The 106,092-nt window shown below is 36.2% G+C and overlaps 2 protein-coding genes and 1 long non-coding RNA gene across 3 annotated transcripts; 1 reads left to right on the forward strand and 2 right to left on the reverse strand.

Moving 5' to 3' along the window:
* Positions 1 to 360: 360 nt before the first annotated feature.
* Positions 361 to 24,932, reverse strand: aimp1a (aminoacyl tRNA synthetase complex interacting multifunctional protein 1a). Its single transcript, XM_055204524.2, has 7 exons — positions 24,795 to 24,932; positions 21,133 to 21,266; positions 17,996 to 18,109; positions 15,888 to 16,052; positions 11,654 to 11,859; positions 7,090 to 7,258; positions 361 to 634 (listed from the first exon to the last, which is right to left on the reverse strand). Coding segments are annotated over exons 1-7 (957 nt in total). The 5' UTR covers positions 24,797 to 24,932; the 3' UTR covers positions 361 to 467.
* Positions 24,861 to 101,681, forward strand: tbck (TBC1 domain containing kinase). Its single transcript, XM_055204523.2, has 26 exons — positions 24,861 to 25,013; positions 25,810 to 26,027; positions 30,142 to 30,214; positions 36,131 to 36,245; positions 39,090 to 39,163; positions 39,687 to 39,828; positions 41,832 to 41,892; positions 42,195 to 42,256; positions 42,541 to 42,602; positions 43,365 to 43,513; positions 44,990 to 45,128; positions 45,393 to 45,492; positions 45,721 to 45,770; positions 45,854 to 45,983; positions 47,481 to 47,579; positions 47,893 to 47,955; positions 48,172 to 48,298; positions 48,888 to 48,938; positions 49,048 to 49,131; positions 50,944 to 51,029; positions 54,450 to 54,486; positions 58,401 to 58,562; positions 77,644 to 77,819; positions 93,701 to 93,876; positions 101,088 to 101,247; positions 101,344 to 101,681. Exons 2-26 carry the CDS (start codon positions 25,835 to 25,837, stop codon positions 101,452 to 101,454), a joined length of 2,682 nt encoding a protein of 893 aa, XP_055060498.2. The 5' UTR covers positions 24,861 to 25,013; positions 25,810 to 25,834; the 3' UTR covers positions 101,455 to 101,681.
* On the reverse strand, positions 67,458 to 68,557 carry LOC141358950 (uncharacterized). The gene is made up of 2 exons (XR_012365509.1): positions 68,131 to 68,557; positions 67,458 to 67,647 (listed from the first exon to the last, which is right to left on the reverse strand). It is a non-coding gene; the product is annotated as an uncharacterized lncRNA (long non-coding RNA).
* Positions 101,682 to 106,092: the final 4,411 nt, after the last annotated feature.

Below are 106,092 nucleotides of genomic sequence, written 5' to 3' on the forward strand. Positions count from 1 at the left end.
GATTCTCCTATCAATGTGATGTCACATTGATAAAGCCCCGCCCACTTACAGTTCTACATTACCATAGTTTCCACCCTCAGCGAGTGGTACTCTGTCCATTAGATACTATTGTCTCAGACTGTATTGATCAGATCTATTTGAATTGAAAGTGCTCACTGTCTGTTTGTAAAAAAGTGAGGAGCTATAGCTCATTTGCATTTAAAGGTACAGACATGAAAACAGCGCGTTTTGCTCCAATAGGGGCATTTTGGACATGCTTTAATAAATGATCTGTGGGGTAAAACTTCACAGAAACATTCTGGGCACACCTGAGATTTCTATTACATTATGTAAGTAGCATTGAAAGAAACATTCAAGGAATAATATTTAAATACTTTATTCATCACATTTTCCTTTCATCAATGCAATTAAAGAGGTCTTGAGGATAGGAAATATGCTCCTACTCTTCACAGCTTTGTAAGAAATTTCTATTTGATGCCACTGTTGCTCATTGTCTGGGCCTTGCACACGCCTTTGCCGGCAACCTCGAATGCAGCTCCCTTATAAGTGGCTATGCATTGGTCATCAGTACGTAGATCTGGCTGAACTTGCTCCCACACTTTCTTCTTAGGGTTCAACTCCTTGTCAGGCTCACCTAAAGCAGCACGACACAGAAGATAGTATTGATAAGTTTTAACGTTGCATTTTTCCCAACAATCTTTTTCAGGAGCTAGAGAGGAATTTTAAGAAAATACCAATTTTGAATGGAAATTAACATCCATATACGTAAGCCAATTCATATTTCACCATAACGGATCTGGAACACAACTTAATTTTTTTTAGGATACAATGAAAGCCAGTGTGGTCCAATGTTGACCCCATAAATGTTTTATGGTTTTCAAAATGAAGTCTGGAAAAGCATGAGGGCATGAGTGAAAAAACTTTTCAAAAAAGCCACTTTCTTTGATTTATCAATGGAATACCATGAAAAAGTAGCATTGTTTTTTCCTCAACCTCTACCAGCTTGATCAAACAAACACACAAACAAACACTGGTACTGTGGGTACAGTCTGTCCCTATTAGTTTTAATAAGACCAGATACAGACATATGCGGTAAACACAAAACAAAAAAGACTAATAATCTTTCAGAAGTACAGATTATAAGGAAACCGTCATTTACATGGGAACCTACCAAACAATAGCACAACATTCATTTCAGAAAAAACACAGAACATTACAGCGGTAAACGGTTAATATACAGCAAAGAATATGAAATGTGACCTTGAACCACAGAACCAGTGATAAGGGTCAAAGAGTAAATAACTTTTCAATTGATGCGTAGGACAACATTTGGCCGAGATACAACTGTTTGAAAATCTGAAACCTGAAAAATATTTACGGAAGGAAAACTCAAATATGTCTTTAGGGAACATGATTTTTTTGCATTAAACAATCAATAATTTTGACCCATTGTATTGTTGGTTATTTTGCTACAAATATACTTTTGCAACTTATGACTGGTTTTGTAGTCCAGGGTCATAAATATGAATTTCAAAGTTGGGGGCTTTAATTCATATCTGTTATCATTTACATTTATGCATTTGTCAGATGTTTTTAAACATGAGATTTAATAAACCTAAAAGCTTCATCAGCCTGAGATTTAACAAACCTGAGATAAAACTTTTATTAAATGTCCCATTTTTCACTCCTAAAGTCAACTCAATGACTGTAGCATCTTTTTCAAAGATTTGTTGGCATATATATCCAAATTGACCGGAGATTTAAACCTGAGATTTAATAAACCTGAAATTTAATAAACCTGAGATTTAAACCTGAGATAAAATGTTTATTAAAGGTCCCATTTTCACTGCTAAAGTTACTCAATGACTTTAGCATCTCTTTTAAAGATTTGATGCCATATTTATTCAAATTGACCTGAGATTTAAACCCGAGATTTAATAAGCCTGAGATTTAATAAACCTGAAATTTAATAAACCTATGATTTAAACCTGAGATCAAATGTTTATTAAAGGTCCCATTTTCACTCCTAATGTCAACTCAATGACTGTAGCATCTTTTTCAAAGATTTGTTGGCATATATATCCAAATTGACCTGAGATTTAAACCTGAGATTTAATAAACCTGAAATTTAATAAGCCTGAGATTTAAACCTGAGATAAAATGTTTATTAAAGGTCCAATTTTTACTGCTAAAGTTACTCAATGACTATAGCATCTTTTTCAAAGATTTGATAAATATTAAAGGTCCAATTTTTACTGCTAAAGTTACTCAATGACTATAGCATCTTTTTCAAAGATTTGATGCCATATTTATCCAAATGGACCTGAGATTTAAGCCTGAGATTTTAAAAACCTGAGATTTAAAAAACCTGAGATTTAATATACCTGATATTTAAAAAACCTGGGATTAAACAAACCTTGGATTAAATTTTATTAAAGGTCCCATTTTTACTGCTAAAGTTACTCAATGACTATAGCATCTTTTTCAAAGATTGAATGCCATATTTATCCAAATTGACTTGAGATTTAAACCTGAGATTTAATAAACCTGAGATTTAACAAACCTGAGATTTAACAAACCTGAGATTTAACTAACCTGAGATTTAACTAACCTGAGATTTAACTAACCTAAGATTAAACTTTTATTAAATGTCCCATTTTCACTCCTAAAGTCAACTCAATGACTATAGCATATTTTTCAAAGATTTGTTGGCACATATATCCAAATTGACCTGAGATTTAAACCTGAGATTTAATAAACCTATGATTTAAACCTGAGATAAAATGTTTATTAAAGGTCCCATTTTTACTGCTAAAGTTACTCAATGACTTTAGCATCTCTTTAAAGATTTGATGCCATATTTATTCAAATTGACCTGAGATTTAAACCCGAGATTTAATAAGCCTGAGATTTAATAAACCTGAAATTTAATAAACCTATGATTAAACCTGAGATTAAACTTTTATTAAATGTCCCATTTTCACTCCTAAAGTCAACTCAATGACTATAGCATCTTTTTCAAAGATTTGATGCCATATTTATCCAAATGGACCTGAGATTTAAGCCTGAGATTTTAAAAACCTGAGATTTAAAAAAACCTGAGATTTAATATACCTGATATTTAAAAAACCTGGGATTAAACAAACCTTGGAGTTAATTTTATTAAAGGTCCCATTTTTACTGCTAAAGTTACTCAATGACTGTAGCATCTTTTTCAAAGATTTGATGCCATATTTATCCAAATGGATCTAAGATTTAAGCCTGAGATTTAACAAACCTGAGATAAAACTTTTATTAAATGTCCCATTTTTCACTCCTAAAGTCAACTCAATGACTGTAGCATCTTTTTCAAAGATTTGTTGGCATATATATCCAAATTGACCTGAGATTTAAACCTGAGATTTAATAAACCTGAAATGTAATAAACCTGAGATTTAAACCTGAGATAAAATGTTTATTAAAGGTCCCACTTTCACTGCTAAAGTTACTCAATGACTTTAGCATCTCTTTTAAAGATTTGATGCCATATTTATCCAAATTGACCTGAGATTTAAACCCGAGATTTAATAAGCCTGAGATTTAATAAACCTGAAATTTAATAAACCTATGATTAAACCTGAGATTAAACTTTTATTAAATGTCCCATTTTCACTGCTAAAGTTACTCAATGACTTTAGCATCTCTTTTAAAGATTTGATGCCATATTTATCCAAATTGACCTGAGATTTAAAACCGAGATTTAATAAGCCTGAGATTTAATAAACCTGAAATTTAATAAACATATGATTTAAACCTGAGATCAAATGTTTATTAAAGGTCCCATTTTTACTGCTAAAGTTACTCAATGACTTTAGCATCTCTTTGAAAGATTTGATGCCATATTTATTCAAATTGAACTGAGATTTAAACCCGAGATTTAATAAACCTGAGATTTAACAAACCTGAGATTTAACTAACCTGAGATTAAACTTTTATTAAATGTCCCATTTTCACTCCTAAAGTCAACTCAATGACTATAGCATCTTTTTCAAAGATTTGATGCCATATTTATCCAAATGGACCTGAGATTTAAGCCTGAGATTTAACAAACCTGAAATGTAATAAACCTGAGATTTAAACCTGAGATTTAATAAACCTGAAATGTAATAAACCTGAGATTTAAACCTGAGATAAAATGTTTATTAAAGGTCCCATTTTCACTGCTAAGGTTACTCAATGACTTTAGCATCTCTTTTAAAGATTTGATGCCATATTTATCCAAATTGACCTGAGATTTAAACCCGAGATTTAATAAGCCGGAGATTTAATAAACCTGAAATTTAAGAAACCTATGATTTAAACCTGAGATAAAATGTTTATTAAAGGTCCCATTTTTACTGCTAAAGTAACTCAATGACTGGAGCATCTCTTTCAAAGATTGAATGCCATATTTATCCAAATTGACTTGAGATTTAAACCTGAGATTTAATAAACCTGAGATTTAACAAACCTGAGATTTAACAAACCTGAGATTTAACTAACCTGAGATTAAACTTTTATTAAATGTCCCATTTTCACTCCTAAAGTCAACTCAATGACTATAGCATCTTTTTCAAAGATTTGATGCCATATTTATCCAAATGGACCTGAGATTTAAGCCTGAGATTTTAAAAACCTGAGATTTAATATACCTGATATTTAAAAAACCTGGGATTAAACAAACCTTGGATTTAATTTTATTAAAGGTCCCATTTTTACTGCTAAAGTTACTCAATGTCTGTAGCATCTTTTTCAAAGATTTGATGCCATATTTATCCAAATGGATCTAAGATTTAAGCCTGAGATTTAAGAAACCTGAGATAAAACTTTTATTAAATGTCCCATTTTTCGCTCCTAAAGTGAACTCAATGACTGTAGCATCTTTTTCAAAGATTTGTTGGCATATATATCCAAATTGACCTGAGATTTAAACCTGAGATTTAATAAACCTTAAATGTAACAAACCTGAGATTTAAACCTGAGATTTAATAAACCTGAAATGTAATAAACCTGAGATTTAAACCTGAGATAAAATGTTTATTAAAGGTCCCATTTTCACTGCTAAAGTTACTCAATGACTTTAGCATCTCTTTTAAAGATTTGATGCCATATTTATCCAAATTGACCTGAGATTTAAACCCGAGATTTAATAAGCCGGAGATTTAATAAACCTGAAATTGAATAAACCTATGATTTAAACCTGAGATAAAATGTTTATTAAAGGTCCAATTATAACGGCTAAAGTTACTCAAAGACTGTAGCATCTCTTTCAAAGACTGAATGCCATATTTATCCAAATTGACTTGAGATTTAAACCTGAGATTTAATAAACCTGAGATTTAACAAACCTGAGATTTAACTAACCTGAGATTAAACTTTTATTAAATGTCCCATTTTCACTCCTAAAGTCAACTCAATGACTATAGCATCTTTTTCAAAGATTTGATGCCATATTTATCCAAATGGACCTGAGATTTAAGCCTGAGATTTAACAAACCTGAAATGTAATAAACCTGAGATTTAAACCTGAGATTTAATAAACCTGAAATGTAATAAACCTGAGATTTAAACCTGAGATAAAATGTTTATTAAAGGTCCCATTTTCACTGCTAAAGTTACTCAATGACTTTAGCATCTCTTTTAAAGATTTGATGCCATATTTATCCAAATTGACCTGAGATTTAAACCCGAGATTTAATAAGCCGGAGATTTAATAAACCTGAAATTTAAGAAACCTATGATTTAAACCTGAGATAAAATGTTTATTAAAGGTCCCATTTTTACTGCTAAAGTAACTCAATGACTGGAGCATCTCTTTCAAAGATTGAATGCCATATTTATCCAAATTGACTTGAGATTTAAACCTGAGATTTAATAAACCTGAGATTTAACAAACCTGAGATTTAACAAACCTGAGATTTAACTAACCTGAGATTAAACTTTTATTAAATGTCCCATTTTCACTCCTAAAGTCAACTCAATGACTATAGCATCTTTTTCAAAGATTTGATGCCATATTTATCCAAATGGACCTGAGATTTAAGCCTGAGATTTTAAAAACCTGAGATTTAATATACCTGATATTTAAAAAACCTGGGATTAAACAAAACTTGGATTTAATTTTATTAAAGGTCCCATTTTTACTGCTAAAGTTACTCAATGTCTGTAGCATCTTTTTCAAAGATTTGATGCCATATTTATCCAAATGGATCTAAGATTTAAGCCTGAGATTTAATTAACCTGAAATTTAACAAACCTTAGATTTAATTTTATTAAATGTCCAATTTTTCACTCCTAAAGTCAACTCAATGACTGTAGCATCTTTTTCAAAGATTTGATGCCGTATTTATCCAAATGGACCTGAGATTTAAGCCTGAGATTTAAAAAAACTGAGATTTAATAAACCTGATATTTAAAAAAACCTGAGATTAAACAAACCTAAGATTTAATTTTAATAAAGGTCCCATCTTTACAGCTAAAGTTACTCAATGACTGTAGCATCTTATTCAAAGATTTTATGCCATATTGACCTGAGATTTCAACCTGAGATTTATTAATAAACCTGAGATTTAACAAGCGTGATTTTAACCTGAGATAAAAGTGTTATTAAAGGTCACTCAATGACTGTAGCATCTCTTTCAACGATTGCATGCCATGAATCCCACAAACACTGGCAATCCAGTAACTTTCATGTGTGTTGTAGCAACCTAGCAACTAAACATCTGATTAAAGTTAACTAACTATGACTAATAGACTAATAAAATCTGCAACCCAACTCTTGGAAACCGAGTAAGAACCAAGCAAATGAGTGTTGGAACTTGTGTCATTCTTTTAGTGTAAAATATGCATCAGTCAGTTTGTCACCCATCTGTTGGTCCTAATTTACTGCTTTATACGAAAGAAATAATAAATCAATGACTCCAAATGACAAAAGTCAAGTGTGGTCGTTTTGATTAATGTGCTCAAGGAGCTCAGATGTAGTGAACGAAACATATTGTGATGTTATTGGACTAGTGGACAATGATGTCACATTTCAATGTAATTTGCAGATGTAGAAATAGAAAAACGTACCTGGGAAGCCCTGGAAGGAAATCCTGTCGCCGGGCACGGCTCCACTCGGGGGGTCCAGGATTTCCACCTTGTCTGGAGAGCTGGCACACATGACCATGGCTTGGGACAAAACACCTCTCATCTTGGCAGGCTTCAGGTTGCACAGGAGAACAGCCATACGATTCTGCATCTGAAATTTGAATATAAAAGCTTAATGTCTCTGGTTAAAGATCATCACGGTTTTAACCGGTTTCTTATTTGTTAAATATGTTCGCAGTTTCCGTTTATAGACAGTTATGGGGTTTATATTTGTTGCAACCATATTTCTAAATTTGGGACATGAAAGAACATCAAAGTTAAACATAATTAAATTATTCCTATATAAGTGTGTCATTCAATGGTCTACACAGCATCAATAACAATGTACTTTGTAGGCCTGTTTATAATAACATAAATATTGCTTTTTACGGATGAAAGGAAAAAAAAGGAAATAAATAAAGTAAGCACTTTAAAATCTCTTCATCCAATGTACGAAATGTAGACACTGCTTATGATCAGAACTATAAATCCACAAATGCACGTTGTGTTAAAACATCTGTAATTTAGTCCGAACCAGAGGGGGAAATCCAAAACGATTAAACGAAATAGGGAACCAGATGCTTTTTATAGGTGTAATACGAATTTCTGATGTACTGCTAGGAATCCCCTAAACATATCGTAAACCCGGGGATCTGGAAAATAATACATGCAGTATACCAGGAGTGGATTTATCGACCTGCGCGAAGCACGTCAGTTCAGACATTTTATATGAAACAGTAAAAAGTGAAATATGTCCTTTCGAAATAATTTGACACATAACACCTAATTAACAAGAGTTACATTCAGTCTTTCTGGCAAACAAACAACGCTTTCAGATATACGTGTCGAGATTTATGGCACTTTTGTCACAATGCTCCAAAACTTTGTCCAGTAGCGGTGTAAATACAAGTTTCTATAAAATAACATTAATCAAATGGACATCTTATGTAGGGATGCACCGATATGGAAATTTTGGCCGATAACCGATAACTCTTTATATTTGGGGGGCGATAACGGATATATATATATATAGGCCGATAAATATTCATATTATTTTCACAATGAAAAACTCCCAGACCGCGGACATCTTGTCTTTGCGCTAGACTAGCATGTGTCATCTTCGTGCTATGTCACAGAAAGCACCAATCAAAACTCCACATGGCCAGCAATGAGCAAGTGAAGTGGTTCAACAAACCAAAATAATCCATCATTTATCGGCTTTCATTTATCGGCCTAATTTTGCTATCAGACCGATAACCGATAATATTAAAAATAAGCAGTTATCGGCCGATAACGATATGTCGGCCGATATATCGTGCATCCCTAATCTTATGTAAACATGATCTTGTCTTTGAAATCCAGGCTAAAGTCTCATAATCAAAAAGATATGTTAGCTTAGCGTAGCGTAGCGGAGGTTCTACCAGGAAACTTGAATGTTACGGCGCAATCAATCACCCTGAGAGTATATAAGGCTTGTACTCATCTGTCTTTGCGTTCGCAGATACTGATGCCAGCATTTACAACCCACCCTCCCTACCACCATCACCAGGTCGGTTCCGTCCATACTTGAGGGGGATTAGATTCTGGCCTGTCTTCATCTTCAGACAGGAACCGCAAGAATCCGTGACCCCCGGATTTGAACTATGGTCGGGGCCTACGCCAAAGAACTATACTGTGTTACATTCCAACCTTGGTTGCTAACTACTGTTAAATAAACGCATATCAATTCTTAACCTATCTTCGAGTCTTTCTGGTAGAACTGGAGGATACTCAGTTCACACTTCATTTCTGGATAAATGTACAAAGTCAAAGTTGGGTTAAAGAAAGTTGGTTTTAAAGAGACACTCCACTTTTTTTGAAAATATGCTCATTTTTCAGCTTCCCTTGAGCATGGGTCCCCAAACTTTTTTACTTCGCAGACCGGTTTCACCTTTAAAAAAAATGTGCGGACCGGGTGGGGGTTGTGTGTTGGTTGCTGAGTTGCTGTTCAAACACAGTGCTGAAAATCCTCCTTTGCGAAATGTATAATGGTTTAAACGGAGGTAAAGATCAAAGAACCATGCGTTAGGAAACTTAATAACGGCTTTATTTTTATAGACGTGTAAAATAGAGGTCTACATGGGTCCAAAAATTCCTACCCGAGCCCGATCAGACCCGTAAATGTGCTACACTGAACCGACCCGGAACCGACCCGGACCCGTCTATTATTTAAAAGCTGGACCCGGATCCGACGCGGACCCGTCTATTATTTAAAATCTGGACCCGAACCCGTCCGGGAAGACACAGACCCGACCGACAAATATTCTTTAGCTAAATGTTATTAATAAGTCAATAAACAAGTAGCGAAAATTAAACTTTTTGTCTTACCCATAGAAGTTAGTCTTCTCCCTCCTTATACCTGACTGTGTGATGCACAATCCTTATTTCCAAGGAAGTTCCATCATGTTATTCCTCTCTTGACGATTGAAATGTTTAATGCTTATTCCACATTAAAAGTCCACTTTACAGTCATGGTGATTAATAACGCAGTTTTACATTTGTTGTGTATGTGCCCATGGGTTGGCCCATTTGGATTATAATAACGATTGCTCGTTCAGTGTCATGGCTGCTTTCGTTAGCTTTACTTCTTTGCTATCATCTCTGATCGCGAAAACTTTAGATATAACAGCAAGATGGTCAATTTATAATATTATTATAAAAATGAGAAAAGTCAGTGCAAAATGCGCGGTACGGCGGAATAGGTCCCGCCTTCTAAATAAAAGAGCCAATTGTCAAAGGTAAAGCCATTGCGTCTCACTGCAGAAGCTCCTGACTGGTAGCCAGAGAAACATTACAAGAGCGCATGCGCGTTAGCTGCCTGGAGCAACCAAATATAAACTTTTTAACGCAATTTTAGCGTCATAGAAAAAATGTATGCGACATTTCATCTAAGTTTTTGTTGCTGTTTTTGAAATACTTTATTTAAATGTGTGTGTGTTCTCCGAGTCCGTTCGACCTCGGGTATTACCCACAATGTTAAACAGACCCGGGACCCGAAGTAATAGATTGAGACCCGACCCGGACCTGGCTGATCATTTAAGATATAGACCCGAACCCGTATGGGTCTCGGGTCGGGTCCCGGGTCTTCGGGTCTTCCGTGTAGACCTCTAGTGTAAAACCATATTTTGGCGGATTTGCCTGCCATTTAGTCTTAATAATTAACGGTAAACTAACTTGACTTTCTGTTCTCGAAGGCTGTTCTCGAAGGCAGATCGGCACGGAGACTCCCGTTTACCATATGATTTAAATAATGATTGACACAGGACTAGCGATGCTCCGATCGATCGGCCGATAATGCTTGCTATGCTTCTCAATGAATTACGGTAAAATGCTGCTACATCCAAGAGCCAGGGGGCACTCTCGTGCAGAAACTCAATAGACGAAGTAGACGAAGCACAATACACACGAATCTATGATGACACGCAGCTCCACGAAATCTTTTAACTCTTTCCTCGCCATTGACGAGTTATCTCGTCAATCTGCAATACCGCTATTATCCACCAGGTGGCGCTATTCCGCAACTTATAAAACCCGGAAGTATTGCCCTAGGGCAACAGCTGTATGTCCGTGTATGTTTTAAAATCGCTCTGCATCTGATCTCTATCAAAAGTCCTTCACAAAAATTTAATTATCTCAGTTTTTTCCTCAAAATTTGGTGTTTTTGATGAAACCTACACATATTTGAGAGGTGATAAAAACAGAACACATGAAGGTAGGATGAAACTGATTTTTTTGTTTGAAAGCAGAGGGTCTGTTCTTTTAATTCATATATTGTATGTTTATATATTTAAAAAGGAGCATTTTCTGGAAGGCATTCAACTTTTGTGAAAATCATGAAAAATGCTGGCGGGGAAAGAGTTAAGGATATATTTATATTGCTGTTCTTCAAACGTTTTCAGGTATTTTCATGATAATAAAGAATATGTATAATAAATATGTTTGACGAATGTTGTTTTTTCAAATGCATGTTATAAACGAGGCAAACTAACAGCGATTATAGATCGATAAGGACTTACTGATCAAAAGCTGTAGTACATGAAATAGCTGTGATTAAGATCGGGAACTTTTAATTTTCTGGCGGTCTTAGTACACGATGTAACTACAGAAGAGTCAAGTTTTAAATAGGAAAAATATTGAAACTCTTTGGTATGTTGGAGAGTGATGCTAATGGTCTAATTAGATTCAATGGATTGTGCTAAGCTATGCTAAAAGTGCTAGCACCAGACCCAGAGATCAGCTGAATGGATTCCAAAACGGTAAAAATAAAATGTTTAACTCTAGAGGAGCTGGAAATTGAGCATATTTTCAAAAAAAGTGGAATGTCCCTTTAAGGGTTCATATGGACGTGTATTTGCTTTACTGAAAAACCGATTAAGTAATTTTTAATTTTCAGACACTAAACTCAGAAAATTCTGAAATGCTTTCCGAAAAGGTCAACACAGCTGTCACAGGGCAGATGGGTCAGTACCTGATCGAGGGGGACGTGTTTGACCAGGCCGCTGACAACGGTGCGAGGAGCCGCTTCACCTACATCCACCTGCTCAACGTATAGAGAATCGGCATCGGGATGCTTGTCGGCGCTGATGATGCGGCCCACTCTGAGATCCAACCGGGACACGTCAACTTTTGCGTCTTCCTGGGGTGGGGCAGCTGCTTTCTTCTCTTTCTTCTCACCTGGATTAAAAAGCACCAGAATGAGAGTTGTTTTGGTCTGACAATTTTTTTTTCACGGTTGTGTAAGTTGAATGAGTCATTATTCAGCACACCATAAATGTTAGTAACTCACCCATGAAAAGGGACAAACTGTATATGAAGTGCTATTTATAGAGACATTGTACCGACTTCAGGACACGGGGTTTTATTACACGTGCACTCGGGGGAAATGTGCTCTCGGTTTGTGAGGCACTATTAATGCGATTCTTTGAAAGTTATTTTAAACTCTTGGATATTGTTCCCTGAGGACCTTTTGGGATACTTTATAAAGTCTACAACTGGAAAGAATGCCGGCTTGTCCTCTCTGTTCTGATTCCGAGCTTTTCCCAAAACTAAAAAAGCTTTGCCAACACTGACTTTCGTACGTTGTTTGTTTCCAATCATTCCGGTCATTCGGAAATTTGATGACTATCGCAGTTTCCGGAGCTGTGGGGTGAAGCGGTCGACCCCGCAAGTGTTAACTAATAACTTTTCTTGTGTAAATCTCTGTGCAAAACAAAAGATGGTTTAATACGTTTCATTTTATAAGGGGCAATTTGGTAAAACAATCATATTGCAATTATTTTGACAAATACATAACCTGTAACATCTTTCATCACTCTTACTGCAATGTCAAGGCAAAAGAGATCACATTAAAACATTTTTTCATCTACTTAAGAGTTTCCTGATAAGAAAAATTTAAGTTAAAGGAATATTCCATTTTCCCAAAAGAAAAATCCAGACAATCCACTCACCACCATGTCATCCAAAATGTTGATGTCTTTCTTTGTTCAGTCGAGAAGAAATGATGTTTTTGAGGAAAACATTGCAGGATTTTTCTCATTTTAATGGACTTTAATAGAGCCCAACATTTAATACTTAACAGTTTTTTTCAACGGAGTTTCAAATGACCACAAACAATCCCAAACGATGCATAAGGGTCTTATCTAGCAAAACGACTGTCATTTTTGACAAGAAAAACCACAAATATACACCTCTAAAGCACAACTTCTCATCGAGATCCGGCCGTGATGCGCCAGCGTAACCCCACGCAATACGTCATGACGTCAAGAGGTCACAGAGGACGAACGCGAAACTCTGCCCCAGTGTTTACAAGTGTGTTGAAAGAGGACCGTTCCTACGTTGTTGTATGTCAACTGATACTAATTAATGTCTTTGTGTCAGTTTATTGTTTAAAATGGTCCGCAAATGTGCGTTTTATATATGTAACACGTGACCTCCCTACGTCACTACGCATTTACGTTAGGTCGCGCTGGGGCCGGACCCAGACGAAAAGTTGTGGTCTAAAAGATCTTTTTTTTTCCTTGTCAAAAATGACAGTCGTTTTGCTGGATGGGACCCTAGTGCCTCGTTTGGGATCGTTTGTAGTCATTTGAAACTCTGTTGGAAAGGGCTGTTGGGTGTTGAGTTGAGTATTGAATGTTGGGCTCTATTAAAGTCCATTAAAACTAGAAAAATCCTGCAATGCTTTCCCCAAAAAACACAACCTCCTCTCGACCGAACAAAGAAAGACACCAACACCCCGGATGACATGGTGGTGAGCAAACCATCCGGACCCTTCCCTTAAGAAAATTGAATATTCCTTTAACTATGCTCAGATTTTGATCCACTTGTGTCATGTTTAGTTTTATGACTTATTAACTACTTAATAATAATAATAATAATAATAATAATAATAATAATAATAATAATAACAATAACCCTATTAATTAATTACACAACTTTTGTAAAATTTACCCAAATGTCATCTGAATGATACGTTACTGACAAGAAAGAGAAAAATATGAACTATAAGTACATGAAAACATTGAATGAGAGGATAAAACCGGCCTTTAACATCTGGCCAACAGTTTTTTCTTAAAACTACAGTGCATAAATAATACAAAAAACAATGAGTGATCTGTACTTGAGTTTGAACAAAGCGTTCCCGAGTTAAGGGAAATCAGAAATTAAAATCATTTTCATATTAAATAACCACAAAAGGAAATCAGATATTTTCAAATGTTCTATTGCCAAGGGCAGGAATAGTACAGTATGAGATGCATCACCCTGCAGACAATAACAAAGTCGACAAATCTGGTTCGTTTTTAAATGGGTTTGACTTTAATTCACTGCAAACTTTTGTTTGTGTATAATTATAAGGTTTAACAGAATTGAACAGGATATTCAGGGATAAATGCAAGTTATACTCAATGCACAAACTATGGCAATAGGCTGGAAATTTCCAGCTTTAGATTACCCAAAAATTAACATTTTAATTTAAAGCTGCAATTTGTAACTTTTTTTAACTCTTTCCCCCGCCATTGACGAGTAAAGGGTCCCGTTCTTTCTGTGGTTTTGAAGCTTTTATTGTGTTTACAGTGCGCAATATAACATGTGTTCATGTTTTACGTGTAAAAAAAACGCAGTATTTTTCACAAAGTTTACTTATCTGTATAGGTCTGTTTTCACGGTCCTAAAAACGGGCTGTTGTCTTCCTTGTTTTATGATATGTCAAAAAAATATGATTTCCTTGCAAAATTTCAACAAGAACAGTTCACATAACAGAAGTGATTTTTTTCTTTCTGACATCCACATAACAAGATGTGTTGTGACAAGTGCTGTTGATTGACACATTGATATCTAGTGGATTTTTTTGGCATAACATATATTAAATAAATAGTAGAGATGGCTCATTTAGCTTGAGTTAAGTTAGGTACTCCTCTCAATAAAATATAGGGACTCAAAATGTGCTCAACCGTTTGAGCTGGCAGTTAAAGGGTTAAGAGCGCACGAGCACATACATTTTAAAATAAGTCATTTATAAAAAACAATTTAAAAAAAATAGTATTTCAATTTTATGGTAACTTTAAAGTTCAAAAAGAGATGAGGCGAAAGTTACAGACACCTGCTTTAAAGGTGCAGTGTGTAATTTTTAAAAGGATCTCTTGACAGAAATGCTAAATAATATACATAACTATATTATCAGGGGTGTATAAAGACCTTTTTATAATGAAGCGTTATGTGTTTATTATCTTAGAATGAGACGTTTTTATCTACATACAAAGAGGGTCCCCTTACATGGAAGTCGCCATTTTGTGCCGCCATTTTTCTACAGAAGCCCTTAACGGACAATTTTTTTTACTAAGTCGTCTTCGACGATGACATGTTTGTCCGGTGGCAGCTACCGTAGCTTCTCTATGTGTTTCAAAAGCAAGGGGTGAGCAGTGGACTATGCTGTTGGTTGCAATTCGCATCCTCACCACTAGATGCCACTAAAATTTACACACTGCACCTTTAATACATTTTTCTGAGGAAAGACAACATAATGGTGAGGGTCATTTTTTAGGGAAACTATCCATTTAATTTTGACTTTTCCCTTAGTTTATAAAAACAATCAATTTTGTTTGTTATGACGCAGTTACAATAGAATCCATGGTGCAAGACTTCACAATACAACAATTAAAGTGACGGTCATACCGAGTGTGGCTGTCACATTCCCAACTGGACAATAAAACCATAACAGCAAAAGAAAAGTTTAATAGTGAAGAACAACAAACAAAACTATCATCTGACTTTAAAGGTACTGTAATAATTATTTTTATTTTTTACTGAAGCTGTGCAAAGAGCTCATAAACTGTAAATAAAAATCTCTTTTTGGGTTCTGTGGAAAACAGCATGCTGGTTCGAAACGACACGAGGTAGTGCGAGTACAAAACCATTTTCATATTTGGCCTTTCGAATGGCTCATTACCCTGCTAAATCTTCCCACATTCATACATCATATTTAATCTGCAGTATTTGCGTATAGTAAATAATTTAACGTGCTATTCGCAGCACCAATTCAAAAAGAAGATCATCGTTAGCCAAGTGCTATTGGCACGGCTGAAAAGCCAAAAGTGTGTCTCCAAAAAACAAAACCATGCCAGGAAACTTCACCGCAGTGATGAAAACTGGACTATTCCTTAAATAGATAAAACATTTTATTAATAGTTTATAGGTACGGTTACCTTTCTTCTCAGACTTGTTTTTTTTAGTGGCTTCATTGTCTTTGGCAGGTGTTGGTTTTGTAGCTGGGGCAGGTGCAGAAGCGGGCGGGGCAGGTGGAGACGTAGATGTTGGTTTAGTCACACACTGGACGCTGGGTTCGACTGCAGGCACGGCCAACTCTTTTACTGAAATAAAAGCAAAATAATGCCTTTGAGAATCCTAAAAAGGGCTTGTGATAAAAACACAGACAACCTTTGATGAAAGATAGATTACATTTGACTGAAATGGTTTGCATGACTTTAAAACCCTTTTGACTGGCTCTGAATGTTTGAACTTAGTAATAGAGAGCAATTGAGCCAACATATAAATCTCTTTCATTACAAAACAATTTTAAAAATGTTTACAAAATGCATGACTTGGACCAAATAATGAAGAACGAAGTCTAAAATTCTCATCCGACATTTTTTCGCACGTTAAAGGCGGGGTGCATGATCCTTGAAAGCCAATGTTGAAATTTGAAATCACCTAACAAACACGCTAGAGCTTTTTTTGATAGACACGCACCACACATACGCAACCCAGGCAACGATGTCGGTTAGTAGACACGCCCCTTACTGCTGATTAGCTATAAGTTTATTATGGTACTCGGCCCGACTCCCTTTTCCAAAAAATTTTTTGTCCAGTGTTTTTCAAAAATCATGCACCTTGCCTTTAAAAAAATAAATACGACCTCACGTTGTTTCATCACATTTACCCACTGCCTCCCAAACTTTAGTCTGAAAAAAAATTCAGATCGAGTTCAGTTTTCTGTATTTTTTTTCATAATTTAATTTAATTATTACATAGCAAGCATTTTGAAAGGTGACAATTTACAGCCATTGTTCAAGTGAACGCCAAAATCCAGAATGGCGTCTGACAAGTTGATTCACTTTCTCGCAGCAAAAAAGCGCAGAATACAAAGAGACGGATTATAAAGACAGATTGTGGCAGGTGATTGCGAAACAGGATGGTAGGTATTGATTTCAATACAAAGGGTGTATGAAAGATTGTACAGTATTGGGCTCAACTTGTTGCTCATGTCATTCATCCATTCGTAGTGAATAGTGCTAATGTTATACTTGTATTGTTTTGCAATGTTTTTGCAACGGATTGAATTAAATGCTTTGGACTCGGTGTGCGTGACGAAATTTTTTAAGATGATGAATATAAAAACACAGGAATATTCTACCAAAACGCCCTACTTGCTTGTGTGATAAATAAATAAATATCTTGCATGACCCTTAGGGTTAGCGTTGTTTATCCAATATTAAAAGTAATAAGACAACATGAAGATGTTTAACAGGACTCTTACAGTTCTGAACTATATCAAACCGGGTGCCAATGATTGCAAGAGTGAATTATGGAAACGACTCTTCATGGTTTGGCGCTGCTGTGTTTCATGTGTTTTTAACAGCGTAATTCAAATCAATGATGCAAAGCAGGCTCACTTCTATGGTGGCAGATGGTCCATTTGAAAATAGAGAAGAGGGGAAACAATTTGGAGAAACAATAGTTCTTTCCAGACAGACAAAGTAGAGCATCTGCTATTACAAATGTGAATGCCAAACGATAGCACAGCGTGGCAACTTAAACTTTTATTAAATTCCCACCATGTTAAATCCATAACAGATGTGATATCTAAAAAAGCCTTTTCGTAATTCCTTTCATTAATTATTTTTAAGGAAACAGATCCATTGTTGTTTATATTATGTCTTCTCTCTGGCCAACACAGCTGGCAGATCCTTTATTAACAGTTTATTGAATCAATACATGTTTTTTATAAGTTTGGGCACGAACCCACGACACTTCTGTTATAAACCAATGCACTACCAATTGAAATAAAGTAAGTGTTTAGCAATGTGTACATGCCTTGTAGACACTAAGCAGGAAAATTAAAAGCACCTACTGTATGCCCATCTATGCACCTAAGTGCCAAGAAAGAAGTCTATTATATAAATGTCTGTTCAGTTGAATGAGTATTTAAGTGATACTTCACCTAAAAACAAACACCCTTTTGGTTATAAAGTACATACAACTTGATTACTTTCAGCACAATGATATAAACGCAGCTTCTCGAGTGATATTGCACCTCCTCTCGCTTTTTCCTTCTCTAGCAGCTGTCTCTTCAGGTCTTCAATGTCCTTCTTGAGCTTGGCGTTCTCCACCAACAGCCTCTTCTCCTCTCTGGAGGTCGCTTGAACAACTGCATTAAAAAATACATTCATGAGAGGACTAAAGATTCAGATCTAATGCTGCTGAAACCATCCTTGTGTCTCAATTCGTTCCTGCGAATCAGTTTATCGTGTATGCAGATTCGGGCACTGGTAAGGACCCTAGCTCATTTGACATTGTGCTTAAGCACGAAACCTTAATTATTAAACGGTACATTGTGAAAAACCCTGTCATTATTCTCTTACATATCCATGCACAAAATTGGAGGAATATAATTACATTTTAAATATAAAAATATTTTACAATTTTAAATAAATATTAACATTTTAAATATTGAGTAGATTGTGATCCCTTACTTTCTGGCGATGTGCGTTTATATTTAAAACTTAAACAAACATTTTTCTTTATAAAAATGTTGTCGCATTTCATGAAGTTTATTGAGTTGGCTGGCGCCAATTTGGTTGAAGAGCTTCGGAAAAGGTCACGTGATTTCCGGTAAGGGAACAAAGTGAGCATCTACGCTCACTCGGTTTTGCGTTGCATTGTGGGAATTTTTAGGAAACAAACGTTCCAGTGCACTGGAAAGATTTTGCCCAAACTACTGAACAATGGAGTTGATTGAGACACAGGGCATGTGTCGTCGGCACACGAGCGTATAGGAAGTCCATTTGTAAAGTTTGGATTGTTAAAAATAAAAACAACTGAGGAAGTGCATTAAGTGCATAACGATCAAAACTTGCACATAAACATATGAAAAACAGTAATCTAATAAAAATGATTTATAATTTTGAGCTGTGGGATCATATATCGAAATAAATATCATTTGAATTTTTACGAAACGTAAATCTGCAATTTTACTCTTTTAACAGAGATGGCGATATAGAGGCAAACTTGCCAGATTGCAGTTTTAAATACTTCGCATTATGCTAAAGGGATGCATCGATTATATTAAAGGTGACATAGAATGATTGAACTGTATTGGAGAATGATTGGAGTATTTATCCTTGATCTGTGATGTGACATGTAGACAAAAATGTTTTTGTTTGGGTCTGTAATGCCTTAGAAGCTTCCTAAAAACCTCTCTCAGATAACTCTATTAGGGTGGGGGATTTTAAACAAGTGGTTTTGCACCTATTTGGCTCCCCCTACTGGCTTAACTTGCAATCTCATTACTGATTGGCTCACTTTGCTGCCACTCAAAAAATTTAGCCAATTATTTTAAAGTGGAGGGGCAGTTAGAAGCCTGTGATGTCATAAGCATCAGTTTTTCAGATTGGGCTGTTTTCTGGCTGAAATTTCTAAAAGAGGAATTTCTATGAGACTGAGATGTTTATCATTTTTAGCAGTTTTTGTATGTTTGTGAATGTGGGTAGACTACCATTATTCAACAAAGACAAGGTAAAAATGGTTTTTCATTCTCTGTCCCCTTTAACGTCACATTTCATATTTTCAACAGTGTTTCTACAAATCATAAAAACAGGGATAAGCTGAACCATATTTTTTGGCTAGTCGATTTAACACTTTACATTGTTAGAATCAGGTGGTATATGTAAACAAATATTCACGTTTTAACCAAGGGACAACCTTCCGATGTCTCTGATGAAGACTATACGGAAGTGACTTATGGCGCTTTTCTATTACATAGTACCCCACGGTTTGGTTTGGGTCGTGTCAGCTTACTTTTGTGAGCTTTTCCACTGGGTGCATTACGTAGTACCGAAACATTTTTAGTACCACCTCAGTCGGGGTTCCAGCAGAGCCGAGCTGATACCAAAACGTGACGTGAAAACACTGTAGATCACTGATTGGTCTGAGAGAATCGTCACTACCAGCGTCATCGCTATAATGTAAACGATTAGCTTTACCTTCATGCCAGCTTGCGCTGTCTCGAGTAAACCTGATGTCATCTGTTCCCAAACTCCCTTTTAGCGATGAAAAACATCCACAGGTTGTGAATCAGGAACACCGTAAGTTTTCGGGATGCGCACGTCTGGATATATGCGTAAATGCAGCTTAAATGAGGCTCAGCGGAGCGCGTCGATTGATGCCACCTGGTTTGTACAGAAACTGTCATGTGAGACAGAGTTAGTGATAAACGCGATCTGCAAACATCTATTTGTGGTGGTCAATTTTAATTTTGTGGCGGACTGAGAAATAAATAAATGTATGGGAATGTACAACGACGCTCTCAGATGATGTCACAGCAGTAGGCAGCGCAAATATAACGACACGCCTATAATCCATCCAAATCCGAAGTGTTACTTAACTCGATGGAAAAGCTAACCAAGCCAAAGTGAGGTGAGCTGACCCGACCTGACCCAAACCACACCAAACCGTGGGGTACTATGCAATGAAAAAGCACCATTAAAGTGCAATTCATAGACTGGCTCTAAAAAGGGAGTCAATTTCCATAGACCACCATGTTAAAATGCCCAACTTTACCGCAGAAATAAATGTGTTTACAGCCTGGTACAAACGGTGATTTTGGTCTATATAGCTAATTTTGCCCTTTATGACAACTTGTGAATTTTCACCCAACATCCCGCCTCTTTACCCATTTTCAGTTATCCGTGAGTGATGCATTGTGATACTTGGCCAAGATGGTGACGGCAGGCTCAGCCAACTATTGGCTTCAAAAAAGCTCTTTGCAAACCTATGGGTGACATCATAGACACTAAGTCCATAAAAGGTTTTAACGTGTAGACTGATTCAATTTTTATGTGAAGAACTCAGTTCGGTTTTGCTGAGATTGTTTTTGAAAAAGCGCCAACGCAAAAATAAGTTGCTGGCTGTAGTTAACTTAATGGCCACCGGTGTCGCTAATAATAAGGGTTTCTGAATTTACATCTAGTTAGAAATCAGAGTAATGTAAATTATTTAGGCTTAAAAATCACGCTGTGATGTTTTTGAATGTCTCACTTGGAATCCTGCAAAATGCTGTGGACTGTAGGCCAATGTCTATGTTTATGAATGTGATTCATTCAAATCAAAGCCAAAACAGGAACCATTTGACCCATGGATCACAAACATCAAGCTCTCGGTTCATTGACTCACTGGCTTTCTCTTTTAAAAGTTGGACCTGCTGCTTGAGGTATTCGATGATCTGGTCAGCCTCCACGGCCTTCTGTTCCAGTCTCAAGAGCGAGGGTGTGTGGCCTGACATCTTGAAAAGAGATCGCACAAGGAACCTGGAAAAACAAGCCGAAAGAAAGATCAAACGTGGCAGAAACTCTTAGTCACTCTAAACATGTTAAAAAAAATAAGCAGACCTGCAATGACATCCTATCCGTATTTGGGAACGCACATAAGCATCGAGCCGATGCGGTCTGCGTAAACGAGATCTTTCAGATCTTTGGCACATGTAAACATGAGGTGTTTGGGCAAACTTTACACGGTTCCTTGATTTGAAATTTACACCAAACCAATGCCAAGTTTCTGTCGTCTTTCCCTACCATGGAAGCGAATAAGTCCGACACCGGCGGCCAGACGATCCAACAACAGATCGCCTTCGTGCCAAACAACATGCAGAAACCTCATCAAAGCATAAAGTCTAAATCGTCGATGCAGGAAACCTTGTTTGTAATTCTCACTTTGGTCTCTTTGTAACCTTGAACTACAATAGTTGTCTGCGAAAACTCGCCTCGGAAATCTCCAGGTCAAGCAGACGGAACAAAATTCCTGTACACGGAAGAGGGTGGGGGAAATCGAACCATATGCCGTTTTAATTGAGTATTTGGACAAATACAGAAGTTGCATCACTGTCAACTTTGTCCCGCCACCCTTATAAAAGAGTTTGTGATTAAGGAATCCTCTTTGGCTTCATCAGGATCAAACAATTCCCATTCAGTCATAAGACAGCTGGCGAAGAAAAACGGACACATTACGCATTTGGCTCCTTTGCGAAAGGATTAAGGGAATTTTTACAAGGCGTAGAGAAAGAGGACAACACATAATGCAGGGTGGTGCTAGAAAACAACAGCTGGCTGGGGATGAAAACAAAGGGTTCGGATGAGGAAATTAAAAACACAAAAAAGCTGGAGTTGATAATATCGTGGATCAAAGTCTCTTGTTTTTGAAGTTCTTGCCTCGCTTTATAAGGGTCTGTGGTGGAAGAATTTATGAGCGCCATGACAGGACGGTTTTCATTTGCATAACCCTTGAAAATAAGAACGTTCCTAAAAATCAGGTTCAGAGAAGTATGTCACTGCCTTCCCATAATGCTCTGCAATAGCTGTCATCTATGACCTATAAATGTTAGCCAGGCAACCAATATGAAATTCACCAAAATGCAGTAAAAACATGATAGGATTTGTAAGAGAAATACAAGAAACATCGGAAACTATCCTATTCTGTTCAGTTCTATTCAACTTCTGCATAAATACTCAAAACTCCTTTGGGAAAACTTAAGTCTTGAATTGCAGACAGGGTATTTAGTGAGGTGTAAGAGCGGTACAATAACTTTTTGTTGACAGCAACATAACATATTATGTTTAAAGACTGCTGCAGTGATATACACCTACACAGTGGAGCTTTTTGACTGTTTTATAACCACATGCAGAAGATTTATTGCTTACTTATAGATATTTACAATACCTTCATGCATTAGTGCTATACATTGGCCAGTGACTTATTTTAGGAAGACCATTAGGCAAGGAGTCTATTAAGGTAAACTAGCACGTTATTGAGAATCATTAGACAATGATTAATGAGATAATGCATATTTATTACATATGACCAGGGTTTTTATTTATTTACCCGTGGTAATATTTAATATATAAACATGCACAGACCTTTTGAAAATTGTGACCTTTTTGTACATTTGTGTCAATGTAAAGAAAAATTTAGAAAACTCAATTCAAGTTTTGCAAATATTTTATAAAAGAAAGAAGGAAAGATAAGAAAAAGAAGAAAGAAAAGAAAGAAAGAAGTTAAAGAAATATAAGAAGTGACGAAATAAAAGTAGTAAATTAAATAAGAACAAACAAAAAAGGAGAAAATGAATGTAAGGCATAAAAGAAAGAAAGAAAGAAAGAAATTATGAAATAAAAGTAGTAAATTAAATAAGAACGAACAAACCAACAAACAAACCAACAAAAGGAGAAAATGAAAGTAAGAAATAAAAGAAAGAAAGAAAGAAAGGAGAAAATGAAAAATGAAAGACAAAGAAGAAAGAAAGAAAGAAAGAAAGGAAGGAAGGAAGGAAGAAGTAAGCAAGAAAGAAAGAAAGAAAGGAGGAGAAAAAAATTTATTAAATTAAATTGAATTAATTACTGAATGATGATTGAAGGAAAGGAGAATATTAAACAAATAAAAGAAAGAAAGAAAGAAAGAAAGAAAGAAAGAAAGAAAAGAAAGAAGACAATTAAAGAAAGAAGACAATTAAAGAAATGAAAAAATAAATAAAAAATGAAATAAATGAAAAGAAAGAAAGAAAGAAAGAAATGAGAAAATGAAATAAATAAATAAAGTAGATTAAATAAGAACAAATGAACAAAAGAAAGAAAGGAGGAGAACATTTAAAAAAGAAAGAAAGAAAGAAAAAAGAAGGAAATGAAAGAAAGGGTGAAGAAAATGAAAGCAAGGAATAAAAGAAAGAAAGAAAGAAAGAAAGAAAGAAAGAAAGAAAGAAAGAAGGAAAGAAAGAAGGAAAGAAAGAGAGAAAGAAAGAAATGAGAAAATGAAAGAAAGAAAGAAAGAAAGAGAGAAAGAAAGAAATGAGAAAAAGAAAGAAAGAAAGAAATGAGAAAATGAAAGAAAGAAAGAGAGAAAGAAAGAAATTAGAAAATGAAAGAAAGAAAGAAAGAAAGAAAGGAGACAATGAAAGAAAGAAAGAAAGAAAGAAAGGAGACAATTAAAGAAATGAAGAAAGAAAGGATGGAGAAAATGAAATAAATGAAAAAGAAAGAAAGAAAAAGTAAGCAAGCCAGCAAGCAAGAAAGGAAGAAATGAGAAAATGAAAGAAAGAAAGAAAAGTAGATTAAATAACAACGAATCAACAAAAGAAAGAAAGGAGAAAATGAAAAAATGAAAGAAAGGATGGAGAAAATGAAATAAATGAAAGAAAGAATGGATGAAATGAAAGAAGGAAGTTAAATAAGTAAAAACGAATGAACGAAAGAAAGGAGAAAATAAAAGCAAGGAATAAAAGAAAGAAAGAAAATGAAAAATGAAAGAAAGGATGGAGAAAATGAAAGAAAGAATGGATGAAATGAAAGAAGGAAGTTAAATAAGTAAAAACGAACAATCGAAAGAAAGGAGAAAATGAAAGCAAGGAATAAAAGAAAGAATGAACGAATGGGGAAAATGAAAGAAAGAAAGACTACTTCTACATGTTTGTACGTTGTTGTTGTATATATGCGTTGTATAAGTAAGCAAAGTAAGAAAGAAAATGAAATAAAGGAGGAAAAATTCGAAAGAAAAGAAAGGAATGAACTCTCATTTATGAATGAACGCTTGTGTTCTCTTATTTAGAAGAACACAAGCATTAGAGTTGTTTTAGACGATCAACCCTCGTTCATAAATACCAGTGTGACAGTGTTTAAAGCCACTAAAGCGGATGTCTGGCAGCAGGATCAGGACACACATTACTAATAATAGACACTTAACATGTCACTCAACTGACACAGACACGTGTCCGTGATACAGCACTATAACACTACGTGTGTTGTCCGTTAAACCGGTCTATAAAGATAAACATTAACACGTTTTATACTTACATAAAAGTGTAAGATTATACTTTATCTTCTGTCAGCAGCAAGTCGCACGCTCGAACTCGTCTCCGGCCGTCGTCGCGGACTGATGGCGTCACAACCACGTGACGTTCAGCTGCTTACAGGCGCAGGAAGAGTCTGGTCTCTCAAAATCACACATACATCTGTAATGTTTTTAATGTAGAGGCGCATCAGGTGGAGGGATGTTTTATTCCAACTAAACAGGTATGATGCTGATGTAATTTTTTTATTTAAGAATCAAACTTCACAGTTATACGCTTCGGTTTATTGTGAGCTTTGGGTTTCCATTCTCGTATTATGTACATCATATACATTGTGTATTATTGGTTTCTTCATGAAATCTTATAATGATTCAATAATATTGAGATCAAATCTGGTGTACAATTTCTTCTTCATACCTCACTTATGACAGTTAATGAAAAGTATGTTTTGAAACCAATATTAATATTTAATAGACACAAAAGCGAAATATTTTAACCCCAGACCTTTGTTTTGGACGTTGAAATTGCTTTTGAAAGTCTGTATCTGCTCTCTGTTTAATCTCATTGCTTTCTCTGAGAAAAAAAACAAGTTATCACTGTTGAGGGAAACAAAACAACTTTCAATGGTTTCCATTACAAATATCATTGTCATCCATTAAAACCAGTATAATATTCCTTGATGTAGGGTCTTATTCCAATAGGATTTAATACTCCTCTATTGGTTCCCATCTACCACGTAAGATCCCATCCCACCTATATATATATAAAACAGATTACCAGTAGAGTCCAACAGAGACCATTATAGCTTCCATTAAAACCAATACGATCATCATTATAATCATTAAATCCATTAGACTATTGATGATGGTTTCTTGTTTTCTTTCAGCAGCGTTTGGTTTATAGTTTTACTTTAAATGCCACAGTTAAACTATACAGTGTGATAATGTTTAGGAATGATTTGAGATATCTGCCATTTGAATGCATTTAAAAACATTATAACCATGTCTTCTACAATATAGGTTGTCGTTGAGCATCATTTGAGTCATGCAGCCCCTCAGAGATGCCGAACTGGGAGCTTCTACTTTTTTTGCCTCTCCTCTTCCTCATGATGTGTGTGGAAGCAATGGACTTCCTCTCACCCCCAACTCCATCAAGATCCTGGGCCGCTTCCAAATCCTTAAGACTATCACTCATCCCAGACTCTGCCAGTATGTGGACATCACACGAGGAAAACATGGTATGGTATGGCTTTGTGTACCTTTTTAGTGCCTTTTGGTGTCTTATGGCTGGCAAATTATAATTTTTTAAATTTTTATTAATTGAAATTTTCACAATTTGCTGCCTTTGTGTTACTCTGCGGTTCTTAAAGCGTAACTAAACCCCTGTTCAGAGCCTGACTCCACCCACTGGCAATATTTGAAAAATGCAAGAAAAGTGGGCAGATCCCAACAGAGATAGAGGGGACGAACTAAGCTTGTACCAAGTGTGTGGTGAGATCGTAACAAGGGCGTGGTGAGCTTGAACCTGCTTACGTCACGAGTCATTTTTTGGACCCAACATCCAATAGGAAAATTCAACTGCAGTAGCCAACGTTCAACCTGAAGAGGGCAGCACTCAGACGTTTTTACACCATATATTGCAGTATTGAAACACTTTATATCTTAATGTCAAAAAACTTACTAAAATCAATGAACAGCACTAATAAAGGATCATTCTTACAGATCATTAACTAAAAAAAGTTGGTTTAGGGTTTAGTTACTCTTTAAGATCCTAAATTGGAGATTGTCTTATGTCATGTATTTTCTTTGGGCTGGGGGGCGAAAGGATTTGCCCTACATATGAATGGGCGCACGACGGCAGAAAGTTTATGGGTTTATTAAGCTGTAGTTTATGGGAGAGCCGGAGCGAAAGTAACGTTGGACGAAAGTAACAAAGTGATTTTGTCAGAGCCCTGACTACATTTGCATTTCAAACTATGACAGCATCTAGGGCTGTCACGGTTATGACATTTTGCTGACGGTTAATTATGTAATAAATTGTGACGATTATGACCGTTAATTGCCGGTTTTAGGACTTTGACGATTATGACGATTAATTGTCTGTTTTATTGCTTTGACATTTAATTCTCATACATTTTTTTGTTTGTTTATAAAATAATTTTCACACATTGTTATGATTATTTAAATTAAATCTTTTGCCAGGTTTACCTGGCAGTAAATATTTAAGCAATATCGCTCGAGTAGGAGTGTGATATAGCTCTATATCATCACGGCTGTGATTAGGCCAAGGCCGAGTGCCGGAGGCAATCACAGTCGTGATGATATAGAGCTATATCACACGACTCCGAGAGCGATATTGCTTTTATACAACAGTTCGGCGGCACACGTTTGAAAAACCAAAACTAGAAAACAACAACGGAGTTATTTTAAAAGCATCTTTCTTTGAGAACTACTTCTTCCGCCACGGATTTGAGGGCTGCCAGAATGACAGGTAACACTTTTGGCTGCTTTGAATCTCATAATAACTCAATGGACGGATAGGCTTTTCTTTATATTAACGTTTCTTGGTCACAAAGTGTAGTTTTAAGATTAGTTCAGTTGAGAATATATATGTATTATATTTAAATCTACAGTCGATTAGTAAAGATAGCGCCTGCTTGAACATTTGCTTAGTGAGATTCGGTACGTATGAGAACCAAAGCATGAGCGGACGTCAGTGTTCACTCGCCCCGCTGACCACCGCCCTCTCTGGGCTACATCTCTGACAGGGATTTCCTGGCTCTGATATTCACCTTGTTTGTTTTTGATGGTCAAAATGAGATCAAATCAGCAGTATTTGGTGTCATAATAAAACTATTACTTGTTTTCCTATTCATATTTAGTGTCTTTTGTGTTGTTATTGTTTTGGCGCGAGGTAAAAGTTAATAAAACTATGCTTATATAATGATACTATTGGTTTCCCATTTACTCTTAACGCGATACGAGCACTCGGTTATTATTAAACTTTGTTCTTGTCAGTACTATATAAAACTGTTTTTTATAAGTGTTAGAGAGATGTTTTTGCATGCTGCTTTTAAATATACCAGTGGCGATATTCTCATAACATGTTTTAATAGTCACGTCGCGATTAAATAAATGATCAATGTCCACATTTAAAAGCTGCGGTGCTTACCTGCAGTTCCACAGTGTTTCCGCGTTCTGATAAGAGATACAGCTCCAGAAGAAAAACAGAGTGTTTATATTCCTCTTTCCAAGTGTCCACACGATGTGACAAGACATTAATCCCATTAACTTTAACGTAACATCCAAGAGCGCTGATCTTTGACGGAATAATAACTTCCGATTGGGGATTCACAGACTGATTTATGAGCTAGTGAACTAATGAGACACACGGAGAGTGTTTAAAAACAGCGCGTCTGTGTTTTTCCATTCAGAGATGAGCCTGTTTAGGACCTCCATTCACTAGGTGGCGGAATGATACGAAAGGTGAAGCGGTTACTGTGCCGTTATCAGTACAATATAGCATAGCTCTTAGCCAATCAGATTCGAGAACCAGAAAGAACTGTTGTATAATAATAATTATACCACGGGTCTGTTGAATGCGGTATTCTGATTGGTTGAGAAATGTTCCACGGGTATGCATTATTTTTCGATAACCGCACATCTGACTTGTCAAATGTCTTTAAAATATGCACCAGCGCAATGTTTATGGTTACCGTGGTATATGAGGAATAATTGACGACAGGCCATTAAATTATTTGAAAATAATGCACACCCGCGGTGTAATGGCACTCACCCACTCACTTGGGTGTGCATTATTTTCTTATAATTCAATGGCCTGTCGTCAGTTATTCCTTACACACAACACATTTAAAAGTAATTATTTTATGAATATATTTTTCAAAAACTAAAACTTTATTGAACAGAATAAAGTGTCTGAAAAATTACTGAAAATAAAAATAAAAATAAACTGACTATATCAGAACAGGCCTTAAATAATACTCAAGCCTACCAAGGTCATATTAGTACTAAACCACATGTCTGTAATGGCTGCAATAAAATCAATTCCTCACAGAACCTTAAGAATAGCATCCTTCACTTCCCTAAATTTGGAATTGCTGTTTTGGAAATGTATGTTTTACCTGGCAGTTCAAAAAGTTTTGCAGCATTTCTTTAAATGAGGTTTTTCCACTGTATTGAATGGCTTTGCAATGTTACAGTTAAGAAGCGGCATCTGATACTGTCTTGTTTATACAGGCGCTGAAGCTCCCCCTTGTGTTTTTAAAGAGATGTGCAATCATTGGGGTGATCTGAAATCATCGCGATGAGGTCAAACAATCCTGATGAGACGATTTTTTTATCATTTTTACAGCCCTAACAGCGTATTTAGCATGCAACCCTTGACAGAGCTGACAAATACGTGTTATTTTGGCACCGTTTTGCGCATGTAGGTCTAGAAAGCAGTTTTTTTCTTATAACGCGCTGTGTTTCTGGTTTCATTTGGTAAAGTACTGATCAATCTACAGGTTATTTAGTGCTCTGACACATACTGAAGATTTCCTTCTCAGAGTTTTTCAAAATAAAAGTAAATCAGAATCATAGCAGAATCATATGAAAGTAATTGCTAAAATGCTTTGATTGTGGACATTAACATTCAGTTGCTGAAGATATTAAATTGAATAAAAATATACACGTTGCCTTTAAGCTAAGGTCACAGGAATGAGTTCAAATGTGTCCTTGTACCTTATCATAACAGGTCCACATTTGGTTCTGAGTCTGGTTTTGTTGCATCTCTCTGGTGCTCTTTAAAGTTTTATTGTCTCTTTTATCCTTTGAATGTTTATCTCTGTGGTTTATTGTTATTCGTCAACAGAATTCGTCTTTGGCGACGTTTCTTTTCATCTGTGGTTGCTTTATGGCTGTTTGTTAAGTATCTTTTATGCGAAAAGCTCCTTGTATCATGTTCGGGTCATCTGTGAAAACACATCACATTAATATCTATAAACAAAATTCTTTTGAAGTCCCTTTTAATTTTGTTTAATTGTGATGCAACATGAGGATTTATTTGTGTTATAAATTTCTTTCATGTCTAAGAAATGATTTCCAGTGAAAGCAAACATCGTGATGCAGGTGATATTTCTTTCAGAGGATACTGACCGAGTTATTGATCAAGTTTAAGATGTTCAGCCAAAAATGAAAATGTTGACATCATTTACTCACCCTCATGTTGTTCTAAATCTGTATAAATGTATTTTTTTCTGATGAACACAAAAGTAGATATTTTGATAAATGATTGTAAGCACACAGCTGACTGTAACTATAGATTTTTTCCTGTTGCCTTGTCTTTTGTAGAACGTCTGGTTATCGTGGCCGAGCATCATGAGAAGAGCCTGAAGGACCTTTTGAAGCAGTGGAAACCCGTCAGGTAAAATTTGCAAGCCCAAAGAAAGTCTTTTGGATTTAATGGTTTTAATGGGAATTTTATTGGTTGTAATGGAAAACATAATGGTCTCTGTGGTGGGTGTGGGTTCAATTAGTGGGACAATGTAGTCTTCTGTGGTTATCGTTGAGCACCTTAATTTTTAAAGTGTAGTTAGCTTATTAACAGCTAGTCATCGCTAGTAAAATGATACGGATTGAGTTCAGTAGTTCAGCGTCACTTGACTACACTGTTTTTCTTGATCTTTAAGGAATGGTTCACCCATAAATGAAAATTCTGTCATCATTTTCTCTTACAATTTGTAAGATATTTGCAGTAAAATATCCAAAAACCACTAGTCCGGTGTTATATATTTTGTCCAGCTGATTACTAACAATATCTATAATGTTTTCAACTACTTGTAAATTATGAGAAAATTGCTGCCCTAAACAGTGACACGGGGAAGTGCAGTCGCCTGTAAATGACGTTAATATCCACGTTACCCTTTGTTACCGCCTTTACTGACGTAAAAACCACATGACAACAGTGTCGTGGACAAATGCGGAAGTAATAGCGTCGGTCGGGCCACTCGCTTGTTTAATAGGAAGTTTGTTCATCTGAACACTTAATTCTGTTCTGTGTTAACAAACCATCGTATTTGACTAATACATCTATGACTAATAATTGCGTTTTAAACATTACATGAAACCTTACATAATGAAAAAAAACCCATCAAACATTTATAAAACTTGATTACTTTACCTCATGTGTAACATGATTTCTCGTTCCCGTCTGATTGATGGGCATCAGCGTTTGAGTTAAAGACAACAAATCCCATCAGTCCACGCTGCTTCAGAGCATCATTAATCTACGTCATTGTTATTGATTTGATCTGGCGCCCCCTAGTGGCACGGATTATACAAATGGCATCTTTAACGCTAATTGAGTAATGTTTGTAACCAAACCATTTTTGAGTAATATTCCTTTTCATACTGGAAGTCTATGGTGCTTTTGTTTCCTGCTTCATTGCAAATATCTTCCTTTGTGTTTATCAGATATTTATACAGGTTTGTAACAACAAAAGGTTGAGTTAATTATGATTTTTATTTAAGGATGAACTATCCCTTTAAATACTTTTAGTCGGAAGGCATATGTCACAATATTAAAATTAGTTATGTGGAGAAAAATATTATTGTGCCAGCATATTTCTTTCATCACGTAACAAAAATGTTATTTAATAAAATGTTTTTGAAATGGATGACTTGGACTGAATAATAAAGAAAAGGCAGGAGCCTAGAATAGACTCGTTCAATCATGTTTAAAAAGCATATCGGTTTAAAGCTTTAAAAAAAACAGCTTTATAAAATGCAAAGAGTACACTCTAGAAATTACAGTATTACTGGCAAATTTAAATTAAATTAAATTTGTGTCATTTACTGGCAACAGTTTGTTCAAAGTTAAATACACTGAAAATTTGCACAAACTTTTTTAAAAGTAAAATTGACAGCTTTTTTAGGTACAACTTACCCACCAAAATCAAATAAAATCTACTTAATAATACATTAAACATTTTTTAAACAATTTAGTAAATGTCACTTTATTATTTTTATTTAGATTTTAATAGTTTAGGTATAGTATATTACTTTAAATACTGAAGCATTGCTGTCCTAAAAATATTAAATAAATCTTATGAACTGTTTGTTATTTTCTTTAACATGGTTGAATGGACTTGATTACTCTTAGTTTTATAAATGGTATTAGAACACAAAATTAACTATAAGTCAGTCATTGAATACACTTGATTCTCCACAGAAACACACACAAAACTGCGTTTTTAACATGAATTGTCAGTACTGTGGAGAGGAATACATAAAATGTTTTGAACAGGGTTCATTTAAGTAAACACCTGAATCATTTACAACAAAACAATATTATAACAGCTTAAAAACCTTCATGTCATTTTATTAACAAATATTTAAGTAGTTAGAGTTCTTATCAGTTCTTATTCTGAAAAAGCTTAAATAATCAAAATATTCAGGCACACAGGATTATGGGTATTCCCTATAACATGTACTGATAATTTAAGTTCATTTGAATATTTTAGTTTAATGGATTAAATGAACTCAGATTTTTTTAAGCCGACTTGAAAACGCTAAATAATTTATTTATTTTTTTATTAAAATGTACTTAGTTAGTTTAGGACTATGTGCAGTGATTAACAGTTAAATAATACAAGAAAATATATAATACAACTTACTATTCCCACACAGTTCATTTTGTACATAAATTAATTGTGTATTTATTTAAATTTTACTTAGTAAAATGTATTACTATGTAGAAATTATGAGGGTTAATCTAATAAATTTTACTACACCAAAAAGTTTTTAAAGTTTAAAGTTTTGATAATGATAATGTCATAATCAGGTCCGTAGCCAGCCTGTTGAAAGGGGGGGTTCTTTTTTTCAAAAAGTGGACCTTTTTTGCAATTTTTCCTCCTTTATTTGTTTTTAATTATGAGCAGGGCCGTACGCAGGATTTTATAAATACCGAGGTCCATATATGTATTTTTCTAGGTCATGTACCCCAGGAAAAAATCTTATTTCTCTGCTCTACATATATGAATTTAAAAAAAATCTGAAAACCAAAGAATCAAATAACTATAGATTTCAAACCATGTCAGTATGCAGAAGATTTGTGTTGGTCATTAGGAATGCATTGTAATAATTATTTTACCATCCTGGGCACACTGGGTTATGTCAGTAAAGTAAACATAGGCTTACTGAATATAGGATCATTTTAGTGAATTAACTAAAGGCTATCAATAATTAGTTTATTAAATAAATTTAAAATATGCACACACTTATTATACACTTTATATGCTTAAATACAACATCAGTAATGCAGGGAACTTGAATTTTATAAATGGGTTGGCCGAGGCAATTTTAGGGGGTCCATATCCCATGAAAGAAAACTGTAATTATTAAAAAAGCATAAATGAATCTACGATTACTTCACATTTTCCCCACATTAGATAAATATTCTTCTTGCCCTGCATGCATTTTACTAAAAGTGTAAGATGTAAACATAATGCAAGCCTTAATTTTAAACTTCTCACATCTGATTTACTGTATGTTAATGAAGCAAAAGGCTTCTTGTTAACTGCAGTAACTTTAGTAAAAATTGTTCCGAAAATTAAAATTCCACGATAAACCTTAAACTTACTTTTAATAGCAGAGCTCAACGGCTCAACACTACAGGAATAAGTTACAAGTAAGTTATTTATTGGGCTTTAAGACAGAATGCAATAAAATGTTTCAAGTTCAACAGTAAATCTAATCATACAGTAAAAAATATATCTTAAAAAATTAAAGAGTGCCGTTGAATTTTGTTAATAAACACGCTGAATAACGGGAAGTAAATTATTGGAGGGAGTTAAAGCAGCGCATTAAATTTGGACATTCATGTGGCTCAGCTGCAGTAATGTGTCTTGTCACCTTGACAATCACTGCGTTTCATATTTCACATCATTAAACGGCTGTATAATAGTCAGCGTTTGATTACTTACATCTTTCTTGCACTTCCACTAAAGGCGCATCTGACCCCTGTGTTGCACCTTTGTCTGCCTGGTTTGATTTGATTGGTCATATCGGAATAATTTTGACTTTATCTTACTTAATGGGGTGCTGCTCAGACCTGTTGGCATGTGACATCACACTACTGCGAGACCCATTTAAAAACATACTGAGTCATTTACTATTGAATCGGTCTCGCGGTGCTAAGACGTCACATGCCGATCGGTCTGCGCAGTGCAGCCAGAAGTCAAACGAGCACTGAGCATTGCGTCAAATAAAACGAGCGTCAGAAAATGACCGAAATCCGGACCTCGTGGACCTCAATGGTGAGTACGGTCATGCGTCCAGCTTCAATAATGTATCATGAACCCAGAATATTTGTCACAAGCATTGATTAAAACATTGATGACAATAATCACGCGAAAAAACGACTTAAATTCTGGACCTTTTGGCAGTGAGGGGGGGTTCGTTCGAACCACCCGAACCCCCCCTGCCTACGGGCTTGATAATGTTTCGTGTTAATGTTTCATGTTTATCTAACTTTGAACATGTTGTTGCCAGTAAATAACATACATTTAAATCTACAGTGAGTTACTGGCAACCTGCTTAAATTAAAGCTAATTTTTTACAGTGTACATTTCTACAAATTCTAGGCAATTGGTGAGTGTTGCCAGATTTGCACAAAACCAACCCAATGGCCAATTAAATCTTTTTCAATGACCACAGCCCAAATAGCAACAGTTTATTTTCATAAATAAAATAATCTTACCTTAATATTGACAGCAGATAAACAAACTCCGATTACTCACATTTTTGTTTTTTTTTAACAAGAATTGTTTTTTTTTATTTATTTCGTTAAATCTACTAAATCTACTAGTACTGTATATAATATCATTGCCTTTAGATGTCATTATTTGAAAGGTTTATGTAGTCAGTCCCATCCAGGCGAATTCATTCTTATTGAAATCACTGGTCAGCCATTGATATTTCTTTAAAAAATCTGCTTTGAATCAACTTGTCATTGCTATTTTGTTCTTAAGATTCATGAATTGATTATTTCCTCTCATGTGGAAGCTTGTGACACCGTTGTCAAATTCTTCGCTTTTTGATCATTTTATTGTGTTATCTTTGTCCAGACAGCGTCTCGCAATATTAGGACAATATGTTTTATGGATGCTATTAGCACCGCGACTGCAGTTTGATTGAATCAAAGGCCGGCAAGTTTGTTATAGATGGTATTTTACTGAATGGACAGTTTATGCAATTACAGATAATCCACCCAGGAAAGTTACGTTTCTCATTATCCAAATCTCTCCACAAACCTCTAGTCAACTTGTAATCATTCCAGGAACTGGAATTCATGGCATCTGGGAATAAATGATATAGATGGGTCCCAGTCCACGTACTGTATATCTAGCAATGTAGAGATGGATCAAATGGACCCTATTTTCCATGCTTATCTATGATCTGTTCCTGTTATGCCATCTACTGTCTAAATTAGACATTTCATTCTAATGACATTAAATAAACCTCAAGATTTGTAAGGATGGGTGTAAAATTTGAGGATAACGGATAATGCCTGTTGCCCTCTGATCTTTTGCTTGAAATTGTAGGCCGTCTATTTCGTAAAACTGCTTTTTAACAATCCCCGTTACCACCTTCTTCCACTGAATAATTTATCCAGATTTTTTCCAAGGAATGTTTTTCATCATCTTTCCACATACTTCCAGTAAGAAATATATTTTCAGAGAACGTACTGTAGCTGTTTCCATGATCTTTTGCTTCTTAGGACGCGTGTGAGAAACATGCACAGAGAGGTCAACATCAAAACAACTTTTGGTACACTTCATTCAGCACACTGATTAAAATAATGTCTTCAACGCTTTGATTCACCGTAAACCACTTCCATGTCATTGCCGTCTTTAGAGGTCTGGATTTGGAGTTGTATGTTGATCAGTTATAACATCAAATCTTCACTTTATCCAACTTGTTTAGATTAGCAAGAATTTTTCTTATAAAAACGAAGGCTTGGACAAAAACAGTGTTTTTAATTGAATTTGCTATATATTTGTGACTCATTCTGTGAAAGCTTTACATAAATTCATCCTACGTAATGTAAAGAAGTATTTTGTGTAAATATATCCTTGATATCTTTAATACTGACTGATTAAGGGAAAAGATTAAAATCAATGTAAAATAAATGAATGAAATACCCCCCCACCATTATTTGATGTTTTATACTGTACATATAGCTCTTAATATTTTATTCCCCCCAGTGTTCAAGGTGTGGTTACGGTCTTGTGTGATGGACTCATCATCTACAGATGTTGTTGTCTTGTTTCTTTCTTAGTCCGGAGAAGGTGTTGAAGATTGCCTATGAAGTGCTAGAAGGTTTGGATTTCATGAACAAACATGGTATGGTGCACCGCGCGCTGTCCTTGCAGAACGTTCTTCTGGATCGCGAGGTACGTGTGATGAAAACTTAGACATGCGGTGCGATGTATGAAATAGTTTTGAATTTATGGATGCTGAAGGAACCCATTTAGTATTCATATCTCATGTTAGTGACCTGTAATGAGAAGCTCAGATGTAAAAGCTGCTAAACATCACAAAATGAGATGATGCTCTTAGCATAGACTGTTTCAGCAGCAACAACATAAACAAACAGCTTTTGTCTGCAAATGCGCTAAACTTCACATCATTTTTTTAGCAAAGTCCTCTAAGTGCATGAAAGATGGTGCACAGTGGATCACATTTAGAGTCCCTTGTGAGACTTGAACCCGAATACAACAGTGGCAGTGACAAGGATCACAGCACCCTCTAATGTGTGGTTCAGTTTCTTCTTTTTTTCATAATTTGCTATGTTTCTAGTTGCATCTTTATTGTTTTTGCAACTTTTACTATGTCTTGTCGAAAAATCGGATTTTTTGCCAAAAACTTTCCTTGCACTTAGAGGGTTTTGCAGTGAAAGACAGTCAAATTTGTTAAATACCAGTGAAATTACTAAAGTGACATTTGTTAAAAAAATGGCATTTTAATTACTGACTATCAACCTTTTCAGTGCCATTAGAGTGAAATTACTGAACCTAAACATAAGAGCCTGATAAAAAACAATAAAATGTGTCGGGGGTTTGCATCTGAACTTCTTAATTGTTGTTGCACAAACAAAAATGATATATGTTAATAACAGGGTTCCCACGGGGTCATGGAATTATTGGAATATCATGGAATTAAAAGGTTTCCAGATATTGAAAGTCAGGGAAATTAATATTTTTCTCAAAGTCATGAAATATTATGGAATTTTAGTTTTCAATCATCAAAATGTAATTTTTCTGTACCAATGCTTGATGATGTATGTTTGTAGGCCAACTCGAAAGTACGGGACACTCACTCTTAAACCCCCATTTAAAGACACTTTTAAGCTTAATGCTGCGTTTACACCAACCGCGTTTGAGGCGTCAAAATCGCGTCTACCACCCCTAGTTTGCCGCTAGAACAGTTTGAATGCATTGCTTGCTTTTTCCACGTGTCAGAGGCAAAATCCGCTTCTTGTGGGAGGGGCAAGTGCTATGCGGTTGTCTGTTTGCAAGATGGCTGATGTTGATTGTGCATTTATCGAGAGTTACCGGTTTCTATTTGGTCACCTTACTATAGGCGGTTTCATCGGACGCACGTGATACACGTCTGGATCCGAACCTTACTTCCGGTTTCGTTTTTTAAATGGTCTGACTAGTTGCTAAACTGATCTCTTGAAGAAATGCCTCGTCAAAAATTACAAATGTTTTGGTTTCCTAGGTAATCTGTGTTGTTGTTTTGCTTGTTATATAAATAAACTATGTTTAAAAAACTTTGTTGTTATTTATTATTAGCGGAGTTTACCGGAAGTTACGTGCGGACCGCGACAGCCGCTTGTTTATGTTGTTACTGCTGAAACCGTCTATAGGGGGAAAATAAATGGCACGGGTCGGCGTCAAGTGACTCAAAAGTGAAATGTGTATTACAACTTACCAGGTTACCCAATGTCCTCACTGACACTCTTCCAAGCGAGGTCCTTTTTATTCCTGTCTCTATAGAAATAAGAACTTGTGTCGTATACCTTTGGATGACTGCTTACGGACAATATCAAGTGTTCCTTCATGTTGAATGTGTGACTTCGGGTGGGGCTGCCGCCACGGCAGCAAGCAGGCTTCTGATTGGTTTACGCGGCGCGAAAATCCGCCAAGGTCCAATTTATTTAACTCGGGCGTCAGACGAAAATTTGCGTCAGACGCGAAATGCACAAAAAGCACCATTCGCGCCAGACGCTCAATACACGCCATTCGTGTGAACTAGAGGCGCAAATCAGCCAGCGATGCGTATACCGCGCCAAACGTCTCATTCGCGCCGCGAGACCTCCAGACGCATGTCAACACATCTTCACTTTAACTTAACATTAAAATCACTAGCGCTTGACACTTCTTCCGCGGCTGGTGTTAACGCAGCATTAAAATGACACGAGTGGGATATTACTGGTGTGTTTTATGTCATAGAAACACACCAGTACATTCGAGTTATAACTTAAGATCTTGAGTTTAAGCAAAACCCCATAAAAAAAAATTGACTTTGGGACTATGAAAGTGCTAAAATGCTAATTCGCTTGCGGGCTTCGCCTACAAAAATACACCCTGCGGCACTCATTTTAGTCCCTTGCACTTAAGTCAAATGCAGTCACCTGTACCTGTTAACTAATGAAAACATGCCAGGAAACTATACATTTTAAAATGTTTTTCCGTACAGTCTAGGTCATGAAAATTCAGCTTTTTAGTCAGTGAAAGTCAGGGAAAAGTCATGGAATTTGACATCTGGCTTAGAACGGGAACCCTGGAATAAGATCCATACTGCTTTGCAAATACCATAATTTTTTTGTATTTTTTTTAATACAATTAGCTAAACATCCATAAAACAAGAAGTATTTACTTAAAACGTCAATGATTTTATGTATTGTTTTTCAAAGAAATCTAACTAAATGTTTTGACGTTTTTGCTTAAAACAAGAAAAACATGTTTGGCAAGAAAAAAATTAAAATAATAAATAATATAAATATTATTTTTATTGTTTTAAGCATATTATATATTTTATTGTTTTAAGCATATTATATATTTAAGCATGATTTTTGTAGTGCGTCTTTCAAATCTGTCAGATATAAAAAACGTCAAATGTTGTTCACATTAAAGTGACAACGCATGACAAAATTATTCGTTTCGGATTAATATAATAGTGTTATTGCTTTCATCTCACTGATTTCATGGATTTAAATGTTCTTTCAACAGGATAAAGTGAAGCTGGCCAAATTCGGCCTGTATCATATGACCAACCACGGAGCAGATGTCGACTTCCCCATTGGGTACGTCATTTGGGCCATAATGTTTTCCATTTGTTTCCTGCAATATAACATATTTCTCTAAATGAAACTCACGTGTTCTGGAGTCTATGTACCGACGGAGATAATATCTCAGCGAAGCAGAAAGCTTTAAATCTTGCGCGCCGCCCCTTTAAGACGCATCGTGGCTCTGAACCAAAGCGTCAGCCTTTCATGGGAAAAAGATCAATGGCTTACGCTGTGCCCTCCTAATGAAGAAAGATGAACTAATATTAGACGCATCATTGCGGTCCATCTTTGTTTTGATCAAAAGCAGGTCTTGGATATCAAAGCGGCGTACTTATGCCGAGTTATAAATAACATAGCCTGTCTGGGCGGCACGACCCGAGGCCCTCGTCTTTTAAGGGGGCATGTTCATAACGTCCGGTTGCGATTAGGGTCTTTCAGGCGAGGGATGGGGCATGCGTTCTGTTTTTTGTCTTTCGAAGGGCCACATCTGCGAGACCTTTCCAACACTCCTGTCTTCTGTTTTTCTGTGTTTCTAAAGGTATCCATCTTACCTGCCTCCGGAGGTTATAGCTCAAGGCTGTTTTTATCCCAGCGAGCCTTCGATTGCAGAGGCCCCTCTTCCCTCAGGGCCCAAAACAGACGTTTGGTCCCTGGGTGTCATTCTGTTTGAACTCTGTGTGGTATGTGCTGTTACCTTAACATTTATACATTTTACCCAAAGCAACTTCAATCCTATGTTAATCTCAGAAAAGTTGCATAAAATTGCCTTCTGTGTGAATTCAAACACATAGTCACATAATTGATTCTGGGATCTTTCCTGGGATTGCAACAAATAACAATCCCAGGACACATTTTCCGTTTATTGTCCGAAATCTGTGTGCATTTTTTCCAGTTTTTCCAGTGTGTGTTCCCAGGGAATCAAATCCATGATCTTTGTGTTGCTAATACCAATTACCAATGGATCTAAAATCAGTTCTTTTTGTTCTTTTATGGTTTCCTGTTAGAAATAAGGTTCCCACCATCATAAAAATTAATTTCTAAATTATCATTTCAAAGCATCGTTATGCTTTACATCGTTATGCTTTACTCAAGACTCACAAGTGTCTTTGGATATACAATGACCACAATAAGACCACAAATTTGTTTGACTTTATGCGGCACCACATGAACTGTATGGCGAATTACATTTGGGAAATCATACAAACAAGTATGCCTTTAAATATAATTTAACTCATTCCCCGCCAGCCATTTTTTGAAAAGTTGCACGCTAGGATTTTTTTGTGAAGTTTCACAAAATGCCTTCCAGGAAAATTTTCTTCTAAAAAAATATAAACATACAAATATATCAAATAAATCCTATCTACTCTGCAAAAAATTATTTTCAAGAAAAAAAATTCTTAGTATTTTTGTCTTGTTTTCAGTAAAAATATCTAAAAATTCTTATATTAAGATGCTTTTTCTTGATGAGCAAAACGACTCAAGAAAATAAGTAGTTTTTAGACCAAAAATATCAAATTTAAGTGATTTTGTGCATAAAACAAGCTAAAACATCTACATTTTTCTTAAACACTAAATTCAAGTAAAATTTGCTTACCCCATTAGCAGATTATTTTGCTTGTTTTATGCACAAAATTACTTAAATTTGATATTTTTGGTCTAAAAACTAGATTTATTTTCTTGGGTCGTTTTGATCATCAAGAAAAACATCTTAATTTACGAGTTTTTAGATATTTTTACTGAAAACAAGACTAAAATACTAAGAATTTTTGTTTCTTAAATCATTTTTTGCAGTGTATATTTTTTTCCAAAAATGTTTTTTGCAAAAAGTTAAGATAATTGCATTTTTGTGAAGGAATTTTGTTAGAGATCAGATTTCTGAACAATTAAAAAAACGGTGGTTATCTCGTTTTGCAACGAAACTCTTCATATACAGAGTTTAAAATGAGTAAATAACGTTTTGGCTTCAGTTTTTTGTCATAAATTGGGTAAGTGCGTCCTGTATTGCAGATTAACATAAAAATTAATCAGGAACAAGTTTTTTTATGCAAATGTTTTCTCGTAATTGACGAGATAACTTGTCAATGGCAGGGAAAGAGTAAAATTTCAAACAGCGTGTGAGTAAATTTGTTTTCTCTCTTCTTGTGCTTAAATATTTAAATAGGCAATGCCTGAAAGCTTGTGAAATGATCGCTTGTGCTGACGCAGCACTGCGTTTAAGATGACGCAGTGACAAATCTGCGCTATTCCCGCTTCCGTCTTTTGAGCTTTGAAGCTCTTTGCCTTATGCGCTCACTTGTGATTGGGTATATGTTACTTCACTCAAATCTAACAAATGTAAAAAACAAAAAAACATGGGTGTGAGTGGTGGCGGCGAGTTGAAGGCTGGATGGGATACAGCTATGGCCAAAATCTGAACATTTCACTGGGTTTATGCTGTAGCTGTATCCTATCTAGCCAGAACCGCTGTCGGGTTCTGTCATCCTAATTCTAACCCCAAACTTAACCCTAAACCCAACATCTCGTGAGATTTGGCCATAGAGATAGAGAACCTGAGTTGAAAAGAGCAGGGGACAGAATCATATTTATTTCAAAGTGGAGGGGACATCTATGTCCATGGTCCAACACATCGAAGGACTCTACAATGCTTACAGTTTGAATTCACATGACTTGTTTCTCCCAACAGGGAAGGCAGATTCTACAGAACATAGACATCAGTGAGAGAATGAAATTTATCATCACTTTAGGTAAGCATACAATTTTGCATGATTTCTCCATTGTGTTTCATCGTTAAAGGTCACCTATTATGTAAATTTTAACAAGATGTAATATAAGTCTTCAAAAAAAGCTTCATCAGTGTGACATCACATTAACAAGAGAATCAAAACGGCATTTCTACTGAAACTGCTTTGGTTTAATGGAAATGAAAAAGAGGATAGACTTTTTAGTGGTTGTGTTCACACACTGCCAACACACATTTATTTCCAAGCTCCTTGTTTAATATGTGCCCTTTAAGACATCTCTTAAGTTTTTCTGATTGGCTCCACAGGACTCATGGATGACATAATCACTGTTTTAGCAGAGGAACACGGGTGCTTGGATACAATTAAGGTGAGTTAAGTCTTTTATTATTGCGCTTGACATTGCATGCAAAAATAGTTTTGAACACAAAACTACAAATGCCCACATTCACTGTCAATGTCATGCTTATCTTTGCGGTTTTATCTCGAAAGGGATTAACTTTTAAACCGCAGACATAAAATTGTCTTTCTTTCACACTGAATGTGCCAACGTTACCCAAATGTCCTTATAAACAGTCACTTTTCTGTGCTGTCAGCTTAATGGCGTGAATGGCAGATGGCGCTTTGCTAATATTCCTGTTTACATCCTAACAGGAGCTGCCCGAAACTCTGCAGGCGTTATTGAGAAAATGCCTGATGTTTCTCCCTTCAAAAAGGTGACCTATTCATCCACACTGTCGTGTTTTTTTATATAAAAACTATTTCACCATCTAAAATCTCACAAGGGATTATTACATTATTTTGTGAAATGTCTTGAGAAGGGCACTGCTTATATATCTTCTCAATTCTGAAGCACATTTAGTGATTTCTTAACAAAATAACATTTTGTAGGCATTGCATTTGTTCACATTAGTTTCTGAGTTTTCAATTATGCACTTAATTATTTGAGAAACTGTGGGTCGACACATACAGTATACATATACATACATATATTTTAGTGTCTACACTGCAAAAAATGACTTTCTTTTTTATTATTTTTGTATTGTTTTAAGTACAAATATCACATTTAAAATTAAAACAAGCAAAAAATCTGCCAATGGGTTAATATTTTTTTTAAAACTTTTTTCTTAAACACTTTATTTAAGAAAAATTTGCTTGTTTTATGCACAAATTCACTTACTGTAAGATTATTTTTATTTAAACAAGACATAAATACTAAGTAAAAAAGTGTGTATTCATACAATTTTTATACCGAATAGAGCTTTCATGTCTGTTAAATAATTCAAAAGCTTGAGAGCAGATAAAAAAAGTTTTGGTTTTTCTTAAAAAAGTGAATGTTCGTAACATTTTTTTGTTAATTCAACAAAAAAAATTACTCAAACCCTTACTTACAAAAACCCTTACTTTTTTACGTTAAAACAACAAAAACTTTTTTACATTGTATATGAATAATCATAATGTGCTTATTTATTTTTCAGACCCACCCCAGCTGATCTTCTGGGTGATTCTGTGTTTGAGAGCATCGCCTGTCAGTATAAACCCTATCATAGCCCTGTTCGTCTGTTTTCCTCTACTCCTCGGTGTGCCCATCTAGAGCTTCCAGAGGACATCAGCGAGCTCTGGAAAGGTTTGGGTTATACAATATTTACAGCGTGTTTTATTCAAAACATGAGGTACATTCAAATCTAATGAGACAGACCGATATATGGGCTGATATTTGGAATTTTTTATTTATCACATCGGCCAATAAATCTTTCTGTTCACTTTTTAAGGTGACGTTATGCACACAACAACCACAGTTGCCAAGTCCTCTTAAAATATGCGACTTTTTGGCTGGATGTGCACTGCAAATCTTGATGGCCATTTCCGATTTGTTTCCTGTATGCGATCCGCTTACATCATCTTTTAAAAGCGACTTGTATCCGATATATGCATTTAAACATTTGACCTTACTTTATAAATGGTAGTTTGAATTCCTATATTATGCACTTAACTTTATTTAGTTTTACTTTTACATGTTTTGAAAATCTTTTTTATTGAAATATATTCATATTCATAAATATTACACTTATTTTCTGTTTGTCTCTCATTTACTGTACATTTGCATTATTTCAGCTAATCAGCCACATACTGTACAAAATTCATTAAATCATTAAGTCATTAAATCATTAAGTCGTCACATAAGTCGTTTTTACCTGGCATTTAAAATTACCCATTTTAGTGTTGCAACGGCAATACAGCAACACCTTGAAACTGTGGTATTTTTGCTAAAGGTTATGATACCACCAGAATCTTATACCAGCCCATGCCTACTGCCAACCGTAAATAGACCCCAAGAAAATAAGTCTAGTTTTTAGACAAAAAATTGAAAATTAAAACAAGCAAATAAATCTGCCAATGGGGTAAGCAAAACATCTTGAACTTTTTTCTTAAACACTTTAATTCAAGAAAAAATTGCTTACCCCATCGGCAGATTTTTTTTATTGTTTTATGCACAAAATCACTTAAATTTGTTTTTTTTTTATTATACAATTGAATAAACAGTTTTACTTAGTGCAATAACTATTTATCAGCTATGGCTGTTGATTTATACAGTAGTAGACCAATAAACCATTTAAGACCATCCTTTAAAGTGATTTTACTATGGACAAGGGTTAAAAAAATTAGTAACCGCTACAGTAAACTTCAAAAAATGATTTTCAAGAAAAAATGTTCTTAGTATTTTTGTCTTTTTTTCCATTAAAAATATCTAAAAAATTTAAATTAAGATGCTTTTTCTTCACGAGCAAAACACCCAAGAAAATAAGTCTAGTTTTTAGACCAAAAATATCACATTTAAGTGATTTTGTGCATAAAACAAGCAAAACAATCTGCCAATGGGGTAAGCAAAAAATCTTGAACATTTTTCTTAAATAAAATGTTTTATGCACAAAATCACTTAAATTTGATATTTTTGATCATCAAGAAAAAGCATCTTAATTTAAATTTTTTTTAGATATTTTTACTGAAAACAAGACAAAAAATAAAAAAATTTCTTGAAAAAATTTTTTTTGCAGTGTAAATTAAGACGTTTTTCATGCACATAAATTCTTCTTTTGTGTAGATGAAGGAGAAAATAACCTAGCAGAGCGAGCTATAGATGAGGTTTATCATCTGTGGTGCCTGGCAGGAGGAGATCTGGAGAAAGAGCTGACCAATCAGGAGATCATCCAATCCAAACCTCCAGTCTGCACCCTACCCAAGTACCCACTAATCTCTCTTACACATACATTTATGCACTTGACAGCTACTTTTAGCCAAATCGACTTGCAATCTATAAATGTTTTATTCTTATGGGGTTCGAACCCTTGAGCTTTTATGTTGCTTACATAATGTTCTTCCAAATTGAGCTACAGGAACATTCAACACTCTCCAGCTTTAGCATCAGCTTTGTGGTAAATTGTCATTGTGTCAACTGTGAATTTTTCAACCATGACCACACATCTTGTTTCACACGTTTATTTTAGATTTATTTTTGAAGACGGGGAATCTTTCGGCCAAGGTCGAGACAGAAGTTTTCTGCTGGATGACACCACTGTGACACTTTCTCTCTATCAACTCAAAAATGTTAGTGTGTGTGCGCGGTTAGAAGTTGCTGAATGCTTAATAAAGCATGCAAGGTGCTCTGATTTGCATACAAGCCACCGCAAAGATTTTAAATTTAGATTTAGGTCTCATAGTTATTTTTGAGTCCTATGTAGAAAAACCCTTGTTTTTAGTAAATTGGGTAGTTTTGTATGCTTCAAGCATGTTTCTGTCAAATCAAGCATGCTAATGCTCATGCTTTTATTCCAGAGGCTTAAGGATGTCGCTGGAGAGACGTACTATCCCTTATTAGAGGACGAGTAAGATAAGTTTCCTCTTTTTATGTATTCTGCTGTGTTTGGCAGCAGTCTGGTAATTTAGAAATGTCCGGTGTGTCCCGCAGGCAATCCAGTCTGCCTCAGTCTAACAGCAGTAATGAACTGTCCGCCACGGTCACCCTTCCTCTCATTATCCGCGAGAGAGACACCGAGTACCAGCTCACCCGCATTGTCCTCTTCGACAGACTGCTCAAGGTCCTTCATCTGCACACACACATTTTACTGTAAAAAATATAGCGTGTTGAAATCACTTCACACAAATTGATAGAGTTGAAATAATGGGACAGTTCTTATTCAAAGTTGTATTAATGCAGTGTGGTTCAAGTTCAGGGGTTAAAGGCGTCACCACAAATAGGGACATTTAAAAAAATCATTTGTATTTTCTATATGAGGGCTTAGCATTTTGAAATATAGTATATACACTCACCTAAAGGATTATTAGGAACACCTGTTCAATTTCTCATTAGTGCAATTATCTAATCAACCAATCACACAGCATTTGCTTCAATGCATTTAGGGGTGTGGTCCTGGTAAAGACAATCTCCTGAACTCCAAACTGAATGTCAAAATGGGAAAGAAAGGTGATTTAAGCAATTTTGAGCATGGCATGGTTGTTGGTGTCTGACGGGCCGGTCTGAGTATTTCACAATCTGCTCAGTTACTGGGATTTTCACGCACAGCCATTTCTAGGGTTAACAAAGAATGGTGTGAAAAGGGAAAAACATTCAGTATGCGGCAGTCCTCTGGTCGAAAATGCCTTGTTGATGCTAGAGGTCAGAGGAGAATGGGCCGACTGATTCAAGCTGAAGAGCAACTTTGACTGAAATGACCACTCGTTACAACCGAGGTATGCAGCAAAGCATTTGTGAAGCCACAACACGCACAACCTTGAGCCGGATGGGCTACAAAAGCAGAAGACCCCACCGGGTACCACTCATCTCCACTACAAATACGAAAAAGAGGGTACAATTTGCACAAAATTGGACAGTTGAAGACTGGAAAAATGTTTCCTGGTCTGATGAGTCTCGATTTCTGTTGAGACATTCAGATGTCATTCTGAGTCAGAATTTGGCGTAAACATAATGAGAAAATGGATATATCATGCCTTGTTACCACTGTGCAGGCTGGTGGTGGTGGTGTTATGGTGTGAGGGATGTTTTCTTGGCACACTTTAGGCCCCTTAGTGCCAATTGGGCATCGTTTAAATGCCACAGCCTACCTGAGCATTGTTTCTGACCATGTCCATCTCTTTCCACTCTTTGTGAATCTCCACCACATTTTTGAATTGATTTTGTTTCACAATCCTCTACAGGGTCTAGCTATCCCTATTGTTTGTACACTTTTTTCTACCACATCTTTTCATTCCCTTCGCCACTCTATTAATGTGCTTGAACATAGAGCTCTGTGAACAGCCTCTTTTGCAATGACCTTTTGTGTCTTGACCTCCTTGTGCAGGGTGTCAATGATTATCTTTTGGACAACTGTCAAGTCAGTAGACTGTAGTAAATATTTACCATAACAGTTTAAATCATGTTTTATGCGTGCTCCCATGACACCGGCCGGCTATTGAAACGGACGTCTTGCACGAAAAAGGGAAATATGTCAATGTTTTACTTCCGTGTTGGAAAATAAGGTGGATAGCAATGTTTTTTAACGGCTTAAAATCACTTGCAGTATTTTGTTTGTTTTCAGGCATACACTTACAAAAAGAACCAGATTTGGAAGGAGGCACGGGTGGATATTCCCCCACTTCTGAGAGGTCTGGCCTGGGCGGCTTTACTAGGAGTTGAGGTATATATTGTAAACACTCAGCAGTAAATGTTTTGTACCCCCTTTAATAGGAAACTGTGGGTTTATCTATTTTTTTTAGGTGGTATCAATAAATTCCTTGACCAAAAAAGCACATCTGGCATTTTCTTTGTCATTAATGCAATATTGATTCCTGCATTTGCTTAATTGCATGATGTATATCATCAGTCAAATGGTGATGTAAATTCAATGCACGTTTTGTGCATTTGTGCATGTTTATACATGAATTTGTACTGCAAAAATGACCTATTTACTTTCAGCATTCGTATGCAAATCAGTTTATGTACTCCCTCAGGGGGATATCCAATCGAAATACGACAGCATTGATAAGGACACACCCATCCCGACTGACAGACAGGTGAGATTTTACATCCACTTATCGTGCTTATTGATAGACTGAATAATTCATTAGTCTGTTGAATAATTCATTTTGTTTACCTTGTGGCTGTTTTCACCTTGACTGCTTCCACTATTTAAAATGTTATGGGACCCAGTGGCCCCATTGCAAACATCCTGCCACTTATTTGAGTTCACTGAAGGTCTGAAATTTTTTTACTTCTGTTTCATTTCACAGATTGAAGTGGATATCCCACGTTGCCACCAGTATGATGAACTGCTCTCGTCGCCTCAGGGTCACGTCAAGTTTCGCCGGGTCCTCAAGGCCTGGGTGGTGTCCCATTCTGACCTGGTCTACTGGCAAGGTAAAGTAGAAATAGTTGGGTTGTGCCGTGAATTCCCAGACTCCCCCTTTTTGACACTAGATGGCAGCAAAGACTCACAGTGTGTCTTTATAAACAGATAAAGGTCCTTAAAGCTTGATACAGAACAGATGTGACAGTGCAGAATCTGATGTGATTTATAAACGTCTGTGTGGGTGAATCTCATGAAACCTGTCACCAACATATCCAGGTCATTTCAAAATCAAGAAAGATATGAGATATTATGTTTTGCATGCAGAAAATGAGATCAGATTTGATTCATAATGTTTATTGTCTTATTATTATAATGCCTTTTGGACATTTGAGGTTTTGTTTATGTGAAGTATAGTTTTTAAATAGTTTCCCCTTACTTAAATATCATATGTTTTACTACAGGCATTGCATTTTTTTTCAGTGTTACTGAAGCAATTACTGTAAAATAATGAATTACATTTTTAAGTGAGGTTTTTTTATTTTTTGTTATGAAGAATTTGAATAAAAAGTGCACCTAAATGAAGTCAATGCACCAAATATGACCTGTAATAATGGAAATTGTTTGTTTGTATTGAAAAATTGAATGTTTTCGCTTCAGGCTTGGATTCTCTCTGTGCACCTTTCCTGTACCTAAATTTCAACAATGAAGGTGAATTTCGGACACATTAATAACGTGTTCAAATAAATAGTTGATATACTGAGTTTTGTTTCATATGAGGTGACTCTTGTTTTTTAATACATCTTATTTAATCTCTCAGCTCTTGCGTACGCTTGTATGTCGGCCTTCATCCCCAAATATCTGTACAACTTCTTCCTGAAGGACAACTCTCATGTTATACAAGGTATGATCATCTGTCCCATCTGTTTAAAACATACACTGCAAAAAATGATTTTCAAGAAAAAATTTCTTAGTATTTTTGTCTTGTTTTCAGTACAAATATCTAAAAATTCTTAAATTAAGATGCTTTTTCTTGATGAGCAAAACGTCCAAAGAAAATAAGTCTAGTTTTTAGACCAAAAATATGATTTTGTGCATAAAACAAGCAAAAAAATCTGCCAATGGGGTAAGCAAAAAAATCTGTCAATTTTTCTTAAACACTAAATTCAAGAAAAATGTACTTACCACATTGGCAGATTTTTTTGCTTGTTTTATGCACAAAATCACTTAAATTTAATATTTTTAGTCTTAAAACTAGACTTATTTTCTTGGTTCGTTTTGCTCATCAAGAAGAAGCATCTTGATTTAAAAAAATTTAGATATTTTAGCTGAAAACCAGAAAAAAATACTACGATTTTTTTTCTTGAAAATCATTTTTTTGCAGTGTATTGCAGTGTTTATTATAAACAATAAATCTGTGTAAGTCATTCTTTATTTAAAATTCATGTTCCCTCATAAACTTTAATCGAAATCTAAAAATGTACTGCTGCCTTGTGGCGATAATTCTCTAATGACGTCAGTTAGACGGCTTGGGCGAAGCATCTGTTAACTCCGCCCCCTCCAATTGTTAGTCTGCTGCTAGTTCTATTTCTAAAGTGAAACGCATACTTTTCTATATCCAATCAAAGCGTAGTGGAAAACACAAGCCACGCCCATTACTTCCCCTTGCGTGATATTCTGTTTTACTCAGAAATATGTCACAACACGGAAGTAAAGTGATCGGGACTTCCGCTTCACGGGAACTTTAAAAGTGCAAGCGCATTTGCATTTGTGTTTCTTAACCTGCATTAAATGCTTACAGCCGTTAACAAGTAATCGTTTGCAAAATAAAAGTTTTTGTATACATCATATATGTGTGTGTGTGTACTGTCTATAATAATTATGTTAATATGAATACAACACATACACTCACCTAAAGGATTATTAGGAACACCTGTTCAATTTCTCATTAATGCAATGGTGTAATGGTGTGGGGGATGTTTTCTTGGCACACTTTAGGCCCCTTAGTGCCAATTGGGCATCGTTTAAATGCCACAGCCTACCTGAGCATTGTTATTGACCATGTCCATCCCTTTATGACCACCATGTACTAATCCTCTGATGGCTACTTCCAGCAGGATAATGCACCATGTGACAAAGCTCAAATCATTTCAAATTGGTTTCTTGAACATGACAATGAGTTCACTGTACTAAAATGGCCCCCAAAGTCACCAGATCTCAACCCAATAGATCATCTTTGGGATGTGGTGGAACGGGAGCTTCGTGCCCTGGATGTGCATCCCACAAATCTCCATCAACTGCAAGATGCTATCCTATCAATATGGGCCAACATTTCTAAAGAATGCTTTCAGCACCTTGTTGAATCAATGCCACGTAGAATTAAAGCAGTTCTGAAGGCGGAAGGGGGTCAAACACAGTATTAGTATGGTGTTCCTAATAATCCTTTAAGTGAGTTTACATGTATAATTTAAAGAAAAAAAATATGTATATATGAAGTATTTATTCAAATATGTAAACGAATACTTTTATTCTTCAAACTATTAGTTGCGATTAGTCGTTATGCAGCCCGAAATAAAATGATTCCTCCGGCTTGACAGGCATATTTGTAGTTGAGTTGTCAGCGTTTCATTCCCAGATTTGTGTTGTTTTGCTCGCTGACTGTGCAGTGGATGTAAATATGCAAATTTCTGAGTACTCTTATTCTGCACTTTTACAGAATATCTGACCGTCTTCTCTCAGATGATCGCTTTCCACGACCCCGAGTTGGGCAACCACCTTAATGAGATCGGATTTATACCGGATGTAAGTGCACATAAACCCCTGTTTGCTTCCGAGATAAATGTTTTTCGTACATCAATTCCAAAGGAAAGATTTTGCTGTCATCATCATTCATTGAAAGTGGTTTCATGTTAAGTTGCAATTGTCTATAAGGAAAGTCTAAAGGAAATTTGATACACTATAATTAAATAATACACTATACATTATTAAATGTATTTAGTTAAGAAAGATGTTGTTTCTATATGTTTACATCATCGGTAGATGTCAATTCTGCCATAGTTTCTTTCATTAATGTGGCAGCCACGCACGCAACAGACCCTGAGATTTGAGTTCAGGCCAAGTTTAACCCCAAACACACACAGATTGTTTTGAGATTCGTAAGCCTCTGTTCTCCCCAAACACTGGTTTTGTGCCTCTCCACGCTGATGGATAGGTGACCTCTGCAAACACATCCAGAGCGAACCTTAAAATTCCACACCAACCCCAAATAAAAGATGAGCTGTGGGAATCAACACTGAATCCGTCTCTGATTCACCGAGGTGTACTGGTGTTGGGTTAGGTTCGGTCTCTGAACAGCTGTTGTTGTGGCTAAAGAGAATCAAAGGCAGATTCATGAGAGGATATAATCTACTGCTGCAAGTCTTGCTTGGTTGAAGGCCATGATGTACACTTCGTCTTGGCCGTGATTCCCAGTACACTTGACGTGACACAAAATGCTTTCTGGTCAGTAAATCTAATGTCCCCTTGAGTTTTGCCTTGAAAAGCCATATTTTACACTTTTGGGTAGAGAGGCCGATTATAATGTTTTTCAGGGATTTTTGCGACAACATCAGTTCCACTTTCTCGGTGGTGTTGAAAATTTCTTCTGCGTCAATGCAACTTTTTTCTTTTTTAGTTTAGACTTCATTTCTGTTGGGTAGACTTTTATTTCAAAGGATCAACATGAGCAATTTGAGCATTATCGATGGGACATTTTCAGTCAAAAATCTAAATGTAATTGCTCAGAGAATGTGTTTATGATCAATATAACAATTCAGATCTGTTTATATTTTCCAAAACCCTTGATGATAGACTCCAGACTTATTGAAAAATATCATACTCATGTTTTCTTTTATAGATAAACACGTGTTATGGACGTGACAAAAAATGATACACGTTTTTGGGAGACAACATTCTTTGTAGGAATACTGTGAATAAAAATGCACAAACCAGAAAAGGGGCATAAATAGAAAAGGGGCAAATGGAGAATGTCATGTTTAGATTTTTAAAATTTTTAAATTTAAGTTAAGTTAATTTAAGTTTAAGTTAAGTTAGGTTTAGTTTAGTTTTTTGTTTTTATTTTAGCTTAGCTTAGTTTAGCTTTAATATTATTTAATTCTATTTAGTTTAGTTTTTTGTTTTTAATTATTTTTTTAATTTAATTTAATTTAATTTAATTTAATTTAATTTAATTTAATTTAATTTAATTTAATTTAATTTAATTTAATTTAATTTAATTTAATTTAATTTAAAAGTCAGTCTATCATACTCATGTTTTCTGTTATAGTTATAGTGTTATGGATGTGTCAAAAAAATTATACATTTTTTTTGGAAGAAACGTTTTTTGTAGGAATACTGTGAATAAAAATGCACAAACTAGAAGCAATGTTTAGATTTTTAAAATTTTATTTAAGTTTAGTTAATTTCAGTTTAGTTAATTTAAGTTTAATTAAGTTAGGTTTAGTTTTTATTTTAGCTTAACTTAGTTTAGCTTTAATTTTATTTAATTTTAATTTAGTTAAATTTTTTATACATTTTTATATTAAATTAAATTAAAAATATCAGTCTATAATACTCATGTTTTCTGTTATAGTTATAGTGTTATGGACTTAACAAAAAATTATACACATTATTGGGAGACAAAAATTTTTGTAGGAATACTGTGAATTAAAATGCACAAACTAGAAGCAATAAATGGAGAAGGGGCAAATGGAGAATGTCATGTTTAGATTTTTAAAATTTAAGTTTAGTTATTTAAGGTTAAGTTAAGTTAAAGTTTTTTTTTATTTTTAAGTGATTTTTTAAGTTAAGTTTTTGTTTTTAATTTAATTTTTAATTTAATTTAAGTTTAAGTTATGTTTAGTTTAGTTTTTTGTTTTTATTGTAGCTTAGCTTAGTTTAGCTTTAATTTTATTTAATTTCAATTTAGTTTAGTTTTTTGTTTTTAATAAATTTGTTTATATTTAATTTAATTTAATTTAATTTTAGAAACAACGTTATAGATGTGACATTTCTCTGTTATTGATGTGACAATTCTGAAAACTGCACCTACCTAACTATAGAAAATAACTTGGAAAAAATGTTCGAAAACTTAATTGCTCTTGAATTTTCCTTTATTGTTTTTTCCTTTGCCCGTGTAAGTTCCATACTTTTAAAGTTTCAAACTAAAACTGTTCTTCTAGTTAATATTGTTTAATATTTACATAATAATATAACATTTGATCTCAAGTTGACCTATCTTGTTATTATCAAACTGTATATGAGGCATGATTTCATCTTGGCTAATGTTAGTCTGGGATTTATCTCAGTGAGCGCTATTGTATTTGGCCGGGTAAGGCCTGAAATTCGCAAAAGTGACCTACTTTCCCGTCCTGCTTTACACTGGCATTGGTGGTGTTAGATAGGCCAGCATTTATTGCCAAAACTAACCGAGTTTATTAGCTTTCCTCTCAAAACATCCAACTCTGACCTAATTGTCCCATGACAATATAAATGATTAGGAGTGATACTGTATATATTCTCTCATGTCACATTCCTGAATCAAACATTTTTGTTGATGAAATCTTTAAAACAATATATCGGGAGCCAGGATTCGAAATCAGCAGTGAAGGTTTCGCTTGTTATCATAGCAGATTTCAAATCCCATCATGCATAGCTCCTATTTGCCTCTATATGAGTGAAACGAACTCCTTCGCAGCAGTGCTGTCATGTTTAGATGGGGTCAGCGTCTCTCAGACAGAGATGAAGCTCTTCTCAGCAGGGAACTGAACTGGCTAGACTGAAGCCTGTCTACCACTCGCCCTCTGATTTCTCCCCGAACACTTCTGAGGCAGAGCCACCAATCAGCTTCTCAAATGGATTATACATCCTAGCCAGCCGCTGCAGAGCAGAACCATGGGAAAAGATTCAGTGTTGAAACAGGTGCTGAGAGAGAGAGAGAGAGAGAGAGAGACAGACATGTTGCTTGTTCATTACCCTCCCACACACGTCCTCTCATTTCACACAGGGGTGTTAAGCAAAGGCCTGAATTACAAGCGCAGGGTTCCTCTGATGAATTTTACAATTGCTGTTTTATTGAGAATTGACAAAAGATCGCATGCTGTTTTTTTCATATTAATTTCATTTTTCCTCATTTAAAATATGGCTTTTATTTTACAGTGAATGCTCTTTCTTTGTCCCTTTCAGCTGTACGCAATCCCGTGGTTCCTTACTATGTTCACCCGTGAGTATCAGTGACTAGTCTTTAACAAGAATTTGATTTACTTATTATTTATTAAATTCATGGCTAAAGGGTTAAAGTCCCCTTGTATTTGAAAATGTTATCACTTAAAACTCATCTTTCAGCATCATAAGAGCGTATGTAAAAGTTTTTCCTGTGACAGTAATTTCTACATGCTTTAAAACTGCTTGAATGTAATTCCCTTATCTTTTATACGTGTACACTGCAAAAAATGATTTTCAAGAAAAAAATTCTTAGTATTTTTGTCTTGTTTTAAGTAAAAATATCAAAAAATTCTTAAATGAAGATGCTTTTTCTTGATGAGCAAAATGACCCAAGAAAATAGGTCCAGTTTTTAGACCAAAAATATCAAATTTAAGTGATTTTGTGCATAAAACAAGCAAAAAATCTGCCAATGGGGTAAGCAAATTTTTCGAGAATTTTTCAGGAATTTACATTGCAAAAAATGATTTTCAAGAAAAAAGTTTTAGTATTTTTGTCTTTTTTTCAGTAAAAATATCTAAAAATTCTTAAATTAAGAAATTTTATATTTTTGGTCTAAAAACTAGACTTATTTCTTGGGTCGTTTTGCTCCTCAAGAAAAAAAAACTTAATTTAAGAATTTTTAGATATTTCTACTAATAACAATACCAAAATACTAAGATTCTTTTTTTTGAAAATCATTTTTTGCTGTGTATCTATGAATATGCAAATTAGTCCCTGCCTCTACTCATATTACCCGTAAATAGATGCTAATTTTGATAGTCTAAAAATACAGATATATCAAATGAAAGAACAGACCCTCTGCTTTCAAACAAACAATAAACAAACAAACAAAACAGGAAAAAAAAACATTTCATCCTATCTATATTTTTTCTTTGCTTAAAGAAAACTCTTAAATATGGGTATTTTTTAGCAATAGGCTGAAATAATTGCATTTTTGTAAAGGAATTTTGTTAGAGATCAGATTCAGAACGATGATCAAAACATACACAGAGTTTAAAATTTGTAAATCATTTTTTGCCTCAGTTTTTTTTAAAATTGGTAACCCTCTAATGGATAATCGCGGTTTTACAGATAACCATAGAAACTAATCAGTAACGCATTTTTTTCATGCAAATGTTTTCTCTTAATTGACAAGATAACTCGTCAATGGCGGGGAAAGAGTTAAAAACACCACCACCACAACAATAAAAACGTGTTTTTTTTACCACAGTGGGACTTTAATAATATATAGATGTAAAAAACTACTATATACTGGAGATTCATACCAAATGCTCCAAAAATGCTGGATGTTTCAACCCATGGTTGGGTATATATGGACAAACATGAACTTTGGGTTTAAATTGACCTATGCTGGGTTGTTTCAACCTACAGTTGCGTCAAATACAGACTTTTTTAGGTTAATTTAAACCAGTGGTGGTCTATATTTTAACAAAGATATAACAAGATTGATCATGCCTATTATTAAGAATAGGGGACAAGGAACACAAGAAACACTCTATATGGCCGCTCTGGTGACAGAAGTCCCGCCTTCAAGTTAAAATAACCAATTATCAATCAATAAATACTGAAGATTCTCTGAATTCTCTTTTTTTATTTTTTGGGGCCATTTTTGCCTTTATATGATTTACAGTATTTAAGGTGGCAACAGGAAAGTACAGGGTGGAGAGAGGGGTATGGGATTGGCAAATGACCTTGAGCCGGGATTTGAACTTGGGTCGGCGGAAGTGTACCTGCACCATATTTCGGAGCACTGTCGAGTACATCATTGGCTCTGACAGAAATATGTTATTTAATTAGTACTAGTACTGGGCCAAGATTAATCGCAATATAAATAAATACACACACATTCATGTATGTATTTAAGAAACATTCACATGTGTGTGTATATATACTTATTAATATTTGTATATATTCTGTATTATATATAAATTTATACAACAGTTCTTTCTGGTTCTCGAATCTGATTGGCTAAGAGCTATGCGATATTGTGCTGATATCGGCACTGTAACCGCTTCACCTTTCGTATCATTCCGCCACCTAGTGAATGGAGGTCCTAAGCAGGCTCATCTCTGAATGGAAAAACACAGACGTGCTGTTTTGAATCACTCTCCGTGTGTCTCATTAGTTCACTAGCTCATAAATAAGTCTGTGAATCCCCAATCGGAAGTTATTATTCCGTCAAAGATCAGCGCTCTTGGATGTTACGTTAAAGTTAATGGGAGAAATGCCTTGTCACATCGTGTGGACGATTAACACTTGGAAAGAGGAATATAAACACTCGTTTTTTTTCTGGAGCTATATTTCTTATCAGAACGCGAAAACACCGTGGAACTGCAGGTAAGCACCGCAGCTTTTAAATGTGGACATTGATCATTTACTTTATCGTGACGTGACTATTAAAACATGTTATGAGATATCGCCACTGGTATAACGTTATTTATAAGCAGCATGCAAAAACATCTCTCTGACACTTATAAAACACTGTTTTATATAGTACTGACCAGAACAAAGTTTAATAATAATAATCGAGTGCTCGTATCACGTTAAGAATAAATGAGAAAGCAATAGTAACGTTATACAAGTAGTTTTATTAACTTTTACCTCGCGCCAAAACAATAACAACACAAAAGACACTAAATATGAATTAAAAAACAAGTAATAGTTTGATCATGACACCAAATAATGCTGATTTGATCTCATTTTGACGATCATAAACAAACAAGGCCAACATGAGAGCCAGGGTATCTCTGTCAGAGATGTAGCCCAGAGAGGGCGGTGGTCAGCGGGGCGAGTGAACACTGACGTCCGCTCATGCTTTGGTTCTCATTCGTACCGAATCTCACCAAGCAAACGTTCAAACAGGCGCTATCTTTACTAATCGACTGCAGATTTAAATATAATACATATACATTCTCGACTGAACTAATCTTAAAACTACACTTTGTGACCAAGAAACGTTAATATAAAGTAACGGCTTTTCCGTCCATTGAGTTGTTATGAGCTTCAAAGCAGCCAAAAGTTTTACCTGTCATTCTGGCCGCCCTCAAATCCGTGGCGGAAGAAGTAGTTCTCAAACAAAGAGGCTTTTAAAATAACTCCGTTGTTGTTTTGTAGTTTTCGTTTTTCAAATGTGTGCCGTCGAACTGTTGTATAAAAGCCTACGGCCTCGTGCCTCTGGCCTAATCACAGCCGTGATGATATAGAGCTATATCACACTCCTACTCGAGCGATATTGCTTAATTAAACGGTGATTATATAAATAAAAAAATTCTGAAATGAATATATGTATATGTGTGTGGTTAAATATACAAAATAATTACACACAGTACACACACATATATTATACAAAAAACACTTTTATTTTGTATGCGATTAATCGCGATTAATCTTTGCCCAGCACTAGAATATATCTGCATCTGCACGTTGCAAACATGGCCGCCTAGTGGTGCATCTTTTATTTTACCCAACCATTAGTTAAAACAAGCCAGAAAGTGTACATACCCAGAAAATGCCATTTTCTTTGTAGTTGTATCAAAGCAGATGTTTTTTCTATGAAATGTGTTTTTACTGAATAATTTGCAATGATAAAATACTTTTGATTGTCTTTAATGATGATCAAGACTTGATGAGATTTCCTCTCTTTAGACGACACATTTCAAAACAATAAGCACTGATGGACTGTAATTGCCCATTGTTTCATTAAACGCAATGCCTATTCTTTTATGATTACTGTAAAAATGCCATTGTGTTCCCATGATGTCATTTACTTGTCACACATCAGTAAATATCTGATTTTAATGACGTCTTTTTTCAAACCATGCTAATGTATTAAATTTCTGTTCTTGCAATTAGCATGAATATGTACAAACTGCACTTGCAGTCAGTGATTTATTTTCCCGTTTCCTGCTCAGATGTGTTCCCGCTACACAAGATCTTTCACCTCTGGGATACTCTGCTGTTGGGAAACTCGTCCTTTCCCTTTTGCATTGGTGTAGCTATTCTCCAACAGCTCAGAGATCGACTGCTGGCCAATGGCTTCAATGAGTGCATCCTGCTCTTTTCAGACCTGCCCGGTAAGCGTCATTTGTATGTTGAAATAATACAAAGCGCATTTTTCTCTCTGATTACTCCATACATAGGCAAAAATTTTCTTCAACTGTCCAATTTTGGTGAGCTTGTGCAAATAGTAGCTTCTTTTTCCTATTTGTAATGGAGTTGAGTGGTACCCGGTGGGGTCTTCTGCGGTTGTAGCCCATTCGCATCAAGGTTGTGCGTGTTGTGTCTTCACAAATGCTTTGCTGCATACCTCGGTTGTAACGAGTGGTTATTTCAGTCAAAGTTGCTCTTCTATCAGTTTGAATCAGTCGGCTCATTCTCCTCTGACCTCTAGCATCAACACGGCATTTTGGACTGCCACATACTGGATGTTTTTCCCTTTTCACACCATTCTTTGTAAACCCTAGAAATGGTTGTGCGTGAAAATCCCAGTAACTGAGCAGATCGTGAAAAACTCTGGCACCAACATCCATGCCACGTTCAAAATTGCTTAAATCACCTTTCTTTCCCATTCTGACATTCAGTTTGAAGTTCAGGAGATTGTCTTGACCAGGACCACACCCCTAAATGCATTGAAGCAACTGTCATGTGACTGGTTGATTAGATAATTGCATTATTGAACAGGTGTTCCTAATAATCCTTTAGGTTAGTGTATCTTCATTTGTGTTCAGCAGAACAAAGACATTTATACAGGCTAGGAACAACAATTTTTTTCTTTTATCGGTGAACTATCCCTTTAACTTTGCACACACACGCATTAGCTGAAGCAACCTGGATTTTTTTATTTAGCACTGTGTGAACTTAAGAAACAGTTGTCTTTGCATACCGTAAAAGTCAAACTATTATATCAAGGGTGCATTATGCATTACCAGGTCACATTTCACTATGAATATCTTGCACCAAGGACACAACGTCTCATTGTTGCGGTGAGCCCAGACTTAGAAATAATAGCAGAGACAGCAAAGAAACGCATGCTTGTCTGCTTAAGCGCACCCCTGCATCCCCCCGTCAAACAATGCGCTTTATTCCCGTTAAGCTTCGCTCCCGTTGAGACTTGTTTGCGATGAGCTCAGGATAAGTTATGCGGCCTACACCGGGCTTTTTGTGTGGCAGCTGGCACCGTTGCGGCCTGACGCGTGGCGTTCCGGTTTTGCCGCCTCTGGCATCTGTTTGTCGCTCGATCCCCGGGGTGGCTGTCAGCGCGGCGCAGCTAAAGTGATGGACGATGATTGAGTCTAATGTGAGGGAATTAGCCGCGAGCGCTCCTGGCTGCGGGCAGAGTGTTATGGTGTGTACTCTCAGTCACAATAGAGGGATTACTTCTCACAATAATATGAAAAATACCTTGTTACCATGCAGGTTAAAATGCCTGAAACTTGTCTCTGTCTCTTAGGCAAAAAATACACAGCTGTAAACAAAACAAGCTTGTTTTGGTTGTGAGGCATGTTTGTGTGTGCGTAATATCAGGTGAGGGACAGGATTGAAGTCTGTTGTTGTTTGTTATTTAGGCAATAGATATGAATGCTGGTCACATTTCCTGCTTTTTTGTTTGTTTAGCTCAAGTCAATTTTGATCTGACTTAATTAAAATTCTTTTATCTTTCTAGAAAGTAGAGACAAAAGCATTTCAAAACATGCATCTTCACAAATAATGTAAAAACTGTCACTCATTACACCTCAAAGTCAAACACCACCTCCTTCTTTTAGCCACACCCCCTTTTCCATAGCCCCACCCTCCAAAGGTGTCAGCAAACCTTCAAAATGATTGACAGGATGAGAGTTGCCTCTGAATTGTCAGATTGGATAACACATGCAATTTTTTCTTTCTGTAGCCCAAAGCACCTGACACAGGTGTGGTTACTCAGGACATTTCTATAAGTTAGTAAGTCACAAAAATGCACAATTTGCATTGTCATGTCATTGGGTGTCCCACCTTGTCTTCAAAAAGGCAAAGTGTTTGTGATTTAAATCCCGTCAAAAAACGCCGGAACAGAGTTAAGTGATGCATGTATATCACTTATTCATTGGAAAATATGTGTTTACATTTCCTGTCACTTTAGATTAGCATTTTCTGAAGAAAAGACAAAATTATATCGTAAACCCTACAGTGAAAGTCAGTGCTTATTATTCAGTTACACCAACAATATCAGAAAAACCAATGTGACAATGACGTTCGACAGCAGCCCCAGAGACACACAGTAATCCGTCATGCCATGAGACAAATATCTAGCCAGAAGCCGACCACATATCATGTTTGACACAAAGAGGATCTGAGTACAAATGGCTAATGCCAATTCTTCATCGAAAAGCTCAAAATAGCTGACATCACCAGCCAACGCCAGGGGCTGATCATTTACCAAAGCCAAATTAACCTCAACGCAATGCTGCTGTTTTCATGGTGTCCTTGTTCAGCAGATTTATTACATAACAGCGTTTATTATCTCAAAATATCTTTAAAAGGTACTGATATCTGCAGTGTTGTTTTTGGCAGCCCTTTTAGTTTTAGTCTTAGTCTTTTGGACAAAAATGCTTTTTAGTTTGTCACATTTTAGTCACTTATAAACTTGATAGTTTTAGTCAAGTTTTAGTCGACGAAAACACAAAAAAGGTTTTAGTCAAGTTTTAGTCGACGAAAACGCAAAAAGGTTTTAGTCAAGTTTAAGTCAATTTTAGTAAAAAAAGTAGTCTTTACAAATTTTATTTAGGTTAAAAAGTATTGGAAATGGGCTTAGGTCAGCGCAGCGGCAGCATTGCTGATACATTTGAGCTAAAACACACAGATTTCACGCACAATAGGCAGAAATGACATGGATTGTGAACGTCAGACTATCATTTTCGTTCCGTCTCGTCAACAAAAACTCGAAAGCGTCTCGTCATGTTTTCGTCCCCTTAGAGCTATTTTTACCTAGTCATCGTTGCGTTATCGTCATAAAAAAAGGTGCGTCAACAAAATCATTTTGTTATCGTCATCGTTGACGAAAACAACACTGGATATCTGAATATATTTCTCATTTTAATCAATAACATTCAATCTATTCTTTTTTGTATTTGTTTATAGTATTTTGGATCTAAAAACGTGCGAAAAACGCGTCCGGGCCACTTTCCTCCTTTCCAACATGTTTTTCAAAGCTCCATTCTGAAAAGTTGAAGTATTTTAAACTTGCTGCAGCACCGACGCACCTGGAAAAAAGAGCGCGTCGCTCTCAATGTGGTTGGATTTACACTACAAATATTGATGTCCAATTTCGATTTGTTGCCTGTATCAGTTTTTTTTTAACGACCCGCTTACATCATCTTTTAACTCATTCCCCGCCAGCTTTTTTGTATGTAAACATACAATATATCAAATGAAAGAACAGACCCTCTGCTTTAAAAACAAAACAAAAACGGTTCATCCTTCATTAGTGCTCTTGTAATCACCTCGCAATTATGGGTAGGTTTCTTCAAAAACACAAAATCGGACCATAGGTGCTCTTTAATATTTAGGACAACATTTTATTTTATTTCCAATAAACAGAAATTGTTTAGGTTTAGGGGAAATATTGAGGATAAAATATATCATTACCCAAGAAAACAATGGAAGTCTATGACATGTCCTCACTTATATAACTAAACACTACTAATATACTAATATAACATTACATTACTAATATAACTATACACTAAAACAAACTTGTGTGCCTGTCCAGCCTGAGATTGTGTATGTGTTTTACATGTTGGCTGATTAATATGAATTCGTAAGAAGTGAATAATTTGAGATAATTCCATTTTTGTCAATGACTTTTGATAGAGATCAGACTCAGCGCGATCCTCAAACATACACAGAGTTCTTACTCTTTTACGTGAGGCGATATTTCCGAGTTGCATAAATTGCGGAAGAGCGCCACCTGGTGGATAATAGCGATATTGCGGAAAGCCGTAAATACTCGTCATTGGGTATCGATTCAGATGTTCCAGATTGATTCAATTTCGATTCACAAGCTATCAAATCGATTCGATTTCGATTCTCGATTCAATTTTCGATTCCGGTTCTATGTAGTAACATCATGTCACAATCACATGTTATAATACACCTAGCTTTATCACTATGAATATAAACAAATAGGATGGCTTTTAGTACTCACTATTAAGCTAGCATATCGATAATGGTAAAGTTTAAAATATCTTTTGTTTGATTCGGTAACAAACGAGCTAGCTATATTTATAAGACAAAGCTAAAAACAGATTGCATTGATATAAGTTTTTTTTATTACCATCAGTTACACTGTGATGAAGGTGAATTTCGTGGAAGATTCATACAGTGTTTTGCATGGAAGAGTTTCCGTGATGAAAGCATTGTTGACTCTGAGAGGACTACACTCCGGAGACAATACCGCTACGTCGCATCGTCGACTCGAGGAAAAGCCACGCAATATTTACTCTCGTTTGATTTCTTTGTTTATTTCTTTTTTGCCTCGTTTGCCTTCGCTGACTGCATATGCAGGTACTGTGAGTTCTAAATGCTCTTTCTCTGCCGTACTTTTGCTCTTCCTAGAGTGCCTCGTGCACGTTCAAATCAGTCGGATGTGCGCATGTGTGGGCAGATCCCGTAGCAACAGGGGTGGTGCCATGGTCACGAGAGAGAGGGATAGTTGCGCAAGCCAATCATTTGTTTCGTTGTGAAAGGTCTACAGACACTCGAGTTTTATACTCTCTTTTTCAGAGTACTTACATTTTAATTATGTATTGGTATATAAAGACAGTTTAAACAAATTTGTAAAAAAGTTTTTTTAGATAATTCCTGCCTATCCTGCCTTTAAATCATGTAACGGCACACTTCATGTGTGTAGTTCATGCTACTGTCTGATACTAAACCTGTACTATGGTACCACCACAGTAGTTTTTACTATATAAAGGTCAGCCAGTTATTTAGGTAAGATTTAGTGTTTTACCAAAACATTTTGCTGTTTTTATACTGCATTATTCCAACAAGGAAAGTTTTAAATGTTGCTTGGTACATCCGCCAAACAGGGAATTTGTTTTGTCAGCTTAGGGACTAGAAATATTATGTTGTGAAAATCCACTGTCACTCTGCATAAACCGTAAGGCTCTCAGAGAATTAAGCATCTTTGAAAGTTTGGCATTTGAAGCCGAGGTGATGAGGCTTTCTCCGCAGGTTGACTGAGGTCTTCTGGGATTGGCACCTCTCCTCTTTTTTTTGTGGTGTAATTAACACCCAGCAAGGCGGCGGTTACATGACAGAAAATGTTCATGCTTATTTGTGAGGTCATGCCTGCGATTTCTCTCCCGGCTTGCCTTTGCCTCTCATGCCTCAGATTCCTCGATTTGCCTCGCGTGCACTGCTGCCGCCTCAGCTGTTGCTGGCTGTTTGGCAGTCGGCCATAGCGTGGGACGTTATCTAGCATCTTGAAATTGTTTCCAACCTTTTGTCTCTAAATTGCTCATTTTAAATGGCCATTTGCCAGACACAGGGGAGCACGTGGCATTTAAAACATTTAAAAGGCGTCTGAAGATGAAGACTCCAGTTGGGATGCTGGGTCAATAGTGTTGAGTTCTGGGTTGTTTATATTCTTGTTCTTTCCCTGGCAAGCCACATTAAAGACGGCAAGTGTAGCTGTGGGGAAAACTCCTTTTATAGGTAAAATATTTTTGCTCTGTGCCTGCCAACGCCTTCTTGGTTTGTTGTAGTGAAACAGACAAGCCAACGATATCTCAGTAATTTGTATGGATTTTACGAGGTGGCTAATTTGTATACATTTGTACAACCACATTTGTACTTTTTGTACAATTTGCTTTTGTCCCTGTGACGTTGGGTGTTGGGGCTGTGCTAGGGGTGCGGATTTGTTATTGTTTTTGTTTTTTTAATGATAATCGTTCGTTTTTGTTTGATTCACTTCTTACGAATTCATTTGAATTAGCCAACCTGTAAAATACGTATGCATTCTGAGGCTGGACAGGCACACGAGTTTGTTTTTGTTTATAGTTATATTAGTAATGTAGTGCTATATTAGTATATTAGTAGTCTTTAGTTATATAAGTGAGGACATCCCATAGCCATTGTTTTCTTGGGTAATGATATGTTTTATCTACAATATTTCCCCTAAACCTAAACTATTTCTGTTTATTGGAAATAAAATAAATTGTTGTCTTAAATATTAAAAGGAAAACTTAAACTAAACAAAATTTAGAAATGTTGGCTTTGCAAAAAAAAATGAAATGCGTTTAAGCTAAGACACTAAAATTATTAACTGCAAATAAATAAAGTAAAGCTGAAATAAATTAAACCTAAATAGCAATATTTAAAAAAGTATAAAATAAATAAATAAAATAATAGTAAATAAAATAAAATAATAATACTAATTAAAAATGTAATTATTAAAGGAATATCCCGTTAATTTACTCAGTATTTTATCTTTTTAATTTTCATGTAAATTTTAGGTAAGGATCGTCATTTTCGGCAATAAAAATAAAAAATATGTACTGTTTAACCACAACTTATCGTCTTGCACTAGCCATGTGATGCGCCAGTGCGACCGCACAAATTGTGTAATCACGTCGAAAGGTCACGCATGACGTATGCACAACTCAAGTGTTTACAAGTGTGGAGAAACAGGACAGTTCCAACGATGCCGTATGTGGATTGATACTAATTAATGTTTTTTGTGTCAGTTTATTGTTTAAAATGGTTCGCAAGTGTGCATTTCACATATGTGACGCGTGACCTTTCGATTTGATTACGCAATACATAGACTCTAAAAAAAACAAACGGTGCTATATAGAACCAAAACTGTTGCTTTGGATCGTAATCATAGAAGACATGCTTCACATGCTTCACCGGTGCTATATGGCACTAAAAACGGTTCTTCTATGATTACGAGCAAAGAACCACTTTTGGTGCTATATAGCACCGTTTGTTTTTAGAGTGTAAGGTCGCGCTGGCACTTCACACGGCTACTGCAAGATGAGAAGTTGTGGTTTAAAGGAACAGTATATAGGATTGTGGCCAAAACTAGTATTGCATTCACAAAACTTGTGGCTAAAACTGGTACTGCAATCACACAACTGGTGGCCAATACACAAAGTTAGGGCTGTCACGATTATGAAATTTGTCTGACGGTTAATTGTTTAATAAGTTGTGACGATTAATTGCCAGTTTTATTACTTTGACATTTAATTCTCATACATTTTTTTTGTTTATGAAATAATTTTCGCACATTGTTGTGATTATTTAAATTAAATCTTTTGCAAGGTTTATCTGGCAGTAAATATTAATACACATAACACATATTTAAAAGTAATCTGAAACAGTCTCTTTTATACAGGCGCTGCAGCTCCCCCTTGTGTTTTTTAGAGAGATGTGCAATCATCGCGGTGATCTGAAATCATCCCGATGAGGTCAAACAATTGCGATGAGATGATTATTTAATCATTGTGACAGCCCTACACAAAATAACAACATAAACATCAGTTGAGGTCTGCAAGTCCACTTTTTAAATGACAATATCCTGGCCAGACCACTATTGTCAGTGATATAAGTATTTGAAAATGAAAATAAATTTCTTTATGTCTAGTGACATATCAGGGCCATTTTATGATTCATTGATATACATTTCTTACATACTGTTCCTTGTTTTTTTTATGAAAGTGGAGTATTCCTTTACTATTATTTTATTTAGTTAGTTATTTAAAGTAAATAAATAAATGAATTGACAAAAAGTACATAACAAGTCTACTAAAAACTGACCTAAAAAACCTAAATAAATACTGTAATAGCAAACTTAAAATAGTAATAAAACTACAAAAAAAAGTTAATTAAAATTAAAACAACCCTCAAAATTTTCCTACAAGGTTCCTGTGAGGACATTTTCAAATTTTTCACAATTTTATCGCCCGCCAGTGAAAATCATACATAATTAATCAGAAATTATAGCTGTACTTTTATACTGTATATCAGCCAAATTTGAGGTATCATTCATGTCTGTAGCACAAACTATTATTCACCAAAGATCAATAATAGTGTTAGGGATCTGATAACCTTAAGTATGATCGATAGCGATATAGAGATGCCCGCCTTAACAAACGTCATCAACAATCGCATAAAGTAGAGAAATGACTTAATCAAAGCCTCAGTTATAATGCTGCCTCAGACTTTTTTTGAACGTTGTACGTTTTAAAGTGTTATTGAACCATGCCCTCGTTCCTACCGTTCTCATAACATTAAGTGCATTTTTTATCGTTTTTCCGCACTGTAATCGCATTCCTCGTGCAAGGAGTTTGACCTTCTTGTTGCTACATGACTGTGTAATTTACACACTGTTGGCTCTAAATATACAGTCGGTGTAATTCTTGCCTTCTGTACATGAATGTCTCAACTTGTCAATAAGATGTCTGAGCTTTCGTCTTTATTTTTGCACACAGGTTGCTCATTAAACCATAAATGCGGTGTGCAAGGTATACAGTATTTAGTTAGACAAAGGACCTGGAGGAGATTTTTTTTCCCTCGGTCAGCACAATCAAGAGGTTTTTAGGTAAACGCTACACTGTAAAAAAATAAATTGTTGGCTCAATGAATTATTTTTTAGTAACTAGTTCCACAGAAATTTTACGTTCACTCAATTTCTGTCTCCAAAGTGTTACCTGGATTGATGTTTTTTAGTTGGCCCAAATTTGACTCAAATATAAAAAAGTATGTTGGCTCAATTAGCTTTATAGTTCATTCAACTAAAATGTTTTAATCAGTTGAATCTTTAAAAACTTACAGCAAAGACTCTGTCAATTAAAATTTAAGTATTCACTCAATGTTTTATGTGTTACTTCAATTAATATTTATTATTTGGGATTTTTTTAATAACATTTTTAAATTATTTATCAAATAATTTATGCTGGTGTTGTAAACAAAATAATTAACTTCAGTCACATAAAAACAAAAGCTTTTTATTCACTTATTCACTTATCATACAGACTGAACATACAGAATTAAGTCTTTAAATAGAGGGCATAAAACAGTCCAAAAAGCCTCCAAAGTCAGTCAGAACATCTCCAGGGCCATTTAGGAGACTTTCCTCAGCCAGTCCAAGCGGAGACTGTCTCGCTATGTATCCCTCTGAGGAATATAAACACACAAACATACATAAATACATGTTTAATATAATAAAGCTTGACGGTGAAAGACTTTATTCCCTAAATAACGTTAATGTTAGGCCAAATTTCCCTCAGACATCACACATAATTAAACATATTGGGCGGTTTTCTCGGACAGGGCTTTTCACTGACTAAAATAACTTACTGACATCTCTTAACATATGAGTGCTATTGTTTTGTCTCAAAATGCACGCCAGTATTGTATTATATAAGGTTTGTTTGTAAAAATGTCCCAATTATAATAAAGACCGAGTTCTAAACTCCGGTAAACCAACCCTATATCCAGGCTTTTTATCTTAACTAAAATAGCTCCACTTTACTTCGGTCACATAACATAACACACTTCTAATATATCTTTACAAAAATATAATTACAAAAACGTCGAGTATTTGCGTCTTTGCCAATTAATATATTCTAAAATTAACATTTAATTACAAACACTTACCTGACGTGAACTTGAGGAAACGGGTGACTTGTGTCCTTCCTTGTGTGAAACAGTAAGTGATTCCAGCTGTTGCGTGCGGATTGATCTCAGATGAAATGACCTGTGATCCAGATCCTTCCGAGTTAAAACATTTTAAATTCAAAATACAAATACACAGACGCACGCATACATACATACATACATACATGCACACGCGCGAGGACGCGCGCGCGCACACACGCACGCACACGGGTATATTTAGAAGTTTTAAGATTGTTATGATATTGGGACTATTTCTCCACTCGCACCTTCAGCTCTGAAGTTCAAATTCGCAGGCAGTACGCAGTCCGATTATAACGAATGTGAAAGATATGAAATATCATTCAACAGCGATATCATTTAAGTGCAATCCTAAAATATGATTTAAAACATACCGGTAAACCTTTTATTATTATAAGTATAAGAAATTAAAATGAATTAAATCGCATGTTTAAACGCCACAGAGATATCAGAGCCAGCAGTCGATTTCTGATGGGCTTGCCGAGGCGAGGCTGCGCTGGGCGGGGTGTGAGCGCTTAAGTGTCTGTGATTTTCTGGAGCTCTTCTGGAGCTCATCTCCGTCCGAAAGTGTCCGAGCACATTTTTAAATAGACGCTATCTATATTAACCGACCGCATATTTAAACTTAAAGCACATACATTCACGCCTGAACAACTCTTAAAATTACATTTTGTTACCAAATAACAGTAATATTATGAGCATTTTGTTGTCAGGAAACATAGCTTTCATAAGTCCACATATTGACCAGATTTGTCTTAATTAGTTCAGTCAACATAGCCATTCTGAATGTTGACTGAATTTGAAAATAACCATTCACTTAATGTTTTAAACACAGATTTATCTAGACTTAAAATAATATGTCTACTCAACTAAGCCCAAACAAGAAAATTGGTTTAACTTATATATTTTTGCCCTTCCAACATTTCATTAATTGGATTTTTTACAGTGTATAACCTGTAGCAAAGGCAGTTTCCACCTCTCGTGCACTGTGGATCCTGTGGGCTGTAAAATGATGGCAGTGATGAAATGCGGTCACAAGCCAGTGGGTTTTAAATGGCTTTGGCTTTCACGTTTCACTTATTTTGTGGACTCCGAGTGGACATACCGACATTCATTTTCGCTGTCAGGAGAAGTGAGGTTCTTTAATATTCAGGCCACTTTATTTATTTATGCTATCGGACACTTTCAACTTTCAACTGTATTTGAAACGTTTTTTTTACCCTGGCTATAAGCAATTAATATTCATGTGTAGTAGTTAAATTTGCATGAATAAATAGGTGCCTAATCACAAATCCCTTAAGTATATTTAATGGTTAATGTACTAAATAGAGCCAGTCATCAGCTAACGCGTAGGCCGATGTCACATTTGGGTTGCGCTGTCTGTCAATCCACATTATTCATAAAGCCATGGCTGACGGCATGTGGAGAATTTAGCATATGCTGTCTATCAATGTTAACCAAACCCCGACAACTGTGTGACGCCGGTTTCCTACGTGAACGTGGGTATCAGTGTCCGAGTAATTTTTGTTGATGAAACCTATTAAAAGTGGAATGCATAGCCAGACGTGTCTTTCGATCGGATGGCATTTGTTTTTTAGCGCTGCTTGGAAAGCTGTGTTGTTTTATGAAACATTCATGGATTATGCAAGTTGAAATGTGTTGTTTTTCTTCACAGGTGTCTTTGAGACTTGCAGTTAATATTTTATGTTTTACCAGACAAGAAACCGTATATTGAATTACTTTATTAAAAATACATTTTAATCGTTATGAAAAAGAATTATTTACATGTATTTCGTTGACCTCGGGTGCAAGGTTCGGCTGGTTAGCATGGTCCAGGTAACCTCTACTGTTAGATGTCCTATCTTTTTATGTATGGGGATGGCTATTCAAAAATTATGATTAAATCATTCATTTTGCAGGCTACATATAAATCTCACATTTTATTATAGCCTAGTATGATAGTATGTAGTCTATAGGGGAGAGCGGGGCACAACCCAACGCTTTTTGGCTTTGGCTCTATCATTCAAAAAAAATTTCAGTTAGATTACTAATATTCAACACACACATCAACACACACATCTCTGCTACAAATGAACATTTAAAGTTTGTTTGTGGGATCTACCGTTATCGATCAATTACACCGAAAGTGACAGAAGTGTAAACGTTACAACTTACCACATGGGGTTAATTGTAACAGAGGGTTCGTTGTAACACCTGCTAGAAAATTTTGTTTCAACACAAATAATTCAATACAATTTTCTCGAGCTGCATGTTTATCATGCACTTCTTCTTACCGTGCGACCAGCTTGGTTTAAAGCAAGGCAGCGTTGCCAAAATTGGGCTACTTTTAACTTGTTTCTGCAGGTTGATGTTTTTCTGCGGGTTAGAGATTTGAAGGGGAAGGATTTGTTTTATTCGTTGTTGGTATTTGGGCTGTGAATAGTCATTGGGATGCTTTTCGACTAATTTTAAATGGCCATTGGGCTCGTTATGTAAGGTGGATCTGGCAACCCTGACAGGAAAATGGCGGAAGAAAAAGTGCAAATGAGCACTGGTTAATAAAGGTGTAATTCTCATCAAGGTCTAAAGTTTAAGAATTTTTTTTTTTTAATCTGTGGCAAAATTTCCTCAGCACATCCCTGAGGACTCAATTTGTATTGTTTATTTATATTTTGACATTTAAAGATGTTTTACTATTTAAAAGCTGCACAAATGTTTTTATTTAGGCTTATAATGTGTGTCTAGTGTGTGGCTTTTGCACTTTTAAAAGTGAAATTCTACGCGTGAATATCATAATTTAGTGCCTTATTTAGCTATAATGAGTAAAAAATCTTTTTGAGTAAATATTTATGATTTTATCTGATTAGACGATTAATCGAAAAAATAATCGACTAATTAATCGATTATGAAAATAATCATTAGTTGCAGCCCTTCGGATATAACAAAATTAGGTTGTATCAATATGACCGTTCTGGCGACGGTAGTCCCGCCTTCCAGTTAACAGAACCAATCAGTAATCGATAAAACTGATGATTCTGTGGGGGAGGTACAGAGTCACGTGAGGTGCTTGCCAACATGTGCTCATGATTAGTATCTGAAACAACCCTTATTCAAGTAGATACGTAGGACTTTAATTTTTTTACATTTTAGTCATGACTGAAATAATGCCCAGAAGTGTTGCAAACATGGCCGCCTAGTGGCGCGACTTCCCCAAAGGGATTATGGTTGTGTCATGATGTCATTTTTCAGCAGCTCCACTTCTGATTGGTGGCGTGGTATTTATGGTTCATCTGATTGGCCCAAAAAAAACCCTTGAGGCAAAACTGATGCTGCGTTTACACCAGCCGCGGTAGAGGCGGCAAGCATGGGTGATTTACAATGCAAAGATGCGATTAGGCGACTTGCGGGACGGTACGCGCGGTAGGCGTGGGGCGTTCCGCGCTAATTGAGCGGTGTCGCGGGAAACGCGTGAGTTGAAAAATCTGAACTTCTGCGTATTTCCGAGCTGCGTTAACCAATCAGGACCTTGCTGTAGTGGTGACGTGATTACAGGAAGCGAGCGGAGTCTCAGCTTAGTCGCAGAAGCCCCTCCCATGATGCAAATTTCCGCGTGAATGTCTCGAATGACTAGAATTTCACGCGCAAAAAAAGCAAGTAAACTAAAATGTGCAAGCGTCCAACTACGCACTACTAGAGAGTTTTGCTGCCTCTAGCGCGGCTGGTTTAAACGCAGCATGAGAAATCTAAACTTATTGTTTGTAACCCTAAAGGTGATTTTAAAGGAATAGTCTACTCATTTTCAATATTAAAATATGTTATTACCTTAACTAAGAACTGTTGATACATCCCTCTATCATCTGTGTGCGTGCACGTAAGCGCTGGAGCGCGCTGCGACGCTTCGATAGCATTTAGCCTAGCCCCATTCATTTAATTGTACCATTTAGAGATAAGGTTGGAAGTGACCAAGCACGTCAACGTTTTTCCTATTTAAGACGAGTAGTTATACGAGCAAGTTTGGTGGTACAAAATAAAACGTAGCGCTTTTCTAAGCGGATTTAAAAGAGGAACTATATTTTATGGCGTAATAGCACTTTTGGGAGTACTTCGACTCGGCTGAAAAGTCCGCTCCCCTTCTCACTCTCATAATGGGAGAGGGAGGGTGTTACTGCGCCGAGTCGAAGTACTCACAAAAGTGCTATTACGCCATAAAATATAGTTACTCTTTTAAATCCGCTTAGAAAAGCGCTACGTTTCATTTTGTACCACCAAACTTGCTCGTATAACTACTCGTCTTAAATAGGAAAAACGTTGATGTGTTTGGTCACTTCTAACTTTATCTCTAAATGGTACCATTGAATGATTGGGGCTAAGCTAAATGCTATCGAAGCATCGCAGCGCGCTCCAGCGCCCACGTGCACGCACACAGATGATAGAGGGATGTATCAACAATTCTTAGTTAAGGCAATAACACATTCCAACATTGAAAATGAGCAGACTATTCCTTTAAGCAGGGGGAGAAAAAGCCAAATTGTACGAGGCAAGTGAAGCTTGTTCTTTGCAGGTGGTTCAGTGCCATACTGAAGGTCAAGGACACCCTGTGCAAAGATAGATAGCTCAAAACTTAGGTTCAAACTTTGGCAGTGAGGACGAGGCACTATAATTATGATGTGTTCCTCATCACGCAAAGCAGACAGTACCGCCTCGTTTCTCAAAACCCATCTGTCTTGACTCACTTCTGGATTCGAGTCGGCGGTGGGAGGGACAGGGAGGTGAATCATCTGTCACTTGTTCTGACATACTGACTGACTGACACCTCCTCTCTCCTGTTGTTTGCTTTTTGCTCCTTTCCCTTCTGTTTCTTTTCCAAAACATAATGAGACGCCTCGCTCCCTACTGCCTACAAAGGCGGCTGTCTTCCAAAAGTCCATTTTCTAGGTGAGGAGGGCCTTTTTAAAGATTACTCTGTTGTCTTCTAATTTAAGCCTTACTTAGACTTGAAACAGCTCGGTCCAGGTGTCCTTTACCTTTGAGCATTTGGCAGGCGCTTTAATCCAAAGTGACCTACAGTGCATTCAATCTAGACGTTTTTTCAGTGTGTGTTCCCTGGAGATCGAACCCTCAAGCTTAATATTGCTAACACAATACCAATTGAGCTACAGGACCACCATCTCAATGTAATTTGAGATATTGCAGGGCTCCAGACTACCCTTTTTACTAGGAGCACAGTGGCCCCCAACTGAAAATTTTAGGAGCGCAACCAGAAAATTTAGGGGCACACACCGTAAATCAACATGCTAACGAAATATTCACATTTCTTCTAATTTCCACTGTATTACTAATAAATACTTGATGATAGATGCAGAAAATACAATGTGCTGTTTCAAATTCAGTGTCACATTTTATTGTGCACTTTTGGAAAATAAGGTCAAATTTACTGGTTGCACTTGTGCGACTGGATGTAAAATTCAGTGGCACACTCTCAAATTTTAGGGGCAAATTGCCACCATTTGGGGGCAGTCTGGAGCCCTGTATTGTGTTCTCAGTTTTGGTCCTTAGCTGTCCCCTTCAAAAATGTGCACCTAAAGACTTTATATTGATACAGCAAAGGTACATATTGTTAATGTATACATATCTGCAGCTTGGCACCATACTTTGACAATTTTTCTGACATTGTGGGTTTTGTAACAGAGCTGTTTTTTACATCCCTCCCCATTTGAACACTTTTTGCAGATGCAGTCACAGACTTTCAGTGTAAATTCATCCTACACGATTCAGTATTCAGATCACGTAGCCTTTAAAGTAAAATGAAACCGTCATTCACGGCTTGATTTGAATAGTGGGCCAGGCATGCTAAACCACTTCATTAGGGATACTGTTTCTCCACTAACAGGATAGAAATATCACAAATCTTAGCGAGGAAAGGATTCTCGGTTTGTTTATATCCGTGCGGATCCCTTAATTTTAAAGTGCACTGCTCCAGAGAGTTCGTATTTAATTTGAATGGATATCCGCTTCTGTACACTGTGTTTCTACTGTGTGAGATCGAATACAGTGTTGGTGTTTGTGACCCAATGAAACATTGGCAGGATGTGCGAGTTTTGAAAGCTATCGGAAAGAAGCGGGTTTCCAAGATCCCTCGAGGTTAATTGGGAGGAAAGCTTTTCTACTGCATAGTCATTTAAACATAAAGCTGCATTTCTTATATCTTTTATATCTAAATTAAACCAGCTTTAAAAGTTCTAGCCTTAATAGTTATCAAAATTAAAGAGACTTAATTACAGGATAGCATACTAAAACTATGATTTGTGCTTACATTTATTCATATAGCATTAAAAGACACTTTTATCTAAACTGACTACAGCTTTTTGTTAGGGTGTAAATTAGACAGTTTGTTGCAATATGATACAGTATCGATTATCTCAGCCAGCGATGCGGTATTTGCTGGTGCATCAAACGTTTCTTTGATGCAATTACGATTCAGTTACATTAATTTATCGTTATTTTAATATTACATGCCTAGTTAAAGGTGCAGTGTGTAATTTTTAGAAGGATCTCTTTTGACAGAAATGCAAAATAATATACAAAACTATATTATCAGGGGTGTATAAGGACCTTCCATAATGAACCGTTATGTGTTTATTGCCTTAGAATGAGACGTTTTATCTACATACACTGCGGGTCCCCTTACATGGAAGTCGCCATTTCGTGCAGCCATGTTTCTACAGAAGCCCTTTTTTACTCGGTTGTCTCCAACGATCACATATTTGTCCGGTGGGGGCTACCGTAGCTTCTCTATGTGTTTCAAAAGCAAGAGGTGAGCAGTGGACTGAGCCGTTGGTTGCAATTCGCAACCTCACCACTAGATTCCGCTAAAAATTACACACTGCACCTTTAAGCATTTACATTTTTAATAACTCACAAATGCAACCCAAAAATATAACATGAGCGTTTCATTAAACTCTTTAAAAGGGCACAATCTACAGTATGTCCAATTGGGACATTTACAACAACAAACTAAGAAAAAAGACACGTTTTTAAATAAAGAAAAATAAATAATGAGGGGAAAAATGTCACATAAAATCAAGCTGATGATGGCAACAGTCAAAGTCTTTAGTGTTTTAGTATAATGCTGGCAAAGGTTTCCTTCCAATCTGTTTCTCCAATCCATTTTTCAAATACTAAATATTTCCAAACCCACGATCTGCGTCCGATAGCTGTCACAACGTCTTCTGCCTCTTTCGCCGTGTTTTCGCTGCTACAAACGCAGAAAGTGTCAAAATAAAGGTACCTCATATCGATATTTTATGTGTGGCATTGATGCATCGTAACGTTAGAAATTGAATCGATGTATTGTTACACCCCTAGTTTTTTGTCAGTATGGGTTTACTGGGGATTGAACCCAAGGTCTTGATGTATATACTGTAGTTACAGCCCGCTATAGCGCACAAAAAAAGCAATACTCAAGGCAAATATCAAAATTATCCCATGATTTACTCGCCTTCAAGCAATCCGAGATACATCATCATCTTTCAGACGAACACATTTGGAGGGAACAACTTCTGACTTTGAAGGCCAAAAAAGTGCATTAAAGTGGGTTAACAAATGTCTTTTGCAGGTAATCGATGCGATTTTGTAAGAAAAATGTCCATATTTTAACCTCTTAAGCACAGGGGCTATTTTGGGGATTTCTGCATGGATTTGGCCTACGTGAATTCAAAAGCTTCCCACATGCAGAGGTGTACATACAAAAGTTTGGTATTATTTTACACAAAACCCTTTAAAATTGCATAAAACACTGTTAAAAGTGATAAAAAATTATTTTATATGTTGTCTGTGTTATTATAAATAATTTCAGCTTTTAGAGGAAAAAGGAAATGTGTCTCTATGCAAAAGTTATTCTATTCCAACTGAAGGGTGGGAAATTACTTTTTTATATCTTAACAGTACTTTTTTGTTTTTTGCACATACAATAAATAGCAAGGTATTATTCATGCACACAACCAAAGAAAACGCTGTAAATGGGCTCATTTTGTAGAGGAGAACCTAAGGTGTAAAAGATGATATAGCATTTGTGGCTATCTGCGCTATCTGAGGCAGACTGTAAAAACATTTTCTTTATAAAATTCCGGCAGCTGGGGTGTCAGAAAAATACCGTAAAATAACGGGCACAATAAATTATAGAAATTTTCCGTAATACAAAAATATTTTTTCTGTAATTTTACATACAGCTCACGCTCAAGTTTCACTTGTAAGTTTACAAAAGACCATTTCATACACTGTAAAAAATTTGTTGTAATTATGCAGCTGTTTGCCAGTAACTTACTGTATAAAGACTAAAAATGTTTCATGTTCATTTAACTTTGAACAAACTGTTGCCATTAAATAACATAAATGTAAAATCTACAGTAAGTTACTGGCAGCTAGTTGCCAGTAATACTGTAATTTCTACAGAAATACCTCATTATTCATTCGATGATTGTTGGATATGTGATGATAAAATAACGATAAGACTTGCACATGTATGTTTCATATTTGAAAAATATGAAATATGTAAATATTAAATGATATACAAATTCAGAGGGGGGTAGTGTAAATTAAGTGTAAATAACTTTCTTACAGTAAAATATATGTCAAAGTGATGCATATCTGCAGAAAATAGACATTCTAAGCTTTCAAACTGTTTCACATGTGTGGTTCTGGGTCCATGACATGATATTTCATTAAAAGTCATTTTGGACCGGTACAGGGTCCGCAGAGTTAAATAACTATAATAACTAGCTTCTGGTAACGACACCATCTTTGACTTACGTGATTCACGAGAGTCACTGAGCAACGTACCTATGGCCACGGGCGCTTGCTTTGTTAAAACTCTCGCGTGAGTCCAAGATGGCGTCGTTACTGGAAGCTAGTTATTACAGTTTTAAATATGGATATTTTTCTTACAAAATCACATCGATTACTCGCGAAGATCTTTATTAACCCTTTGGAGCCACGTGGATTACTTCTGTGAAGGATTAATGCACTTTTTTGGGGTTTAAAGTCAGCTGTTGTTCCTGATCCATGTTCTCTTTTATTATACACTTGGAAAAGCAAGGACATTTACTAAAATAACTCCAAATGTGTTTGTCTGAAAGATGATGGACGTTTGTGTCTCGGATTGCTTGAGGGTGAGTAAATCATGGGGTAGTTTTGATGTTTGGATGGAGTATCCCTTTAAGGTAACACTGAGAATGCGATGCCTGCTGGTACTGCATTATAAATTGCATTCTGGCACATTTTAAAACACAATGAAGTTGATTTTGCATATAGTTATGTGTTTCGGTAATGAAGGTGGAGCCCCTAGGGGTCTTTTGTTTACCAGCCCAGATCTTTAACCACAGATGGCGAAGTATTTTGATTAAGATTCGTTCATTGTGCTTGCAGTCTTGCCTTACAGTCATTACAGATTTCCTCTCTTTTCCTGTTTTCATTTAGAGATAGACATTGAGCGCTGTGTCCGAGAATCCATCAACCTTTTCTGCTGGACTCCTAAAAGTGCCACTTATCGGCAACATGCCCAGCCAGCCAAACCTGCCAACGATAGCAACAGCTTCGGGAAAACACCCTCCTTTTACTCTTCGGAATATCAGGACCTGCCCAAAACTGACCTGGTTAGTGTCCTCATTTTCCTCTTTGTCTCATCATTGCAACAGCTACAGTTCATTGTATTTTACTTAAATAGCTTGTGTGGAAATTACAAGCACAGTATGGTCTTTTATTGAAGTTAAAAATGAAAGTATTCTGTTTTCTCCTCCATGCTGGTACTTTTTGATTTTTATGATGTGAATGCAAAGCTAATGATGTTAAGTGATGCTGGGACATGGAGAGTGCTGTAAATTGCTTTTGTTAGAGATGTCTCCATATCTAGGTAGCATATTACCACAAAGAACCATCCCAAACACCCTAGTAACAGACTTAAAGCTTTAGCAACTTCATAGCAACCAACCACATCTCTAGCTCCATCTTATTTTCTTAAAAAAAAATTACAATTCTAGTTATACTGTAATTTAACCGAAGATATAAAGTTAAAAACCCTTGCGAAACAGATTGACCTTTACCACAGCAATAGTGTTCGACATCTTGCCGAGATGCTTTGGCCTTTTGCATTTAACTTTTAAAGATTGCCTCGTGCCGAAAGGGAAAGTCAGAGAGCATGAAGCACGGAGCCAATTACCCAGCGCTAATGAAATGATCCATGAAGGTTTGCGGTCAGAGGAGTGCAGAATCTCTCAGCCGCCCACAGTGCTCTTCTTAATGAGATGCTTTTACTCACTAATAAACACTCCAGCGTCTGTCCGTAGCCAAACTGAAACACAAGAGCACAAATGCCAGACACGCTGGAAGATGTTTTTTGAATGTAAAGGCTTACATTTCGATTGTTACCAAATGACAAAACACCTAAAATAATAATTCAACATGCAAACTTGAAAAAAGCATCAATGGTGTACTACATCACTACAGAGAGAGAGAGACAGACAGACAGACAGACAGACAGATAAAATAATTATTAGACAGACAGACAGACAGACAAATATATAGAAGGATAATTGGACAGACAGAAAGACAGACAGACAGATAGATAAAAGGATTATTGGACAGACAGGCAGATAAAATAATTATTGGATAGACAGACAGACAGACAAATAGATAGATAAAAGGATTATTGGATAGATAGATAGATAGATAGATAGATAGATAGATAGATAGATAGATAGATAGATAGATAGATAGATAGATAGATAGATAGATAGATACACAGACAGACAGATAAAAGGATTATTGGACAGACAGACAAACAGGCAGATAAAGTAATTATCGGATAGACAGACAGACAGACAGACAGACAGACAGACAGACAGACAGACAGACAGACAGACAGATAGATAGATAGATAAAATTATTATTGGATAGACAGACAGACAGATAGATAGATATATAAAAGGATTATTAGTCAGACAGACAGACAGACAGACAGACAGACAAATAAAATGATTATTGGACAGACAGACAGACAGACAGACAGACAGACAGACAGACAGACAGACAGACAGACAGACAGATAGACAAAAGGATTATTGGATAGACAGATGGATAGATAAAAAGGATTATTGGATAGACAGACCAACATATAGATAAAAGGATTATTGGACAGACAGACAGACAGATAGATAAAATAATTATTGGATACACAGACAGACAGACAGACAAAAGGATTATTGGACAGACAGACAGATAGATAAAAGGATTATTGGATAGACATATAGATAGATAAAAAGGATTATTGGATAGACAGACCAACAGATAGATAAAAGGATTATTGAACAGACAGACAGACAGATATATAAAATAATTATTGGATACACAGACAGACAGACAGATAAAAGGATTATTGGACAGACAGACAAACAGGCAGATAAAGTAATTATCGGACAGACAGACAGACAGACAGACAGACAGACAGACAGACAGACAGACAGATAGATAGATAAAAGGCTTATTGGACAGCCAGATAGATAGATAAAAGGATTATTGGACAGCCAGATAGATAGATAAAAGGATTATTGGACAGACAGTTAAAATAATTATTGGATAGACAGACAGACAGACAGACAGACAGACAGACAGACAGACAGACAGACAGACAGACAGATAAAATGATTATTGGACAGACAGACAGATAAAATGATTATTGGACAGACAGACAGGTAGATAAAATAATTATTGGACAGGCAGACAGACAGACAGACAGATAGATAAATAAAAGAATATTGGACAGACAGACAGACAGACAGATAGATAAAAGGATTATTGGACAGACAGACAGATAGATGAAAGGATTATTGGATAGACAGACAGACAGATAGATAGATAAAAGGATTATTGGATAGACAGATAGATAGATGAAAGGATTATTGTATAGACAGATAGATAGATAGATAAAAGGAGTATTGGACAGACAGACAGATAGATAAAAGGATAATTGGACAGACAGACAGACAGACAGACAGACAGACAGACAGACAGACAGACAGACAGATAGATAAAATGATTATTGGACAGACAGACAGATAAAATAATTATTGGATAGACAGACAGATAGATACAATTATTATTGGACAGACAGATAGATAGACAGACAGATAGATAAAATTATTATCGGACAGACAGACTGACAGATAAATAGTTAAAAGGATACAGATAGATAGATAGATAGATAGATAGATAGACAGACAGACAGACAGACAGACAGACAGACAGACAGACAGACAGACAGACAGACAGACAGACAGACAGACAGACAGATGGATGAATGGAGAGAGAGAAACAGACAGACAGACAGACAGACACACACACACACACACACACACACACACACACACACACACACACACACACACACAGTGTAGAGAGATGGAAAGACAGACGGATGGATGGATAGATAAATAAATAAATAAATAAATAGATAAAAGGATAGTTGGATAGACAGACAGAGAGATAAGTGGCTAAAGGCACTGACAGGCGGATAGATAGTAGACAGACAAACAAACAAACAAACAGACGAATAGAAGGACAGATAGATGAATGGATGGATAGCTGGATAGACAGGCGGATCGATGGATGGATAGATAGGTGGATAGATGAATAGATAGTAGCCCTACATTGTGTTGTTTTGTGTTATATCATTTAGTAACTTTGTATTGTAATTTGTAGTGTAGAATCTTGTATCACACCAGTTCATACACATAAATCTTCTCTGTCAGGTTCTGTTCAGGGGGCAACAAAGTATAGAGGTCATGTTTCATATTCAAGTTCAGTCTTATCATTTCCATTATGCTAATGCAGGAATCACAGCTAAATTGTTCTGTTTCGATCATCCAGTTTTTTTCTTCTGTTCTGCTGCGAATTTTTATATGTGGACTGTCTGCAGCTCTCCGCTGACCTCAATTGCCTTGAGCACCGGCATTCATTTGTGAAGGCGAATTCTTCATTCATGTAAGGGTTTTAGCCAGTCTGCATAAATATGCCCTCATCCAGCCGCTCTCCTGACCTGACCTTCTGACGTTTCTCCTTTTTCTTTCTGTCACTCCCATCACATTATAAAAACCTCTTCCGCTGACATATAGCAAAGACCAAAGGTCCTATGAATACTTTAAAAATGTCATAAGCTGGTCATTTATTCATTCATCTCATTCTTACAACACGCTACTTTTCTCACCAAATGTTTTGACTCACCAAATGGTAAAATACTTGAGTAAACCTACCGCAAGTGTTTCAAACTGTTAGTTTCCTATTATACAGAATAGGAATATTCGTGTGTAATAATAGTGATTAGTAGTTTTTTTTTGTTTTTATATCTCCATTACAGAATGTCGTGTAGTCATCAAATTACTGATGTAGATACTTTTGCCAGAGTCTGGGAATGTTTGGGAATGTTTGCCAGAGATTGAATTGCAGTGATGGTTACTGGGCGTGTCTGAAATATGTTGAGTCGCTGTGAAGAACCTCAGCGTGATGTATACTTGAGACAGAACCTTTCACCTCTTTGAGTTTGGCTTTTGTTTGCGTTTCATCAGCGTTTGCCCTCAGGCACTGCCGAGCTTAACAAACACTCATCTATTGACCTAATCCTTCTCTATTCTCTGACTGAGCATGTCTGGAAATCCACTGCGTCAGTGATCTGTAGCTACATCCATTTCGCTGGAGGTCTGAGGAAAGTTATATGCTGAGTCCTATGGTTTTGCGATTAAAAATCATGGCTGGTAACTGCAAAGTTGTATGTATGAATGCCTATAAGGGGAATTGAATATTTTAAAGTTTAAAAGATATTATATATCGAAGCCAGTAGGCAAATTAAATGAGCCGATTGCAGCTGTATATAGTAGTCCTGTAATATTTTAACTTTTGTCTGTCATTTATTCATCTTTTGTCATGCGTTCTCCCGCAGTGCAGAATAACTTGGGTGGTATGCTCCGGTTAGTCCTGGAGTTGATAGTCATCTCCTGGGCATTAGAGCATGATGTGTCTGCTGAACAAGCTTTTTCTGTCTCGGGTTTGTCACTGAAGCTTAACTCGCAGCCAAACTTTCTGTCATCCCAGAGTGTTTATACCTGCGTGTGACTAAAGCTAATACCACTTGAGAAAAATCACGTGCACACCACTGCATGTGCTTGAAGATTGTCGTAAAATGTGGATTTAAAATCAAAGTTTATTACTGTAAGAGTGATTTCATTTTGTTGGACTCATTCATATTCATGGCTATATAGATGATATATAGATTTAGACGTTTACATAGATTTAGACGTTTATATAGATTTAGACGTTTATATAGATTTAGACGTTTGTAGAAGTTGCTAATTGATCAGTTGCGTTTATATTCTCATAAATGTAAAAAGTATAGTTAACTGAACATTTAAGGTCTGTTCACACCAGGGATGATAACTATATAGTATAGACTATAAATAAAATGTACTAAAACGTTTTAACATTAAAAGCCCATTTAATTGAAATTAATCTCAGAGTCCACAACACAACTATACCAATAAAGATACAAAGTAACAATATCAATTACTTTCAGTGATTTTTTTCAGCTGTGAACAATAAAACATCGACAGTCAATATTTACATTAACACAAGCTCATGTACACACCAAATCGCTCTAGATTACTTGCAGGGTTTTCTGCTTGAGTTGAATATTTTTTAACTCAAGAATATAGCGTGTGTTCGTGGCAATCGCACCGCTCAATTCGGATTATTCGCAATTTGCGTCATTTGGATCGCTCCAAACAAACTCACGTCTGTTTGTGTTTTTGATTTGACTTTGTAGATAATTTACTTGCGCAAATATTTAAATTCGCTTTTGGTGTGTATGCCCCATTAGAATAAACATAACGTTATTGTGTGGACGGTAATATAGTATCGCTATAGTTAACGCAAAGCATCACGTTCCTTGCTCTAGATTCTTCGCAGGGTTTTCTGCTTAAGTTGAATATTTTTTAACTCAAGAATATAGTGTGTTCACGTCATTCACACCTCTCAATTTGAGTCATTCGCGTCTATTTGTGTTTTTGCGTTGACTTTGTATATAATCTACTTGCGCCAATATTTAAATTAGCTTCTGATTTGTGTACGGCCCATTAGAATAAACATGACGTTATTGTGTGAAAGCTAATATACTTATCGCTATAGTTAACGCAAAGCATCACGTTCCTCGCTCTAGATTTTCTGCTTGAGTTGAATATTTTAAAAATATTTTTGTGTCTTTGTATATAATCTACTTGCGGCAATATTAAAATTAGCTTCTGATTTGTGTACGGCCCATTAGAATAAACATGACTTAATTGTGTGGAAGCTAATATAGTTATCGCTATAGTTAACGCAAAGCATCACGTTCCTCGCTCTAGATTTTCTGCTTGAGTTGAATATTTTTAAAATATTTTTGTGTCTTTGTATATAATCTACTTGCGGCAATATTAAAATTAGCTTCTGATTTGTGTACGGCCCATTAGAATAAACATGACTTAATTGTGTGGAAGCTAATATAGTTATCGCTATAGTTAACGCAAAGCATCACGTTCCTCGCTCTAGATTTTCTGCTTGAGTTGAATATTTTTAAAATATTTTTGTGTCTTTGTATATAATCTACTTGCGCAAATATTTAAATTCGCTTTTGGTGTGTATGCCCCATTAGAATAAACAAACGTTATTGTGTGGACGCTAATATAGTATCGCTATAGTTAACACAAAGCATCACGTTCCTTGCTCTAGATTCTTCGCAGGGTTTTCTGCTTGAGTTTAATATTTTCAACTCAAGAATATAGTGTGTTCATGTCATTCACACCTCTCAATTTGGATCATTCGCATCTATTTGTGTCTTTGCGCTGACTTTGTATATAATCTACTTGCGCAAATATTTAAATTAAATTAGCTTCTGATTTGTGTACGGCCCATTAGAATAAACATGACGTTATTGTGTGGAAGCTAATATAGTTAACGCAAAGCATCACGTTCCTCGCTCTAGATTTTCTGCTTGAGTTGAATATTTTCAAAATATTTTTGTGTCTTTGTATATAATCTACTTGCGCAAATATTTAAATTCGCTTTTGGTGTGTATGCCCCATTAGAATAAACATAACGTTATGGTGTGGACACTACTATAGTATCGCTATAGTTAACGCAAAGCATCACGTTCCTAGCGTGTGTTCGCGGCAATCGCACTGCTCAATTCGTGTCATTCACACCTCTCAATTTGAGTCATTCGCATCGCCCCACCTAAACTCATGTCTATTCGTTTCTTTGCGTTGACTTTGTATATAATCTACTTGCGCCAATATTTAAATTAGCTTCTGATTTGTGTACGGCCTATTAGAATAAACATGACGTTATTGTGTGGAAGCTAATATAGTTAACGCAAAGCATCACGTTCCTCGCTCTAGATTTTCTGCTTGAGTTGAATATTTTCAAAATATTTTTGTGTCTTTGTATATAATCTACTTGCGCAAATATTTAAATTCGCTTTTGGTGTGTATGCCCCATTAGAATAAACATAACGTTATGGTGTGGACGCTACTATAGTATCGCTATAGTTAACGCAAAGCATCACGTTCCTAGCATGTGTTCGCGGCAATCGCACTGCTCAATTCGCGTCATTCACCCATCTCAATTTGAGTCATTCGCATCGCCCCACACAAACTCATGTCTATTTATTTCTTTGCGTTGACTTTGTATATAATTTACTTGCGCAAATATTTAAATTAGCTTCTGATTTGTGTACTGCCCATTAGAATAAACATGACGTTATTGTGTGGAAGCAAATATAGTTGTCGCTATAGTTAACGCAAAGCATCACATACCTTGCTCTAGATTCCTTGCAGAGTTTTCTGCTTGAATATTTTATATCTATTTGAGGCGAATATAGGGCATGTTTGGGGCAATCGCACCACCCAATTCGCATCATTTGCATCGCCTCATCCGGACTCATGTCTATTTGTGTCTTTGCGTTTACTTTGTATGTAATCTATGCGTACAAATACTTTAATTTGCTAATATAGGGCATGTTTACAGCAATAGTGCCACTCAATTCACGTCATTCGCATCGCCCCACGCGAACTTACGTCTTTTCGCGTTGCGTTGACTTTATATGTAATCTACTCATGCAAATATTTAAATTAGCTTCTGGTGTGTACGCCCTTTTAGACTAAACATAACATTATTGTATGGACGCTAATATAGTTATCTATTTTAGTGATATCAACGCAATAAAAAATGTTACATACATTTTAATTTGCATCATCGTAACATTTTTACAACAGCTCTGCCTCGTACACTTTGTCTTTAATTGCTGGAATTTGCTACAGAGTTATTTAACAAACGGATTACCCTGTCCTAATCCTTAACTTAATAACAGCCGTTCATTAACTCACAACCATTAAACACTGTAACATTACTCCATTTTCCCCCAAATCCCTCTTCATTAGTAAGACTTCACTGGCTGCCTTTAAAAGGTCTTGTGGCTTGTTACTTGTGTAAGCTAGTTTACTCAATAACAGGGAACTCGATAACTCGACACTCAATAACAAAGGACCAGACCTACAAAGAATTATGGGTAATCCTCTTAAACCTTTTTTTAAGCTCTGTACGTGCTCACCCTTGTGTTACCCTGTTAATAAATGACCATCGGAATGATGAAACGCAAATGACCTGTTAGTGAACCAAGGTCATTGAAATGGTGAGCTCTGATTGGCTAGAAGTAAGGAAGTGAGCGAATCATCCTTATGTGCCATTCTAATGTTTTATTTTGATGCCAGAAGGTCTTGCAAATGTTTTTTCCACACTGCCAAATAGTCTATATTTGTCTTTCAGCGCCAACAGGGCATTAACACAAAATTGAATTTATGCCAAATTTCCATCCCTTGTCTTTTCTGATGCAACATATTGTTCATCTTTCGACAACACCTGTCATGTAGACGTGGGGCTTGTTTTTAGATTTTCGCAACTAATCTTTTTCAGTGCATAAAGACCCATGGGCATGTAAGCGTGAATTTGATTATTTAAAAAAAAATTTGCAGCCAGCTCTTTTGCATACCGTACTACTTTTGAGACGGATTTAAAGCATTTACCATTAGATTTCTCTGTGGCCTCCGTTCTCCCTTTGGTTTTTTTTGGGAGAGCGCAACGCACCCAAAAAGCCAAGTTGAAATGTCAATGCTGATACTGAAAGGTCAAGACTGTTGCAAGCATTTAAAGTGTCAGAAACCAGGGCATAAGGGACCGTCTTTAGTCAATGAGTAGAATGCCACAAGCCCTGCGGATCTAATGCATTTTAATACCGGAATCCACTGGACATCAGCTTTTCTCTCCTTCTCAAACGCACCTCTATTGCTAAGGTGACCTCGCAGGTAATTGGCTGTGCTCAGTGGGACGCTGGTACTCCATGACTGATTGGACTGATTTCATGGGCGGCTGAACATTGACATTAGCAATGCGAACCCCCACCTCACTGCCCTTTCCTGAGCTCTTGTATTTCTTTGAGAATACTGCACTTAGATGTGTGGAGTTCGGTTATAATGTGTGGTTTAATTCTCACACTTTGTGCGGTAGATCAGTGAACGTCAAACTTTGCGGGTCTGAACAAATTTGAACAACATCCACATTGTTCTATGTAATAAAAAAAAAATTGTATAGCGCTTTTCACATTTACACTGTCACAAAGCAGCTTTACATGAGGACACAATGGAAAATAGGCTGTCAATCGATTAAAATATTTAATCTCGATTAATCGCATGATTGTCATGGGTTAATTCGTGATTAATCGCAAAGTAATCACACACATTTATCTGTTCTAAATTTACTTTAATTTAACACTTCAAGTTTTTAATACTTTAATCAACATGGTTGTGGACAAATTAGCTTTATGCAAATGTTTGTTTACACCACCCTTAAATTTTCGACAGAACCATTAGTCATTGTTTTGTATTTGAATTTTCCTTTCAGAAGACTCTTTTTCTTTCTCCATTTCTGTTTGTTGTTACATCATTTGTGACCTGCGCTGGGAAATTGAGTGGGAATGAGCACCTTTTCAAAAATGAGTTATTTATATTTTGACATTATTGATTAAAAAACTACAAAACAATGCGTGATTTGTTGGAACCTGACAAAACATGACAGAGCTACACTTGTTTGAAGCTGACAGAGTCAGCAAAGTAAATTTTGAGAAAATTCCAAAATTACCACGAAAATTACCGTACCTTAAAATCACTGGTAAAACTAAAAGATTTTGCACACACAAAGTCAAAAACAATATCAATATGTTCAACTTTTTTTCTTTTATTGTTTGATTGACATTGAGACAGACTTTACAATCTACTGTATAATGCACGGATCTAATATAATTTTACACATCAGATATTTTTCCTCAACAGTTAATCAAACATTCACTTTAGATATAACAGATTATACCTGTGTATATTCTTGTCAAAACCGATATTTATAAAACTGTAAATCTGTGTAGATGTCTATATATCAGTGTTCCACACTCACGACACTTGTGTGCACACGCTTCGGATGTGTCAGATTATGTAAGCAACGTTACAGGAACAAAATCATGAAACCAATCATGTTTTTATGGCTGATTTTGATTGCATTTGTTTGTTTGTTTAAGCAACAGACAGAACGACTGAAAGTGTAGCCTACATGTGAATAAAGCAATAAACCCCAAGAGGCAGTGGGTTACCAGTGCATTTTATAACAGCTAAGGGGCGTTGTTACGACGCGGAGCGGAGTGCCTAAAACCCCCTTGGCTGTTATAAAATGCACTGGTAACCCAAGGCTTCGAGGGTTTATTGCGTTTATAAAACGGTTACTTCATATGCATAACGTTATCGGGATTTTATAAAATAAAACACAAATAAGATGTAATTATATTAGTACAAATATTGCTCTTCCGCCAAACAAAGTAGTTCCTCAGAATCAAGTGTGTCTGCAACAGAGCACAATTCTCGAGCAACACAGACGCAGCAAAGGCGCAATGATTAAAGGCTGTGGAAAATATGATTAAAGGCTGTGGTGTTTATTTTTATATATCAACATTCATCTAAAATATACATTAACATTTATATCGTGCAACTGTTTTAGTTTAATGCCTTACAGAAAAATTATCTTCTTTAAATAAACATAAAATATCAAATGAAAGAACAGTCCATCCGCTTTCAAACAACATCAAAAAACGTTTCATCCTACCTTCATTTGTTCTCTTATCAGTTATCACCTCTCAAATTTTCAGCTAAATGCGGAGATAATTCCATTTTTGTGAAGAACTTTGTAAGAGATCAGATTCAAAGCCTGATCAAAACACACGTCACGCTAAATCCACCACAACGCTGTTGTGTCGAGTGAATGCGTCAGTGTTTAAGTTGGGTAAGATTGCCATCTTGTGGATAATAGCGGAAATATCAATAAGACAAAAAAAACCCTCAGAGAACGTTTACTCTTTATTGACGAAATGTTTTATTTATTGACATTTATCTGGATATCGCCATAATTGTGCAAAGGTAGAAAAATTTAAAAATTGTTTATTTTCATAAATCAGTACGCAGCAACAGTGGCGCAGTGATACTTGTGATGCGGTCTGAACCGTAGGTTTACCGGGGTATTTTATCACGGCTTAGAACGCGTTTCAACCAATCAGAATGAAGAACCAGAACGAGCCGTTTTATAACAAGATGTTTACACTGCAAAAAATTACTTTCTTACTCAGTATATTTGTCTTGTTTTCAGTACAAATATAAAAAAAATTCTTATATCAAGATACATTTTCTCTGCATTCCGGTAAAATCATGGGATGTGTATATTAATTGCCTGTTCACACCATGAGAAAAAAATATATTAATAATTACTATTTAAGCGTCCACACCAGCGAACAATAATTTTATGCAGTGATGCACCAATCATGTTTTTTATACCTGATTCTACCAAAATGACTTTCTAACTTAGTATTTTTTGTCTTGTTTTCATTACAAATATCTAACAATTCCTAAATCAAGATTAATTTTCTTGAGCAAAAAACCTTAAAGTTGTTTTTAGACAAAAATATTAAATTTAAAGGGCCATTTCACCGATAGGAACATTAATCTTTATGGAAAGTGAGTCATATTTGTAGTGAAAATGTAACATAAATGTAGAATTTTGTGCCTATTTGACAGAGAAAAGACAAAATGTGACTTTAGAGCACATTTGTATGAAAAACTACAACTGCCACTATGCACCACAATGCACAGCTCTGCAAGCCACTCCCATTACTCGGAACACGGCTCAGACATGCTATTATGTACATAAATGCCACGTTAGTAAAACAAAGAAAATAGCCACCACCACTGTGTCTGACTGACACCAATCATGATTTACTTTTAAACGTGATGTTACATTGTGGTACACACAATAACACTCTGGCCTGGTGTGTAGCAAAGTCTTATTCAAACAGTAACGTGCGGTTTCAGATCCGCAGTACAAATGTCTTTCCAAGTACTTAAAAAAAGTGTATGCATTTTAAATGTTTATTTAGTTTTACCAATTTTCTTTTTGTCTCTTGTTTACTGTAATTACATTTGTGTTATTATTGGCCTCACTGCTCTCACAATATAGACATATAAAACACCGCTCAGATATGCTATTGTGTACATAAATGCCACGTTAGTATAACAAAGAAAATATAAACACTCACTTTAGTCAGACGTCCGTTTGTCCCTGCATCCTCCACACAAACGCGTCCCCTGCATAATATCTCCACAGACGCGCTGCCTCAGCTCTTGGAGCTTGTGCTCGTAAACCGAAACACGTCTTTGAAATAAGCACGCGACCAGAAACATTCACAAAACAAACGTCCATATCCTTATCTGATCCAGAAATGTTAAACCGAAAGCAAACGGCGCGAGTCCGTCCAAGCTTATATACTCCGGAGCGCGTCTGCTCGTAAACCGAAACATGTCCGTGAAATAAACGTTCCAAACGCGCGCAAAGTTCCTCTCTTGCATAGAAACCTTCACCAAACAAACGTCCATATCCTTATCTGATGCAGAAATGTTATAAAGAAGCCACACAGCGAGAGAACAGGCAAGCTTCTCTACGCAGCAGAGGCCGATGGTTGCGGCGTCTTCCCCTGGCTCCTCTACCCAGCCGACGCCCAGGCTCCGGCCTACTCCTCGGGCTTCTGTTCCTACATCTGCCTCAGCTCTTTGCAGTATTGTGGCTCATAAAGGTGCAATGAACAGCGGATTAGAGCATCACGCTTGTAAAATCACCCTCTTCCATGTAATATTGATTAACTTCCACTGTTATTGTAACATGAATTCTGGCTCGCTCCACAACTTCTGTTTAGCTTAGCTTAGCATAAAGATGGCGGCTGGTCGTTTTTTTTCGGTCTGTGTTCGTATATTTTCGTAAGTCCCACCCACTTATCTGTAATTGGTCTGAAGCGTGAGTGGGTCCCACCCATAGCCCCCACCTTGGAAAAATGAGGAATGAGTGTCTGTAGTCTTTCACACTCAATAGAGATACAGGATTTCCTTCTTTCAATGACGCAAAATGATGATTTTTACATCATTGAAAGAAGGAAGTGCCTCACTGAAATCAGTATTTCTCCCCTCTCAGGGGAAACTGAGGGAATGGTGCACGACCATTCAAAAACATGACTGGGGTTCTAACGGTACAAAGCTTAATGCAAATGGGTGAAGTTTCCCTTTAAGTGAATTTGTGCTTAACAAGCAACAACAACAAAAATACCAGTAGGGGGAAAAACAACCTTAAAATAAGTTACAATTTTTTCTTAAACAATTCAAGAAAAATTCAAGAAACTTTTTCTCACCTAATTGTCAGATTTTTTTTTTTTTTTTTTGCTTGTTTAAGCATAAATTGACTTAAATTTTATATTCTTTTGTCTTATTTTTTAAAGTCATTTTGCTCATCAAAAAATCTTAATTTCAATCTTGATTTAAGAATTTTTAGATATTTGTACTGAAAACAGGACAAAAATACTAAGAAATAAGTCAATGGCGATTAATGGCGATATCCAGATAAATGTCGATAAATATTGTTGAGTCATCTCGTCAATAAAGAGAAAATTTGAGAGGTGATAAGAGAACAAATGAAGGTAGGATGAAACTTTTTTTTTTAAAGCAAAGCGTCTGTTCTTTCAGTTTATTTAAAGAAGATAATTTTTCTGGAAGCCTTTGAAATAAAACTGGGTGGCCACCTTAAAAATAAAGAGTTAAAAGTTAAGCATGCTTCCACGCATATTTGATCATCACTTCAACAGTTGCACGATATAAATGTTAATGTATAAATTAGATGAATGTTGATTTATGAAAATAAACACCACAGTCTTAAATTATATTTTCATTGTGTCTTTGCTGCGTCTGTGTTGGTTGGAAACTTCGCTCTGTTTCAGTCGCACTTGATTCTGAGGAACTACTTTGTTTGGCGGAAGAGTAATATTTGTACTATTACACATTATTTGTGTTTTATTTTATGAAATCCTGCTATGCATATGAAGTAAACGTTTTATAAAAGCAATAAGCCCCGCAAAGCAGTGGGGTTACAGTGCATTTTATAACAGCTTAGGGGTGTTGTTAGGCACGACGCGAAGCAGAGTAACCCACTGCTTCTTGGGGCTTATTGCTTTATTATGACGGATTATACTGAGATACTGAGAAGATAATGCCATCAAACCTTTTCTCGAGACTTTAGAGGTGCATTCATATAATGCAATTTGTATCCATAATATTGTCCAAAAATGAAATAAAAAACGCTGGTTGCCGATCGTGTGTTAGGAAGCGCAAAAACTGTCTGGTTCGGATTTATGGCCAGTCAAGCGGTGTATCTCTACCATTGTTCATTCTGAGCATTTTAAATCCCTGAGCCGTTAAATGTTTTGAGTGTTTTTGGATTTGCTATTGTTTTATCGTTCATCAGCTGGAGAAAATGCTTCCTCTTGTGTGCGCAATGCTATTATTTTAAATTTACAACAATTTTTTACTTTATCTTCATAGTTATCGTTATTGTCCTTGATGTGATCAAACTTTTAGAATTTCGACACACAACAAATTACACTCGCTGTAAAAAATTATATCAAATCAACATAATTCTAATCTATAAGTTAAACAATTTCAACGTTTTTATTAGTTATGTCTACTTATCTCAAGTCAAAACTTAGTAGGTTATATCAAAGTTGTTCTAACTTCATACTGCATTTGTTTTACATTGTACGTAAAATAAAACATGAAATAAAAAAATTTCATTTTAATTTATGTCATTTCATGGATCTCTGAATTAAGAATACTGCATGTTTTAAGTGATATGAATCCTTATAAATGTTGACATTGTAGTGGTGTTAAGTGACTAGACCAAAAATGTTCATTCTCATCTATTGTGCTTATAAAATGGGTCACATCCCTCCTGATAAAGATCTAATGATACAAGTCCAGTTTCCAAAGTGCCATTCGGAGCTATAAAGATGCTATTTAGTGGAGTGTGTGACACATTTGTTATCTGTGAATGAGGGGTCGTGGATAAGAGTTATTGAGGGTTAGTGTTAATATTGAATACAGATTGTCCTATAAAGGACTTTTTTAAGTATAACTGCTCCATCTGCTGCTCCTCTAATGACCGGGACGTGAAGAGGATAGAGAGATGTCTAGACAGGTGGGCTCCATGCGTGTGCAGACTGGATGAAGGTAATTACACCGACAGGGCTGGGATGCAGTTTGCTAATGGATTACGGATAAACAAAAAGAGATCGACAACTAAACTACCAGCTAGAGCTCATTTCATTCTTGGGTGCTTTTTGAGGCGGACAATTTTGAATATAGAAAAAAATGTGTATAGACTTGTGTGGAAAACTAAAAGTATGTACGAGTAACACGTACATCGCTAAAGCTATAAAAATGCCAGAGACTGAGTGAGCAGAGTTGGACAGAGGTCAAAGAAACGGCAGCGAGACCGGGAAATTGCTGTGTGTTCAGTGAATGTAAGATGTTCATCTCAGACAGCTTCTGGGGTTTTCATTCACCTTAAGGAAAGACCTGTGTGATCTTCACCCGAGATGGATGGAGATGAGTGGGAGTTCTTGATGGGAGACCTGTGTTTTCCAGGTTGAGCTTGAAGTGATTCAGGCGGAGATGTCAGAGAGGTAAACTGAAAGTTCACAGAGGTGAAGGTAGAGAAATGAAAAGCAGCCATGAGTGATGTAAGTAAAAGTGTAGTTAGATGAAAAAACCTGATGGTTTGGTGTAAATAAGCATTGAAATAGGATTAAGTGTTACACACAGTACTGCAGTTACAGTGCAGGGTGAAGAGATTGAGCATCTGATTTAGAGTTTAGATGTTTCTGTTTTTTAGTTTTGAGAAAGTCACTCAACCCCCATATCACTTTCTCATACCTTTTGATTTGAGATAGCTTTTCCCCACTGTTCATCTGGCGTGTCTTTTTGTCTTGTGTTTTCAGAGTCGTGAGCCACTGAAGTTAAGCGAGTTAAAATCGGAGGCGTCTCCACGCATCTCTGTGGAAGACATCATTGACCTGTGTGAGCTGAGCGGACCGGCTTCCTTCAAGACTCCTTTAAAAAGAGCCAGAACCGGAAAACCCAAGATCCTGGCAGTGGACATCCGCAGCCTTGAAGAGTATCCTTTCAGTCTACTACAAGCATTCCAATGTTTTATTTTTTAATAAAAAAGTTCCAAAATTACAAATTCACCTCACATTAAGGGTATGCATATACCTAGCATGAGAACTGTTATGAGACTTAACATGAGATCTAGCATAAGACCTACAGTAGGATACGACTTAATGGCATGAGACCTAGAATAAGACTTAACATGAGATTAAGCATGAGAAATAGCATAGAACGTAGCATGAGGCCTAGAATGAGAAATTGCATTGGAACTAGCATGAGAATTAGAATGGGACTTCACATAAGAAATTGCATGAGACCAAGCATGAAAAATAGCATAAAACTTAGCACGAGAACTAACTTGAGACCTAGCATGAAAACTAGCACCAAAACTACCATGAGAACTAGCATGAGACCTAACATGAGGCCTAGCATGAAAACTAGCTTGAGACCTAACATGACAGCTAGCATAAGAACTACCATCAAAACCCTTCATGATCATGTGCATGAGAACTAGCATAAAACTTAGCATGAAAACCAGCATAATGAGAACTAGCTTGAGACCTAACATGGGAAATTGCCTGATCGAAGGCTAGCATGAGACCTAGCATGAGAACTAGCTTGAGAACTAACATTGGAAAATCCTAACATGGGAAATTGCATGAGAGCTTGCATGAGACCAAGCATGAAAACTAGCTTAAGACCTAACATGAGAAATTGCCTGAAAGCTAGCATGAGAACTAGCATCAAAACTAATGTGAAGATTAGCATGAGAACTGGCATCAAAAGTACCATGAGGATTAGCATGAGAACTAGCATAAAACTTAAAATTTGTCCTAGCATCGGAACTACCATGAGAATTTGAATGGGACCTTACATGAGAAATGGCATAAGAGCTAGCATGAAAACTAGCTTAAGACCTAACATCCTAACATGAGAAATTGCCTAAGAGTTAGCATGAGAGCTAGCATCAAAACTACCATGACAATTAGCATGAGAACTAGCATCAATACTACTATGAAGATGAGCATGAGAACTAGCATCAAAGGTATCATGAGAATTAGCATGAGAACTAGCATAAAACGTATCATTTGACCTAACATCGGAACTACCATGAGAATTACCAGGGACCTTACAAGATAAATGGCATAGGAGCTAGCATGAGACCTAGAATGAGAAATTGCATTGGAACTAGCATGAGAATTAGCATGGGACTTAACATAAGAAATTGCATGAGACCAAGCATGAAAAATAGCATAAAACCTAGCACGAGAACTAGCTTGAGACCTAGCATGAAAACTAGCATCAAAACTACCATGAGAACTAGCATGAGACCTAACATGAGGCCTAGCATGAGAACTAGCTTGAGACGTAACATGACAGCTAGCATAAGAAATACCATCAAAACCCTTCATGATAATGTGCATGAGAACAAGCATAAAACTTAGCATGAAAACCAGCATAATGAGAACTAGCTTGAGACCTAACATGGAAAATTGCCTGATCGAAGGCTAGCATGAGACCTAGCATGAGAAACTAGCTTGAGAACTAACATTGGAAAATCCAAGAGATTTAGCGTGGGACCTAACATGAGAAATTGCATGAGAGCTTGCATGAGACCAAGCATAAAAACTAGCTTAAGACCTAACATGAGAAATTGCCTGAGAGCTAGCATGAGAACTAGCATCAAAACTACAATGAGAGCTAGCATCAAAACTACCATGAGAATTAGCATGAGAACTAGGATCAAAACTAATGTGAAGATTGGCATGAGAACTAGCATCAAAAGTACCATGAGGATTAAAAACTTATTGTTTGCCCTAGCATCAGAAATACTATGAGAATTAGCATGGGACCTAACATGAGAAATGGCATAAGAGCTAGCATGAAAACTAGCTTAAGACCTAACATCCTAACATGAGAAATTGCCTAAGAGTTAGCATGAGAGCTAGCATCAAAACTACCATGACAATTAGCATGAGAACTAGCATTAAAACTACTATGAAGATGAGCATGAGAACTAGCATCAAAAGTATCATGAGAATTAGCATGAGAACTAGCATAAAACGTATCATTTGACCTAACATCGGAACTACCATGAGAATTAGCAGGGACCTTACAAGAGAAATGGCATAGGAGCTAGCATGAGACCTACAATGAGAAATTGCATTGGAACTAGCATGAGAATTAGCATGGGACTTAACATAAGAAATTGCATGAGACCAAGCATGAAAAATAGCATAAAACCTAGCACGAGAACTAGCTTGAGACCTAGCATGAAAACTAGCATCAGAACTAGCATCAAAATTAGCATGAGGCCTAGCATGAGAACTAGCTTGAGACCTAGCATAAGAACTACCATCAAAACCCTTCATGATAATGTGCATGAGCACTAGCATAAAACTTAGCATGAAAACCAGCATAATGAGAACTAGCTTGAGACCTAACATGGGAAATTGCCTGATCGAAGGCTAGCATGAGACCTAGCATGAGAACTAGCTTGAGAACTAACATTGGAAAATCCTAACATGAGAAATTGCATGAGAGCTTGCATGAGACCAAGCATGAAAACTAGCTTAAGACCTAACATGAGAAATCATGGCATCAAATCTACAATGAGAGCTAGCATCAAAACTACCATGAGAATTAGCATGAGAACTAGGATCAAAACTAATGTGAAGATTAGCATGAGAACTAGCATCAAAAGTACCATGTGGATTAGCATGAGAACTAGCATAAAACTTATTGTTTGCCCTAGCATCAGAACTACTATGAGAATTAGCATGGGACCTTACATGAGAAATTGCATGAGACCAAGCATGAAAACTAGCATAAAACCTAGCACGAAACCTAGCATGAGACCTAGAATAAGAAATTGCATGAGAACTACCATGAGAATTAGCATGGGACCTAACATAAGAAATTGCATGAGACCAAGCATGAAAACTAGCATAAAACCTAGCACGAAAACTAGCTTGAGACCTAACATGAGAACTAGCTTAAGACCTAACATGACAGCTAGCATAAGATCTACCATTTAAACTTCCATGAGAATTTACATGAGACCTAGCATAAAACCTAGCATGAAAACTAGCTTGAGTTCTAATATAAAAAATTGCCTGATGGAAGGCTAGCATGAGACCTAGCATGAAAGCTAGCATAAGCACTACTATCAAACTGCCAGGAGAATTTGCATGAGAACTAGAATAAAACCTAGCATGAGACCTATAGTAACATGATAGCATGAGAACTAGCTCATGACCTACCATAGACCATAGGAACTATCATGGAAACTAGGATAAAACTTAGCATAATACCTAGCATGAGACCTGAAATGAACCCTAGCATGACAATTGGCATCCATCGGATCACACTTTGGTCAGTGGCCCGTAACGGGCAAACACTGCTACAGGACCTATAATCCTGTGATAAGACCATTGTGACCACCAACAGTGAAACTTTATTGTGTTCTTAAGCAAATGCTATTTCTGAGACCTTGCTGGTGGTCCAGTCATGAGATATATTGAATGGACTCATATTTGAATGTAGGACACTAAATATTATCCATCTAATATTAACTCCTGGACCTCTGTCCTGTGATCTGCATGCATTAGTGGTAAGACACAGAAGTGGGCTGGTTTGACATCTGGCCCCTCCTAAGGCCCAAGCCGTGTCAAGGCACCAGAATATGAAAGAGACATGTAAAGGGGCCCCTGGGGGCCCAAGCTATATCTTGGCACCAGAATATCATAAATACATGGGAATATGTGAATATCGTAAAGCCAACTCCAACAATGTGTGGGCGAGTTTATGCACAGGCGAGCAGTGCTCACATTTCACCTTGAGGAAATGTAAAACATTTATTTGTACTGTAAATGTAGTATTATGGTAACAGTGTTTTGTTTGAAAGCATTTCATGAAAAAACGTACCAGGTGTCATTTATGAGGGTTGGCAACTGATGGATTATATAAAAACTAGATCCGTTATAAAAAAGTCGGGTAATTAGAATTTGGTCTGTTGCTAGCAGCTACAGCCTGGTTGAACATGTATGTGTTATACAGTATGATTGTGTATCATCTGTGGAAAATATAACTTTGATATCTTTAATATTGACTGAGGCCATGTCAAAGATTGAAAATAATGTGAAATTATTGGTTAAATACTCCTAATCCCCATATGTGGATTTATGAATATTGTTTTTAACCTGAATATTGTTTTTAAACTAGATCAGGGTTTGACCTTAACTTTGGATATCTTTCTGTTTTAATGGATTTTTAAATCTGCAAAAATTCATAAGACCGTTTTTCACGTCCTCCTGAAAAACAGTGTAAGGTTATTAAAGGTTTCTGGGAATTACCTCCGCTAGTCATTTCTGTTCAAATATGTAGCAGTGAATATGGATCATTGTAAGTGTTAGAGGCAGTTAAAATGAGTTATTATTCAATTACACTACGCACACGTTTTAATCTCTCTCTCGCTGTGTCCATCTTAGATATAGCACCAAGCTCACCTGCTACGTTTTATTCAGCTTGTGTCTTTGAGATTTAAACTCTTCCAGGTTTTCATCTTCATCTTCGGTGTCCCGAAGGACTGACTCTTTCTACAACTTGCCATGTGTACATTGATCTCTCTCATGTACTCCGTCTTCAGAGCTAGCATTGCCAAGTTTTAACATCAGACCAAGCTTTGAGCTCTCTCCTCTACTCTGTCTTTAGAGCTAGCATTGCTTGATACCTAGCATAAGAACTAGCATCAATGCTACCATGAGACCTAGCATGAAATCTAGCATGAGAACTAGCATCAAAACCACCACGAGAACTAGCATGAGTTCTAGCATCAAAACTACCATGAGACCTAACATGAGACCAAGCATGAGAACTAGCATATGATAATTAGCATCAAAACAACCATGAGACCTAGCTTTGATCTCTCTCTTCTACTTTGTCTTTAGAGCTAACATTGCATGAGAACTAGCATCAATACTACCATGAGACCTAGCATGAGACCTAGCTTTGATCTCTCTCTTCTACTCTGTCTTTAGAGCTAACATTGCATGAAAACTAGCATCAATGCTACCATGAGACCTAGCATGAGAACTAACATGAAATCTAGCATCAAAACTACCATATGTGAATTAGCATCAAAACTACCATGAGGCCTAACATGAGAACTAGCATTAAAACTACCACGAAAATTAGCATGCGAGCTAGCTTTGATCTCTCTCTTCTACTTTGTCTTTAGAGCTAACATTGCATGAGAACTAGCATCAATACTACCATGAGACCTAGCATGAGACCTAGCTTTGATCTCTCTCTTCTACTCTGTCTTTAGAGCTAACATTGCATGAAAACTAGCATCAATGCTACCATGAGACCTAGCATGAGAACTAACATGAAATCTAGCATCAAAACTACCATATGTGAATTAGCATCAAAACTACCATGAGGCCTAACATGAGAACTAGCATTAAAACTACCACGAAAATTAGCATGCGAGCTAGCATCAAAACTACCATGAGAATTACCACGTGAATTAACATCAAAACTACCATGAGAATTAGCATCAAAACTACCATGAGAATAAGCATCAAAACTACCATGAGAATTAGCACGAGAGCTAGCATCAAAAATACCATGAGAATTACCACGTGAATTAACGTCAAAACTACCATCCGACCTAACATGAGACATAGCATGAGATCTAGCATCAAAACTACCACTTGAATTAACATCAAAACTACCCTGAGAATTAGCATCACAACTACCACGAGACCTAACATAAGAACTAGCATTAAAACTACCATCAGACCTAACATGAGACCTAGCATGAGATTTAGCATTAAAACTACCATGAGAATTATCATCACAACTACCATGAGATTTAGCATCACAACTACCATGAGACCTAACATGAGAACTAGCATTAAAACTACCATGTGAATTAACATCAAAACTACCATGAGACCTAACATAAGACATAGCATGAGATCTAGCATCAATGCTACCATGAGAATTAGCATCACAACTACCATGAGACCTAACATGAGAACTTGCATCAAAACTACCATGAGAATTAGCAGTAGAGCTAGCATCAAAACTACAATGAGAAGTAGCGTCAAAACTACCACGTGAATTAACATCAAAACTACCATCAGACCTAACATGAGACATAGCATGAGACCTAGCATCAAAACTACCATGTGAATTAACATCAAAACTACCATTAGAATTAGCATCACAACTACCATGAGACCTAACATGCGATTTAGCATCACAACTACCATGAGACCTAACATGCGATTTAGCATCACAACTACCATGAGACCTAACATGAGAACTAGCATCAAAACCACCATGAGATCTAGCATCAAAACAACCATGAGAACTAGCATGAGACCAAGCATGACAACTAGCATATGATATTAGCATCAAAACAACCATGAGTAGCTTTGATCTATCTCTTCTACTTTGTCTTTAGAGCTTACATTGCATAAGAACTAGCATTAATATTACCATGAGAACTAACATGAGATCTAGCATCAAAACTACCATGAGCGTTAGCATGAGACCTAGCATATAATTATTAGCATTAGACATAGCATGAGAACTAGCATCAAAACAACCATGAAACCTAGCTTTGATCTCTCTCGTCTACTCTGTCTTTATTCTTTGATGGTGTGGCTGTGCTTTTTGGACAGAGTTTGAAAGTTTTCTCAAAGCCCATGGATCGGTTTGGAATTTGTTCTGCAAATCCTGTGAACTTTACCTGACACTGTTACAAATGCACAGCTCAAGAGCTTATGAGAGATTGTGTGCCGCAACAAATGTGCACCTTAGGTGTTCACTTAATAGAAACAAAAGAGCTAAATGCAGTAATGGTCTTTAATGATTTAAACCAACATGCTAGAAGTGCTTGAGAGAGTTGATTCAAAGATGCATACTTGGCTGACATTGCTTAGTATGGACTGGAAAAAACTCATGCAGAATTAACAGATACTTTTGTGTAGGTCCAATAACAGGACGATAATAACAAAAATTCTACAAAAAAGTAAATGTGGTTGAAGTTTAATTTAGATCAAGGGGGTTCGGCTGATAAAAAAATAAAACTCCTGCTTTATATGTACTTGTTTAAATTGCTATAAGGTTTTGTAATCTTGTAGTCAACATCTACAACTTCTAACACAAACAATAATGAATTAGCCCTTAACCTCACGTGTGCAGATTCAGTCGTGGTCACATCCCGGGAAGCATCAACATTCCGTATACATCCATGTTTGGTCCGGATGGGGAGGTGCTCCAGTGCCCTGCCACTGGCGTGCTGGCCGGTTATAAATTTCGTGTCATCGTCATCATCAGCAACATCATGAAGAACGCTACCACGGTAAATTCATTAGCAAGCTTAGTTTATCCTCACCCAATGCTCTTGTATTGATCTTTCTTTATGCACAGTTACAATCTCTGCGTTTGTCTCTTTTAGTTTGCAGCTCACCTGGTGAAGGTGAACTTTCCACGTGTTTGTGTCTTGGATGGCGGTATGAACAAGATGAAGTCGACCGGCCTGTTGACAGTCCCGTCTCCACAGATATAGCAGCATGTTTTTATTTCAAGGAAAATGTGAAACATTTCATGTATTTATATTGTGACAAAACAAGCTGGGTTTTTTTGCAAGAACGTGTCAAGAATTCCTTTAGGCCATTTTGCATTTTAAACAAAAGCTTGAATTTGAATAACAAAACTGCACTGTAGTATTTTATCACGCAGGAGAGAAATCTCTGGGACCAAAAAATTATGAAATAAATGTAAATAAAAACTTAACTGTTCAATAAAGTGTAACAATTATTAAAAGCAACTACACTGAAATGTGTGCACTTTTCATTAACAGCCATTAAAGGAATATTCCATTTTCTTAAAAGAAAAATCCAGATAATTTACTCACCACCATGTCAGCCAAAATGTTGATGTCTTTGTTTGTTCAGTCGAGAAGAAATTATGTTTTTTGAGGAAAACATTGCAGGATTTTTCTCAGTTTAATGGACTTTAATAGACACCAACAATTAACACTTAACATGTAACAGTTTTTTTCAACAGAGTTTCAAAGGACTATAAACAATCCCAAACAAGGCATAAGGGTCTTATATAGCAAAACGATTGTCATTTTTGACAAGAAAAATAACAAATATACAGTTTTAAAGCACAACTTCTCGTCTAGATCTGGTCGTGATGCGCCAGGTGACCCTACACAATACGTCATGACATCAAGAGGTCACAGAAGACGAACGCAAAACTCCACCCCAGTGTTTACAAGTGTGTTGAAAGAGGACCGTTCCGACGTTGTTGTATGTGGAATGATACTAATTAATGTCTTTGTGTCAGTTTATTGTTTACAATGGTCCGCAAATGTGCGTTTTATATACGGTATGTAACACGTGACCTCCCTACGTCACCACGCATTTACGCTAGGTCGCGCCGGACCGGACCCAGACGAAAAGTTGCGCTCCAAAAGTGCATATTTGTTATTTTTCTTGTCAAAAATGTCAATCGTTTCGCTAGATAAGACCCTTGTGCCTCGTTTGGGATTGTTTGTGGTCCTTTGAAACTCCGCTGAAAAAAACTGTTAAGTGTTGAGTTAAGTGTTGGTTGTTGGTGTCTGTTGAAGTTCATCAAAATGAGAAAAATCCTGCAATGCTTCTCTCAAAAAACACAATTTCTTCTCGACCGAACAAAGAAAGACATCAACACCTTGGATGACATGGTGGCGAGCAAACTATCTGGATCTTTCCCCCAAGAAAATTGAATATTCCTTTAATAATGACATCATTGGTGCCAGACACGGTGGCAAACAGCAGGCCTAAAATATTCATTTACCGCATTATGTAAACAAGAATGTTGTTACAAACAGTCAACAGTATTCTGTGCGTGAAGGCGACTAATTAACAATCTGACCCACAAAAGGTCACAAAAATGACTGCATTAGGATTGTCTCTGAATGCAAAGCATGGATTCATAGCATCAGAAATGCATTCCGGGTTCCCGACCTATCAGTCAGAGCAGAAGGTATAGTGATGCCTGAAATGACTAGATATGTGTAAACGCTAGGAAAAATAATTACAAATGTCAATTTCTAGCGTCTTAACTAGATGATAGTTAGAGAACCTGGCACACATACACATGCATACAGTAGCTGTGCATTACGCCATCCTGCCTTAGGTGACGGGTATGTTCTAGTGTCTATGCTAAAATCAAATATTGTTTTTGGCAGACATTTAAATGAATAGTTCACCCAAAAACGATTTTCTGTGTCAATGAGTTCGTATGGACAAGAGCTCTCTTGTCCATACAATGAAAGTGAATGAGGAATGATGGGGTTAAGTATAAAAGTCTATGAATTTAGAGTAATGCAAGACAAATCTAAGTACAAGTCATTTTTTTTTTGACGTGGAAAAGTGCTTGCCGTTACGTCAGGGTCTGAGCAGACGTACGCATTTTGCTTTGCTGATTGCTGCAGGTTTCTAGAAATATAAGCCATCCTTGCTGCTCGAAAAGGATTTAAACATTGACAGGCGCTCTTTTATATGTCTATGACAATAATTGGGCATCATTTAAAAGCGGAGGTCATTTGCAATTTATAGATTTTACATGTGAAAGAAAGGTGTAAACGCATTTTTTGTGCATACGTTCGTTCTATAAATCACACGTACGCATTTTGAACTCTTTCCCCGCAGAAAAACTGAAGCCAAAACATTATTTACTAATTTTAAACTTTGTGTATGATAATCATTCTGAATCTGATCTTTAACAAAATTCCTTCACAAAAATGCAATTATTTCAGCTTTTTGCTAAAAAAAAAATTGGGTTCATAAAGAAACATATATTGAAGAGTTTATAAGCAGAGAAAAAATAATTAATAGGATGAAACTGAGGGTCTGTTATTATTTGTTTGTTTATATGTTTTTAGAAGAGAATTTTCCTGGAAGGCATTTTGTGAAACACAAAAAATGTTGGCGGGCAACTTTTTAAAAAATGGCTGGCGGGGAATGAGTTAAAGGATTAGTCCATTATCTTAAAAAAAATCCAGATAATTTACTCACCACCATGTCATCCAAAGTGTTGATGTGTTTCTTTGTTCAGTCGAGAAGAAATTATGTTTTTTGGGGAGAACATTCCAGGATTTTTCTCATTTTGGTGGACTTTGGTGGACCCCAACACTTAACACTTAACTCAAAAAAACTCTCTAAACGATTTCAGGTGAGGCGTGGGGGTCCTATCTGGCGAAACGGCTGTCATTTTTGACAGGAGGAAAGTGCACTTTAGGGCCACATCTGCTCGTCTATCTCCGATTGTGTGACCCGCCAGCGCAACCTCACAATACGCAATACGTCATCACGTCAAGAGGTCCCGGATGACGTATCGAAACTATGCCCCAGTGTTTACAAGTGTGGAGAAAGAGGAGCGTTCCGACATTGTTGTATGTGGAATGATACTATTTAATGTCTTTGTGTCACTTTATTGTTTAAAATGATCCGCAAATGTGCGTTTCATATATGTAACACGTGACCTTTCCACGTCCCGACGTTGTGCTGGCTCGTCACACAGCCGGAGGAGGACAGGAAGTTGTGGTTTAAAGTGCTTTTTTTTCTTGTCAAAAATGACAATCGTTTCGCTAGATAAGACCCCTATGCCTCGTTTGGGATCATCTAAAGTCCTTTGAAACTCCGTTGTAAAAAACTATGTTGAGTTAAGTGTTAAGTGTTGGTGTCTATTAAAGTCCATTAAAATAAGAAATATAATGCAATGTTTTCCTCAAAAAACATAATTTCTTCTCGACTGAACAAAGAAAGACATCAACATTTTGGATGACATGGTGGTGAGTAAATTATCTGGATTTTTTAAGAAAATTGACTAATCCTTTAATAATTGGTTTTAGGATGGTTTCTATGCAGCATTTTTAAATGAGGCCCCAGATCCGCACTGGTCCGGAGTCATGTGCTACCTGGGTAAATAATAAGAAAGTTTTTGGGTTAACATTATTTGGGTATGACTTCATGCCTTTGTTTTTTCTACAAACATCTTTATCTGCTTTCTCTGGCACAGCAAGTCCATTCACACTGGTTTCAGTTCCCAATCCCATAAAGTGCCCGCAGGAATGAGATGGACATTAATGTGCCACATGGCACAGTGAATTCAGCACGGCTCAGATTCCCTGCCGTATTTTATCAGCTCCGCGATGAATCCATGCTGCATGAATTCAGGCTTTGCAGTAAGGAGGGAGGGTTTGGTGAAGGTGCTCCTAAATTAAAGCTGAAACAGAAATGCCTGTAAAAGTAACCACAGCCATTACGACAAGTGCCGAGCCAAATGTGCCCATTTTATTTTCCAATTCCCACGAGGCGATCAATAAAATTGATATCGGTTTAGATAACTGCTGGATCTTGGAGTACTGTGCTTCCAACACCTGAAGCGTACAGAGAAAGTCGACTCATTCACATCCACTGGCTATAAAGAGGAACATAAACTAAACAATACAGCAGAGGTAGTGTTTTCAAAATACAAAAAGCCCACATTTCATACAAACCAAAGGTGATCTGTGATGGCTCTATAAAAGCTAAGTAATAATGTTGCTTGTGTATATTCATCACACCAATGGATAGCATGAGCTGAATTGCTTTTTTAGAGGGCTAGCGATTCAAAGCTATTGGGTGATTCTCAAGAAATTCAGATTTAGGTGTCCAGCTTCATAATTTTTAAAAAGCCCTTAAAGCCAGTATTTTTGCACATTTAAGGTCTGAATTTACTATAACCATTATTTTTAGAGGATTCAAAAAATATTTCCTATCGAATTATTAACATTTTTTAGATTATCAAAAATTATCATTACCGCAACATGATATTACATTAAATATATGCATTTACAAACTCATGTTTCGGTAATGATAACTAAAAAGTTGTCTAGGTACTATGACAAACTAAATTTCAACTTTTATCTGGAGAGAAAAAATTAGAACTGCTTACCTGGTAGCCATCTTGAGTGTCACAGTCAATTATGTCCCTTCCAACAATTTTTTTTGTTTTTTAAATGTTAAGTTCCTTGAGGGCTCGAACAATGATTGAAAATTGTTGCGGAGGATGAGAAAATTGGTCTTGGACACATATATATTCCTTATTATTGTCACTACATTTACCATGATCACCAAATACCACATGTTTCTTTACTGTAAATGTTTATAGT

This window comes from Misgurnus anguillicaudatus, chromosome 3 (genome assembly GCF_027580225.2).
Source record: "Misgurnus anguillicaudatus chromosome 3, ASM2758022v2, whole genome shotgun sequence".
In the NCBI taxonomy this organism is placed as follows: Eukaryota; Metazoa; Chordata; class Actinopteri; order Cypriniformes; family Cobitidae; genus Misgurnus; species Misgurnus anguillicaudatus.

What these genes read in the sequence shown, in the direction of transcription:
- aimp1a (XM_055204524.2), bottom strand. An exon ending in ACTTTTAAAAGAGAAAGCCA is followed by an intron (nt 18,110 to 21,132) that starts GTGAGTCAATGA and finishes TTTTTAATGCAG; the next exon opens with TTGTTCAAGCGACCTCCAGA. An exon ending in TTCCTTCCAGGGCTTCCCAG is followed by an intron (nt 635 to 7,089) that starts GTACGTTTTTCT and finishes GTGCTGCTTTAG; the next exon opens with GTGAGCCTGACAAGGAGTTG.
- tbck (XM_055204523.2), top strand. Translation starts at nt 25,835, where the DNA reads ATGCAGCCCCTCAGAGATGCCGAACTGGGAGCTTCTACTTTTTTTGCC. An exon ending in CGGCTTTACTAGGAGTTGAG is followed by an intron (nt 47,580 to 47,892) that starts GTATATATTGTA and finishes GTACTCCCTCAG; the next exon opens with GGGGATATCCAATCGAAATA. An exon ending in GACATCCGCAGCCTTGAAGA is followed by an intron (nt 93,877 to 101,087) that starts GTATCCTTTCAG and finishes TCACGTGTGCAG; the next exon opens with ATTCAGTCGTGGTCACATCC.